Raw genomic sequence first — 144179 nt, 5'->3', positions numbered from 1 at the left:
GGAAAGGGTTAACTCGTGCCCTAGAATTCCTGAAAATTTTTAAAATTGAGTGGGTTAAAGTTATTTTGAGTAGAATTCATGACATGAAGTATTGGATTTGGAATGGACTAGTGGAGATCACAAGGAAAATGATTCATAGGGTTATGGACTATCCAACCCTATACAAGAAGAAAACAATGTGATGTTTGAGCCATGAAGAAATTGAGGCAAATATAGGAGCCAAGTGGAATGGGTGTGGTCTATCCATCTCAAACATTTCTAATTTAGTAATTGAATTTTCAATGAGAGTCATAACTCACAAATTCTACCAATTGAGCAAATTGAATAGTGTCACTTGTATGGTTGTGGATCAAGCATGGAAGATTGTGATGAAAGATCATGAGTATGATCTTGCCAAGCTACAAAGGTTACAAATTGTAGAAAATTTGTCATCAATAAGAAAAGTGAAGAATTCAATGTGTAATTTTGGATCTCTCATTGTTTGTATTTTCTTTTACATCTAGAAATATTTTCCTGGTATTGGTGATGTTGTATAGGATCAAGATCGACAAAACAGTGAAAAAACATATCAATGAGTATATTACTCAATTGGGAGACAATTTTGAGAGTGTAATGAATACTTTTTTTGATGAATTTCACCTAAGGATGAAAGGAAGAATGAGGATTCCTGAATAATTGGTCATAAAATATTATAGTGGCATATGTTTTCTTGTTGATATAGACAACACTTTGTATAGGATTGAAGTCGAGGAAGGCTTGGTTACAAAGTTTTGAATATGAGATAAATAGTGATGTTGTAAGTGAAAACATTGATGCACTACTAAAGGAAGAGGTGGATGTTGAGGCTGAACCTTTTGGTAGATATGAGGAATCCAAAGCAAGAATAACTATGGACATCAAGATAGCTTCCAAGGAGAAGAAAAGGAAGAAAATGATTGAAGTCCTAGAAGCTAAATTGGGCACCCTAGGAAAGGGTAAGGAACCATTGCAAATTACACAAGGTCTCAGTGAAGATGAAGAACAAGATAGTGGAGATCAGAAAGATGAAGAAGAAGAAGCCTTAGTTATTGTCATGTCACCAAGAAATAAGGCTCAAGAAACAAAGAAGAAGCTGACAGTGATGCCTCCATGACCAAACAAGCCAAGGACTAGGGTAGCTGCTAGTGCCAAGCAATCTGTAAAGCAAAAAATAGCAAAGGCTATTGAGGCCAGTGCCCCCAAAACTAGAAGAAGGAGATTGGTAATAGGACTACCTATTAGATAAATAATCACTATTGAAGAGGTATGAAAATGCTTGAGAAGATCTATAAGGTTATCTACTTTCAAATTTGTAAAGTATGATGCACTAGATAATGATGATAGAAATAAAGTTGAGTAGGCTATGGTTGAAATGATTGCAAATCAAAAACTAGCTCCTAGTGAAATAGAGAAGAAGGTACCCAAGGATCTATATGATAGAGTGGAGAGAATATGGCAGCACGTTGAAGATGTAGAGAAACAAATAAGAACTGACACATTAGTCAAAGTCGTGCTTGATCTATCTCAAGAATAACAGGACACATTTTTGGAGCAATATAGGAGCATATTTGTTCCTAAGTATAGAATTTTTTTATATTACAAAATAAAGAGGAATTTATGCAACAACAAAGTGACTTGTTGTAGAAAAGCATTTTTGGGTAATCTACAAAGAAAGCAGAGATAGACACTGTAAACATTGAAGATTATTGTAGTAGTGGAGAAAGATCAGGTGTGTCGAGTCTAAAGGAGGCATGTCCCCTATACATGTCAACACCCTTGACACTCTAGAGGTCAAGCAGTAAAGGCTCACAAATGCAAAGGCAGATGGTAAAGACAAAGAAACAAGTGTAAATAATAAGATTGTTTCAGCAGCTCCTATTGAGGAAAGCAAAGAATCGAACAAGTTGAATTGAGTGTGACTATTGTTGTCTCAAATACAAATGCACAAGCATGATCAAGTGGTGGAACCCCCTCACCAACTCCTAAGGTAGTGTTGAGCAGCAACACCACTTCACCAAGTAGGAAGAGAAGAGCAATAAAAGATGTTTCACTAGATATTGAGATTAGTCTGGATGAAATCATTGAGATACCACAATTGGATCTAGAAAATCTCACCTTGGAGAAAACTAATTTGCTACAAGAATTTTTGGTGAAGAAGAAGAGATAAGAAGAGCTCAAGAGAGAGCACAAGCATAAACGGGCATTATATGATGTAAAACATATTTTTGTTGATGCTTTTGACATTCAAATTTTTGAAGAAGATGCACCAATCATAAACTATCTTGTAAATATAGTTGATCAAGTGAATGTTGGAAGTATGGAATCAAATGACAAATTAATGGATTGGTCAACAAGAAGATTTGAAACTAAACTTGTGGATAAATTCTCCATAACCTTTGCTGAGCAAAAAGTGACTACAAGAGAGAGTATAAGTTATGATTGAGTTAATTCAAAAGGTGCAGCATTTGTACATAATTTTGTCAAATGTGTAGAGATTTACTAATAATATTCAGGCCCAAATAAATAAAATTCAGGCTAAGATGAAGAGATTTTGCAACATTATTTTAGAGTTAGCAGGATCAAGCATTGATCATTACAATAATCTATTGAATGCTCAAGGCACTTTGGTCGAGCATTAGGTAGCTGATAGCAATATGGGGTCCAAATTGATCTCTATTAAAGTAATGATGATACCTCCTTTGGAGTTCATGTAGAGAGAATTGAGAACAACCCAGTATCTTATCATAGAAGATCATAATTTATTAGTGGCTAAGAGTTTAATTGATTTGGCTGCAAGACTTTAGTTGCATAATAATGTTTTTGAAGTAGCAAGAACCACATGGGATCATGCATTGTCCATGATTACTAGAGTTTATAAGGAATTCTTAGAAAAATATGGATTACTTCCACCCATTCAACCCTAGCAACAGTGACATTTATTGTTCAAAAACAAGGGGGAAAAGAGTTTTGAAGGGAGAAAGAGTATTGAATTGGGAATACATATTTGAGTATATATTCATTTTTGTAGTGTTTATTCATTATTCATAAGTCATAAGACTTAGGAGGAGAGCTCATTTATCAGATTGTATTGTAACGATGTAAATATGACAAAGTATTTTTTCCACTAATGTCAAAGGTGGAGATTGTTGGTATCTCTAATCATTATTGTCTGTTAGTGTCAACCACTTAGTCATTTACAAGACAGAGTCAGATTGTCATCATTGCAACCAAGCTACTCTATATAGGTTGAGTCATCTACATAAGTGAGTATGTATCGAGATCTATAAGAGTCGATTCATGTACATAAGAAAGTATGTACTGAGCTCTATAGGAGCCGAGTAAGTCTATGGTCACTAAGTATTTTCTATATGAGTCAAGCTCATTAGTGACTGAGAAAATTCCAAGTATACAAATGTCAATTTATATAGTGTGTGTCAAGCACAATACATGTTGAACATCAAAAGGGTAATACAGGTTGAGCAATAGCAATGTCGAGCATTAGGAAATTGTAAAGACTGAGTAATGCAGAATTTACATAAAAGTTTGGAATGGAACAGAGTTTGAGGCAAAAAAAATATCAGGATGACTTGGAAGGTATATTTAAGTTTTGAAGAGGTTATTATAGAAAAATTTATGCTTGAAGAGGTTGTTACAGAACATTTACATGATGTGTATCATAGATCCCTATGTTGTGTGTTCAACAATCAAGATGAAGAGGCAAAACATGGAACCATCTAGAAAACTATTTACGAAATTCTTTAAATAGCATTGATCTTAACCTAGATCAAGAGAGAAAAAAATAAGTAAGAATGCATGCAGAGTAAGAGAAAAGGAAAGAGAGGTGTATGCATGCAAACAAGAAGTAAAGGATTGAGAACATATAAGAAGTTGGTGAAGGGTTTTGTTCATCTAATAGAGCAAGTGACCTAGTCATGGCAGTGAAGTGAAAGGGAAAGTCAAGTGATATCAAATTAGAGGAGAGGATTGGTTAGCAAGGAGAAGACTCAAAATGTAGAGAAAACTAAGATTCGGGTATTGAATCAATTTTAACTAACTTGAATCAGCATAAATCTCTTAACAAAGTGGTCTTAATAGATCTTTGTAAATCTCCTAACAGAGTCCTTACTTTTTGTAAGTGTTAAATCCTCTAACATAGGGCAAACTCCTCACAAGGTAGATCATATTTATGATCAAACATTGTAACCTTAACTGGTTAACTTTATTATTGTAGTAGTGAAGATTTGTGGGTATCATCCTCACCCCAATTTTACCTTCACCTTGGAGGGTTTCTGGGTACCAAATATTGTGTTATGTGTTTTCATTTTCATGCATGTGATTGATCATTTTTATATGTTATAGAAAGTTTTACATGCACAGGTTACTAATAGATGTGAATGAATTGGTAAAAATTTTAAAGTGTTAAAGATTCTAATCCCCCCCTTCTCAATATATTGTTTATCTTGGTTACACCTCCATAAATCAATAGATATTTGAGGTTGAGCCTCACTACTGGAAGCACCAACATGTCAAAAATTGTGAAAAGGTAAAGGTCTCAAAAATAAGCTATACAAAGGCCTAGATGGAATAGTACCATCCATCCCCTATTCATAAAACTAACATACATTATTACCCAAGAATCAAAGTTGAACATAAGTTAATAAAAATATGTACATAAAAATAGTAAAAACTACTGTTCTTTAAAAGTTAATACCATAAGTTCTTGTGCCTTACTAGTGGATGGATCGATACCTATAGAAGCACCTAATTGTGTAATAGATGGCAATCCCTACAAAATCAAACAAAAATAATGTATTAGCACATGTTATTAAATTCAAGCTCCAATGTACATTATTTTAAGTATAATTCAAAGTGCATATTGTATGAGGGATGTCAGCACTTGAAGGTCTCAAAAAAAGACCATACTATCTCCTAGGAGGAATAGTAGCATCCATCCTATGTTTATTCAAAATCAACATACATTATGGTTCATACAATTATGCATATGTAGAATGTAAATAATAATATACTTTATAAATAATTATTTAATATTTACCTACAGCTCTTGATTGTCTTCCTCTACACAAAGAAGGTCAACATATGATGACACATCAAAATTATAACCATCACCACCATGAGCAACATATACCTCATCATCACCACCACCATGAACATCATCTGCCTCATCATCAAATTCACCACCCTCGACGAGATGGGCATCTTGTGTTGTGTCTGGATCACTTTGGGGACCTCTACATATATACCCACAACTTGTACAAATGTGTCCAAGGTGGAAAATATCCCTCACATGTGTCCATTATTGTACTAAATTACCTAAAAGGGAAATCAATAAACTAAGAGCATGTGACATTGCTCAATGATAGATAAGCACTGGAACAACTAGTGCAGGAAGAGGAACAAGAGGTTGAGGGCATTGGCTATTCCTATTATTATCACTAAGCTTTTCCCCAAGCCTATCTTGAGGCATCCCTCTACCAACCCCCTAAAATGTTTTCATATCAAAATAATTGGATTTTAAACCCAATTCAAACTCTGGCCATCATTTCTTAAGAAATTACATGGGCACCTACTAATTAGTGTGTGGTGGATGGTCAACTACCATCCACCACCACTCCCAAAAATGTTCTAATATTCGAGGGTGTGTACACCATCTAATAGAGATACTGGGCTTCTTCTTACTTATCTCCTCACCCATCTTTTGGTTCTTAAAATGTCTTTTTAAAATACCTTTATTTATTTTCAAGTCATTGACCTATTTATAAGACAAGTCATAAGAAAATTCACACGTCTTCCCTCCATGCTCGAAAGCTATATATCTCATAGTCTAAGTTTTTTACAGAGTGTACAATACCTTGCATGTTATCTACAAGGTGAAGTAGCTAGGGTGGGGGGGGATGTATCTCACACCTAAAGGTCTAAATGTCTCACATGAGATCATGTATGTTGCGCCTCATGCTCTCTCGTAACTCCTCAAGGGTAGGTGGTGGAAAAGAACTATGTGGTCATTAAGGTGGGGGTCAAGGTGGAGGGGCGGGGGTGGGTCCTTTCCAAATATGTCATCCATGAAATATAATCTACATATATATATATATATATATATATATATATATATATATATATATATATATATATATATATATATATATATATACAACATAAAAATTCACAAAATTAGTATTGAATTAAGAAAATCTAATTACATGTCTTTAAAACTATTTAAACATATTAATAAATGTCTTTAACTATGAATACAACTTTAATGTTAAAACTATTTAAACATCTTAATACATATCTTAATAGAAGAGAGAGAAAGAGGAAGGGAGGAAAGAGAAATCTAGGTTGGCACTAATTTGAAAAATGGAAACTTATTTTGTCATCTAGGTTGGTACTAATTTAAGTTGTTATCTAGTTATGCCTTTGAGGTTTAGGATTAGTAGAAGAATGATAGTAGGAGAGAGAAATAGAAGAGAGAGAAAGAGGAAGGAAGGAGAGAGAAATCTAGGTTGGCACTAATTTGCAAAATAGAAACCTATTTTTTCATCTAGGTTGGTACTAATTTAAGTTATTATCTAGTTAGGACTTTGAGGTTTAGGGTTAGTAGAAGAATGATAGTAGGAGAGAGAAAGAGGAAGGTAGGAGAGACAGAGATGATAGTAGGAGAGTCAAAGAGGAAGGGAGGATAGACAAAGAGGGAGGGAGGATAGAGAAAGGGAGGAGAGAGAAAGATGATGGTAGGACAGAGAAAGAGGAAGGGACAAGAGAGAAAGAAGATGGAAGGAGAGAGAAAGAGGAAGGGAGGAGAGAGAAATATGATGGTAGGATTATTATCTAGTTCTATGCATTTTAATTTAGGGTTAGTTTTACAATCAGAATTATTATGTAGTTCTACGAATTTGAGGTTTAGGATTAGTTTTAGAATTAGGGTAAGGATTTGGGATTATGTATCAGTTAGGGTTCAAACTAGTAATGTGACTCTAGTTAGGATTAGATTATGGTAAGGGTTCAAACTAGGATAAAGTTATATCTAATTCATTTTTATATCTAAAACATAAATATAATCACATCTTTAAAACCATCTAATACATCTTTAACTACAAATATATCAAAATAGGGAGGTGAGAGATCAAACTATAATTAACTATATAATTAAATAAAAATATAAATGTTATAATTCTTTAGAATAACTGAGAGGGGGGGGTGAATCAGTTATCCAAGGTCCAGTGCCACTTTTTCTCCAAATCCTTAATGGCACATAACTAAAACTATCATGCATGCAATTTGAACATTTAAACAACTATGAAAAGTAAACATGCTTCACACCATAACACTGAGAATTTGATAACCCAGAAACCCTCCAGGAATAAGAAGGTAAAACTAGAGTGGGGATGATACCCACAAAATAACTGCACAATTAATTTCAACCACTTCTGATGGTCTGCCCTGTTAAAGGCTACAACACATTGTTAAATGTGACCTTTTTAGAGGATTTCACCATACTGTTAGGAATGGGCCTGGTTAAAGGAATTTGGAACATTCACTTGGAATGTCACCCTGTTAAAAGATTTACAACATGGCTATTAAATCAACCTAAGTCCATAGGATTTATCTTAACTGTTACAATTGCTAGAGAGTAACAATAATGACTTTTGATCTGATACAACTTATAACATGTCTTGTAGATTATAGATCACACTTTAGTTCAATCCTTTGCTTGGCTTTAATCACTACAGCTCTGTAAGCTTTTCATCTCAAGCTTCATCACCTTGAGTCTTCTTACTCATCATACCAATGTAATCATATCTATGGTCACCTATCAAAGCAGAGTATATGTTCTCTTGTCCACCTTAGCACCTTCTTCAACACTTCATGCTTTCATGCTCGACCGCCTCACACTTGCTTTGTGACCTTATGACTCCTTAAATAGAAATCTATAATACCTTTCCCACTCAATTCTTCCTCTCCAACTTTAGGGTTTCAATAGATTAGGTAAGATACAATGTATCTATCCCATATCTTGCTCTTATCTAGAAACTTCATCTAGAATCCAATTATATTTGTCAAAAATGTTTTACATAGTGTTCTGTGCCACCAGCTCATCATTCTTATCTTCTATCTGATTCAGAGAATTCTAGATAACAACCATGTCAGCTCAAATCTAGCAAATCTTTGATTTTCAAAATAATGCAGCAACTCAGCGTTATTGATTTACTAATGCTCAGCACCTAAAGAAATTCTGTGAAACTTGGCTCTTGAAATTCACTTGGCACTTCAATATCACTCGGCACTTATATCTTGCTCAATACTTGAAAACTTACTCGGCACCTATTTCTTTTCTGCTACTCGGCTCCTGATCTTCACTCAGCACCTGAAGACTACTCGGCACCTGAAGACCACTCGGCACACACTAAGTTGAAGTTTTCTTAGCTTCAATTGAGAATCTATTTGGTACTAACTAGCTTGCTCGGTTCTTGATCTTTGATATGTCTTGGTGTGTCCATCCTATGTGTCTTAGAGTATGTCATCAATACACTATTTCATCAATGGCTTAGCTATTCCTTATACTTCATTACAACATCATAACTTCAACCTTTCTCTAGGTACTCTAGTTACATCTTTTTGATTGCCACTTCCTTGTTAATCAACCAACTTATAGTATTTGGATCACTAAAGCAATTGTCATTCCTACAAGTAGCAAGTTTGACATCAATGACAAAACAATGATTGAAAACATTCTTTACAAGTTCCATTACTCTTCAATCATTTCCAACAATAAAATGTATATTTAAATGAATATTAATCTTATATGCTTATTGATATAGTATTTAAAGAAACATTAATATATTGTTTTATTTAAAAGCAAAGAGATTGTAAGATAAATTTATCTTAATGAATGGTTGTGACAAGTGAATTTATTCATTTCTATACATGGACTTATATGAGAAGTACATCGCTAATATAGGTCCTAGGGAGGAGAGAGAAAGAGAGAGTGACGAGAGAGATAGGGAGGAGAAAGGAAAAAGAGAGGGAGGAGAGAGAAAAAATATGGGGAGGCGAGAGAGCAAAGAGAGGGAGGAGAGAGGAAAAAGAGAGGGAGGAGAGAGAAAAAAGAGAGGGCATCCCTCTCTTTTTTCTCTCCTCCCTTTCTCTCTCCTCCCCATCTTTTTCTCTCATCCCTCTCTTTTTATCTCTCATCCCTCTCTTTTTCCTCTCTCCTCCCTCTCTTTTTTGAAAATCATGAATGGGGATGAAAAGAGAAAAAGGGAGGAGCTTGAGGACAACAGGATATGAACGCAATTTTTACACTTTTTCGTTTTCTAAGTTTACAATTTTCAAATTTAGATTTGTTTTGTGCAATGAATTTTTTTTAATTGTTTTACTTGATGTTGATGTATTTTATTTTTATTGTTTTACCTAGTGCTGATTTTTATGTTTTCTACTTAAATTTGATGTTTTGAATTGAAATTGAGCCTATGATTTATGTTTTCAGTATTAGTTGAACCTATGATTTATGTTTTTGTTTATAGTTTACCTATTCTATGTTTTATACACTAAAATTATTTAAAAATTCAAATTTTGAAGTAAATACAATTTAAAAAACTAATTACTAATATAAAACTAATTTTTGGAGTTGAGGAAAGCCAACTTCGAAGACGCCCAAGATCACCTGCATGCGAGAACCTGTCAAAGAGAAGCCAAGAAGGGGAAGAGCATGGAGCAAGGGAAAAACCCTAAACAGACATGAGAGACAATTATGCAAACACAATAAAAATGTATTTACAATATGCACAATGCCTTATGATAAGAAAATACAATGAGAGAGCCCAAATATAAAGAGCTCATGGAAGCTTGTAGAACAAGCTAGAAGGTGGTAGAAGATAAGATTGACAACAAGAAGGGAACAAACTCCCGTGTTGTCATCAACTAACCACTACATGCATTAAATATAAAATATTAAATAAATGCATGACCTAAGTAAGCTTAAGTAAATAGAATAAATAATTAATAATTAATTATTTACTCTAACACCCCCCCTTAAGTGCAACTTAGGGAAATGCCTTAAGCTCACAAAACTAAGATGAAATGCATAATGGGTCCTGGCAACGAGGCCATTTTAGGTACTCAAGTACAATGCAAGAAGATGCAACCTCTGTAAGCGAGGAAAGAGAGAAAACCACATGGGAAAAACCCTCCCCCAAAAAGAGGTAAGAACCTAGTGAAGAACTGAAGAAATCTCCAACTAGGGAAATTGTCCCCTAAAACAAGAAGAAAGAGTGATCATGAAGAAGCAGCATCACTGAAGCATGAAGAAGCCACAAATCTTCCAAACTGCTAATCAAAAGAACCTCCATGGAAGAAGAAGGCACGACCCGAGCATGTCTATATGGTAGATGATCCATCTCACCGAAATGCATAGGTAGCCAGCCACTGCAATCGCCTTGTATATAGGATCAACCACTAAATACATAGTTCACACTATCGAACCATCGAACCATGGATGCATTAGAACAACAGCATAACCCCCCCCTTAATGCAGACGAGGTGTGATGACAGGCAACTAAGAAGGTGGGCCGAAGTCTCCTGCAAACGAACCAAGAATGAGGAGAGAGGAAAAGAGGTACAGACACCTATAAAGACACGGTCAAATGGACTCTACATGGGGCTAATGTGGTGGAAGGGACACTCACTTGACAAAGGGAGAATGCCTAAAAGAGCAAACAAATAATCCCCCCCATGGTGCTTTATGAAAATAGTGCAAGTACAACTGACTCAAAACAACGCTCATGATTCTCGGAATGTAAAAGTGGCACTTTATCTCAGTGTGATACATAAAAGTGCTTCAAAATGATAGCTACAATGATCAAAACTAAAAATGAGCTAATACAAAAGAAAGTACAACCAAAAACAAAACAAACCATGCCAGGAAAACGATCCTTGGGCCTAAAACACTCAAAATATCCACCATAGAGAAAAAATGCCAAAACTATGATAGAAAGATCAAAGGCCAAAAATGAAGAAAAAGGACTACATTTCTGAAAAGTACACAGAACCAGATTTCCAGAAATATAAAGTTTTTAAAAAACTGACATGGGACGCAAAAGATATGCATGCCGGAGTCAAAAATAGGACTTCAAACTTCAACAAAAAAAAAGCAACAAAAAAGAATCAAAACCTAAAAATACCTACACCAATGTCTTTGTCTTGGAACCAGCTTTCCGGCACTTCTTTCGGATGGAAAAAATACCTCCATATGCAAAAGTTATGGCCAAAAAACCACAAATAGGTCCAAAACCAAATCAGGATAGGTGCATGCAAGGTCTGATGACACAGCGCTGACGTCAGCAAGTCAAGCGACTAAATTTGACGGCTAGACAGTCGTCATCACAAAAAAGAGTGCCACATGGCATCGCCATGTGGCAGTACGGATGACGACGTGGCAGGGCCACGTGGCAATGTGCCACGTGGCACCCGTGCCACGTGTCACGTGTGGAATGCAGGCTGACTCAGCAGAAAAGCTGACAAAGCAGCTGACTGTGCCGAAACATGTCCATGCGGGCTGATGTGGCATTGCTGACAAGACCAGGCAAAGTAGTGGGCGGCACTGAGCGGAGGACCGGGCGGAGGTGGCCGCAAGGGCGGCGAAACGAAGATGCGCCGCCGGAAGGGCAGAGCAGGGGTGGCCGGCCGGCGGCGGCCAGGCCGGGGCTGCCCAACGGTGGCCCAGCTAGCTGTGGTGGTCACCTGGCAGCACTCTGGCGGAGGCCGATTTTTATTTTTTATTTTTTATTTTTTCGACCCTGTGTCCGTACAGTCCGTACGGCAAACTCTGGAGGCTTCAAAAAATCTCCAAAAATGCCCTGTGTCCAAAATTGAAAAGCTTTATATGAATCCTAACTGCAAACGACCTTCCGGATCCAATGGTGATGTCCATTTGGGTCCAAAGTGCTCCAAAAAATGGCAATCCCTCAATTTGAAGAAAAATTGCACAAACAAACTAGGGTTTGTGACTCCAAATCACAGCTTCAAAATTTCTTCAACAAAGCAGCAGCAGGAAGGCTCTAATACCATGTTGGAGTTGAGGAAAGCCAACTCCGAAGATGCCCAAGATCACCTGCATGCAAGAACCTGTCAAAGAGAAGCCAAGAAGGGGAAGAGCATGGAGCAAGGGAAAAACCCTAAACGGACATGAGAGACAATTATGCAAACACAATAAAAATGTATTTACAATATGCACAATGCCTTATGATAAAAAAATACAATGAGAGAGAGCCCGAATATAAAGAGCTCATGGAAGCTTGTAGAACAAGCTAGAAGGTGGTAGAAGATAAGATTGACAACAAGAAGGGAACAAACTCCCGTGTTGTCATCAACTAACCACTACATGCATTAAATATAAAATATTAAATAAATGTATGACCTAAGTAAGCTTAAGTAAATAGAATAAATAATTAATAATTAATTATTTACTCTAACACTAATAATAATAAACAAAAAAGCAATAAAATTGCCTAAGTTTTAAGCAAAAAATAGAAAATAATGAAATAAAATAATAGAAAACAAATAGACATACCTAGAAGAGTGAAAAAATCAGCTAGGGTTGGGGGGGGCATTAGTAGGTTTCTCAAAACAGGGCTACCATATCGAAATTTGTTATCCCAAAATTGAAATAGTGAAAATGACAAAAAAAAAAAGCTCAAATATCAATTAATAAGATTTTATAAATTGGGCACCCTTTTTTTTTAAATTGAGCACTCAATTTGGTTTGGTAGTCCAATCTATACTCATAAATTGAGTGCTTAGTTTTTGAAAACAAATTGGACTATCGAATCTAATTGAGTGCCCAATTTTTAAAAAGTGGGCACTTGATTATGAAGAAGTCTCAATCTACAAAATGGACTTTCGTGGAATTAAGACTTATCTTCTTGCTCTTACTTGACTACTATTATCAAGAGATGGCATTCAAAGCATAGTACCTTCTATTTGCTCACATTAGATATTACAGTGACTCTTGAGGACATCTTAAGTATCCTACATGTGCCAGTGATGGGTCTATGTATATACTTTGAGTCTTGATCAAAAATGGCCATAACAGATGCACAAAGGGTGTTTGGCAATTAAATAATTACACGACACTACCTAATATAGGACTATATGTAGTCTCATTATGAGAAAATGTGTGTAATTGTTGCTAGATTGATTGATAGGATCCTAATGCCAAACTAGGTATAACATGGGTTTATGTGCAAATAAATCTAGTTATAAGGAGGCATGATGGATAATCCTCATTAATTTGCATTGGGGAGTGGTATCCTTGTCTATATGTATAGAGAGATTCATAAAATCATGTATTAACATTCTAGGAGTATGACTATGGGGATCTTGATATGATAGATCCAGGCCTGGGAACACATCCCAGTCATTCGACTAGTGATGGATAGACATCACAATCCATAGGATCCATATGTATATATATATATACTTAGGTCATGTCTACAATCTTCATCTAGGTAAGCTGGAGTATTAGAGAAAATTGCTTGATAATGTTACTGAGGTCGAATGGTGACCATGTTTTGATTGTGAGGAGTGGGGTTCTAACAAGAGGAGGATGTCTTACTTATTTTAGAGAAGATTTCTTTTTGGTAAGACCTGATATGAGGTGAAGTGATTCATTCTCGCTCATGTGTTCATTAAATTTCACAAGGTATAAGGTATCCCACAAGATCTAGTAGTATATGCATGCATTAGTGATGAGGAGCTAAGTGGGGTCCCACTTATTGTATGAGACTACTATTCATGAGATATCTCAGATGGTACTTATTAAAATGGATTTTCTACTAGAGATTGTTTATGATGGGGACACTAATGAGTACAGAGCATTTCTAGATCATCATCCACTTCCTAGATTCACTGCCCCAAATGAGAGTGTTCTTAAGATAGAGGGCCCACTTGACTATTATCTTGTAGATAATAAAATTATTAGGGGAAAGAAAAAGAAGATAGAGGTGGATGAGGGAGAGTTAGAGGAGGCCAAGGAGAAAGAGAAGGTAGGGTACATCTAGTTGGTAGGCATTGGGATAATGGTGGTCATTTGGGTGAAGTTGGTAGTGACAAAGGAAGAGATAAGGGTGATAATAGAGGTGATAAAAGAGATGGTGGAGGATTCAATGGAGGTGAGGGTAAATGTGCCTATCTTAGGGTAACTCCTTCACATAGAGATAGAGGTCATCTATTGCCTACTACACAAATATACAAGGAAAAACAACAACAGAGAATTGTTGGCCAGAGGAGGGATTGACATAATAAGAAACGATGGTGGGAGATTTCCACCATAGGATCCTCCTAAGATAGGGACAAAGGTATAGATATTTTATCAAAGTGTGAGTGTGAGATAATTAGAAGTTGAAACATCATGTGGAATAATTAGAGGCTCTAATTAGAGAAAAAGGTAAGTAGTTAGAGATCATGAGCACCAAGAGAGATCATCGGTCACACACTACTACATACTAGGTATAAAAGGAAACTTACTACTTTACTCTATATTGTGCAGTTATTTTTGCAAATCAAATAGATCTTATGTATTTAGTTATAGTATGAGGGAGAAATGCCACCAATAGTTCCTACCAATGAAGATGTTCCACCTCCACCTCCACCTCATGTTCATGATTGGGGGGGGGGGGGGATTAGACCTGATGTACCTTCTTTTTTTTCTCTTGTACTTTTGACATTTCATATATGTTGGAAACTACAATTGGAACAATTGTTATGTTGTCATTGATGTCAAACCTTAATGGTAAGACATTTGCTAACAGTGTAGAGTGCCATATTATTTGATTGATGAAGAGGATTTGAAAAGAGAAAGATTAACTAGTAAAGTGGTTAAGTAAAGAGGAGTAATTATGATGGAACTAAAAGGGACACTTGATTAGTTAGTATCTGACAAGATAATATGTTGTTCAATCATTGTATTAAGTTAAGAAGAAAGATCAGTTGAAGTGTAGAAGAGATGATTGATAGAAGTCAAGAAGTTGAGTAAAACATGGGTTTGACTGAGTGACATGTTACTAGGTCAATGAAGAAGTTAAGCATTACCAAGCAAATGATCAAAGATCTAAAGTATTAGTTGAACAAAACAATATTAGTCAAGTGATGGTAATGACCAAGCAAGATGAAAGTAAACTAAAGTAATGACCAAGGATAATATTAGTCGAGTAATCCAATGTAAGATGAGAGAGATAGATCAGTAGTGACCAAGCTACCCAGCAATGACCAAGATGAAGAACATAGTGATGACCGAGTGTTAGCATTTTAACAGTTTAAGAAAGAGTCAAGATTTGAGGCCAACATAGTTGAATTTATAGATTGGTCAAAACACATAAAATATTAGGATTAATGAGTTGGAATATTAAGTGCATGAATTGAGCTTGTTAAGTGATCTAAGGAGAGGATTCAATGAGAAGTTTCTAGAAGTTTCAAAGGAAGAAGAATAAGGACAAAACAATGGACAGATTCAATGAATTTGATCAAACCTTAAGATCTATAGTTATGTTTAAGTGGAAAATTATTAAATATATCTATTTAAGGAGACATAAGTGATGATTTAAAAATTTGTTGGCTGGATAATTTATGAAGAACATAATTGCAGAGGAAAAGTGAGAAGTTAGTGAAATAGGGATTGCTTGAAGAATTTCCAAGAAAATTAGAGATCAAAAATGGAGAATGTGATGAAGTCTAGTCAATAAACCAAGAATGGGCTAAATGGAGATTTGAACTTGCAAAGTGAGTTGTATTTTATCATATCAAAGTAGTTGTTACTTTCTAACCATTGTCTCAGTAAAATCCTTTATTCAAGGTGGACCTAACAGTCATATTGTAAATCCTTGAATCAAGGTGAGATTCTAATGGGATGTTTTAAAGATCTCTAACAAGGTCACTCCTAACAAGGTGATTAAAACCTTTAAGAGGGTCACACATAATACTGTGTTTTGTAACCTTTAAAAAGGTTTTCTTTTAACCGAGATTACTTCAAAGGAGTGAAAAGTGATAGCATGTTACTTGGTGGTTTTTTCCAGATTGGGTTTCCACATTAAATTCTGGTGCCATTCTTATGTGAATGTTGTTTTCATATTTTAGGCTATTTACTATTATATGTTTATTTTATTTGGTATATACCGAAATAGAGAGCTAAGTGTTGATAGAATAAGTTGGATTACTAATGAATTTCTATATTAGTCGAGTGGACTTATGAGTTTGATTAAGTTGTTAAAAGTTGTATTGGTACATCTAGACCTAAGGATAACTGATTCAACCTCCTACCCCCTCTTAGTTATTCTAATAATTATCATAGAAATGTTGATGTGTTTTCAATCTGATATGGATGTACCATTCTATTTTGATGTGGTCTTTCCCTATTCATTGATATAGTGATGCTATCATTTTTTGTCACATTGATATCTGATGAGATCCCATTAATTTTATGATATACTTGGTCATTTTTTGATATTGATATTGATGATATTTGTGTGATGAAATCATTATACTCTATTGTTCATTGATATATATGAGATATACAGATCCGATTTTAATTCTTGTACAGATATCCACATGATGAATATTTGGCATTTTGTGTGTGTGTGTGTGTGTGTGTGTGTGTGTGTGTGTGTGTGTGTGTGTGTGTGTGTGTGTGTGTGTGTGTGTGTGTGTGTGTGTGTGTGTGTGTGTGTGTGTGTGTGTGTGTGTGTGTGTGTGTGTGTGTGTGTGTGTGTGTGTGTGTGTATGTATGTATATGTATGTATATATATGTGTATATATATGTATGTATATATATATATGTATATATTTATGTATATATGTATATATATATGTATAAATGTGTGTGTGTGTGTGTGTGTGTGTGTGTGTGTGTGTGTGTGTGTGTGTGTGTGTGTGTGTGTGTGTGTGTGTGTGTGTGTGTGTGTGTGTGTGTGGATGTAGTTATGATTGAATTGATGAATAAATGAATTTATTTTTATGCTCTTTTCTGATATGTATGTATGATATGATTTTATTATATGCAATGTGATAAAATATATGGATTTTTGTCTTTATTATGATTATGGGTGTATTTATGCAAATGATGATTCAATGGTGATACTAACATTATTATACATGTATATATCAATGATTAGCTTATTTACAATTATTTTAGTATAGTTGATTATGATTAGATTAGATCAAGTAGTTTAAATTGGATTGATAATTCCATATCTTGTTTTGGGATTAATAACGACATGTGTGATTTCTTTCACTCAAAGCTTAAATATCTGTACAATCTTAATATGAATGCAGCTAGATTAACAATGAATGCAGTTGGATTAATACTTCTAGGGACTATATGGATTTGTCTTTATTATGGTTATGGATGTATTTATGCAAATGATGATGCAATGGTGATACTAACATTATTATACATGTATATATCAATGATTAGCTTATTTACAATGATTTTAGTATAGTTTATTATGATTAGATTAGATCAAGTAGTTTAAATTGGATTGATAATTCCATATCTTGTTCTTGTATTAATAACGACATGTGTGATTTCTTTCACTCAAAGCTTAAATATCCATGCAATCTTAATATGAATGTAGCTAGATTAATAATGACTGCATTTGGATTAATACTTCTAGGGACTTCTCATTGGTTATTCAAATAGATCTAATTTTCATCATAGAGCATTGTTAACGGACATCATATAGGTTAGTACAACCTTCAATGATGGATTTAGAAATCATGACAATATGAATAATACCTAGACTAGATGCAGTGTCAAAAGTGATCCTAAGCATTTAGGCATATAAGTTAGGGTCTCATATCAACTACTTCCTTTTCCTTTGATAATATTCTTTTGTTCATGTGCAATATAGCATATGTAACCTACAATGACCCATGTTTCAACCTTGTGAACATTATCTTGTGTACACATTTACTAGGAAGTTGATATAGGAAAACAAATAGAAATGAAGAATTTTCTAAACTCACCATCAGTTTCATATAAAGAAATTTGAGGTATATGGAACATTCCAATCATAATGGAGGTTCTTACCATAGGCACCTACTTCTGTGAAATCTCAAGATCATTGGTCAATCACCACAAGCAGAAAATAAAGAAAATGTCATCCTTTAGTCCTTGTTTCTCTTAGCCATTTAAACATCCTTGAGTCACTCAGGATGTATAACAAGCAAAAATCATCAATTGTAAATATATCATGCAAAGAAAATTCATATTTTGTAGTTGTGTATCTCCAGTTTGAGGATGTCATTAAGTCATCAAAAAGACATAGTCAGCATAGTGGAAGCATGTTCAAGTTCATGTGTTGTATTTTTTTGAATGTGTCTAGATGTTTGTTTAAAGGTGCCTGGTGTTTAGAAAATCCATTGAGTAGGTTCATTCCACATTGCAATCTAGTAAGTGATGAGAAATATTGCTAATGAAAGTGTTTAAAAACACTAGTTTGATGTCTACATTAAGTAGGTGATGTTACAAAACACCCTTGATTATGATAGTGATAGTGAAATTTTTTTGCATCAGCGTTAAGAAACATTATATTGATGTCAGTGATAAAATTCCCTAGACAATAATTGAGGTTAACTAATAAAGCTTGGTGGGCTAACCCACTACAAGTAGGATGTCATGACAGTTAGAATTGCTAGTAATGGTGCCCCAAGATAGCTATTATTATCCTAGGACTCGGGTATAGACAAATTCTAGATAAGGTAGATAGGATATTGAAAATCTTGTCCCAAGTTTTGCATTACGAAAATGGTTGAAGGATATGTACAAGCTACACCAAAAATTTGCCAAATAGTTAAGCATTGTATTGGTAGGTAGAGTGTTGATTACAAGTGATGTATGTTTACCATACTTTCACCACTTTGAAATTTTCTATTTTTGCAACCAAGCTTTCTATTTACCGATTTTTCATCAAGGCCCTTTTCTCTTTTTTTTTTTTTTTTTGTATTTTTCAAATTTTTCAACTATTATTTTTGGCCTTTTCACTCTTTTCCCACCTTTTTCAGTCATTTCCTCTCAATTTTTGTTCTTGAATGACTATAAATGAAGGCCTCCTCTCTTCATTTGGGCATCTATTCCATATCCACTTCATCCATTACATGTGTAAGCTATCCATTATCATCCTTGAGAAGTCATTTGACACCAAGAATCATTCAAGACATCATCCATCTAAGAAAACTTTGAAGGACTAGCATTCAAGAGTCCAATCCTTCAAGAATTCAATGTCATATCTACATTCATGGATATATAATTTGGTAATAGTGGATCTATTTACATTTTTTGAGATATCCTACATCTTCATCATCATACAAGTACTGAGACACCTTTTTGGATAGCTGAATTGAGTTCATCCATGGAGGTTTGACAATCGATGTGAATATTATATTTGTCTAATTTTTATGCTTTATCATTTTAAGGACAATTCCTCAATTGGGGCTTGACAAAGGAAAGTCCCTCCTCCCAAAAAAATACCCTTTTTTTCCCTTTTTTGTAGTTACAAATTTGTAAGTTTTACAATTGTAGGACTTGGATCTCAAAACTAGGGTTTTAGGTTACATGCTTGGCTCTAGATATCACAATTTTGTACATAGAAGGTAAGGGAAGACCTCATCCCTCACCTAGGTCATCTCTAACCTCTACATTTTCCCTAACCTCTAGGTCATCCCTAACCTTTAGGTCATCCTTGTTTATATACTCCTAGATTTGCAAAATCCAAAAATGTAAGTTTGCATGTCCCAAATCCAATACAATTTCAAATGTTGATAGTTTTTAACATTATTTTTTTAGATCTTAGTGGATCCTCTTCATTGATTTCCAAGGTGAGTTTTTTGCTTCATTTGTAATTTCATAACACGTATTGATGTACTTTAGATATCATACTTTCATGTATTTTCCTATCTATAGACACTTAAAATCCTCCCAAAACACTATATTAATTTACTGATATTTCCCTTGACATTATAATTGATTATTTATTAATTAATTAAATTTTCATATTCTTATACTTATATAATTAAATTTATTTAATTAAGTAGGTTCACTTCCTTAATGTATTTTAATTTAATCTAAATACTTCCCCCTAATGTGTTAAATTTATTTAATGCATAGTGCTCCATAAATCCCCTTTTAAATAAATTCCAATTTATTTAATTGCCCTCCACTTTATTAAATTATATAATCCTATGATTAAATTAAATCCTATTTGATTTAATACTAATCCCACCTAAAGCCTAGCCTACCACCCATCACTCTTATCCTTCTAAGCCTACCCACTAATTAATCCTACTTTATGATCCTAAATACCCTCTTAAACACCTTTTAGCGCCTAAGTGGTTTCTCACACGTGTGAACAACTCAAAGCCCAAGAAGCCTCCCTTTCATTAATTCCTCCAAAAAGTCTTTTACACCCTTGTCCACCCATTCTTTTCTCCAAGGTTGCTCACACATGTGTAAGCACACCTTCAGCCATCTTAATCATAAAAGACTAATGTTGACTTTTGCATGGCTTGTCCCTTGGCCCATGTGTCTCCCTTGTGGCACCTATTTGGATACCACATAGATGCCACCTCCTCAAGGCCTCCCTCAAACCTATAAATAAAGCCCTTGTCTCTAGCATTTTTCATCTCCTCCATTGCATTGTTATCGTGCTAGTTTAAGTTTAGAGCTTTTTAGAGATTATAGTTTTTGATAAGATAAACAGGCTTTTTGGAACCTTTTACAAATCAAGATTTTTCAATGAAGCCCAAACCAAATAAACTATAGTCCTAAGGAAGAACGGGTCACAAAACATAAGTGACCAGAGTGGCATCACAAATAAAATAGTACACATCAGCCACACAACCAGGTTTTGAAGGGTGTCTAAAACCCTATATGAGTCAACAAAGGAGAAACAAGTCACCAAACAAAAGGTGACCATTGTGGCAAAACAAAAAATAAGACAATAACAACCACAACAATAGGTTTTTATTGAGCTCTTAAAACCCCAAAATGAAACACACTGCCAAGAGAAAAAGGCCAAAAGAGCCAGGGAACAACTAGCCAAAAGCCAGGTAAGTCAGACTTTCCCTTTTGAGCCCTTCAAGTTAGACCTCAGTGCCATGTCAAAAGAGGGAATGGGTGGGTTTCCCTTTTTTCCTTTTACTATAGTTCATCCATCCTCCACCAAACCAGTAGCCTTCTGCCACCAAAAATCAGCACCATCATAGCCAGAACCTAAAACCCTAGAGGCCAAGGAAAAAGAGGAAGAAGTGGAAGTGACAGCAGAAACCTGAGATAGAACAGTGGCACCCAGCAAAGGTATCACAGGAGGAACTACCTTGGAAACACTAGAAGAAAGACCAGCAGCCACAACATAGGGAGCCAAAAGTGGATCTATCGACAAGAATTCATGAGAAGGCAGATCAACAGAGACAGGAGCAGAGTCCAATCTAGAAATTGGGTCTAGAGACGGACCTGTTGTCACCACTGAAGGAGCCAGAGGAGGGGACAAAAGTGAAACAGAAGTAGAATCCACATCGAAAGCAAGGATATTAGCAGGAAAACCAAGAGTAGGAACAGAAGCCAGAGACTGGCCAGCAGTCACCACGAAAGGGGAAGAAGGAGGAACCATCTTCAAGACACCAGGAGAAGAAGGAATCTGAGGAGATTTCACAGCAGCCTTCACATACGTGTAGTGGTCATCTGAGACCCCCTTCCACCAAGAAGGGGACAATTTCTGTCTAGATTTAGCTGAAGAGCACCTGGAAGCCAGGTGAACAGTCAAGTGGCAATTCTTGCAGCGAAAGGGGATACCCTCATAGTCTAGAAGAATATTCCAAGAACCAAGAGGAGATTCCACCGAAATCATATCCAGGAGACCCTTACAAATGTCGATCTCAACAAGAATGTGAGCAAATGTTGATTGATACAAGCCGTCAGTATCTGTATCAGATTTCACGAAGTCTCCAAGTACATTCCCCACCTCCACCCAGAAAGGTTCCAGCCAAAGAGGAAGGGGAAGGTTCAGTAGCCTTACCCAAAGAGGGGTCTTATTAAAAGTTTCAGTTGAAGGGTTGAAATCCTTGAGCCAAATTTTTTCCATCAAGGGAAACTTCCCATCCCAAGAGAAATTATTGCTAAGAATGGCATTTCTATCATCTACAGTATCAAATTTCACAACAAAAAAACCCCTTGCCACAGGGTAAATCTGGGCACTCTTCGAAATGAATGGTTCCCAAACACGAGATATCCATGCATGCAAATCTAAAAGAGAGGGCCAGAGACCCTTAAAGTGAAAGATAGCAGCAGCAGCCAAGAAACCATCCAAATTAATAGTAATCTTATCAACTAAAGAAGAAGTTACAAGAAGCCTTTTTGGGTTACATACCACAACCGGCATAGCAACACAGAACCCTAAATCACAAGACCCAGGCTGCACGGTCTGACCACCAATACCAGCCTCAAATGCAGCCACATCAGCATAGGAAATGGCTGAACCACCCACAACTCCAGGCACAACCCTTGCCCGGTCAATAGAAGTGACCGCCACAAAGCCAGACATAGGAGAAGAAGCCGAAGTAGCCATAAAAACCCAATGCAGGAGACAGAATAGGACGAGTTGGGCGAAAAAGTCGGATGGGAAGCCGAATCCAGACCTAGGAGAAGAACTCAAGCCCTACCCGAGCCCAAGTGCAGAGGCTAAGTCTGAAGCCGAATCCAGGTGAAAGAGCAAGGCACAAAAGACGAAATGAAGCTAGGGGCCAAAGCCGAAGCCGGAACCTATTACAGGGAGCCAAGCAGGAAGAAAAAAAAAATAGCTTAAAACAAGTGAAAAGCCAAGCACAGAAACCAGAATGAAGCTAGGGTAGAAGATAAAGTCGAAGCCAGGTGCAGGAGCTTGGTCGAAGCCAGGGGCCGAAGCTAGGCACAGGGAGCCAAGCGGGAAGAAAAATTCAAAAAATGTTCTCTAAAATTTATTAACGCTTGGTTGTGAGCACTATAGGCAAGAAGCCCCACTATTTCACCAAGGGTCAATGGAAAAACATTCTCAACTAAGATCCACAGTAGAGAATGGCCCTGTGGGGACTTGAACCTTGGTTGTAGGCCCTACAGGCAAGAAGCCCCACCATTTCATCAAAGGGACAAGCCCTTTGGTAGTTTTTTAATTTCTTGCATTTTCACTTAGTATTGCATCATTTGATTTACTTGTTGCATTCACCTTCACATCCTTGAATGCTTTCAAGCATGGTTAATTTCTTGGTTTTTAGAGATTATAGTTAACCCTTTGGTAGTTGTTTAATTTCTTGCATTTTTCTTGCATTTTCACTTAGTATTGCATTATTTTATTTACTTGTTGCATCCACCTTCACATCCTTGAATTCTTTCAAGCATGGTTGCTTCCATAGCCATTTCTTGAAGTGTTCTTCACACATGTTGGCATAGGTTCCTAATTTATTTTTTTCATACTTCCATGATCATGGGACTTAATCATAGTTTTGTTTGAGGAGAGCACATCCACATCCCTTGTTATTGAGCACACCAACAAGGCCTCTTATGGGTGTCTTTTTTGAGTTGCTCTGAGATTGCATGGGGACTCTTGTCTTTTGGTTGCATTAGTTTTAAATCTTAAGTAGAATTAGTTGCATTTCGAATTACTTCAATCTTTGATATACATGTAGAACTAACATTTTCTTGTCTACATGTGCTCCTGAAAGATTAGGTTTTCATGTATACATTTTGGCATGCCTAGTGGGACCCACATCCCTATTCCAAGAGAAATTTGGTCAAAAACTCATTTTTTTGGTAAAAATTGTGCATTTTCATCTCTATTGGGATGCAATGCCATCTATGTAGATGTTTCATCATCTATGCAAATCCTCATCTTCGTAGTTTGGCATCTCCACTAGAGATAGACTCAATAACCCACCTAAAAATTGAAAACAAATTTTTTTCTATCGTCTTCATAGTTTTTATGTCTCCACAAACTTAACTCTGTTGTCGACATCTCTGTGGCTCAAAGTTTTTTTGGCTATGTGGACTATTGTCTTTGTGGATTTTATGTTTGTCATCTGCATTATGGACTACTGTAGGTATGTAGTTTTCACTGATTGTTATCTCCACTTCTCCCAGCGTTTGCATTGTGGGTGGTCATAGTTTTATTTTTTAACAAACTATCATCTATGCTTCTTCTAGCATTTGTTTAGTTTTTGTCTATGAATCTCACTATGATCTACATGTTAGAAATTTGTTCGATGCTTCCCTTGGAATTTGTGACAAGGGCTTAACCACCTCCTGTGTACTATAAGTTGAGTGGTTGTATCAGGCATTGATAGATCGATCTTTTGGTGCAATGAAAACCCCACTCAAACAAGTGGTATCAAAACTTGGTCATAGGTTTGAATCCTTATACCCTTAGGTAATGCTAAGGGGGATATTGTTAGAAAAAAATTTAGAACTCCCCTCAAGATTTATGACAAGGGATTAACTACCTCCTGTTTACAATAAGTTGAGTGGTTTTATCGGGCATTAACAGATCAATCTTTTGGTGCAACGGAAACCCCACTCTAACACTGCAAGTAAAAGTATCAGGTATATCTTACTTGGTTCTTTTATGTCGTTTGCATGGTCTGGCATCTTCACTCTGCTACTATCATCTATGATGTTTTCTCTTCTATCATTTGTGTTTTACTATCATCTACATTTTTTTAATGGTTCCATAGGATATGAGCTATTCTAAGTTGATTTACGTATATAAAAAATAACAAAAAAAGTCGAAGAAATATTTTCCATAGTCAAGCATTCATTTTGGGGATTTTGGTGATGCTAATTAAGCTGATTGTTTGCAACATTATAGGTTAGAGCATCCTAGAAACAAATAATCATGTGTCTTGCAGGTTTTCCTTATAGTTTTGTTGCTCTTGGGAATTGAATTTGAATGCTTAAACACTTATCTTTGAGTGCATGTTGCACTTAATTAGATAAATTAAACATACTCTTCAATGGCTAAACTTAAAACAAGCAAATCCAAGAATACATAACCAATTGAACAAAACCTTTCATTTGGATGAATGTTGTTAAAATAAAATCTTAAATGCTAAAAGGTTCAAAGATCATTTCAATGAACATTTGAATTTGGTGCTTAAAATGAACACTCACTCAATCTTGAATGCAATAAAGGAATTTTCTCTATCCCTATCAAATTTTTTATGTTGACGTCAATCAATTTATTTTTGTTGACGAGCTGTCAATTTCTTATGTTGACAATGTTGTCAAATTGGAAAGAACATTGTATTCTATAAACATAAGTGTCTTCAAGAATATATTACAAAATCTAAAGCTCCATTGGAAAAGAACAAGTGTCTTTTAAACCCTGAGGCCACTTATGTATTCTCTCCTCTCTCGCCTTTGGGTGATCTTGAGTGCATAAGAAATAGGTGGACTTGTTTTACACTTTTTTAGGAGGCCTGCTTTGGGATTTCATCACCCCTTGCGATGACCTCAACTCTAGCATTCTGGTGGAGTATAAATATCGGGAGGTGAATCAAAAGACACCTTTCTTGGAAGTAAAATATTGTCACTCTTGGCTAAGCCCCAAAGAACTTTATCCCTTTGGGAAGTGAAGGTGGAGATTTGGATTACCATCTCCTCCTGATTGTGTGCCATTATTTTCTTTCATCTACAAATTTGGGCCTCGTGTACCTTGTGTATATCGAGGACACCCCTAGTTGAGCTTGTATATCCTAGTCAAAACTTTATAGGATTGTTGGTGTGTTTGGAATTCTTGAGTGTTCGAAGCCCTCCCCAGTTTAAGGGGACACACCATCTAAACTTTTCTTGTATATATTTCATTGTATGTTTTGCATGTTATGTTTCAAAAAAATTGAAAAAGTTCATAAAAGTTCAAAATCTAAAAATATTTCAAAAAAAAATTTTAAATAACAAAATCCACATCACTTCTTCTATTCATCCATTGCATCATCTTCAAATTCTCAAACATCCTAATCATTACTTCATCTTCTTAATCATTCAATCAAATCCCTAATCTTCATCCTAGTCATGATTCATAATCCATATCAAGATCCAATTCCCTCATTCAATGATTCATCCTCATGATTCTTAATCCAATCCCTTGTCAAATTCATTCCTTTCTAATCAATTCCCAATTCAATCCATTTACATGTTCATCCAAAATCAATCTTTCTAATTTCATCTGTTCAAATCTTCTTCTAATTCAATTTTTCATAAAATCTTCCACTTTGGACATAGGGGCACCATCATAAATCTTGGACTTTAATCCTAGATATCTTGATTGGCTCAAATCAATATCATCAATCATCTTTCTCCATAGTCAAGATTAAATCCAATCTTTAGATAGAAAGATCTTTCCAAAGTGTGATATTAGACCTTGATCTTTAAGAAAACTTCTCATAGTTGCACTCTCTCACTTGGGATCATTTGTCCATCACCAAGTATTGAGTCATCTATTTTTTATCTTATTCTAACTTGGGATCATTTATCCATCTCCAAGTGGAAGGAGATATCATCATCCAAATCCAATATCCAATTGTTTGCAATATCATAAGGTCTTTATCTACATCAAGGTTATCTCAAACCTTCATCCAATATCAAATCAAATCAAACCAAAGTCAAATTTATCCTAGTCCTAAGGTCATATTTCATCCATCATCAAATATTTCATTACTCCTCATCTAAGATCCATGGATAAGAATTGGCTTAACCAAATAATTGAAGATCTTCAAAGGCAATATGGAGTTATACCTCTCATTCAACCCACGTACCAAATCATTCCATAAAATTGCATGTCTAATCCTAATCCATCTTACATTTATTATTCTTCCTCCACATTTGACAAGGGAAATCCACTTCATTGTCATTAATCCACATATAATTCCAGTCATAGCCCACATAATTCCTCAAACATAAATGTCATTGTCAAAGAAATTGAAGAACTCAAGCATTATGTGCTTAACCTACAAAATGGGGATCAAACGCAAAAAATCTACCTCCCAAAACATATGTCCTCTTCCCCCATATTTCCAAGTCCATAATCCTCATGTCCCATCCAACCCAAATCCTCCATGTAATTCCCCATACTTTGAGCTTAGTTTCCAAAACCATCATCCCAATCCCCTACCTAGCTCCCAATCACCACACAATCCTAATCCTCTGAAATCAACATCATCACCACCTTGTAATAAGTATGTCTATGTCCCAAAATCATTAGTAGAAAGCTTGTATAAATACAAAACTAAATATAAAGTGATCCAATCACCTAAAGTCATACACCCAATGCCATGTCCAGTACTTGTTCCAAAGCATGCCATTATGGATTCCTCTTATCCTCTAGATCCAAACAATTCCCCATCCCATAATTCCCTTATCCCTCAAAATCCATTTATCCCTCTTGATCCATCTCATGATACCCTCCCTAATAAAGATCAAGACATTACATCCATTACTAATTCCCCTCCATCTCAAGAGTTAACATCCATTGATCCTCTACTTCATGAAGATGTCCCTTCCACTTCATCCACTAATACTCCTCCATGTCAAGATCAAATTACTCCATCTCATGATTCCATTCCCTCTACTCCATTATATGATTCTATTCCATCTCATGATACAATCATTCCACCACATAATCCTCTTATAAGTCAAGATCAAAGTACCCCTTCATTTATATTTCATGATCCCAATCTGTCTCAAGACCCTATTATCCCTCATAATCTCCCTTGTGATCATAATCCTCCACATAATCCTATCACACCTATCCAATCCACTCATGAACCCTCTATACATGGACTCACATCTTGTATTGAAAATAATAAGCATCCTATTGAAGAAATAATGTCTCAAAATGTTGGTACGCCTTCCACTCCTTCCAAATCCAAAATTCTTCCATCCAAACTTAAATGTTCCCATCATCCATATTCAAAGTCCATTTTGGGACCTTATATCCATAATCCCCTCCCTTCCCCATTTCCATCCATTTTGGGTCCTTACATACATCCATCATTCATATCCATGTTTTCCACTTCATCCCCATATATACTTATTAAAGATCAACAAAGGCACACATCCTTGAATTCCTTCCAATTTTCACCATCCATAATTTCATCCATAAACTCTCCATACCATTTATCCTCATGCACCCATACCATAGCCAATGGAAGAAAATTGGATGCCAAAAATAAAGTAAATGAAGTCAAAATTCCACAAAAATCCAAGGATCAACATGTTCCCCTTAAAAGACATGTTCAAGAAAAGAAAAATATGATCCAGAAGAAAGAAAAAATCAAAAGGACACAAAGGCTGAAAATAAAAAATTCAAAATTTATGTGGATTCTAAAGCTACTAAATGAAGCAATGAATTTGAAAGAAAAAATTTTAATGGCATCCAATTTTGCTAATCCAAAGACTTCCTTCATCTATAAATCCTCAAAACATCCATTTACCAACTTTATTTTGGGTCCTTATGTACCCAAATCCACCATCCTAAATCCATCATCTCCTTCATCCATTTTGGGTCCCTAGATTCTAAAATTCAAACTTTCTCCTACATATCTCTGAAATTTCCTCCTTTCCATCACCCTTCAAGGTGTGTGTCAATGACGATCTTTCCACCTCCTTCTTCCACTCATTCATAAGTCTTCCAACCTAGCATCCATCAACAATGTCTTCCTCCCAACCGTTCCACCCCCTTAATCCAAACTTTTCATAAGTCACTATCCTCCATTTTCCAACCCATTTCATCCTTTGTTTCCCTATCCTACCAACATCTATGAGAAAATAGTAAAAAATCCCTTGAAAATAACAAAGAAAGAGAAATAAATATCAAGGGATACCATCCAGATATCTATATGCTTGAGTCCTCCCTTTGTATCCAGTGTCTTCCAATTCCACTTATCCATCCATTTACTTGTCCTCTTCCACTTGCATTCTACACTAGGGGCAAGCCCCATCCATATTGCATCTCCTTACATATCTTCCATATTTCCATATACCATCAATCATCCTTTTACATCTTTGATCTTGACTATCTTATTCCTTGTATCCATTCATGCTCACTTTCCATATCCCTTTCTCATTATCCTACATACATCCACCCACTTTCACATCTTGATCTTGACATCTCATCCATATATTGCATCCCATAGTATTTTTCATGTTCATTTCCTCCATCCTCCATCCATAATCCTTCATAATTATGTCCTTTCATATGTCTTTGGTCTTGATTATCCCATACATTTCCTCCATTTGATGCACCGTATTTCATCCATATCCTTCATTTTATTATTCATATCATATTCACTTCCTCTGCATCATATCCTTTGCTCATCCATCTTCCATTTTCACACCTATGTTTGTGATCAAAACTAGAGGCATAAAAATAAAATAACAACAACAACAACAAAATTTAATAATATCCATGTATGTTTTAAAAACAATTCATGAACCTCCATTTCCTCCATGAGTATCATGTACACACCATTTGTCCATTTCCATCCATCCTTTCCCACCATATTTCCTTCCATTTTCTTATCCTTGGTATGGGGTATTTTAACTCCTTTGAAACATGGTCCTTGGCTCCCCATTTTCTAATACCATATCCTTTGGTCCCCCATATTCTTTCACCTTCATTTTATCCCTATATCATCCCATACATAAAGTTATCCCCACCCTTCCCATCCATTTAGCATTCCTCAATTCTCCCTTGTCATTAATTCTAATATATGCCACCTTCCATCAATTTTTACTTCTTCCAATTCATACAATCAATTCATTTATCCTCTAATCTAATCACATCCCCTTCTTCCAATTATTTCATACAAATCAATTTCCATCCCATATACCTATCTTTTTCTTCTAAGCCAAGATTATCACAATCATTCTACTAATTCAATCAAGTTCTTCCTTCATCCATCATCTTGTCCAAATACTTCTATTCATCATCTAATCTCATGACGCTGAGCTTCAAACCATCAAACTAAGCTTATCAAAATAGTGATTGCAACCAAAACTTATAAAAATTTACACTAAGATTACATGATTTAAGAACCTTATTCCTTCCACACAATTTCCAGTGAACAGTCACAAACATTTCAATATAATTCAATCAAACAATCAATTTTCACCTTATAGGATGCATCCTTCCTACACAAGCATAACAGATTCACCATTAGAATAAAGTTCATGGCAAGAACTGTGGATCGAATGACTACTTGGTCATAAGGTCTTCCAATGATTTTATCTTTGTGTGTCAGCGATAGCCTCCTGAAGTGTACCCCTATCTTCAATATCTTGGTATCAGTTGAATAGCCTAACCTAATTACATGGGTCATTTTGTGATATGATCTGTTTTCATGATTCTTTAGCACATCTATGTCAGTTTCGAGTTATGGTTATGCATTGCTCACTGGGGGCAATGGGTTAACACACTTTCCACCAAGATCCTTGAAAAGACTTTGTGTGTGCCCAGACCTCTCTATTGTGAATCTGTCATTTGCTCCATCCTAGCTACGAAATCTACATTGTATTTTAAGAGTCTAGTACATGCAAAGGAACCTTGCCATCTATGCTACTATAGTATTTGATGCATAACCCCTCTTGTAGTATCAAACTAGGGTGTGCTATCCCATATGAACACAAGTGAATCCAATGAATTCATGTAGTTAGGATGCATTTAGATTCATTATCTAGTTAAATCATTATACAATTCACCTTGCTTCATTTTGGTCTTACCGACAAGTCATGCAAGGTCATCTTTTAAGCCTTCTTATTTCCCTTTTCCTTCCCATATCTATTTTTGAGAAAATGCGATAAAATGTATTCCTTTTTCACCCCATTTCCTCGAGGGGGCACCCTCCTCCCTTGTTGTCACTACAGCACGATTCTTGGGACTTCTTTCTTCTCTAAGGAAACCTATATTTTATTTTCTTTGATATAATGCCATCTTGACATCACATCAAAGAGGGGCAAAATGTAGATGCTTAAAATCATCCCAAAACACTATATTAATTTATTAATATTTTCCTTGACATTATAATTGATTATTTATTTATTTATTATATTTGTCACATTCTTCTACTTATTTAATTGAATAGGTTCACTTCCCTAATGTATTTAAATTTAATTTGAATACTTCCCCCTAATGTGTTAAATTTATTTAATGCATAGTGCTCCATAAATCCCTTTTAAATAAATTCAAATTTATTTAATTGCCCTCCACTTTATTAAATTCTATAATCCTATGATTAAATTAAATCCTATTTGATTTAATACTAATCCCACCTAAAGCCTAGCCTACCACCCATCACTCTTATCCTTCTAAGCCTACCCACTAGTTAATCTCACTTTATGATCCTAAATATCCTCTTAAACACCTTTTAGCCCCTAAGTGGTTGCTCACACATGTGTGAGTAACTCAAAGCCCAATAAGCCACCCTTTAATTAATTCCTCTGAAAAGCCTCTTACACCCTTGTCCCCCCATTCCTTTCTCGAAGGTTGCTCACACATGTGTGAGCACACCTTAAGCCATCTTAATCATAAAAAATTGATGTTGACTTTTGCATGGCTTGTCCCTTAGCCCATGTGTCTCCCTTGTGGCACCTATGTGGATGCCACATAGATGCCACCTCCTCAAGGCCTCCCTCAAGCCTATAAATAGAGCCCTTGTCTCGAGCATTTTTCATCTCCTCCATTGCATTGTTATCATGCTAGTTTAAGTTTAGATTTTTTTAGAGATTTTTGTTAACCCTTTGGTAGTTGTTTAATTTCTTGCATTTTCATTTAGTATTGCATCATTAGATTTGCTTGTTGCATTTACCTTCACATCTTTGAATGCTTTCAAGCATGGTTGCTTTCATAGCCATTGCTTGAAGTGTTCTTCACACATGTTAGCATAGGTTCATAATTTCATTTTCATACTTCCATTATTGTGGAATTCAATCATAGATGTGTTTGAGGAGAGCACATCCACATCCCTCATTATTGAGCACACCAACAAGGCCTCTTGTGGGCGTCATTGTTGAGTTGCTCTGAGGTTGCATGGGGACTCGTCTTTCGGTTGCATTAGTTTTAAAACTCAAGTCAAATTAGTTGTATTTCAATTTAATTCAACCTTTGATATACATGTACAACTAACATTTTCTTGTTTACGTGTGCTCTCGACAGATTAGGTTTTCACGCATACACTATCAAACAAGTTCATCCATTATTTGCATCTCAATGGGTCATTATATACTTGCTCTTAATATTCACCTAAACAAGTCAATCTATAACATCACAATTAAGGGAAATTACATTGTTAGGAAGTTGTCCTTAGAGTATAGATTTTGATAAGGGACTTAAATTTGGCATTAACACCCTTTTTATCTTCCTATGATATTTTTATCTAGTTTGAGCACCTTTGAAGGGTTGTGCTTAAAGGTATTGTTGTGATGTAGAGCCTAACCAGACTTGGAGATTAATTTCTCCCCACTTTATTAGTGTGGTTTCCTCCTAAATTTTACTATGATGATTTGAGGGCAGAGCGTGAGGTACGCTCCTTGTCATAGTATAAGGTGGGGTTGAGGAACAATGCCCCTGTAGGGGTTTTCAAGGGCAGCACCCCCAAAAGCTCGACTGACTTTATTATTGTAAAAGAGGTCTATTGTTATTTTTCTATTGGACGAATTATTCTAGCCCTAATTTTGTAAGTGGCATAAATCTTGTATAAAATGGCTTAAGGTTAGGGATTTCATTATGTATGATGAGATTGTAGCTTCTTGCAGCAAAATTGAGTTGTAAGGGATTACAATTTGTAATCAAGTTGTAATCACTGGATAATAATAATATTGGACTCGATATTTGGTGGGCATAGCCTAGAAATTGGGTGAACCGCGTTAAATATTTGTGTCTTGTATTCTCTTGTGTGCAATTTATTATTTTCTAATATTGGTTATATTTGCATGTAATTTTTATTTATGCCTCATTAATCCTAACGGGTATTTCATTTTCTTTCTTTAATGTGGCATAAGAGTTTAAAAAGCAATTGACCAATGTACAAATAAATAACCCACAAAAACATATTCTTTTTATGTTACACTAGGTATACTTGTATAAAAATTGTAATCTCATTTGTGGCATACATGGGATGGAAATTCCATTGACAAGACACCACCCCTTAATAGAGGGGAGATATACATAAAACTAGAAGGTTTTGTAGCACATAGTGATAAGACTCGTGTGTGAAGATTGAAGATAGCATTATATGGACTCAAGAAAACTCTTAGAGTGTGATATGAGCACATCGATGCATACTTGCAAGGAATCAGCTTCATGAAGAGTGTCGCAGATGCTAACCTCTACTACTTGATGGTTCGGGTTGAGATTCTCATTCTCATTTTATATGTGGATAACTTATTTCTAACATGTTCACCGGGGCCCAAAGAGGAGTGCAAGGGGGACATTGCAATAGAGTTCAAGACAAAATATTTGGGACTTATGCACTAGTTTCTAAGCATGGAGGTGTGGCAGATATATTGAGATATTTTCCTTGGATAATGGAAATATTGCATTGAAATCTTGAAGAGGTTCAGGATGGAGGATTGCAAAGACATGTCAACTCCCATGATCACAAATTGGAAGAAGGTAGACATATCTAGGGATAAGGAAAGATGTAGATCCCACCTTATACATTCAGATGATTAGTTTTCTCATGTATTTGGTCAACATTGGGCTAGATATAGGTTTTGCAATAAACTATCTTAGTTAGTTCCTGGTTAAGCCAAAGATGGTGCACTGGACAATGACAAAGCATGTGTTGTATTATTTACATGGTGCAATTAACTATGGGATTAGAAATATTTGAGGTGCATGAATTACCTTGATAGGATATAGTGACGCAAAGTGGGCAAGTAGTCCAACGAACAAGAAAAACAATTCAAGATGTTGCTTCAATTTAGGGTTAGGAGTTGTCTCTTAAGCAAGAAGCAAAAATTTGTGGCTTTGAGTTCTACATAATTAGAATACATAGCAACTACTATAGCGGTGTGTCAAGCTATATGATTTCGGAAGTTGCTAGTAGTTTTGTTTGGTCAAAGAGTTGAGATTACTATGATACACTGTGACAATCAGAGTTGTCTTAAATTACCTAAGAATCGTGTGTTTTATGATATGTGTAAAGATATAGACATCAAGTATCACTTCGTTAGGGATTGTGCCTAGCTATAGTATATACTTACAGAATAAAAAGTTGCAAACATTCTAAGAAAGGCATTGGGGAAGGTAAAATTCATGTTCATAATAGATAAGTTGGGTGTCATGTAGAACAACTTCCTTGCTAAGAGGAAGTGTTAGTTGGGGTAGCTTGGACAATTGTTCATACATTTCCTAAAAGTCATGGTTAATTTTTTTTGTAGAAATTTAGTTAGAGTGAAGATAATTATTTATTAGTTAATCGATTCCTTTAGGGAGATGTAGCAACCAATTTGTTATGGGTTTTTTAATTCTAAGTTATCTTTGATTGAAATTAAATTTTAGTCATTGGTTTTCCAATGAGAGTACTATAAAAGGGGGTCATGAGGCATTTGGAGAACACACTTGAGAAGCATTTCTAGTGTTAGCAAATAAGTTTTGTAGTGATAGTCTTGGAGACGATAGCAATGAAATCTCTTCTTGGAGACAACAACAATGGAATCTCTTTTTGGAGACAATGGAAATGGAAAATATTTTTGGAAACAACTAGCTTTTCTATTGTCTGGGCACAAGATGTTAGATTCTCCCCCTTGTCAACTTGTAGTCATGTGTCTTAGAATCCTACTGGACCTACTCGTGTTTCTTCAACATCTCACTCCCTTTTTGTTGATTAACTACATGTTACCCCTACCTTGCATTCATCTATTGATCTTTCTTACCAAGGAGGGCTTCCTTCGGTCTTGGATTCCTTTCCTGGGCAAAATATTGTTGCTAAGGTGGAACAGGGGTGGATCATAGTTTAAGGTAAAAGAACTATGTATTATTATTTCTTTATTTTTATAAATATATTATTATATATGTAAAGAACTATGTATTATTTATTTATATAGTTACTATGTAAAGTTGATCTTATTTATATATTAAATTTAATATAGAAATAATAAATAATAATAATAAACTATATATTAAAGTATAAAAACAATAAATAAGTAAATAATTAATATAATATTAAATATTACAAATTAACTAAATATAATGAAAAGTCAATAGATATGTAGTAAAGAGATGTGACTCCTTCAAATTAAGATATAAAAGGGAGGAGAGTTTTTTTGGAGATGGAAGAATAGAGAAGATCGAAGTTAAAGAAGGATTAATGGAAAGGAAAAGAATGAGAAGAAAAGAAGGGGAAGTGACTTTTTGAATGGTTGCAATGATGAAAGGGTGTGTCTCTTCAAATGGATTGTAATTATGAATGGTTGTGACTCTTCAAAAATGTTGTAATTATGAAGGGTTGTGATTTTCAAAAAGGATTTCAATTATGAAGGGTTGTGACTTTTTGAATGGATTACGATAATGAAGGTTGTGACTTTTTCAAAAGGGTTATAATTATGAAGGGTTGTGACTTTTCAAAATGATTATGATTATGGCTTTTCAAAAGAATTTTAATTATGAAGTGTTGTGATTTTTTTTAAGAGGGTCATTTATATAAACATGTTAATATGATGAATATATAAGAGGTATTGATATATGTATAACCTATTCATTATTCTCTAGCTATAGTCTTGGGACTTAATAGTTGGTGTTGTGTAGGGAGAGGCGGAGTAAATCTAGAGAGTGTAATGGTGTTAAGCGCCCTATGATGAGTAAATCCACTCTCCCTAGGCTTATTTTTAGGAGAGAAGTAGGGAATTAAGATAAACATGTTAAATGTTAAATGTATGATGAACTTGGATGCTTATTTAGAAGTATTGCATCTAACATATTTTTATGATAACAAATACTAAGTTAATTCTTAAATTACTCATTAATACAACTAAGCTAATAGGGAGTTTACACATGGGAAGGAGTAATTCGCTCACTTTAAGTCAAAGATTCCCAAAAGGAGATTTGTTCATGAGGGATCCTCAAGTAGACTATTTTCATACTCGAGCAACAATAATTATACCATCTGACTTAGGGTTGGTGTTAGGAGAGGAATAAAGAATTAAGGCTTAAGTAAATGTTGTAAATCAATTGGTATTTTTAATTATAATAATGATAGAGATTTAGGATTCTCTTAGTATGAAATAAACATAATCTAAACCCTAAAGAATTTTAGAGAATAATCAAGTAAAACCCTATTAGGACTCATTAGAGTTCATCTCTAGATGACTACGTCTTTGGTTCCTATAGCTCTCTTTTTTTAACTTTCTATAATGATAAATAAAACAAAAGATTAAACTCTTCTAAACCTCTTTTCCCAAACTTCATTGTTTATTTCAATTAATTTTCATCATTTTCATTACCATTATTAAATTGATTATCTAAAATGAAATGTTTCTCTTTGCAATTTCATTCTCCTCTCTAGTTAAACAAGGTTTGATTTCAATATACCTTCGTGTCGTTATGTATTAGGGAAGGATAGCATTCTTCGTATATTTTCTATTGACAATAAACTCTTATTATTTATGTCAATGAAATTTTATGTTTCAATAATATGAGTTCACCTATTCCTAGTAGATATTGATGTAGAATAAATGATATAACTTTTACTTTAAAATTAGTAACTTAGAGTTTATTTATAAGTATGCATTACATGATTCCTTCTATATGAATGAATGCATGTATAGATAAATACGTATATATGTATGTGTATGTACATATATATAAAAAATTAATATTATATATAATATAACTTCAACCTATACGTAACAAATTTATCAAAATAACAAATTAATCTAAATAAAAGCTAAGCTTGATTTCAAATTATGTAACCTCAAATCATATACACAATTTCTTATTATAGCTTATTTAGCTATGTTGGTCTAAGTGATTTGTAGAAGGAAAGATCAAAACATATCGATCAAGGAGTAACACTCTAAGTTGACATAAAGAAAACCTAGTCCCTAGCTATGAAACTAGGTTTAAAATCTCTATGTGGCACTTCTCAAGGATTATATACGTAGCACATCACTATATGCAAGTTATACATTGTGCTCTACACATTAATAAATCCTCTAAATTTAGAGGAAAAAAATAGGTCTCAATTAACATTCAAAATAGTATACATGTGTGTGCATGTATACATACATGCAATCATTGATAGAGTAGTTAAAAGGAACCCATTATATGTGCTTAAAATGAGGACATTCTAAACAAGAGCTCTATTAGAGCTTAAGTCCCTGGCTCATGTGAAGAGTGAAAAGTAGATTTTGAAAGAATACAAGATTGTTAGATACAAAGATTGAAGATGGTAAAAATAGGAGTTTGCGAATCTAAATTTGAGTAGACAAGCAACGTTGAATGTAGACTTTATCTCCAAATGTTTATTTGCAAAATTTTAGTTGTAAAGAATCATAATTGATAACAAGGAATAGGTTATTTAGAATCATAACTGACACAAATTTGTCCATGCATTTTATTGTATAATATTTACTACAAGTCTCCTTTCCATTGGGTTAATTAGATTTGACTTTTTTTTAATTAATATTTTTTCAAACACTAAATAGCATATTGCAACAAGAGGAAAAATTAAGAACAATTTAAAAATTAAAATACCATAGCTTAATGAATTAATTTAATATTTTATGTGGCTTGATACATAATTGACCCTACAATATTAGATTTACTTTATATTTTTATTTTATTTAATAGATTATTTAATCCATTAAATATCAAAAGATAAAAAAATGTGAAATAGAATTTTCAAATAGTAATGAATTGATTTGATATTTTTGAAAAGAAATATCTTATGAAAAGTAAAATGAATTCTTTAAATTTTTATTTTTTTTAAATAAATATTTTTAATAATTTATTTTAAAATATTTTTCATTACAAACAATAGCTTCACTACATGCTTCGACATTGTTTCTGGTCGATTTCCCACCATTTTGAACATTACAAATTGTGTTCTTGAATACTTCGCAAACCTACTTCCATTCTGAAGAAGCCCTTTGGCCTACAAAATGCCCTTTATCTTCTGCATTCACAAACCTATTTCCATTCACAAGCATCACAAATGAAAAAATATGAGTTGGATGGATAGAAACATACAACTATTTGTTGAGAAAGCCAATCAGTCGCCAATCACAGATCCAATGGCAAAGCCCATTTTGTTTTTGCCTAAAACCAATTCTAAAGATCGGGTGCTACACAACAACTCGTTGCAGACATCTAGAAATTTCTCATGAATTTTTTTATTTTTTTCTGAATTCAAAAAATAATTAAACTCCTAGGAAAATTGGTACTAGCCAATAGAAAATTAGAAATAAATTTGATTAAAAAATATTTTTTAAATAATGATCATCAAACTTTTAAGTCCAGAATTGTTTTTATTGCAAAAGTTAATAGATGAGAACAAAGGAAAACATTAATTCCCTCCCTAGGCAAGGACTAAAGAGGAAAATAAATAAATAAATATTAATTTTCTTCCACCTACCATATTATTTAACAATCAATTAGCATTTTCAAAAATAACATGTATTTTCTAACTTTTCTAATATGATGTACTTGACTTCAGCTCGACTTCATCGCCATGTTTTTGGTATATCTTATCTTTCATTTTCCTTCTCTTCTTTTCTAACATACATTATACTATACCTAGCTTGAATTTAATACCCTATTGATAGATGAAGTAGGGAACATATAACTTATCATACGAAACGTAACAATAAAATATGGGCATTTTTCGTAGAAATTTAATACTCCCTTACAATTAGTGTCCCTTGTACCCTAGAAATAATCGAATTAGATTCATTATGTTTCTACAAAATAACCAAGAAAACGCGCCATGATTCTCTTTTTACAGTCAACTAAACAGAGAGAACATCTCCAGAAGCACAGTAACTAGTAAAGATTGGCTCTCCTCATCATCTTGAAGAACTCTTCGAGATCAACTTCACCATCGGCTGCAGAGAATTTGCATGTTCATTAAGACTCGGGAAATACAGACTCCCCAATGCACTGGGGAACATTTAGACATCGAATACTTGTAAATACTAAAACCTACGAAACAGTATAACTTTAAAAATATCTGGATATAAACAGATCCAACTATTAAATGAATGCAAACTCTCCAAATCAAAGACGATGAAGATTACAACTTTTAAGGACCTTCAGACAAATTGGCAAGGAACCTACTGTTTCACAGCAAATTGATCACTGACAAATAAAAAAGATCTTACCATTATGATCTGCCTCGTTAATCATTTCATATATCTCCTGTTCTGAGAAGTTCTCACCCAACTCCCTGCCCATTCGCTGAATGTCCGCAGGAGAGATTTTTCCCTAAGAAAAATTCACATAAAAGCTAGTCGTATCAACATGTGCAGATAAGAAGAAACGTATTGCTGACAAACTAAGCATTCACACTCCTACATTTTTGTCCTGATCTATTTCTCGGAATGCCCTTGTCAATTCTTCTCGGGTATCTCGTTCTCCCATTTTTGCTGTCATCATGTATACAAATTCATCGAAGTCGATTGCCCCACTTCCATCTTTATCAACATCAGCAATCATCTGCCTTATTTCCTGCACGAACCAAATCAAGAGAATATCAAAATAACAGGTGAAGGTTCTTTAAAAAAGAAACAAGGGAAGTGAAATGCACATTTTATCAGGACTAATAAAAATATGCATTTTTAAAGCTTTTAAACTAAATAATTCCGATTCGTAGATATAATGTTACTCTGGGGATTTCATCTTCGTCATTTCTCACACGATATTGTTATTGTTTCAATGATTAGCTTCTGCCATTTCATAAAGCATTCTTCCTAATTCTACCCAACAGCGTAAGAATCAATATTTTAGTTTTGAACCCCATCTTCTTTGCTATTTAAATTTTTTAATCGGTGCATGAAGACTCACGCTAAAGTAAATCAAACTCAATCATTTCCGTTTATATTTATATGCATTTTCGCTTGAAAGGGGTAGCCAAGCTATCAGAAAATAATTAGAAACTAATGAAATCCCCAAAACAAATCAAATTATGGCATATTTATAAAACCAATTGAAACAGTTCGTTCTCTTGAGGATGCCTGGGGAAGGAAAACAATATAATTTAATACAACTCCACAGTTGCCATACATTATGCAAGCAGTGCATAGCCTTGGATCTATGACTTACTAGAATTCAATCTCAATATCAATCTCAATGTGCGCATAAGTTCCAAACAAAATTTAAAATCCAAATCTCTCCATTTAAACGCTCAATGTGCAAATATCGCATATTATGCTAAGAGTCGAGATGAATCCAGGTTGACACATATTTAGAATATTATCTTCGCCTAAGAATTGTGATTTTCAAAAGAAAATGAAATAGTAAATTTAAATTATTATTTACAAGTAATAAACTAAAATTATTGGACTAATTATTTGTTTTCATATTTAGTTACAATTCATCGAGGAAATAAGTTCCTATTCATTGACGTCGTCACATAATGACCATAAGCTATATAGCTCAAAAGTCAAATCTGAAATACATAATTACTCATTTAGGTAATTAAAATATCACATGGGCCCAATCCAACAAAAATTAAAATTTGATTATTCATTGGAATATCGATATTATACATGTCAAATCCCAAAACAAAACAAAAAACTGGTCATGAAGACCTTTAACCACTTAACGTAATACATAATTCATTGTAAGAAATGGGAGCTAAGGGTGACACGTCAAGACCAAGATCTGTGTGAACTGTGTAACAAACCGGGGATACTTGTAAATAGGCTATAAAAGTTTTGGGATTTTTTTATAGGAACAACAAAGGAAATGATTACAATACAGTTGAAAAATATCACTAACACATGGTCATACATTACACTAATTTTTTAGTCACAGAAATATTAATGTATCTCGAGTTGTTACTTCTAATTCTGTTGTCCGTGTGGTAATCATCTACACTAGAATGAGTTTCTGGTTATCGTACCCCTTCTAAAAAATTGTTAGCATGAAGTTCTGAGCCTTGGCGATACTGAAATAGATCAAACACATATATGCGAAATTGCCGAGAATGTTGACGAGTTTCATTGAGGCTTCTAATAGAAAGTCGACTTATGAGATCGATACTCAGCTCACTTGGTTTTGTGTTCCCAACTCAGCTCACTTGCGTTGCCTTCCCAACTCGGCTCATTTGCAATGCTTTCCAGCATTGGACCTCGCCCAACAATTGAACATGTCCCCCCTGTACAAGTTATTTGCCTCGTTCTTACACTTTCATACAAATGAGCAACACATTGCGCACTGAACCTATTTTGAAATCTATACAGAGGTGTATGCTTTTTCAATGCATTTTTGTCTTTCAAGTTGCTTTTCCATTTTGATACTTTTTCAAATTGCTTTCTCCAGGGGTGCTTTTTTAACTACTTTTTACAAAGACGGTTTTGCAGAGTTGGCTTTTTCCGAAGGTTTCTTTTTCAAGAATGCATTCTGAATGACTTTTTTATGCCCACTTTCATCCTCTTCAATCAGTGTCTATCAATTGCCTAAAATGACCAGCTAAAAAATAGACTTACTATATATAGTAAGCTTGTTCAAGTGTGAAACAAGGACATCCCTAAAAATAGGAACTTCACCAAACACAAATGAAGCCAATTTGAGACTCACTTAAAAAATAGGAAGATCACCAAAAAATACGAGCTTCACCAAAATTTCACATGTTCATTTTTGGAAGGGCTTTCAACTCAATACTTCGTCCAAACTCCCAATTCTAAATCAGAACAACCTTCAAAACTGATACCCTAAAAGGCAACGAGCAACCCTCCACTCCAAACATAGCCAAATTCATCAATTCTCATTTGGAACATGAGGAACTTCAAGGGATCTATGCCAAAACTACCAAGAACCAAAACCAAAAAGGTCGAGTGGACCAAAAAGTAGGGGTCCCCATTTGTAATGGTATGAAATGTGAAGAGGTCACCACATGTCCGAAGGGATTTTTTGAGGAACCTAGAATAGTTGAACAGTTCACTAATGTGGGTCTTGCCAATTTTGCGGCATCCATGGTGTTGTGATATTTTTCACTCCCTGTGCCTTTCAGTGGTTGCAACATATTTTGATTGGTAACCTGTTTTAGATTAGGGAGTGTAGCTCTGTAGAACTTGTGTGTTTCTAGTTTGATTGGCCACCCCTATGTTTGGTCAAAATCAATGTAATTATCTTTTACAATTAATATATTTTATCATTGCAACCTAGCGTTACATTTTGCAAATCAAAAATAAACTTTCTAATATAATTTTATAAATCTCATAATTAAAAGCTCATGGACAACAAATTAAAAAATTAAATGAAAATGCTAAAGTAGAACATTAAAAAACCTAAAAAATATAGCATTTATTGACTATGCCTCTCTAGTGATGTTGTAAGTGCACAGATGGAACTCTTCTTCCCATAGTTTCACTTGCCTTCGTCAATTCAGCCTCACCAAATACAAAATACTAGTCAAATCATAAATTATGAACAGTTTATTTACTCCTTTGTTTGGGATGTTATTATTTTGTCAAGTTGATTTAGGTAGTTGTCTTCCTATAAGATTGCAAGCGCTTAACAATTCACAGCAAAATGTAGTTTCATTTTGGCAACAAAAGAAAATATCCTAAAAATTTGTTACCAATTCAGCAGCAATCATACGCAACGAACCCACGGTGATTTCGATGGGCCTTAGACGTACCCCGCATCTGGTCCAGATTGGAGTCAAAACTATAGGTTCAGAAGGCCAAACCAGTAACATAGCATTGGAACATAGATAAGAAATTGAAGTTCATAAAGAGATATTGCACCATGCCATTTTGAAATAATTATTATACCAATCATGTATCTCTTTTTAATTTATCTTTTGCTTGCTTCAAACATGCACCATTTAAGAGATGTGGGACAGATAAAAGTAATAAATTCCTTAAAGATTGGTCCAGGCATTGATTTCCCTCAATTAAGGCATCAGACAACTTGTTCTATATGGTATCTCAATTTGATGCGCTTCATGCTCGTATTATCTACTAGCCCCATAGATATTTTGTTCTAGTGCTTCTCATAAACCTCTTGAAGACGTATCATCTACAAAATACAACTCTTTTAAGTGTTCTCTGATAAATCTTCGAAATAATATGAATTCAATTCAATGTTTCCTAAGACTTCTGATTTTAATTCTTGTAATGCTTTTCTTAGATCACTTTGATACAGAAAGCTTCCCATAACCAATTAGAACTAATGGTGATTTCCATAATCTTCAAGATTTATTGACTAGCGCAGGGATAGAAAATCAAATTACCCTTTCTACTACAAAGCAAAACCAAATAGTTGATAATAACATTACTAATTAAATTACCTCATCTGTCATCTCAAATCCCAGAGCCCTGCAGCCAAGAATTAATGTTAACAAAATCAAACAGATTCCAATATTGAACTAAACTGACAAGCTATGTTTCTACTCAACATAGAGTGCAGAGGTTGTAGTCATACCTCATGGCTATTTTCAACTCCTTTGCATCTATTGTACCTGTATAAATGAAAGAGAACTGCAACAATTAAATATCAGATGCAAACATGAATTAATTGCTCAATTTAATTAAGATTTCCATGAGATCTGGAGACATACCTGACCCATCAGTGTCGAACAATTCAAATGCCTCCTTGATCTCTTGCCTTTTCTGCTCATTCAATCCATGCTTTCGACCTTTCCGCTTCTCACGTCCTGACACTCCTCCCGCAGATCGGAAACTTGACTGAGACACATATAAAGGAAACGTATTACTATTTCTAGTCTACTCCAACAAAGGTAGTTTCCAGAGAAATGGGTCATTTGTTGGAAATATTTTTAACCATGCATTAGAAATGTCACTCACTTTCATTTTTTGGCAGGAATTTAAAGTGTATTACTTCAAGTTAAATATATAAATTTCCTTCTTATTCATTAATCTTTAAGATCAAATGCACTAGTTGACAGAATTATACATTGTAGGAAAAAAGTCACATGCAATTATATACTTTACATGGACAAGCTTAAAAATTTGCAGCTAATACAGTTTTCATCCATTCCAGCTATAATAAGCAAACACAAACAATCAGAGCAAAAAACTGTAAAAAGCAGCCTACCTGCCTATTCAGCCCTAGCTTTGTCATATCCTGTTAGTGTATCATGGATAGTTTTGTATTCTTTTGGATTCAGATCTTTGAGTATATCTAGTTAATGTCTCAAGGTTCCATTGGGAACGCATTAGCATTGTATCACTGATCGGAAAAAATGTTATTGATGGAATGTGAATGTGCGACCATGAAAAGAAACATCAAACTTATTCAATAACAGCATATAATGTTTTTCCCTGAACATGCATAATTACGTTTGTATTCCACAGCACCAGTCAAATTTTATCCATACAATTTGTTGGTATATGCTGTATTCCATGAAGGATCCGCCATTTAACTACCTAAGCAGGTTCAAAAACATCACTGCCACACATGCATGGAAGTAGGCACAGATACGATAACCACATTAGATATATAAGAATTCTATGGAAATGGTGAAAAAATTACAATAATAGGAAACCATTATCATGCATGGAAAATCTAAAAAGGATTATAAAGCAAAGATATTTAAAAATTAAAACAATGATTAACAATAACATAATAAAAATATCAAAAACAAAACTCGAAATATAGGAAATACATATTAAAAGCAAAGATAATAACAAAATAATGTGAACAAACAAAACCAAAATAAAAATACTACAACTTATCTTACATATACACCTAATTAGTTGTTGAGAGAAAGAGAGATCCAAAAGATTTGAGTTGCCAATGCCTAAATTTTTACACTAATTTTGCCCCAAGGTGAGCAACCAGAGTCTTCTGGATAACTCTCAGCAAATATAAGATCTATTTATGAGATGGATCTGTGCTAGTCTATGTCCTTATCAAAAACAGATAGCTGACAATAATTAAATACAGTGCAGGAGAAAGACATTTACTAAAGGAATACTCCCTTCATATGCCTAGGATATCACCCTAGACAACTGTGATAACCACATAGAAGCCTTAGGATGCCACACATTACTAATATTAATATAATACTGATAATACAAAATTATTCAATATCAAAGTAGTCACATGACATCCACTCATAACCTTATATTCTTATATTAAAGGTATAGCATACACCCCTCTTAAGAAAAGTATTGTCCTCAATGTTAATTAAGTGTAGGCGCCTCTACATAAACACTTCTTCCTCCCATGTTGCATCTTCAACTGGTAAATTTTGTTTAGAAGAGATAGTCAATGGGTGTTTTAGTCCTCATCTTCTGTGTGTGACTAAGGAATGAACTCCTATATTCCACAATATTTCAGGGACAGGCACGGGGGACCGTTGGAAACACGTTTTCAGAGAGAGTGTACGTGTGCACGTGTATGTCTGCATGTGCATGTGTGGGTGTGTCTGTGTGTGTGGGTGTGGGCATCTGTGTGTCTGTCTGCACATGTACATGTGTGCGTGTGCACCTGTGTGTGCGTGCATGCGCACCTGCGTGTGTGCGTGTGCACCTGCGTGTGTGCGTGCATGCGCACCTGCATGTGTGCGAGTGTCTGAATTTTTTTAAATATATTAGATATTATAGAGAGAGAGAGAGAGAGAGAGATGTGTCAATAACTGATTACTAGCAAAACAATATGCAAATAAATCACAGTTTCATGAGTTACAACAGTAGTATAACAACATAAATGATAGTAACAGCAGTATAAATCAGTATAACAGCATTATAACAATAGTCTTTGTTAATGTTTTGTAGCTTCTCTCGGATAAACTGTAGCAAACATACATATATATAAACAAGAGCTTTTTGCGAGCTGGAGTCCCTGCCTTTTGGCATCATAGTGGGGGCTGTAGTTGTTTACTTTAACTATTTTTTATTACTAAATTGAATTAGATTTACTAATCTAATCATTTTTATTATTTATATCATTTTTATTACTTACATTATGTTTTGATTATTAAATTCGAATAGGATTATGCATGTAAAGTCACTTTGAACACTTGGTAAGTTTTTTCTATTTTATATTACATACAATTAATTGAAACTTTTTTTATTTGAAATATTTAATATCTTTATACAACACACTTTATTTAGCTTACAAAGACATTTATATTAAATAAAATTTACATCTCATTATTGATTTTTATTATTTTTTAAATAAATTCTATTTTTTCTTACTCTTTTTCTAACAAGAAAATATCAAAATTATTGATTAATTTTTTCAGATTTTAAATACACAATAGATTTTCATTAACATTTTCTAGAAACCTAGAAGCTCATAGTAGTACTAAAGTAAATAATTTAATAACATAGATGCCAAAAATAATAATTTTTAAAAAATTATACTCAGATTATCTAAATATCTTTAAGAGATACTTGAAAGTAAAAATAATAATATTTTATTTTACAAATATAAACCAGTCTGACAACGTAAGAGTACAATTGGATACCCTTAAATTGTAAATCATTTTCCAAAATCAATCTTCTATTAGAAACTTAGTTTTAAAAAAACAGGAATTGCTGGGCAATTTATTAGTCGCTGAACATTTGTATGCAAGCAAAAAAAAAACCTGCAGATGACCACCTCAATTCCGCTTATTCCCATTACCCTTTTTTCGATTTTTGGTCAACATGTGGAATGAAGTTCACATTGTTCACGTTGCTGGAAAATATAATGGAAAATATTAAATTAACTCTGACGAGCATTAATCACATTCTTATCCTTAGTATTTTCCCTACATTTTTCAATTCAAAAAAATAAGATTTATGCCCAGGGAAGTAGTCCTTCAAACAAAAACATTAGTTCCCTGCCTCATATAAGGCAGGAACCGATAACTATAAGATTGTGATTATGTTAATGAAACATGTTGCATTTGAAGAACACATACCAAGAAGGCAGTGTTACCACATCTGAAAGCGATTCTCTACAACATGGTATCAAAGCAGCTACGAACTCCTCAGATAAGAGATCTTAGGAGGGTCAGTGAGAAGACCATGTTGTGCTTGAATGTAGCCCTTGCAAAGTTGTGTAGGGCTGAGTTACTTGGGCTCATTTGGCCAGAATTGTGTCCTTCTGAAGCTGCTGAGAAAGACCAAGATCTGTGTGAACTGTGTAACAAACCGAAACTTGGCTATAAAAGTTTTAGGAAATTTTTTTAGGAACAACAAAGGAAATGATTACAATACAGTCGAAAAATATTGCTAACATATGGTCATACATTACACTAATTTTTTAGTCACAGAAATATCAATCATAACGGGTATCTCTTGAGTTGTTACTTCTAAGTCTGTTGTATTTATGTGGGAATCATCTACATTAAAATGAGTTTCTGGTTATCGTACCCCTTCTAAAAAATTGTTAGCATGAAGTTCTGAGCCTTGGCTATACTGAAATAGATCAAACACATATATGTGAAATTGTTGAAGAATGCTGATGAGTTTCATTGAGGCTTTTTATAGAAAGTCGACTTATGAGATCGACACGCATGGGCTTCATCATTTCCTTCAAACTATATCAAAGGGAATCATATTTTAGTTTAGTATCGGATCCTTTTAGAGTTTAATCAAAGATCATAAGATGATCTATGAAGTGCAAAGGTGGAGGGAAAAAAAACTATATTGCAGATATATAGAACTGAACATATCATATCTGCAAATGGACGACTCATAAAGGATGGATTTATTTGGATAAACAAGTCAGCAAATCTATGATAGGAAGAAAATTAATAAATGGCATGTCAGAAAAATTAAAAAGGAAAGATTAAACATAACCACCATAAATGCAGCTATGGCAAGGGATAAGGACCGCTAACCAACCAATAGGGAGGCACGCATGTTGAAGAGCAACCCAAGGATGGTTTCGGACTAATACCAAAAGGAAAACAAAGCAGACTCAAGGAATGAATGATTTAAAGCGCTTACATAAGAAGATAAGTCATGACCAATATAAGGAAGGTGGACACTCAATAATGTTAAAAGCACACGGCATATTAGAAGAGATTAGGAATTTCACTCAGGGCAGAAGAAGACAAAGTCAATTGCAAGTGGATCGAACCACAATGCAATAAGGAAGTGGTAGCGATTGGAAGACTTATGCGATAGGAGGACATGATAATACGATCTAACAGAAGGGAAGATGATTTGATCGAACACCGACCGTTGTGCGAAGGGAAGGAGTCTTCTTAGTTGAACAGGAAGATAGGAAGTACTCTCACGTGTACTAGATAAGACGAAGTTAATTATTCTCGATCATATCGAGAAAGACGGATAGCCTAATAATGTAATTTTAACGTTTAGAGGGATCTCCGGCATGTCGGAAATTCCAAATCATAGGGCATAATTAAATGTGATGTATCAATAGAAATCTATATTGAAGAATTAACAAATATGATGCAAGTGATTGAAATATCCTCCCCATGGTCTTATATTGAGGATATATATATGAAATCGATAAAGTGGAAGAGTCTTTCACTATAGATTGTATTTCATCAAAGTATGCGACTTTCAACCATTGATTAAATTTTTGGAGATTCAAGACCAAGAACTATATGGACCCTCATTGGAGCAATCTGCATCAATCCTCTGATTGTTATATCTTGAGAACCACCTTTATTTACTTTTGTACTTAATCTCTTATTTATTGTATTTCTATAGATACCATAAGAGCTACGTGCCTTGATCTTTTCTTCTTTGAGAATGTTATTGCGGGAAAAGGGAGATTGATCCAAAGGGAGTAAACCATGTTGAGAGGGATTCTCCAGTGATCAATAAATTGTAGCAATCAAGAGGACTATGATTCACGAATATACCTCTGTATTTGTAGAAGTTATTCAAAGGTGATGATCTTACAATAACTTAATTTTCTTTATTGATGGATATCTTACAATATCTATGCAGATCGTGATAGATTATACTTTGCATTGTGGATGTTTATATGGAGAGCATTATGAGAATGCATGTATGCATACCTTATAAACATTTTTTTGAGTACATGATGAATGTTATGCAAATTGATGTTCTGGAGGGCCATTGCACTGAGTACTTGGTGAATATCATGTGACTTGATGTTCAGGAGGCCATTACTCACACTACTTGGTGAATATCTTGCTTCTCAACATTCTGGAAGGCCATTACTCAAAACAGCATTTGGTGAATATGATGTGTAGGTATTCTGGAAGACCAATACTCATGATATCAGATGTGATATCAAACCTTATATGAATACTTGGTGAATATAATGAGTTGATATTCTGGAAGACCAATACTCATGATGTCAAATGTGATATCAAAATGTTACTTAGAAAATTTGGTGAATATCATGTGTTGATATTCTAGAATATCGTTTCTAATATTACCAATGGTGTAATATATGTCATGTGTTTATCCTCCCTAGCTAAGAGGGAGTGTTAATGTTTCGTAGCTTCTCTCAAAAAAACTGTAGCAAATATATATATATATATATATATATATATATATATATATAGAATAGATGTGATGTATATATACTTAATATATATATATATATGTATATATACTTAATATATATATATATATATAATACTTAGTTACCGGTTCGAGTTCGATTCGAAATATGGGTTCGAAAACCAGTTCGTCAATTGGGCAAAATTTTGGAAAGGGTTTTGGGATCGTTTGTACAAAAACATATAAAATTTTATTTTATTATTTTAATATATATATATATATATACATATTTATGAAGCCTAGAAGCATAGAGTAACATAAAATCACATGATTTAATCTTAGTTAATCATTTAAAGAACGAAAACACCATAAGCATTAACTTTAAACATGTAAGGTGTAATCATAGCATCATGAATCAAGATCATACCATCATATAATTCAATTTAAAATTTTCAAGTTCAACATCAAAGATTGAAAACATTAAAACTAAATCATGATCCATGAATCATAACAGCAAGTTAAAGTATAGCACGCAATCCAATCTTCCAACTCCTCCGTGCACAAACTTACTTTTGCTCAATCACCTATTTGCACTGTAAAAAGCCCAACCTAGCTCAATCTAATAACTAGCTGGGTGTAAAGAATTTCGTCTATGTTTTTTAAATTTTTTATAGTTTTGCTTCTTGGTTCCTTGAAACATACAAATTCCTTCGATTTCTTATAACAATTAAATGCACATAACCAACCAGAATTTGTCTAATCAATGTAAAAGAGCACTTCTCTTATTTCCTTGTATTCTACTAGCTATACAATTGTTGCCCAATTTATTTAATTATTAAAAAGTATGAAGCAATTTATTAATTGGCTCATACAACCAAAATAAATAACAATGAACCTAGCTTGAAAAATAGACTGCAATGTTTAATGGAGGAATCACGTCCAAGTTCAAATGCCCAATCGACTTGCTTCAGGTAAACCGCAAGCAGTTAGCAAACACCAATCCACGTGTCCAAGATTTTCCACTTGTAATTGCAAGCAATGGTTGTCTTTAGCCATCCACTGAAAATGTTGAATGCTAGAAGGACAATGTTGTGCGGGTTGGAGCTAGACATGCCTCCCAATTACCACCACTCAACTGTTATGTTAGAACGCAGACCCAACAATTGCTAATGCTGGCTTCACCACAACCATCTCACTCCTAAGCAGGTTATGGACTCAAGATACTGTCATCAACTATCATCATGTAATCTACTCACACTTCAATCACGACAACCAATGTCTGCAGACCTCCCAGTATAATTCGTCCACCAAAACTGATCTAAACTCCACAACAAAGAAAATCACAGATCACCACAATTCAGAGTATTAACACACAGAATCTCCAAGCCATAGTATTCACAATAGGAGACAATTGCAATTTGTTATAACTTAGCAACAAATTTCTTCCACCACCAGATTCGAACAGTCCTCAAGATAACTTCACAAAACCCTTAGCCAAATAATAAGTTGAGAAAATATAGTATTCAAGAGTGTTCATCTTAGCTACAGAAGATACAGTAGGAGAATGTTGGCCAATTATATACTTCAGCACAATTGCCAAGAACTTCTCAGACTCGACCCTTATACATCAGCAAGGGCATATAATTTAGAAATTAGGAAAAAGCCACAAAGGCAAAAAAAACAAATATATATTCAAGCATGCTTTTCCCAATGAAATGAACTCTCATTTATAATCTTTTGTTGGCCAAAGTTTCCTAAAAAACTCCACTTTAAAAATTGTGGAAGTTTCCCAAAAGAACTCAACACTTGAAACTTTCCAACATACTTTTAAAAACATCTCTTAATGTCATTATTATAATAATGCAACTTAATAATTATTGAATAAATAAAAGCTCATGCAATTATTAACCTGATTTACTATAGGTGACGACTCACTGCCAAGCCACCCACTGCACTGCCAAAAATAGCAACAGCCAATAATAGACTTACTAAAAATAGTAAGTCCACAACTGAGACCCCCCAAAACACCCTGTCAACTCATGATGGTCACTATGATGAGCTAACTCCATCAACTGCATGGACTTGCCAAAAACAGAGACATTATATGCACACCACAAATGACTTTAGAAGCCAAAATAACCTATTTACATTCACTTTTTAGGGCTGCAGAACTCAAAACATTATCAATTTTTTAATTAAAAAATGACATAAAGTTGTCCAATGCCACAAATTCACCTAGGGTTCGCTTGAAATTTGATCTAAGCATGAAATTCGCCCGAGTTCGATTTTCTAGAATCCGGGTTCAAACTACCCCCAAGGGATTGGAACCCTGGCCAAATTTTGCCTAAACCGAACTAACATTTCGAATTGGTTCAAACCCAGGTTGAGTTCCCTGGGCAAAAGAACGAACCCGAGGTAACTAAGAAATAATATATTAGATATATATATATAACTATAAGATTGTGATTATGTTAATGAATAGACATGTGCCATGAAGGGACATGTTTATTCTTTACTCACTTTCATATAAATATAAGAGGATGTTGCATTTGAAAAACACATACCAAGAAGGCAATGTTACTATATCTACAAGCGATCCTCCTAAAAACAATAGCCTCAAACATCAAAATTGGTGTCTATCAATATAAATGTCCAGATCAAAATGTCTCAAACATGGATGGAGAAGTCTCAAACATCAAAATATAATAGGCTACAAGTAAAGCCTATGAAACTAAGCCACATTCTAGCTATCAAATATTCAATTACTCTAAATCATCTGAGTCACTTGCGAAAACAAATCATCCAATAAATTTTTAAATTTTAAATTCAGTGGACTTAAAGTCTAAATAGATATATAAATAAATATATGTATATTTAAACAAATATTGATTGAATTTTTTAATTCTAATTATTAAATATTTAGAAGCTATCAAATTCAATTTATGATTATGATAGTTTTTTATTTCATATAAAACTTTTAACATATATTTATTATGATAAATATTAAAAACTCAAATTAAATAATAGATTTATACTTTCAATATATTTTAATATTTATGATTTAATATATAAAATATCAAACATATTTAATCACAAATTTCATTGTTGAATATTTAATTACGAATTTTACTATTTGCGGGCATGAATTCAAACCTGGACATATTTAATGACAAAATTCAATTCACTGTAATTTAGATAAAAAGCTTGGGTCTTTCCTTATATTAAGATTACTACGGTGATTCTTTGAGTTCTAAATTTATCGCATACTCTATTTGTGCGAAGTCGTGTATATGTGTAAAGCCATATTTATTTTGTATTATCTTATTGGTGATTGATCATTGAATTGATTTTGTGAATCACTGTATTGTGAATCTTGTGTATGTAATCAATTGTTTGGTTAGAGACTGGGAGATGTTTGATAATGAAATTGTTAAAGATAGCATAAACGGATAAAACGAAATCATTATTGCATTAAAGGAACTCTTAAATTGAATTACACGTGCTAATTATAGTGTGAACAAAATAAGCAAGGTGTTCTTAAATAAAGACGTCTATAAATGGAACTAAAAGGAAAGCCTAAATGACCATAAACTAGACCTATCTAAATATAGTGAGATACTTCAAAAAAATTAAATATTCTAATACCCTCCCTTAATGGTCATTCTATGAACTACACTACAAAAGGCAATACATGTCTTGTAGTCACAAATATGTACAAAAAAATTGTTGTTGCGAAGACCCTCCCTCAATCTATAGAATGTCAATGACCAAGCGTAGCCAAAAAAAAAAAGGTGGTCCTCTTCTTAAGTAGGATTTGCTAGTGTGACTAAAGTCTATTACTTAATCTTTCACTGGGCCTCCCAAAATCAGCAAAACTTGTGACCAAAAATCATAAGAAAAACACACAACTTGATGTTAGATAACTCGATTTTCCTCTGGAAATAGAAATACATACAGAGAGCAGTTGTCACGATTAAGGAAAAAATTGGCAAACCTTCCAACTTTGCAAATGAGCAAGATGTCCCCAAACAGACAGCAAAATACTACAGTTTGAAGCGTACAAAATATCTTTTTTTTGAAAAAAAATGATAAAAAAACTTTAAGTAACATTGACATGAACCTTGTGTATTACCGAAACCAAAAACGATTTTGAGGAGAAAATTTGACCAAAACTAAACATGAATTTTGAGGTGAAATATCAATCAAAACCCAAACAAAAGCATATACAGATCAATCAATATGGATCAAAGAATACAAAACTCTATTTGTGAGGAAAATTTGTAAAATGCAAATGAATTTTTTTTAAGGAAAAAATTATGAAAACCGACCTGAATTTTTAACAGAAAAAACTTAATAAACCCATCAAATAATCTTATCAAGAATTAAAAATTTATTAAAACCCAGAATAAGCCGAAAACCCAGAAGCAAAAATTTGCATTATGTGAATTAGGATTTCATAGCTAGAAAATTCCAAAAAGGAACACAAGAAAAAATTCCACCTCTGAACACCAAAAATTTGGTTGCTGAAAAACTCCAAGATTGCAGATGTTGGAGGAAAATTTGTGGGAGTCGTAGGAAATTGCTCTTTCGTCATATACAGAAATAAACACCAAATTTTGAGATGCTAGAAAGTGTCACTAACGTGCCTAGAAAAGGTCACAAGTGTTGGGTGCTGCCAAAAGTCAACTACTAGTGCAACAATGATGACCTACTATGTGACAAGGGGCACAAGCTTAATAGGGTCGAAAATCATGAGGCCTTAAAACAAAAATTATGTGGATACCAATATAGAAAAACGCAAAAACTCTTGCCAAGTAGTCACTGAAAAAAGTCAAGAGGATACCATGTTGGGTCAAAAGAAAAGATCCGCTCCTTTCTGGAAAAAAATGTCGGCCTTAGTTTTTATCTAATTTGACCTTCGAAATCGGCAAGGAAAATGACAATAGCTTGGGTTGAACAAAAATGTGGCATGGTTTAGCACAAACAAAAATCGTTCACTTTTATGATTTATATTTACTACCGAAAACATGTTCTTTGACACAATGAACAAACAAAAAAAATTGAAGCTTGTGACTTTGACCCGAATAAGACCTACAATGTTGCAATAAAACCCTAGTCAAGTTTTCAAACAAAATGCAAATATGCAAAATATAATTTCAATTTTTTAGAAACCCTAGCACCATGGCGTTACAATAAGCCACAGTCGAGTTTGGAACATATTGAGAAAGGTGAAAATAAATTTTGAAATTTTCACAAGCGTTCCTATGAAAATTTAATAATCTTGGGCCCTCCCATGAGGGAGTAATACTCGAACCTGCATCCATTATGATAACATGAAATTGTATAAGATTCAATAAACAGAAAAAATAGAATCGTAATTGCATTAAAAATGAACCCTTAATTAGAATTTACAGACGCTTTGAAAGGTTGTCTAAATAAAAACAATGCCTATAAATAGAATTGAATGATCAAACTAAAAAGAAAGCCTAAATAACCATTAACTAGAACAAACTAAATATAGCAAGATACAAAAAATATTAAACATATTCTAATAGATAAAAGGAAAAACAACCTTATTGATTAATTGTATTGAAGACTTAATCATAAGCACGAACTATTGTGGACATCATCATTTTTGTGGGCAAGGTTGTTTCCCTCAACAGTCGAGATAAGTCTTTAGTGTTATTTGTATCAAGGCGAGTCTTAGGAAATGATCCAGAACCAAAATCTTAAGTTTTACATTTCCCTTTGCTTTCCTTTCACAATGGTGAACGGACGAATCATCAAATTTCTATTTATGGAAATCTAGAATTCTAATTGCACTTGAAGTGAATGATCTTCTCAACTATGTGAACTTTGAATCAGCCTTCAGAAGAAATTGAGAAAGCTCAATAGAAAAGAACAAAATCATAGCAAGGAAGATTCTAATCGATTTTGTTAAGGATCAAAGTTGAATTCAACCAAAGATATGTTTCAAAATCTAAAGGACTTGTATGAATTCAACAACACTAATAGAGCTCTAGTCACGAGACATCAACTTTTGCATTATAAAATGGCTAGAGGGAAATCACGTGTTTCCTTCTTTATGAAGATTATAGAGTCAAAGGAACATCTCAATGCAATTGGAGAATCCTTTGTAGATAAAGATTTGGTTATGTTAGTCATCAATAGACTTCCCCACTCTTGGGAATCCTTCACTCAAGGAATCAGTGGAAAAGATGAACTTCCTAAGTTTGATCAAATCAAAGTTGAGTGCATTCAAGAAGAATGCAGATTAGAGGCTAGAGGCAATGGACGTAAACCAAATCATGGTCATGAACTTGCTGCCCATACTTCTAAAAGGAATGGAAAGAAAGGTATCTTCAATAAGTTTAGAGATGACAATTTTGATTCAGCCCCAGAATCAAAGAAAAATATCTTTCTAGGATTAAGTGTTTCAGATGTGACAAAAATGGCCATTTTGCTAAAGATTGTACTTCTAGACCCAAGCATTAAGTGGCTGCTACAAATGTTGAAAACTCTTCTCATCATAGAGAATCGAGAAAAAATTCTTAGGGTTTCTTATTTATTCTACTCTTTCTAGCAATGTTCCTACTAACAATGATACATAGCTTATTGATACTGGAGCCTCTTGTCACATTACAGGTTATCATGAGCACCCCTCTAAATTGAAAGAAAAAGATTCTCATGTTTAAATTATCATTAGTGATGATGCATGCTATTCTGTGAAGGGTGTTGGTTCTATATCTTTTCAGTTTGATTCTAAAATCCCTCATCTGAGTGATATTCTTTCTGTTCCTGGTATCAAGATGAATATGATTTCTATTTCAAAGACAAGGGTTATCATGATGCTTTTCCTATAGGCAAAGTTCTTGCATGGAAGAACACTAGCATTCAAACAGCTCATAAGAATGGTGTACATCAGGACACACTTTACAAACTTTCAGCAAATCCTACCCATGCATTAGCTCATGATTCTCTAAGTTCAAGTGAGTTATGGCATAAAAGATTTGGTCGCCTAAAGTTTGAAACCTTGTCATCAAAGGAGAAGGTGGTAGTTGGTCATCCAAAGCTGAAAAAAGATCATGAGAGAGTCTGCAAAGGGTGTGCTCTAGGTAATGAACATTAAAAGTAATTTTCATAGTAGTGAAAGTAGAACAAAGGATATCCTAGAGTTGATTCATTTTGATTTGTGTGGTCCTCGATATTTGTTGCTTCTCTTAGCAGTTTTTGGTATTATGTTACTTTCATTGATAACTTCTCTTGTAGGTAATAATTTATTTTTAAAATATATAGAATTGGACGAAATGTTGTCTAGATTTAAGGAATTTAAAACTCTTGTTGAAAACTTGTCTAACAAAAAGACAAAGGTTTTAAGGTCTGTGGGAATGAATATGTCTCTAGTATATTTCAAAAATTTGGTGTTGAAATTGGGATTAAGAGGGAGTTGTGTCCCTTTTAATCCTCAGCAAAACGATGTAGCTGAAAGAACGAACAAGTCTATTGTTGAGGCAGCGAAGGCTGTGATCCATGATCAAAGTCTTCAAACATTTTTATGGGCAGAAGCTTATAGGACAATAATATACATTCAGAATCGTAGTCCTCATCATATCCTAGACAATATGTTGCCAGATGAAGCATTCTTAGGTCCTAAACCAAATATCAGTCATCTCATAATTTCTGGATGTCCAATCAACATTCATGAACCAAGAGGAAAGGACTAAGTTAGAAAATTCAAGAAAGAAAGGCATTTTTGTTGGTTATAGTTAATAATCTAAAGCATACAGAATTTACATTCCATGTCAAAAGCATATTGAATCAGCAGAGATGTCTCTTTTGAAGAAGATTTTAGCTTGCAAGAGAACTAAAGAGTCTAATATGGAAATTGATAGAGAAGATTTTGAACCTTCTCAAGACATGGACATGGTTGTTCCAGATTCCCAATCAGAGATTCAGAGGGAGAATACAGAATTAGAAGACTTTGCTGATCCAATTGATCCTATAGATTCTTTTGCTGGTCCATGTAATACTTCAGCTTATTAGAAGAGACCATTATTGGTTAGGCATACTATGCAAGAGGTTGAAAAAATGCAACCCCACATGACACTTCTAGAGAAAGTAGAAGACCTCATAAGTTTGCAGGATGTGTACCCTTGATGAGTCATATTATAGCATCTGAGCCTTCAAGCTTTGAAAAGGCTTCAGATCAGCAACTATGAAAGGATGCCATGATAAAGGCATATCAATCCATCATCAAGAATAATGTGTGGTACATTGTTCTTCGGCCCAAAGGGGAATCTGTTGTTTCTTCTAAGTGGTTGCTCAAAATTTAGTGTAGAAAAATATATAACTAGATTTGAAGCTAGAGGGTTTTCTTAAAAAGAAGGCATAGACTATTAACAGACTTTTGGACCTATACCTCCTTACACTTCTATCAGAAGTATTATAGCGGTTGCAAACATTAAAGGATGGAAACTTCACCAAATGGATGTAAAGACAGCATTCTTGAATGGAAAAATTCAAGAGGAAGTATACATTGAATAACTAGAGGGTTTTGTGATTCATGATAAGTACTCACATGCGTGCAAGTTGGAAAAGGCCTTGTATGGCATCAAACAAGCTCCATGTGCTTGGTATGAGAGAATTTATCATTATTTATTCAGCTTGGGATTTCTAAAGAATGATAATGATCCTAATTTATATTTCAACGTAAGTGATGACAAAGTCTTAATCTGCATGAAGGCTACTCCGCTTAATAACACAAACACAGAACAGAAATAGAGAAATAACAAGTTGCAAGAATAGAAAGTTGGCTTCTTATTATCTCCAAAACTATGGAAGTTCAAACATAAAACATGCAAAGTGACATGAGCATTTTCCTTACAGAATTTTGTTGACCAAAGCCACCATCCATCTATAGAGAATTGTCCTTGACAACCATAACAGCCTTCTTTATATGGGCAACTTTTGAGTACTCAAGAGGGTTCTAGAAATTCAACCCTAGGCCTTGAGGCCAACCAACCCCAAATTATTATTATTTTTAATATTTTATTATGTTAGAGTAAGCCCCAAGAACTTTTAGATCTCAAAAGAAATTTTATTTTGCCCATTTCAAGTGGTGCGACTTCCGAAGACCATAACTCATCACCAATTGCCGCAAAGAATAGCAACTCTGAAGTCTGAACTAAGATAGCTCTTATTGAAAGCCAAATCAGAAATATTTTTGGATGATGCAAGATTGCCCTTACGCCTAGGATATTCCTATATCACACACCCAAGGTAATTTGAGAAGTGGCCTTGTCACATCTCAAGTGTTCAAACGAAAACCAAGGCATTTAACCTCCTCCCTTGATAGCTTCTTCAACAAGTTGTCCTTTCCATTTGACTAGATATTCGTCATGTGTTTTGTTTCTTGTGCTTCTACCAACATGACTCTCTAAGATCCTTTCAATCTCCTATGTAGCTCTAGTAATTGTTGGAATATTCTATTGTTCTCTTGCGACCTCATCTTCAACACCTCCTTCATGATACTCTATCATATATGAAATGTTAAAGTTTAAACACTATTAAATATTCAGTTAGGCATCTCAATTTTATAGGCATTTCTCGAATCGTGCTTCTTGAGTACCTTACATTGTTCAAACTTCATCTTAAATTTATTATATGTTCCCATTAAAAATCTTTTTTTTCCTCGAATCATGACTTCATCTCCAATATGAAATTCTTTATGTCGCATTTTCTCATATGCCTTAACCTTGTACTATGTATTCATTTTGACAATGTGCTTCCTCACCTCTTCATGAATGTTCTTCAAGTGCTCTGCAAAATCTTTGGCTTCAACACTAATTGTCTCCCCTTTGCCCAACCTCCTTAATTCGAGAGCATTTCTAGGACTACTTTCGTATACTATCTGGAAAGGTGATCTACTAATGCTCCTATTGATAGAATTATTGTATACAAATTTTGCTTGTGGTAAAATAAAATCTCATCCCTTCGGTTTATCTCCAACCAAGCATCACAACAAATTTCTCAAACTCCTATTCACTACTTTTGTTTATCCATCAATTTGTGGATGATGGGTTGAGCTAAATTTTAAATGCCTTTAACTTCTTCCATAATCTTCTCCAAAAGTACCCAACAAACTTCATGTTTCCATCTAAAACTATGCTCTTTGATAGTCCATGTAGTATCGCCACTTCTCTAAAAAACAAGTATGTCAATGAACAACATCGTTAGTCTTATTGCAAGGAATGAAGTGTGTCATCTTCGAAAACTTGTCAACCACCACAAAAATTTGAATCATGCCCTCTTTGGTTGGCAAACCAAGAACAAAGTCCATATTGATGTCCTCCCATGGCTTTGCTCGTACACGTAATGGCTGATATAACCCTGTATTCTACTTTGCTCCTTTCACCCTCTAACACACTCTACAACTCTATACAAACTTCTTGACATCTTGCAATGGTTTTATCCATGGTAACAAAAATCACTGGAATTGCTGGTTTGGCGATTCGGTTCATGCCGCCCGATTTTTTTGGAGCCAATGAATCAAATCACCGATTTTTTGTCATGAATCGTCGATTCATGCAAAAAATCACATGAATCAATACCATGAATCGATCATGCAGATAGCCAAAAAGTAAAGTCACTTTTTTATAAAAACACATGTTTTTTTAATAATTTTATTCGCCAAGTCCTCTTTGTTTTAACCCCAACGGGCCTTCTAATTGTTTAGCATGAGTAGAAGAGAGGAAAAGTGAGAGCGAAGAAGAGGCAAGAAAAACCACAGATTTGCAACCAACAAGAAGGAAGAGCACCAAAGAGATCCAAAGTCCATTTGGTGAGGTCATTAGATTGCATTGGGGCATTCAACTCCTTTGCAAGAGGTAAGTGTTGATTTTTTTTTTGCATGCTAGTGTATTATTCATTTTTTGTTAAATTTTTTTGTTTTCATTTGCAAATCTTGAATATTTGTTTTAGTTTAACTAAATTGCACAGTAGGCTTTGTTGTTTTGTCTATTAGTTTGAAACTTTAAGGTTTTACTTGAATTTTCATATTGCAACAACCTTCACTTTCATTTTCCACAATGGGTAAAAAAGATGAATGTTAGAAATATACCAAAGACTTTCTTGGAAGATCAAAATTTCAAACAAAATGTATGTTTTGTAAAGATATAAATTCTAGTGGTATTTATAGATTCAAATACCACATTGTTGTTGTACCTGGACATGGTATTACAATTTGCACTCAACAATCTGTTGAAGTAAAACGCACTTGTTTAGTGGCATTAGAAAAATATGAACAAGAGAAATTAAATAAGAAAAGGCAACTTGAAGGGTTAAGGGCTATTGGCTCCCATGCTCCCATAGCCGCATCTGCATCTGTATCCATAGGTTGTGTTGGAGAGGGTTCCAAGCCTCCTTTTTGTACTAATTCTAATGCTCGTGCTAGTGTTGATGCTAGTGCTAGTCGTTCTTATATTGAGATTGAGTCCAACCTATTGCAGCCTAGAGTACGGAAGAACAGATTGGATAGTTACTTTGTGCCCTACACTACTCCAAGCTCACAACCTGCACTTGAGGGCATGGGTTTGAACATGGAGATTCATGATGCTACCAAAAAAGAAATTTGCAAATTTTAGTACTTTTGCAACATTTCATTTATTGCAGCCAAGTAATTGATTTTGTTTTATTTGTCTTCTTTACGGTTAAAGTAAAATTTGAATTATATCTACTTGTTTTATATTTATATTCATTGATTAATCATAGATTCACTTCACAAGCTTACATAATGATTTGTCATCTAAATTTCTAATCATAATCTATTTGTAGCAGGGCTCCTTATTGGCAAAACAGAATAGATGTGGTTGCTATTTGTGGTCGAGGATTTAAAGCCCCAACTAAGGCTCAGTTGAGTGGATACCTCTTAGATGAAATGGTAGAGGATATGAAGGTTGAGCTTGACGACCACCGAAAGGAGTGGATCGAAAAGGGTTGCACCATCATGACTGATGGTTGGATGGATATGAGGAATAGAACACTCCTCAATTTTTCTTGTTTCCTGTGGAGGTGATTAATCATTCTACTTTCCTACATACATAGTGAATTGTGAATCATGATTGAATAATTCAAATTTTGATTTGTTGATAGCTAATTTGTTGATGATCCATGATAATCCGTTGTTTTGTAGGATATACCATGTTCCTCAAATCTATCAATGCTTTCGCTCATATCAAAAATGCCACACTTATGTGAGGTTATTGAGGAAGTCATGGCAGAGGTGGGGCAACAAAATGTGGTGCAGGTGGTGACGAATAATGCAGCAAGTTATGTTGTTGCAAGTAAACTTTTAACTTTTCAAGATTTGAAAATAAATTTATTTAAATTTTGATCTTTTTCTAATTCTACATTTTCTAACATGTTTGAATTTCTAATTAATTTAAAATTGTTGTAGGTAAACTTTTGATGGAGAGGCACCCCACCATATTTCGGTCTCCTTGTGTGGCACATTGCCTTGACCTCATTTTGGAGGAAATTGGCAAGCTTGAGTGGGTCAAATCATGTGTAGAAAGCGCAAAAAATATATGCAAGTTTATCTACAATCATTCATTTGTCCTTAGAATGAGGGACTACACAGCAAGCAAGAAAAAAGCTCATCCAGGCATCACAAAGTTTGCCTTGAATTTCATCACACTGCAATCCTCGTTGACATCAAAAACATAATTGAGGAGCATGTTTGTTGGGCGGGAGTGGATTACATCTTCCTATGCTACGACCACTGCAAGGGTAGATACAATGAATTACATCAAGAGTGAATTACCTTATTAAAATTTGAAAGAGCTAAAACAGGTTGTTCTTTAACGTTTTTTTCCAACAATTCAAAACTTTTGTCTTCTCCTGAAGTCCACTTAAACTCCTTACCCCCTCTCATTGATTCAGTCAAGGGTCCACAAACATTGCTAAAACTCTTTATAAAAGTTTCTAAAAGCTAGCCAAACCATGAAAAGATCTTACCTCATAGCACTCCTTAGAGTAGGTCAATCGAGGATAGCATTCACCTTCTTTGGGTCCATTTTTAAACCTTCTACTATGACAACAAATCCCAAATACACTAACTCTTTCTTCACAAAACTACACTTTTTTAGATAATCAACGATTTCTCTTCCCTTAGCCTCTCAAACACCATACAGATATGCATTATATGCTCCTCCAATGTGTTATTGAATATCCAAATATCATCCAAATAAACAATGACAAATTACCCAAAAATTCTTCCAGTACCTCATTCATGAGCCGCGTGTACATGTGATCAGTGCATTAGTTAGCCCAAAAGGCATGACTAACCACTCATACAAGTTGTCCTTTGTCTCAAAGGTTGTCTTCCATTCGTTTCCTTCTTTGATCCAAATCTGGTGATATCCAATTTTCAAATCTATCTTTGTGAAATACATTGATCCACTCAAACAATCCATAATATCATCCATCCTTGGCAAGGGAAATCTGTAGATGATAGTGATTTTGTTGATGACTCAAGAATCTTTACACATCCTCCATTCTCCATTTTTCTTTGGTGCTAATACTGCTAGTACATCACATGGACTCAAACTCTCTCGAATCAGCCTTTTCTATAACAACTCTTTCACTTACCTGTTCAACTCTTCACTTTCTGTTGGTATCATTCTATGTGTTGCCTGATTTGGCAAACTGGCTCCTAGAATCAAGTCCATCTGATCACTGATCTTTATCATAAGTGGCAACCCATCGAGCACATTATCAAATATAATATCTTTAAACTCATCCAACAAATCTGCAACTTCTATAGGCACATCTTCTACTTCCTCTTTACCATCTTTTGGAATTAAAGCAAAGCACAAATGCTCACGCCTCATGCCTTCTAGAAACTTTCTTCTATCAACTAAACATATTATGACCATCTCTTCATTTATTGGGGTCCTCCTAACAACAAGGGTCATGCCTTCTAGAAACTTTCTTCTATCAACTAAACATATTATGACCATCTCTTCATTTATTGGGGTCCTCCTGACAACAAGGGTTTCTCCCCTCTCACCATTATCTAAGTGCTCAGATCGGTCTTCTTCATCTACATGTGCAACTCTTGCTTGGCCTTCAGCTCTCCTATCTATCTTTCCTTGGCATTAGGGACAATTATAGGCTTGATGCCCTTCTTTACCACAACAGAAACAAGTTCCACGAAAACCTCCTCTTCCAGGTCCTTTCCCTCTTGCTCTTCCTCTTTGATCCCTATAATTGTAATCACTAAAACGATTGAAATTATCTCCACTTTGATACTAACTGTTGCTTGCCTCAACATTCTTTTTTTGATCTTCACTACGGCCTCCATAAGACCATCTGATGGATCTTCCACCTTGCTTGCTTTCAAACTTCTTGTTCAACTTTTCTTCCACTTTTAAGGAAAACTATTATGCCTCTTCAATACTAGTCATCCTAACTAGACTTAACTCCCCTTGAATACTTGACCTTGACCCATTAAGGTAATGAGCAATTTTCTTCTTATCAGCTTTCGCATGGCTTGTTCTAATTAGGACTAGATAGAACTATTCTATATAGTCCGGAACAAATCTTCTTGCTTGCTTCAACTCTTGCATTTTCTTCAGCAAATCGAGCTCATAATTAACAAGAATGAATTGTCGCTTCAATTTCTCCACCATCTAAGCCCATCTTGTGATTTTATCTTTCTCTCTTCTATTTCGCTCCAACTAAATCTCCTACCACCAAATTTCCACATGCCCTTTCAGTTTGGCCTTTGCAAACTTGACCTTCTTAGGATCTTCAAATTTTTCATACTCAAAAAATTCTTCCACGTCATTGATCTAATCGATCAGCTCCTTCAGGTTAAGATTTCCTAGAAATGTGGAGACTTCAATCTTGGGTCTTTTTTCAATCCTAGAAATGGCTCTAAAAAACCTATCCTCCTCAGGATCTCTAACTGCTTCTACTCCTTACTATTCAACATGCACTTCTTCAAATTCATTCTCACTTTCATCTCTTGCTGTAATATTCATTCCTCTACAAATCTTCTCTTGCAATATCTCCTCTTGCAATGCTTGCACTTGTCTCTAGAGGGCTCTAAAACCCCCTTCTATCACACCTCTAGAGGCATTTTTGCACTTACCACTCGAACCCACAAACATGGTCTTAGTGCAAATTGTCTCATAGTTGGCAATCTATCTACACACTCAAGAACTCTTGCTATAATACCACTTGATGAAGGCTACTCCCCTTAATAACACAAACACATAACACAAATAGAGAAATAACAGCAAGTTGCAAGAACAAAATGTTGGCTTCCTATTATCTCCAAAAGTGTGGAATTACAAAATTAAAAAATAAAACATGCAAAGCCACATTGCCATTTTCCTTACGATATTTTGTAGACCAAAGCCACCATCCATTCATCCAAAACTGTCCTAAACCACCCTACGGGCCTTCTTTATATAGCAAATTTTCCACCACTCAAGAAGGTCCTAGAAATTTAACCCTAGGCATTGTGGCCGACCAACCCCAAATTATTATTATTTTTTCATTTTTTTTTACATTAGAGTAGACCACAACAAATTTTGGAACTCCAAAGAAAATTTGAAGAAATTTCATTTTTGTCCATTTAAGGTGTCACAACTTCTGAAGACTATAACTCATCGCTAGTTGCCTTGATTGTCTATTATGACCCCGTTTCGGAAATGTCACAACCTAATCTACAATGACTAGCTTGTGCAAACACTAGTCAATTAAGACTTAACCACTTTTCCAAGCCTCTAAAGCCTTCAAAATTGAGTTCAAAGTTTTTATACCCTGTTGCCAATACCAAGAATTTTCAATAACTTCACAAATAGACTTGATATTGCAATTAAATGTTACTAGCATGCTGACATATTTAAAATAAACATTCAGGGGTGAAATCAAAACATTCTGAGCTCAAACAACAAACTTACTAAAACTAGTAAGCCTCCACGAATAGTAACTCTGCATTAAGATAGCCCTTATTGAAAGACAAATCAGAAATATTTTTGGTTGATGCAAGACTGCTCTTACACCTAGGATGCTCCTGCATCATATCTTAATACTTTATGTTGATTTGTTTCTCACCGGTGTTAATGATCTCATTATGAAATGTAAGGAGTTAGCTCCTGAATTTGAAATGAAAGATTTTGATCTCTTGCACTACTTCTTTGGGCTTGAAGTGTGGCAAAGACCAAATGAGATTATCTTGAGCAAAGGAAGTATGCGATTGATATTTTGAAGAGATGTAGTATGTTAAATTGTAAATCCATGATGACTCCTATGGAAGCAAATCTGAAAAAGTTACATGAGGTTGCAGCCACTTCAGATAGTTGATCCTACTATGTACACACAATTAATTTGTCCTTTAATGTATCTAGTTCCTACTAGGCCTGGTATATGTTATGTTATTACTAAACTCAATTCATGTGTGAACCAATACAAATTCATCTTGTTGCAGCCAAACACATATTGAGATATGGACGTGGTACAATGGGATATGGTCTAAAATATTCTTCTTCTAAACAGCTGAACTTGCAAGGTTTCTCTTATTTAGATTGGACAAGTTGTGTGCCCGACAAGAAGGGCACTTCAAGATCTTGTTTAACCTGGGTTCACCTATGATTTCCCAGTGCAATAGGAAACAATCATGTGTTGCTCAAAATACAACTGAAGCATAATATGTTGCAACTTGTGTGGCTGCAAGAGAAGTCGTATGGCTTCACAAACTACTTGTGGGATTGCTTGGGCAGCCTTTGGAACCTACATTTATATTTTATGGTAACCAAAGTTGTGTGAAGCTTTCACTTTATCCTATTTTCCATGATATAACAAAACATGTAGAAATAAAATACCATTACTCCAGAGATTATTAGAATATTATAATGTTTCTTTAATGTTCATCTTAGTTAGTCTTTAGTTTATTAAGTAGTTTTTATTTTTGTCTACAATTCATGATTGTTTCCTTTCGAAACATCGTCTTTCATCTCCTTTGTGTAATACAACTACAACAACATCAATTTACCATAACATGGTATCAAAGCAATCAATGGGATTCCCTAAATTTGGTGGATTTTTTAAGACAAATCGAGTCTCTTTTGGTATGAAATTTTTTCCAAAAAAATTGCTTTTCAATTTTTAGAAATAAAAATCATTATAGGTATTTTATGACACTTTTGTGGTTTGTCTTTGAGGAGTTTTGCTAGAAATCGCAAGCCTGCTTAAGGGTTTTGATCCCGCGATTTCTCGATTTCAAAAAAAGTCTCTATTTTTTAGGGTTGCATGTACTTGCATGTACTTGTATGTGATTGCATGTTGCTTGCATGCACAAGTTTAACATGCAATGTCTTATGATTTTCCACCCTTATAATTTCTGATGGGTTTTCATAAATTTTCCCATTAAAAAATTATGATGGGTTTTCACAATTTGTTCCCTTTAGAAAATTCTGATGGGTTTTCATTATTGTTTCCTTAAAAAAATTATCTATTAGGTTTCTTACTTTTTTATCTTTAAAAAAATTTGATTTGTAATTCGCAAAGTTGTGTGGGATTCCTTTGTGGGTTTATAATTTTTCCTCAAAATTTGTCTAATGGTTTATAATTTTCTCCTTAAAAAAGTATTTGGTGGGTATATAATTTTTTCCTCAAAAATTATCTATTGGGTTTTACCGTTTTTCCTCAAAAACAAAGATTTGTATTCTATTATCCATGTCACAGATTTTGTTTGGTTTGGATTGATTTTTCATCTCAAAAATCATGTTGGGTTTTGACCAATTTTTCACCTCAAAAAATGTGTTCAGGTTTTGTTGATTTTTCTCCTCAAAAATCGTGGCTTTTTGCAGTCTATTATGGGTCATTGTGCTCATTTGCAAATTTTGGAGGGTTTGTCAATTTTTCCTCGAAATCGTGCTAGCTGTTCCTAGTGTTTATATTTGTCTCCAAGGAAGAGCAACTTCGTTATCCAACATTGGGTTGGATATTTTGTGATAATTTCTAGTTATATGTTTTGTTGATTCTAGGATGGGTTAGTGGCAAACTTATGTCAATGGCAGAGTTAGTGGAAGAATCTTGTCTCTTATTGTAAAGTATTCTAAAGAAGGGGACACCCTTCTTTCTTTGGTTATGGACGAATTTTGGCTTCTTGGTCATTAACATTTTGCAGATCCAAGGAGGGTCTTAGCAACAACAAAATGTTTTGAGGAATTTGTGACCAAAAGACATAAGTTAAACAATGACCATTAAGGGAGGGTATTAGAATATTATAATGTTTTTTTAATGTTCATCTTAGTTAATCTTTAGTTTATTAAGTAGTTTCTATTTTTGTCTTTACTTCACGATTGTTTCTTTTAGAAACATCATCTTTGTAAATTTATGTAGAGAGCTTTCATCTCATTTGTTTAATACAACTACAGCAACACCGATTTGCCATAACATAAATATGGTTCGAAGGAAGTAGTTAAGCTCAAGTAAATTTGCATAGAAGAGCAGATTGTTGATATTCTCACCAAATCATTCCTAGAGTGAAGTTTATTATTTTCGAGATAAGCTTGATATTGTGGAGAATGATGCTCTTGCGAAGAGAGATAGTTAGCTCCAATAATTCTTATACATGTTGTTAATGAGTTCCATGTAAGAGAAGTTTAAGGTGCAGTTCCTTGTTAATGAGATCTTCTCTATGAGAAATGTTGAAGGTGTAATCCCTTGTTAATGAGTTCTCTATTAGAGATGTTCAAGGTGTAATCCCTGTTAATGAGTTCTTATATGTGTGAGGGAAGTTCAAGATGCAATCCCTTGTTAATGAGTTCTTCTCTGTGAGGGAGAAGCTCGAAGTGAAATCCCTTGTTAATGCATTCTTCTCTGTGAGAGAAATTTGGGGTGAACGCCCTTGTTTCACTATTTGGGAGTAGCTATGGTGATCCACCCTCTAGGAGTAGCCATGGCGGAAGTCATGTGTGAGACTCCATGACTTAGTTTTCTCTTTTCTCTTTTCATCCTCTAGGAGTAGCCATGATGAATGTTATCTTGAGAATAATTTTTATTTTGAAAAAAATCTAAGATGATATTTTTATTGACATTTGTGTGTTGCAGCCTCTTATTTTGATCAGGTTGTGACTTATAAATAATATCTCTCTTGTTAAGGAGGAGTTTGAGGTTCATGTAGCTACGAGAGAGTTATTTACCTTTGATGATCTAACATAAGCTTCTCTGGAAGATATCTGTCGTGATGAACTAAGTCTTTTCTCCTTGTTCATTTTTGTACCTAGTTCAATAGCTTCCAATTCAGTAATGATTATTATATTCCTAGAGATGGTTTTGTCTATGTCTTAGTTGGGGTCAAATTGTGGAGATTTTTTAGTCCAATTCAGTAATGATTATTATATTCCTAGTGATGGTTTTCTCTGTCTTAGTTGGGGTCAAATTGTGGAGATTTTTTAGTTATTGTTCTTACTATGCGATATTCAATAATTTGTATATCATCTCTTCGTATCTAGGCTTTCTCACCCTTTCATAGGTCTTCAAACACATTTGACCTTATTGACCAAAAAAGGACCTCATTCAACAACTCTGACAACTTGTTACAATTAAATTACACAGCTTTACATAATGACTAAATATGACTCAAAATACATTGAGATAGCCTTATAGACTTAAACATTCATGAAATCTCTCATGACACAACCCTTGAGCTCCTAGAACGTATTAGAACTAGGTACTCCTACGCCATACCGCCGACCTTGAAAATTTTCCAAGTCTCCTAGAAATGTAAAATAGAAACATATCTCTTCATTGATGTCTTTGTCTTTGCCTATTCCCCTCTTCATCGGCTTGCCTCTCTTATCTTCATCTTTATCTTCAAAACGATACAGCACTGTCTTTGTATCTACCCTCTCCTTTACTCCCATCGATGGAGTATTGATCAACTCCTCATGGCTGCAACCTCAAGTGTCTTACACTTAGAAGTCCACCTCTCTTTGTTGCATCACCGCATCAACAACAAACCATCCATCTCACCCAACAGAAAACTTGGAAGATACCTCTCTCTTTTCACCTTGCACCTTCTATCCAGCTTCATCCCCATAGGAGAATGGTCATGACAGACCTCTTGTCTGAACACACACACACAATCTCAGACCTTCTTTTTGCAGCTAAATGAACAAGCACTTGCAACCAAAACTCATTAGCAAAACAAAACATCAAATCTCCTAGACTACGTCCTAGTGTGCTCCTTCGGCACTCTACCCACACACTCAAGGTCTTCTAGCTTTAATGCCAATTTGATGCAAAGCATCATGGAAAACCAACCAACTATCAAGGATCTATCTGATCCAAAATTAATTTCTTCATCAAAACTGTACACAATTCCAAACTTCATTATAGAATCATCACCATATTAACTATTAGAGGCATATTCACACAATAAATCTCCTTTCACATAACTATCACCAAGTCTTCATTAGGACTCTTTACCAGTCTAGGACCCACAACAAACACTTGAAATCAATCAACATAATAGAAATGAACCATCAATTGAATACAATCATTGTCTTCACATTGCTTCCATACTCCATTTGGAAAATCACCAAGTAGCCTTACCTCACATTACCCCAAGGTCCTTGTACACTGATCACACCATTGGTGAGCCTTACTCCTCACACTAGCACCTTCTATCTGTCACACACAGCTCATTTGTCATGTCACCTTCATTTAACAAAACAAAATCCATTAAACATGATCATCTAATATTGATCTATGTCCTTTGAGGGTCCTTGCTGACATTATTGTTACTGTCCACATGTAAAGTCACAGTTTCGAAGTCTGATCACAGACATAGTCAGATCCCAAACCAACACGCTTGCCTTCCATTTACAAGATGAATAGAGTAACAACAGAACACCACAATTCCCTTGTACATCACTTGATTTGATTGATCAGACAACAAAAATATTCATGACTGCAACAGTTTTACACATGCAATCTTGTCTGTAACAACTAAAAACTGTCCATTCCCACAGTAGATCTACTTCCAATGCATATAAGAGGGACCATTGGTCCCTTCCAAACTTGTTTCAATTAATTTTCATACTTAACAATCATTATCCATCAATTATTTGTAAGGACAAGTCAGAGAACTGTTCAAAGTGTCTCAACCCATGAAAATTTACTAGTTTTGCCCGCTAGGGCATTGTTTTTCTCATGAAATACAAACCCTCTCAATACCAAACCAACTGCATCTTATTGTCCTCTGGATCTACTTTCAGAAAATCCAAAAACTAAATTTTTTCATCGGTTGGAATTTGAGTTATTACTGAACCCTTGTAACTATCTCTGTATCTGAGGGTCTGGAAGCAGTTTATGAAAAAACAATATCTCTCAGTATATCCCATGGCTACTTCTCAAAATTGATTCAAAACAAAGTCATTTTCACTTTTAAATAGGTTGCAGGGCTATTCCAATCCATTCATATGTGGAAGCATGTTCAATAACAGCATATGTACGTGACTGGAAAGGAAAAGGATAAAAAACTTGAACAAAACAGCATATCTATCCAATTAGTCTTTCAAATCATATACATACATCTACTGCTTATTGTGTATACTCCTTCCATTGTTCATCCTCTGACCATTCATGAGGAATTACTTGCAAATTTGGTGTCAAACACCATCAGCCCCAAATCTGTAGTTTGGGTGACAATCAGAGATAAATAGTTGCTCTCCTTACAAAGCCTTCCTCAAATCTATCACCTTGCCCAAGATTTGACCAATACATGGCTTATGAACACTTTTTTCCATCCTTCTTGACAGTTGCAAGTTACAACTGTCTAATGACCAACTACCTTCCCCTTACATTGTTTTTGCAACTTTCGTAAAATGTTGCAATTGCAACCTTTTGCCAATGTTTACATTTTTGACATGACTGACTCCCAACCTTGTGTGGACATATTCAACATATATTGAAGTGGACTAAAACAAGCATTTTACAGCCTTCTTACCCTTCCATGGGTCTTCAAACACATTTTGACCTTATTGACCAAAATAGGACCTCCTTTCACAACTCTGACAACCTGTTACAATTGAATCGCATGCCTTTACATAATGACTAAATATGACTCAAAATACATTGAGACGACCATATAGACTTGAGCATTCATGAAATTGCTCACGACACAACTCTTGACCTCCTGAAACCTCTTGGAACTAGGTGGAGCCCTTGCACAATGAAAAATAGAGAAGGAAGCCCACTATCTAGTGTACTATGAAGAGGGGGTGGCTTGACACGTACTTTTACAAGCTATATGGATGGAATAAGAAAGTTATGGAGTATTTTGCCGAGCGTTGGAAGGATGGTTGCATCCCTTTCATGGGAGGAAGGTTATTGTTGACAAGAAACTGATTGCGGAGGTGGCAAGGTTATCTTTGGAGGGCGTGAAGTTTTACAATGACCAGAAGTACTTTGAGTTCATAGTGTAGAAACTTCCCAACTCAGAGGAAGAATGCGAAAAATTTGAGCAAAAATCAAAAAGTTGCTATGAAAGAAAGAACATCAAGCCCATTTGGAGACAGGGGCTAAAGGTAATTATGGAATATGTCAACCTCAATGGTCACTTTCCTAGGGCCTTTGGCCACCATTTTGTTTTGATGAATCATTTTAGGCATCATTCTAGGATTCTTTTCCACCATATTTGTTGCCTTCCCTTGCTACAAGTCAATGACCATAGAGAGAATGTGGAAAGTACCTTGCATTACATTAGGGTTTGCTTATTTTAATTGATGATCATTTTAGAGCTCCCCTTACCCTTTCTAATTTCATTCTTGTCTTGGAGGAGGACAATACTAGTGTGAGCAAATCAAGTGATGAATTGAAGGGGGAAGAGTACATAGATATTGAGGAGGAAGAGTCTTCCCCCTCAAAAAAACCCCTAAGAGGGAGGTCAAACCTAAGCACATTGTCAAACCACCCATTACTAAAGGGAAGGATATAAGGAAAATGTTGTTTCCTCCAGTTCTACTTCTGCTGCTGATACTAATAATACGGGTAAGTATAAACACCCCCACCCCCCCCGGTCCCCCGAAGTCTCAGAAAAAAGGGAAGAACAAAGGCAAAGGTGTGGTAAAGAATCTTGAAATTGCTGTGCATCCCCCTCTTAGCCCTAGCCATCATACTCCCAGCCCTTCCCCTGCTTCTACCAAGCATCTCTCTGGCGATGCGTGTACAAATGATGCTAAGTCCCCGGGCAAACTTAATACTTAACTCCTTGGTGCAGAGTGTGAGCAGTTGTCTGATGTCCTTGGAATGGCCAAAGAAAATGCTTTACACTCCTTTAGTAAGTGGATTTTTCATGAGCTTTAGGAAGGGCAAGTGAAACAGAGAGCTGCAAGTAGTAAGATGGAGGTGATGAAGTCCTTTGTGTCGTGTAAGAGCAGTAGGGATGATCCTACAGCTGCTGGCCACCTAGTTGGCTTTGTTCAGTGCACAGAGGTTGAAAAGAACTCGGTTTTTTACTCTCTCTCCAAATTCTTAGAGGCTATTGAGAAGCTCAAGGAAACTTATGAGGTCAGGATTGCTAAGATTGAAGAGGACACCAGGAACATTTAGGTTTCCCTCTAGACAAGTATATCTCACACTCACAAGTGTAAAATTTTAACCAAAATGTTATATTTCAACATACAGAAAAACACAATAACAAAGGACATAAAACTTATCCTGGGAAAACCCTCTACTTGAGAGTGAAAACCCCAGCCCACAAAATATAGATCCTTTATTGTATGCTGAAAAACCAATACAGAGATCTCAAGCTTCTGACTGTTAACACTTAACAATCAATCCATCAGCCTTCTATAGAGTTTTATCACTTGGCTATGCAAATACATAATATAAAATTCTCCAAGTATCTCACAGATACTATCTTCTATGAGAATGACTTATTCACATAAGTCTACCATTCACTGATCATATACAGAAAGCTACTAAAGCATGCAATACACTTGTTACAAAGGATAATGTATTCTCCAAATACGAATAATCCACCAACTGCACACCCAGATATTACATAAATTCTGAAAATAATACATTCACAATAATCTTTGCCATAGAAGTCCACCCGAAAACATTCAGAAGCGAATAGACTCTTTTCTGTAGAATGCCAAAACATAAGATTGATCCATTACAATGAACTGTCATTCATCAAGACGTCTGGCAGGTCCACATCAGTCATAACTCAAGCCACCACAAACATAAAGGAATCTCAATGCCATGTTATCTCATACACGATATGAAGAGGGGATACAAAACAACACTTGTAACCTCTGGAAGAACAGTAACCGAAGACACAGAGACAGAAACATATGAACGACAAATACAGCTCGAAGTTAGTCACCTTAACATCATAATGGTATGTGGTGACGGTTACAGAAGGTAGATGGTCCATCTTGGGGAAAAGTACAACACCTCAAAGAACGAAAAAAGAACAACATAGATAGTCTCAAAAGTGTCTCGACGGAAGACAAGAACCAGATCACAATGAAATGAAAACTAGGAACAAGAAGTGAGATAAACATCATCTCAAGTGCTTGAACCAAAAGAAGATAGTCACGGTCCAGCATAGCAAGTATACTCAGATAAAAGTGAAAAGATCAACACAGGTATGAAGGTTTTCTCATGCAGCTACCAAAACTTTAACAACAAGATCATTAAGAACACAGCTGAAACTATACAGTTGATGGTGGATAAAGTGCAACAGGACAGGGCGGTTGTGGACCTGGAAGCTAACAATGGCAAAGACCAGGGGAGTCTGGGCTAGCAGGAGAACTAGGGGAAGCCTTAAGAAGAAAGCGCAGTACCCCTCTCTTGATCAGCAGGATCTAAAGAAAGCTGCATTGGACATAAGCCAACTAGAAGCTGAGGTCATTGAAACTCTCAAGAACCTGATTTACTTGGCGCTCCTCCTCTCTGGTTTCAGGTTTTTTTCTGCTGGTCTATTGTGTTTTTTGTGGGTCTTTGGCTGTCACTTTTTCTTTGTTATCAGTTGCAGCCTTTTTTTAGTCTTAGTTACGTTTGGTGCTTATAATGTCTTATCTGATTATATGTAAGAATCTTTTATAATAAAGATTTCAGGTCCCTTCAAAACCTAATTTTCTTGTAATCAAAAACATAGACAGAAATACTTATAGCAAATAATATGTTACCAAAGAATTTAAACAAAACCTGGTAATTAATACTTAAGTAAACAGGATGTGATAGAGTAACCAGAATTTCGTCGTAAATAATTGGGAGTTTTAGAGTTCAAATCTTCAGGAGACCTGTTACATGATTAAAAATATAAAACGTTGAATGTTGGATCTGGTAAACTGCCGCATTCAATTCCGGGTCTGGTGTACATAGGTAAACTACAACATCCAGGTTTAGAAAGGGACGGTTCAATTTCAGCTGTGGCTTACCCACACACACACTACTCATCCTATTTTAAGTGCGGCATATCCAATTCTGAATGTGGCACATACCGAGTAAACTTCCACATCTAATTTTGGATGTAGTACCAAAACTAATGTATAGGATAGTGGATGTGACATACACGACAGAGATGCTAGACCTAGGTAAGTTTTTCAAAAACAGAAAACACCTTGGTCGTGGCATCTAAATGGAAGGCTTGCCCACGAACGAAATTTACCAATAAAAATAACAATTTTCCCAAAATTGCCTGTAAAAATTATCCATATTAACAACCTACATAATAACAACATTAAATTGAATTTTGCAGTTCTATTACCATATCTGCGGGCACCGGCCCTAATAACCCTAAAGTTCCAGTGAGTTGAGAAAATATGAAAAATCAATCTGCAAATACTTGAATCCGAAAAGAGAAAAACCTACCATGTTGTTGCAGTCTGCTTTAAGAATAAACAAATGCTGATCACGATGTGCACCCAAATTACTATCACGGGCCAAAATCAGAGATCAAAACATCCTACGATTGAGTATTTTGAATGTCTAACGGGAAAAAAATAATTCAAGTGCCGCGTAATTGACTTCGGGCACTTCGTTGTGAGATAGGGGAGAGTTGGGAGCATTAAAGAACACATCTAATAGTTGGTTTGATATTTACATTTATTGATTTAATATTTATATTTATCTATTTAATTTCTACAAAAAATTATAACATTGCATCAATATTATTTATTCTAAAGTAGTTATTATTATTATTATTATTATTATTATGACTTTCATAACGACATGTACTTTTAGTTGTAAAAAGTAACTAATGACATGATGTCATATTAGTTGGTAAGTATGGGTATTCTTTCTCAACAATCTTTGGTCTTACTTTTTTTTTTTTGGATCTTACTTTTGATTTGGGTTGTTTTGTACATTTTGACAAAAAGCATATTGATGTGGCATTATAATTGATAATTGATAATGTGGACTTGAAATCTTACCTATAAGCAGACAACTTGTCAAGTAAGTTGTTATAAAAAAATTAGAGTGATTTGAATTTTTCACGTAAGATTTTGATGAGTGCAAAGTTAGAGTGCTCAAGTATTGAGTCCTCTCTCCTAGATGTGGTGTGAATGTGTAAAAGGTCAACAAAGGGGGAAAAAAATGTATAAAGTAAAGGAAAGGTCTTCTTATAATCCACAACACCAATCCTGTACTTTGGGGTTTATATGTGGTGAGGCACCTAATTGCACTACAAATGAGGCATACATACGCTACTCCCTTATGGGATTTGAACTTGTGACCTCTCTTTCAAGAGCACAAGTTCTCCACCACTAGGCCTTATAGGAAGAGTATAACAATTGTTTAAATGAAGAAGTGATAACTTTATTTTGATTATGCATTTAATATTGAAATAAAAATTCATCTTGAAGATAGTAAGGTTTCATTACCAACAAGACTATATTATGTTTATGATAGGTAGAAAGGGAGATATAGAAATAGAAAGAGGGGAAAGTAGGAGGTGGAAAAGAGATAGGTAAAGAGATAGAACCAAAGAGGAAGATGGAGATAATGAGATAAGGAGGAAGACGTGAAGAAGTTTTGGGAAGGAGACAGAGATATAGCGAATGAAATATAGATGGTGAGATAGAGTGATGTAAGAGATGGAGATCTAAGGCCATATAGAGGGGGAAGAGATAAAAATGACCAATAAACAGAGAGAGAGAGAGAGAGAGAGAGAGAGAGAGAGAGAGAGAGAGAGAGAGAGAGAGAGAGATCTTTATCTTTATATTCCTCCTTATTTTGTACACCAGTGAAACCTAAGATGCCAAGTGATAGAAGAGAAGCATTTTTGGTATGTAGTACTCTCCACCATCTTGGGTTGCATAAACAAGGATGACAAAAAAAGAATAAATTAATACTTGAGTTGGTAAGATATCCACTTATGCATAGTACCTTGTAGGCATTGTGTACTTGAATGTGTTTATTCATATGTTGTTGGTAGCATTAGACAAAGGTTTTTAGATGGAAGGATTGATGGGAGGAGTGGTTCATGCCACTAGTGCTTCAAAATATATGTTGTTATCACAAGGGGAAAAGGTTGATTAAAGAGCCATAAGATGCATTCTTAAGGATAATTATCATTAAATGTTTTATAATTAATAGATATAACTAAGAGAAACATTGATTTGCACATCTCACTTTAGCCAAAAAGGAAGACATGCATTTACACTACTAGAGAATAAGATATGATACAATTGTAATACACATTTTCATTGCTTATAATTTGCATAGATAAATTCCGCATCTCATGATTTCCTCACGTTAATGATGTGAATGATGTGAGTGTGACTATATACAGATTAAACATTAAGAAATGGTCATGTCATTATCATATGCATGTGTGTGTGTGCGCGCGCACCATATAAAGATTAGATACATAACTTACATGTAAAAGATTTATAGTTTTTATTTCATTTATCTTATCTAAGAATAAAGCCCCCCAAAATCATGTTTCATTAAAACAAAGGAAGTCAAGAATGATATATTAAATGTGATAGTTTTCAAAAGCTCCACTTAGTGACAAAACATATATGGCTACTATTCATTTCCTTAGGAATCTTTTAAGCTTTAAACACTTTATTCCTATGTTATTTGGTAATAGCACAAAGGTCAAAAAGAGGAAAAATAAAAAGAATAAATTAATACCTAATTGTTAGAATATTTAGAATAACTAAGAGGGAGGTGAATCAGTTATCCAAGGTCCAGATTTACCAATCAAACAAACACTTAAACAACTTCAAATTTCAACATCCATTAGCTCAATCTCCATAGTAATCTATCAGTAACCACTAGTACATTTGAGGTCATTTTTCAACCATTAATGGTCAAAATTTTGACCCAATTTTTGACCAAATCTTGACCAAATTCGACCAACCCATTGGTCAATAATTTTCTGGTTGAAACCTTTGAAACATGTTGGCACAAGTTCTGCCAATCATTGGTCAAAATTTTGACCAATGTTTGGTTAAAAACTGCCAAGTATTGGTCAAAATTTTGACAAATGATTGGTCAAAAACATCCAAGCATTCGTCAAAATATCGACCAATGCTTGGTAGAAAATTACTAATCGTTGGTCAAAATTTTGACCAATGATTGGTCAAAAATAGCCAAGCATTGGTTGAAATTTTGACCACAAAAAAAAATTTAGGCCTACACTTGTTGAGGTCCACTTCAACAATGGCCCTTCTTGTTAAATTTTTGTCTAAAACCTTTCTAATGATATGATGTGTTATGAGCTCTTCATCAATGGGATGGAACATGAATCCAGGAGGTAGTTGTGCATCACCCATATCATGACTGTAACTAAAGTTAAGAGCCTCTATTATTGAATTCTCTTCCCTATTACCCAAATTCATTTGAGTAAAGTTAAGAGCCTCTATTATTTGGGTAATAGGGAAGATAATTCAATAATAGAGGCTCTTAACTTTAGTTACAGTCATAATATGGGTGATGCACAATTGCCTCCTGGATTCACGTTCCATCTCACTGATGAAGAGCTCATAACACATCATCTCATTAGAAAGGTTTTAGACAACAATTTCACAAGAAGGGCCATTGTTGAAGTGGACCTCAACAAGTGTGAGCCTCAGGGAGGGTTCAATTCCCTCCTTTATTATTCACTATGTGTATAATCCCACACACCCATTTGATCTTGAATGATGATATGTACTGAATGTTGAGTGTCGGTGTTGAATGCTCCAAAACCATCCATTTCATGCCTTCAACTGTACACAGTATCTTTCTAGTTTCTTTCTACTCGCACGCCCATTTCATTTCATACGATCATCTAAAAAGTGTGTCACTCTAAGCTCTCAATTGTTTCCTCTTGATTGATCATCTCATAATTGTTGAATGAGAGCTTTGGGATAAGCTATAGGCATCCATCAAAGCATAAAGGATCTTGTTAGATGGTGTAGATGAAGTAGTAGCATTTGCCTTGGGAGACATGCTTGCAAAATGGAAGCATAGATAAGTCATGTGAATTGTTTGACAGGATGCTTGAACATAATGTGGTCGTCAAAAGCCATGGTTGTTGGATATGCACAAAATAGATATATTGAGAGAATATATTTGTTTAAGTTGCAACTGCCCTGGTAGACATGCATGCAAAATGTGGAATCATAGGTAAGGCGTTTGAACTATTTTATTGATTGCCTCCATGAAATGTCATCTAATGGCAAGCCAATATTGCAGGATATGCATATTGATTTGTTGAATATATCCAGATGATGTAGTGACATTCTTGTTACTGCAACCAATGCTACATATGTATAAAATTGGGATTCCAACTCTTGTTGAGGTTGTAAATTATGTTGAACATAGTCTCAAGCCATAATAGTTTTCTATCTGCCAAAATTAAAAAGAGAATCATACAAACTTGTGCGAGCTCTTTGTATTTTCTTTGATATGATATTCAGGAAAAGGATGAGAAACATAACTCTAAATAAGCAGGCAAGCTCTCCATGTGCTCTACACCCCACAGGTAAATCTACTCTAATAAAAGAGGCAATCAAAAACCAGTTCACTTTGCATTTGTAACCTTGGGTAGGCTCTTAGAAACATGCTCACATTGAACCTTTAACGTAAAGGAGAAATAGACAAGCTCATAACCCTCAGGAAGGCTTTCTTAGATAAGAAGTTTCCGAGCAGACACAAATCCTTAATAATAATGCTGTTACGATTTTCTTGTTTAAATCCAAACAAAGTTGTATTATCTTGGGCAGAGGAGACTATTGTTTTTTGTCAGTAGAATCACATGCAAACTAGATGTGACATTGCAGTAAGCAAATTGTAATAAGAGCTAGGAGCTTTCCTAGTGATTAGGGCTCGACCATATAAATTCTTCTACAATTCATGTTTTGAATGCCATAAAAACCTAGAATTAACATTAGAATCCATGGTTTGAATAATATAAAGTCTTAGAATCAATACAAAATCCATGGTTTGATTGCTATGAAAACTTAGGACCAATACTAAATTTCATGCTTTGAATGCAATAAAGACTCAAAGTAGTCATATAATGTTTTGTAACTCAAATAATTAAATGCATTGCAGTAATTACCAGTTGTGATGTAGCAAGATGTGCATGAACCTACAATGTTCATCATACCAATGGCAATCATCTCTTTTTTTCCATCAATATTGCAGTTCTTGAACAGTGCAAAAGTTCTGCCAACTGCTATTCCTTCCTGCACGGGACTCATTTAAATCAGCCAGAGGTAATAAATTACCAGCCAATGAACATAATTCAAGGGATTAGCTCTTACAGTGAGTGTGATGATGCCAATTATCAGTCCTACCTTCACAAGGGTCTTTAAATATTTGGCCTCGAAAACAAAGAATTCAGTGGTCAATGGGTTCAAACCACTTTTTAAGTGACCAACCTGTTTCAAGCCACCCACAAAAACATTAGCAAAAGAAACATGCATTTTAGGACCAGAAAATCATGTTTAGAATAGTAATTAGACATAATATCAAACAAATTGTTCCATACCCATCGTGTTTCAAACTTGCTAAATAACTAGTATCTCTTAGGTAGTAATACTGAACATGTACAGATCATACTAATAAGTGATTTGATAAGTGATTCATTCTACCATATTTAGACGTGAGTGAATTGAACACATTGTGCAGAAACAAATACAAGATAGTATAGAATAGTTGGTGATAGAAACTCATACAATCTCAACCCCGTGTTTATTAGCATGTCTAGCGAACACCGGCACGCTGCTAAGAATTATAGATGTCAGAGGAGCAGCTGCTGATATCCATAAGAGCTTAGGATTTTTCTTACTTTGTCAGATCAACCCACAAGAATGAAAAAATAGATCAACACCATATCAGACATCAGTCATTCCATGTTGTTTCTTCTTGTCGTTATGAAGGCTAGGTATTATATGGATAGAAAAATGAAAGAGAATCACGAAGTTATGTTATAATACTGAAAATTTGATGAGTGATGAGTAGAAAAGAGAGAAAGCATATTCCAAGCACTATGGTCTCCCACCTCCACTGCACATCGATACAATTGCAAGAAGACAATAACAATAAGTTGGCAATATACTTTATTCAAGAATGAATTCTTTACTCCAAATGTATTCAAATCATGAGGTTGTTGATTCATTGCATATAAACATACCTTGTGAGTTTGTCCCCATATTGATCTCATGGCAGACGTTATGTCTGTCTCTGTAGTAAAATGTTGAAGACCAAGAATGCCTTTTAGCTGTTGGAGAGAAACAACAGTGGCTGCTCCAGCCATGAAACCCATGATAGTTACATGTGATAGAAAGTCTATAATGAATCCCAACCTATAGTAGAATCATAAATAATGTGACACATACTATTAGTGACCAAAATCCAGCTGTTTGGCTCCACTGAAAAAGATTCTAGTGTTGTCCATGAACTTTAAATAGTTATATAAATCAGTATGACTTTCTCATGCCATCCCAAATTATAAGCAGAATTACATAACTAAAAATAGAAATATGGGACTTGTTAAAATTATTGAATTACACGAGTTTTTAGTGCAAGCCTCCCACTCAATTATGTACAGTCTTTAGTAAACCCAAGCTTGACTTTAGTCTTCCTTTGGAGCAATACCCTCTTAATGGCCAGTAGCTGATTTCTTTTTAAATCCCCAATTACTAGCCACCATACTTCTTCATTTGCTTTGGGATACCTTGGTGCATCAATTGGACCCAACTCATGTCTACCTTCAAGATCTCTTTCTAGAGTGATTTGCACTATTACATTCTCTCCAGCCCTCACATCATCACTGTCAACTATGTCATATGCCAAATCAATGTTTGGGAAGTGATTACAAAAATGAGCAATGTCTAACAGCTGTGAATCTGTCATTTGTAACAATTGATGCCTTTCATCATCCTCCATCTCAACTAAATCAAAAATAATTTCAATGTTTTTCCGTAGATTTTCATGGCACTTCTTAGCAAGTTCCTTGGTGAAAGGTGGAAGCTGTAACAAGACAAAATCATGGTCCCAAAGACCTTGTGTAACCATTTGGATCAATTCCATTGCTACAAGAGCTGGATTGAACCAACCATTACCAGAAATAACATCCACCATAGCTTGAAGAAGCTGGTTAGCAGAAAGAAGCTCATTGATCTAGTTTTAGGTTGCCAGCTATGACATGCCTTGAAAAGTGAGCTTACAACAATGCATTTGCCTTTACATGTGGATCGGTATATTTTGGTTTGTCAATAGCAAACTTTTGATGATTTATCAATTTTCTTATTACTTCTTCTTCACCTAGCCATATGGGAATTTGTGAATACTCTGACCAATACCCTACGACCAAAATAAAATCTACAATTAACCATTAACCCAACAAACTTATGCACCTTGGAACAACAAAGCAACTAAAATCACGGCCCAATCTTCTACAACCTCCACAAGGTTATACAAGGCTTGACTCACCTTACAAGAAGGACCTTATTGAGGTTTGTTGCTGTTGCTTTAAGTCACAAACCCAATTAATAGAATCCTATGGTCCCTCATGCATAATGATGAGTTCACTGTCGATTTGACTTACAATTCTTTTCTTAAGGTTGCTACAGGCACTACCTATTGGAAAAAAGTGTGGGAAATCTAACCCATCCACAAAGCAAATTTATTCTAGTGGATTGTGTTGCATGGTAAATATCTTACACTAGACAACCTTGCCAAATGTTTGTTTAGTCTAGCCAATAGATGCAACCTTTGTTTGAAGGAAGAGAAAAGGATCAACCACCTCTTTTTGCACTGTGAATGCTCCATTTTTATTTAATAACTCATCCTCAACAATCTCAACCTCCCTAGGTTGTTCAATGAGAAAATACAACAATTTACTAATGGCTAATATTTCCCCTCCTAGCACCCTTTTCTCCAACTTCTTTGACAACAACGCCCCCCTACCCCCAATTTCTGTTGGAGCATCTAGAAGGAGCATAATAACAGGATATTTAGGTATACTAAACTATCTCCTCTTATTTTATTTCTCCTTGGAACCATGTTCCTAATCGAGAACCCTTTAGTTTCCCATTGGAAGAGCCCCAGCCCCCAAGTACCCCCTTGAGGTTGCTAACCTTCACATTACTAAGAATTGGAAAATTGATAAAGGGTTTAGAAGACATGATAATTCTAAAATCCTCACTAGAAAGGCAACTAAATGGATCCCATGAACATCTTGTGGGACAAACTTAACTTTGAAGGTGAGGTGAGTAGTGGTAAAGAGGTTGTGGGAGGATTAATCTACAATGGCAGGAGTTGCCTTATAGATGTTTATGTCGGTCCTTTTAGGGACCATACTATCAACAACGTGGAGGGTATGGCCCTCTTGTGGGGGTTGAAATTTTCCCTTGAGTTGGGATGCACAAAATTGGAAATTGAGGAGGACTCTAAAATTATTATTGATGTGGTTAAAGGTTGTTCTAGGGTAGGGTGAAATGTGAATACTATTCTCAATGACATCCTTAACCTTCTTTATAATTTTGATACGGAGAAAGTAAAACATGCCTATAAGAAGGGGAATTCACTGGTAGATTCTATGGTTGTTGTTGGTCTATTGTCTATCAGCTTGAATTGTTGGAGGGCAATCAATCTTGTTCCCAAGACTACCCAAAACCTCATAAGGTAGGAGCAGGGTGTTGCCAATATTGGTGATTATGATATTTAAACTTTATAGATAAGGATATCTTAAACCTGACATGATGGGGCCTTGCCTCCTTGGAGTCATATTTTTTAATATAAATGTTATCATGGATTACTCGTTCAAGATGGATGTTGATTAGAATTTGTTTCCATGGGTTGGTAGAGTTGGACTTACACTCATAACCTTGTTCTATGTACTACTCATGATGGTTTCACCATATGCATGTGACCTCACCTTTTTTTATTGGTGTTCTACAATAGATTTGGGTGGGACTAATATATAGCTTTGTATTGTGAGTAATCTTTCACCTTTGAATTTTAATCTTTATACTATGCGGATGAGGTGGAATTGCAATAAAATACTCCTTCAGATTCATTATAAAATACTCCTTTCTAGTCAATGACTTCACTTACAAAATAATATCTTTTAATTATTTGTATAGCTCAACCTTTTACCTTAATTATTAACCAACAATGTTATTGTTCAAAGACTTCACTGTTCTTGCTATGAAATTTGATTCTTGATATTGAGTATACAAGATGACATTGACAGATTTCTCAATTGTAAGATACAATATGGTCTTAAACTCCTTACGTTCACTTCCTTGACTTGACATTATAATTCTATATTCAACATATGGTTTGCAGGTGTATATGGTAGATATAATCCTGTAATGTTCCCTATCCCAGTTATATGCTATTTGGGATTCAATTCTCTATATGCTTCTCTCGATATAATTAATATCCTTATATTTATCCTCTTTAAATCACCTTGTTTGATTAAATCACTTTTTCTAAAATATAGGTAATCCACAATTGGTGTTTTGACTATGAGTAGATATTATTACCTCTTTTTTTCAAGTATAGGTTTTCTTTGTTAAAGAATGATATAATGACACTTCTTCTAACTGTTTGTTATCTATAAATAATGCTCTGAGTTCATAATACTCAACTCTCTATTCTAATATTAATATCTGATGTAAATAAATGCCCCGTGACTATCATTCTGTATTCTTTGGCCCCTATAGAATGTATGGTATTGATATCTTTGTAGTATTTTGCCTTAAATTCCTACTGAATGGACAATGTTTTACTATGTTGTAGCTGATGATAATGTCAACACTGATTTGGAAGATTAATTGATGACTGTATTAGATTGTTAAATCGATCTTCAACGATGATTTCCATGTTCGTCTCCTTACCATCTGTGCTAGATACTCTGTACCAATGGTTTGATGAGCCTGCTCCATTATTTGTAGACTCAACAAACCCATAATTCTGGAAGAAGGCATTTATAGTAACATAATGAGTTAACTAAGAAATTACTGAGCTCATATTATATTAACATTGGCTATTTGGCTCTTTTGCTGGCGTGGCCCACTAAAAATCTGAACGAGTCCTTCCTGACCAGTTCCTTATTCTCTATTCTTTGAGAGCATTGTGTCTGATGTTGTCGAAGCCAAGGTCCAAGGAAAAATTGGTTATCCTCCATCAAGATCCTATGTTCAAACTTTATGAGCTTCATTGTACCCTATTGCCCCCTCTAACCACCAATGTTCTCTCCATCACCGATCAAAAACCTAAACTTTCTCCCTCAATGTGTTGCCCTTTAGAGTCTAAAATTTAAAACTCTATAGCTACTCCCAATGTGAGTTGTATTTCTTCTAGTGACTCCTATATCCTGGATACCTCAAGTGCTAAAAATTGAAGAGAGGCCTTGTAAGCCCAAGAAACATGCCTGGACAAAAAAGCCAAGAAAATGGTCCTTGACCTTGACTATGATAGTGATGAGGACACTCAACAAAAACAAACATGTTGCTTGAGTAGGTTGGCTAAGGAAAGGGGTAAAAAAGATATCGAAGACTTGGCTAAAAAAGAGGAGACATTGTGGAAAGTGAAAGCAAAAATTTTGTTAAGAGTGAATCAGATGACTCTTCCTATAAGGAAAACCAAAGCCCCATGAGGGACCCTTCCCTAAACCTTTCTATTAATCCCCCTCCCCTCACCAGCCCATGTAGAATACCTTCTACTCCAAACCCCCTACAACCCCCCACAATGTCTCCCCTATTGAACCTAAGCAATGTTGCAGTTGATAGTTTTAGCAAAGGAAAGACTAGTGGTCACTTCATGAAATGTTGCAACTCTTCTTCTTCTCACTTATACAACCCAAGCATCATGCACCAACCTTGGCACAAGGTGATCAAGCAACCCCAACCTTCCTAACATCAAAGGGAACCCAAAAAAACATCAACACACCCAAAACAAATTAGGTATATGGCAGACCTGTTGTTAGCAGTCATAAGGTAAATTGCAGCACTTGACTCTTATACCATACACACAACCAAGAATGCAATTGGATCCTCCAGGACTCCCAAGCACCAAGGATAGTTTGGAACAACTCCTATATGACCAAAACAAGGTGTAACAAAGGTTGGAAACCCTGCCAACCACTTACCAAGCAAACTGTTGCAACCAACCAAACAAGCACTTAGGTTTCTTAGCACTGTTTTCCACCAATAACTCAAAATGTTTACAAAGGACTAGGCAAAAAAAAGACAAATTCAAACACCCTTTTCAAAGTGCCAAAAGACTCCAAAGTTTCAAAACCTAACTCCACTCCAGGATACCCTAACCTTAATCTTGCACACAGGCCCAATTAGCAACTTTAGGCTTGGTCTACAATGAAAAGGTTAAAAATATGGGTGCATGGATCAATTCTTCAACTTCAGCTTATCCTCCTGGTCAAATTTAAGATGCCTTGCCTCCACACCAAGTCCCAAGTTCCTTTTATCACTCTAACTCATCAAATTGCAAAAACAAGGTCTAATACATGGGTCTTATTAGACCTAGGGCTTGCTCTTAAAAATGCTTGTTGCAATCTCTTGCCTCTACACTTTTGACAATTGATAATACAATGCCCTAGTTTTCTCCATACCAAATTGGAGAAAATTCCAACAGTGGGAATTCAAACTAGGGCCATTCCTTTGGCCAAAACCCTTGTTTTGAGGGTTTCATAGGCAGCAAGGAAGAAAAATATATAACTTGCAAATGAAATCAGATCTCTCCTTGAAACCAATGCCAAAACTTCATAAAATTCAACCTCCAACTTTTCAATGCAAAACAACCACCGTACAACCTTCAAGAGTCTGTACTGTACAAGAAAATAGTCAAAAAGGCCCAAAAATAGCAGATTTTATTAGTTTAAAAGTAAGTACAATGGTTAATAAACCAATACCCTACGACCAAAATTTTGAAGGAACAATAACATGCAATTAGACTTCTTGATGTATAAATTGGGTCTTAAAAAAATCAATTTCCTTTGGGGAAAGTACTTATTTGGTTTTGAATACTAATGTCGTGGAGTTTGTTTCAAATCATATAGTGTCTTTTCAAGTGACATACCATGTGTTCCTTTTCTTTTCTAACAAAATTGGGTTTTCAGATCTTCATTTAGGAATGTACTTCATATATATTTGGTGGATATTCCAACTATGATTGGAAACAAGCGCTGTCAACATTCTAATCATAATTATCTTTGCAACTAGAGCAAAGATTCCTCAATCTTCAATTTGTTGCTCTTTAGCTACTAATCTTGCTTTGTGCTTGTCAATTAAAACATTATTTTAAAACTTGATCTTAATACTTTTTATAATCAATGGCTTTCTTTCCCATGTCTATCTCTCGACTCAACACATTTTTTCATTTTTCTTTCCTTCTTGCTTCATCATAAATACTTGGTTCACAAGCGCTTATGATGTTTTTCTTGCTAAGATTATGAAGTGGACAATGACTTTCAATCTAGATAATCAATTTATTCTCTTCCTTCTATAGATTCAATGGGACTTTCAAAGTTTGGCTCAACTTTTTTGGGTAAGTGTGATGATATGTAGTGCACTATAAATTTTCTCTTCAATGAAAGGATTAGCACCTCTAATTTTCAAATGGTGATCAACTAGAACTAGCTGACAATCTAACCTTAAAAATACATTTTATGCCAAATTCCAATCACAGTTAAAGACATTTAGCTATTGGAAAATGGCAAGATTGTCTTATTTCAGATATGCAATAAAATGGGCAAGAAATGTGGAAGAACGTTAAGTTTTTATCCACCAAAACATGAGTAAAATTGTATAAACTGAATGTATTTTTAAAAATAATGTCAATTCCCTTCAAAATAAATATTTTGCATGCAACTTACTTGCTGAAGATGTTTCAAGTTCAACAACTCTTTAATCACAGGATCCACAATAGTTGGAAGCTTTGACCTATCTGTCAGCTGTGGCTTGGCCTGTAGCAACAACAAATTCATTAGTATATGCATCTCAACATTTAAAAAATACATCAAGCAATTCAGGTCAGTTCTAGTCTATAAATTAACTGGCATTTGTTTCTTCTTTAACATATTCAATAATCAAGTACAAGGTTTTTTAGTTTGGACTCTGCCATGATGAGCATTCCCTTACAATCAAATTTACTTACTTTGGCATTGTAGTTTGCATCAAGGAGAACATTTGATGATTTCAAATCACAGCGAATGTTAGATGGATTGCAGTGCTCGTGCAAATGCTTCAGCGCTCTGTAATATTTAGGGCATAATGACTTTAGATTATATTGCACTGTATTTATTTTTACAAAAGAAAAACACGGAGAATCTGCTCTTGGATCAAATCATTATCACTATTGGCTCAAACCATTTTCACTAAAACTAAATGAATCGACACCAGAAAAGAGATAAAATAATGCCAAAACAAAGGATGGTCTATTTAGAAGTTTTAACAGCCCATAACCACTTTAGGAGGCTTATTGAACCTATTTAGAATTGAAAGTGACTAAAAATGGGATAAGGTTAGGAATTGAAAGAGAATAATAAATGAGTATAGAATCTCACTTGAAAACAAATATAACTAAAGATTTAATGTGATGAAGAAGACTGGAAAAGAAAATGCCAATGAATAGAGTAGATCAGGATGTAATGATCATGTGGACAAAAATACAATCAACCCATTACACTTCCCATCAGAATAAATTCTGAACAAACCCTTGTAACTGCTTCTCGCTATTTTTGTTAACACCACAATGAACAAGAAAATTGAGTGTGTGGAAAACAAGAAAACTCTTTGACAGGAATCTATCTCGAGACAAAAAAAACCAAAGCTGTTATGTGTAGACTAATGTAGAAAATATATGAAAAAATGAACAATGTTTGATGTGTGCATAGTATGTTAGAAGAAAATCAGAACAAGATGGGCAGTAGAGGTGGACAATTACCAGGCCCAAATAAGTGATCACTTTGTTCACCTTATTCAATTCATCCCCTACAATCAATAATGGATTTAAATATTCTTTTGACTAATTAAAAAAAAAATGTGAAGAGATAACCCATAAATACAAAAAACTCAAAATTGACAACCACAGAAATTATGAAAAATCCTATGCATGAAAGACGGTTTTTTTCTGCTCCTCTCATGGCATTTACACAATGCAAATATTTATTATCCTTTTTTGATGGAGCCATGAGAACACAGGATATGAAAACAACTGCAAGAGACGTGAAGAGATCACTAAACTCCCTGTTTTCTAAGCATTGGCCACATCTTCAAGGCATGTAAATTTTGAAAACATAGCAAGGCATGTGGACTATTAAAATATATCATTTGGTGCTCAAAAGTCTATTATTTAATTGATGCACAATTTACTAACATAAACTAAGTTTTTATGTACATTCTTGCATCGGTATCTGTGATAGCTTTGTCTGCCATCTACAGTGCCAATTGTAACATATTATGGCCTCTGCAAAATGTAATATGCTTATAGACATATGGACAAACCTTAGAATGGGGTCATTTACTGGACTAAAAAGATAAAGCCTAAAGAGAAAATGGAAATTTGGAAGAAGAAAGAAGACTTACCTGAATAGGTCTTGAGACCATTGGTAGTATAAGACTGGCTATGTACTATGAAACAATGAAATTCTTGAGGAGAAAAGAACTAATGTAATAGTTTTTTTCGAAATCAATGGCACTAGAATTGAGGATTTGCAAAGCCTAGGACACAGTAGATGAAGCATTTTTCTATCCCACTATGCTTGCTAGTTTGGATTGTTATTGATGGAAAAACTACTATGCATGTTAGTTTGGATTGAGATTGATTGAAAAACTACAACTATTGTGTTAAGGATATAGAATTCTGCAAAACAACAAATAGAATTACCAAAAAGGCATTAAAATTGTTCTGCCTATAAACAGTATGAGCCACATTAAAGTACACGATTGCAATAGTAATCATATATGCCAGAATCTCCTAAAGAAAAGTTCATGCCATTGATTATTTTTTAACAGAGGCTCGAGGAATGAGATAGGCAAGTGGGAAAAATGTAAATCCCAATGTTTCAACTGCAAATTAAAAATAACACAATTTTTTTAATTTAAAAAACTAAAAATCTTAAATTTAATTCAATAAACTAATTTCTTTTGCATAAACTATCAAAATTACAGAATCATAACAGCCAATATGAATCTACTCAAAATGATTTTCATCAATGCAATCATTCCATTATATATTTAGTAGAAGCAAATGAAATCCCTCCAAGACCAATAAATTATAATCTACTATATTATCTATAGTGTTAATTCTAAGCATTGTCATTACTGTAATTTTGTTTAACTGAAGAGTTACCCTAAAGAAATCTAGTTCAAGAATAAAGATCTATTAGTAATTAATATTATTTATATAGTATAATTTCATCTATAAAAGAAAACACTAATGAAAGGAAAGAGAAAACACCAATTTTGCATTGACATGGATACAGTCCTACGGGTACAATGTTAGATACTGACACAACCAATCTAAAGACCTCTAATATGGATATAGAGGTGTGTAGATAGAAGGTATGGACATAGACCAAAGTAACTAATAGAATTTCTTTTTTCCAATAACTGTGGTTGTGCTTGCCCTCATAGATTTTCATCCAAATGTGGATGTATCGACAATGAATTTTAACAGTCTCTCAGAAAGCATCAAAATTTTTTGGTCTCTTAGAATAAGGTTGTGCTAAATATGAGTTTCTTGCAAAATTTTAGAGACTTGCAATTCACAATCCCCCTTCCAAGCCAAACTTTTTGAAAGCTAAGCCACTATTTACTGCTACGAGGTAGACTTGAAAATGAAGAATAATATGAAGACATTCAGGAAAATCCTTGCACAAAATTCGTATAGTTTTATCTAGTTCCTTGTCTCACAATAGTCAAAAAATCTCAGCTCCAAATGCTCAATCTACAACAGTTGAGACCTAAATTTCTTAAATTTCTTATACACCTCATACTACTATGGACAATTGTTTCTGTTATACACTCCCACATGCTCTTCACCAGAAAAACACCTATCTTTAAATATTCTAAATCAGAGAATGTAGAGATCAGCTCAATATAGCCTTGTCCAGCTTGTAGACTACCATCTACTTTACTTTTTAAAAAAATTCCCATTTTGCACCACAACTCCTGCTAAATACTGACAATTATTTTAAGAAGGAATAACTTAAACATCACATACTCAGCTTAATTCGTAGACCAAAAGTGTTAAATAGTCAAAGTTACTTTTTTTTGACAAACTTAATTCTTCCCTTAGTGTGTGATGTTTAAGGGTAGCCCCTCGAGAAACATACCTTCTCTTGCATTGGTATTTTGAAAACACATCTGCCAACCCTCTGCAACACTAATCAAAGAGGGAAAAAATAAATTTGTCCATGGTTGAGGTAAGAAATATGCAAGTTTTCCATAATGAACACAACAAACAAAATTTATCCATGAAAAAAGAATAATTCTATTGGCTAAAAGGAAAAAGATTAATAAATGCTTAACCATATAGCCTTGGCAATAGCTCTCAGGAACTAATAAACAATAATTACCTAAATTTCTTAACTCTTTGACCGGTGTCTCTTCTGGCAATGTCGTGACTCCTCTACCTCTATATAAACTTTACGCTTTGACCTTTGATGATTTGGTAAGAAATTAAATCATATCCACCATTCAAACAATATAGAACTTTCCTGCAATACTGAACCATGTATCTTCCACACTATTGAAAATGTTGTCAACACGGTAAAACTAGCCACCTTGCAACTCCTAGTTTTCAATAGTAGAAGTTGACATGCAAACAAGGTAAAACAAAACAATACTAGTGCTTGAATACTATGAAGCACAATAAGACTTTTGAGTATTTGGGTCATCCCAACTATCATATCCTCCATGTTAGACAGTGTAAATTAATCATCTGATACTGACAAAATGGTCGATAAATAGTCGCTCAACACCCAATTTAGTCAACTACACAGCCATTCACTTTACCATCCACCATGAATGTTGCATCAAACTTTGACCAACAGTACACTTCACATTTATTATGTATTTCTATATATTGGATGAATTAGTAATGCAATCTCAGGGCTCTTTTATAGAGTTTCTCCTTTGTGCCTTGTTTTCCAGCATGGTATCAGAGCCGATGGTTTTGGTGATATTGGTGGATGTCACTTTGTCTAAAATTGCTTACAGTTGTGGATACTTTGTTAAGGATGGTGCTGAAAGGAGGCAACCATTGAGCAATCTAAAAGTTTCTTAGTCAAAGGACACCATTGTTTCAAGTCAGTGCTAAAGCTGTTGATTATATATCTTGCTGTATGTGCAGATCACTGCTTTCTAAAATAAGGAGAAATAAGAAGTTAGAAATAGTTGCCAAAGTTTAAATCTGTTGACGTGCTGAATGGTGCTGCCACTAGTTGAGCATTATAAGATATTATCAATCATTGGCTTGTTGATCACTTTAATGTCATAAACATTTGGGGTGTTCCAATCAAAAGGCTCTAGAAGAATACTTCCCATTTTCTTTTTATTGAAGTGTGAATCCAATATCAGTGTGTCGTCGATGTATTTCTTTGAGAAAGTCCTCAACCTAAACAAATTCATGTTTTCTATTCTAATTTGGCAATGCCCTCCTTTATTATTCACTATGTGTATAATCCCACACACCCATTTGATCTTGAATGATGATATGTACTGAATGTTGAGTGTCTGTGCTGAATGCTCCAAAACCATCCATTTCATGCCTTCAACTGTACACAGTATCTTTCTGGTTTCTTTCTACTCGCACGCCCATTTCATTTCATATGATCATCTAAAAATTGTGTCACTCTAAGCTCTCAATTGTTTCCTCTTGATTGATCATCTCATAATTGTTGAATGAGAGCTTTGGGATAAGCTATAGGCATCCATCAAATCATAAAGGATCTTGTCAGATGGTGTAGATGAAGTAGTAGCATTTGCCTTGGGAGACATGCTTGCAAAATGGAAGCATAGATAATTCATGTGAATTGTTTGACAGGATGCTTGAACATAATGTGGTCGTCAAAAGCCATGGTTGTTGGATATGCACAAAATAGATATATTGAGAGAATATATTTGTTTAACTTGCAACTGCCCTGGTAGACATGCATGCAAAATGTGGAATCATAGGTAAGACGTTTGAACTATTTTATTGATTGCCTCCATGAAATGTCATCTAATGGCAAGCCAATATTGCAGGATATGCATATTGATTTGTTGAATATATCCAGATGATGTAGTGACATTCTTGTTACTGCAACCAATGCTACATATGTATAAAATTGGGATTCCAACTCTTGTTGAGGTTGTAAATTATGTTGAACATAGTCTCAAGCCATAATAGTTTTCTATCTGCCAAAATTAAAAAGAGAATCATACAAACTTGTGCAAGCTCTTTGTATTTTCTTTGATATGATATTCAGGAAAAGGATGAGAAACATAACTCTAAATAAGCAGGCAAGCTCTCCATGTGCTCTACACCCCACAGGTAAATCTACTCTAATAAAAGAGGCAATCAAAAACGAGTTCACTTTGCATTTGTAACCTTGGGTAGGCTCTTAGAAACATGCTCACATTGAACCTTTGACATAAAGGAGAAATAGACAAGCTCATAACCCTCAAGAAGGCTTTCTTAGATAAGAAGTTTTCAAGCAGACACAAATCCTTAATAATAATGCTGCTACAATTTTCTTGTTTAAATCCAAACAAAGTTGTATTTCAAAATGGAGCCCCCATGTGGTCTTTAGTCTCCAACGCTTCATATTGTCAACACAAATCTATCATCCGAACTACTTAAGATGTCATATAAAAATTGTGAGTCGGCTACAACTCTTTTAGTTGTCAACCAATATTTTCAAAGATCATTTGTGCCTAGTCAAAAAAGGTAGTAGATTCAATAATGTTGAGATTAGATAATACATCCTTGGGGAATATTCTTTCACATTTAATTCCATAAATATGCGACATAAAATAATGATGATCCCTTGGATGGGTAATATGACTTTTTTCCTAGAGATAGTGGGTGAGGAGAATTATCCACTATGTGTTCACTTATTGCTTGCATTCATGCTCCATGGATTGATACTCCCTAAGGGTAAAGACCTTATTGTTCAAATTCATGTACTTTCTTCTAGGAGTTCGAAAGACTATGGTTGTGTTGATAGAATCAAAGGCAACAATGATAGTATTGTCTGGTAGGGAACAAAATCATGTAGCTGGTGAGTAATTACTGTCCAAGGTGTTGTTGATTTTTGGACAGTGAATGGATGTAGGAAAGAAGCATTTCTAAACTATCCTAGACTAAGAAGGTTAGTATAGTATTCCTATTGAGAAACATTTCCTTTGTGTACATCTTCCTTGATTTCCTCTTAAGTTGTATTCTTTGATATCTATGTCCATTAGAAACCAAACCAAGTTCTCTATCTTCAACACTTAGAGCACATTATCCTTCATATATTTCATTTTTAGCACTACCTTTTCAAACTCTTTGATCAACTTTTCTCTTCTTTCCCATGGGTTTGATGATACTTGTGTCGGGTTTTTGCTGGTGTGGATGATGAGGAAGCTATGCTCTCGACTCTATCTTTTCCTACAAGATAATATTTTATTAGTATACAAAGCCAACACAATCTCAGTAAAGCCCAAATTGAATTATTACTTGTGTCCAACCCTCGAGGTTTCTAATCACTCATTCACAAGTTACTTAACGAGGATTAAGGAAACTTGAAGCTTTGATATTGAAATCCATAATATGTTCTGAGGTAATTGATGTTGGAGTAGGATTAAAGAGGAAAATATTCCCCCAAAAGATAATCACTTGGACATTATAACAAGGGCTTGGGTATTCAAAAATCATTTCTTTAATATCAACTATGAGAAAAAGAGTAAGTGGTAGAATAAGATCCTAGAACCTAATGATCTAATGTCTAGTTTTGAATAAAGGGTGTCAAACCAAAACTAACAAGGGTACTTCTGATGTGTGACCTGTTATTGGGCCAATGTTAAAGAGGGTTTCAAGGGAAACCCTCTTTTCAACTACAATTTTGGACAATGCACTTAGGGGGGGGAGTACTTCAAACACCAAGGCAAGGATCATGAAAGGCCAAATTAGGGCATCAAAAGATAAGCTCCAAGGGAACTTCCTTCTACACATTTCTGACACAAAAATCGCTAACCTTTCAAAAACCCTTTCAAAGATATGCCCCAAAGGTGTCTTAGATCCAAGAGGAAGAAGCCCAAAAACAAGACCAAATTTTGGCAAGGTATAACACTCAACAACCTATGACTAGGATACACACCAAAGTCAAATTGCTTGTGAGTGAGGAAATGGGAGGACATTTTCGCCTTGTAAAAAAGGTGTTCTGTTCAATGCAGTTCTGGAAGCATTGGACATCTGCGAAGCAATCTTCAGGGGGTTCGTGTGTTGAAAGAAAAATGTGAAGCATCTCCTTCAACTGGCCCTCTATAAATGGGCAGTATGGTGCGAGATTGACAAGAGTAGGGAACACAAATGGCATTTTGTGACAGTAAAATGTGCAACATAATTCAATCTAATGACATTACACCAATGGCATTACCAGTGGAAGGCTTTAGGCTTTCAATAAACCTCATCAAAGAAGAGCATTCCATATTTAGTGTAAGTGCCTAAGCGTGAGACAACTCAAACCACTGGAAGAAACTAAATAATCAACCAAACGTATGAAAACATAAAAAATGTATGAGGTAAATACCAGTTTAAGTGCAGAAAGTGCTAGATTCAGAGCCGAATACGAGAGATGGAGTCTAGTGTTCCAGATGAGGAACCAGCGGCGAGAAAGCAAGCAGCACTGGCATGGGTCAACCCAAGGTTTTGTAGCTCTAACTACTTCGCGCGCTCAATGCCAATGAAATTGAAAACAATTTTGCATGTTAAAGTTAAGCCCGTGTTGGTCAACATTTCAACCAACACAGGCTTAGATTTTTCAAAATTGAAATTTTTCCTTCTACAATCCAACCAATCAAAACCTTATTAAATGATGGTCGAAATTTTTGGTCGAAAAATGACCTCAAATGTACTAGTGTTCACTATAACAAAAGAGAAGCTTGATCACACCCAACATCAAGTTATAGAGTTGGAGGAACAACTTACGCATTTGAAGAGTGACAATGCTAATCTAAAAGGTAGGCCTAGCTGCAACTAAAGAGAAACTTGAACACACAGAAAGTCAACTTACTAAATCGAAACAAATGCTGGCAAACTTACAAATGCAGCTTGAATTTGCTAAGGAATCAAAGCAGTTATTAGAGAATGAACTAGCAGCCATGATTTCACATAAATCAGATATTAAATCTCAATTCAAGGCAATAGAAATTGAGATGAAAGGGTTTTCTGAAAAAGTGGATGCTTTGGAGCTAGAGCTTCAGGAGGAGCGCATGCAATGCAAAGATGCCATTAATAAGTGCGAGGTTTTAGAGGAGCAGTTACAAAGGTTTGTGAAATGCTTCAATCCTATTTCAAATATACCAGATTGATGTATATTTTAATTTCCTAAGATATGTTGAGTTCTATCTGATTTTTTTTATAACTTCTTCAGCATGCATGTATTCAGTTTCAGATCTAGGTTTTTTGAACTAATGTGAAGATGTTTAATTGGATACTAGGAAGGAACAATTTTTTGAGTATTCCTAAAGTTTTGTATCAGAGGAATAAATTAGAAAGAGACTGGTATTAACCAACCTGCTTGGAACCCTCATATTTAATCTATGTTCTTTTCTTATTTGCTAAATATACAAATCAAAAGTATGCATATATTACTAATTTGTTCTTGCTTTCTATTTATTCTCCATGCTAACCAATGTAAAGTTCATGATTGAAGTACACTAACATTTTCTATTTTATCATCACAATGAGATTTAAACTATAAGATTTAGCATGAAGATCTACTTAGCATGAAGCCATGTTTTCCTATCTTATTTATGTAGAAGTAGATTCCATGATAATAAATGTCCAAGAATGTGTCATGAATAATTGACATGACTTAAATACAGGTAAGTCTACTAGATCTTCACAATCCATGTTAAATGTTGATTTGTTTCTAGGATAAATTGTGTGACAGTTTTTAGCATCAACGTTTTGGATCATACTACATGGTCCATCATCAGGATATGGGAGAGTAATGTTGATAGATCACGTAGGATGATCCAAAACATTGATGCTAAAATTTGTCACAAAATTGATCCAAGAAACAAATCAACATTTGAGTATAGTTGCCTCAAAATGAGGCAGAACTATCCAAAAGGGACTATATACACTGAGAAAAATATGGTAGTTTTGTGATATGGATATCTAATACAAATAGCTTTCTCTCCTTTTAATATCAACTAGATAAAATGGTCTGAAAGGTTTTATCAATGCTTTCATGAATGATTTTCAATATGAATTTGTAGAAAGCAAGTAAGAATATCATCTTTGTCAAATATGGCATATGTTTAATTCTTATGTTTGTCTTTATTTGGATAATATTCCTACTTCTATGTTTTATGCCCATTGATATACTTATGAACATTGCCAAAATTATTATTTTCCATGACATACAAGGGTCTAAAACAATCAGAATTGGACAAAATAGACCAAAAATGTTAAAATGAGCAAATACTCAAAATTATAGTACTACATCATTACAAATAAGTGATTTTCAAAAACATTGTAAGCATTTACAATGGACTTAAAAATACTACACATTTAAAATTATGGACAATTGTTATGTAAATTGGATACTTGCCTAAACCATCAGCTTTCTTGCAGAAATGAAACTTTGCTCGATATGTTTATGAAATTGATAAAAAGAGGGTCTTCTTCTGAGGTGGCTCTTGTTGCACACATTGCAGGTAAATAATAGTTAGAAATTTTTTACATAGTAGCTCTATTGCTATTCCACAAGATTTTCTAATTTGGGAGATGAAAGAATTTAATAAATTCTTTCAGGTCTGCTAGCAATAACAATTGGTGTTGGTGAAGTAGCCCATAAAGTGATGGAAGACTCTATTCCAATTTTTTCTTGTGCATGTAAAATTGCATCAGCTGCAAAAAATTACTCAATGGTATGAAATTCTAGTTTGTGGCCACAAGTTAGATATTTGATTTTTGTTTGGAAATATTTTGAAAGTTTGGAACTCTAATGCGGAGAGCACTTTTGACATGCACAACTAACCTACAATATTGCCTAGCTACTCATTGTATTTCCCTTAGTCTACATCACAAAATATTTACATTTTGATTGTTGTTTGTGTATAAAAGAGTGCACAAATGTGGAAAATAATGCAAACCTTGAATGTGAATGTTAAGATTCTCTATCTTTTCCTTGGCATTGGAGTATAGAAGTGTGAATGGCAATATTCCCATAGTCCAGAATCATAAGGTTACACAAAAATCAAGATTTATTATTGGAATTTCACTCGAGGGTGAACAAATTATAGATTAGATGATGAAAGACTATGTCAATTAGTGCAAAATTATGGCTAATTTTTTTATGTTATCCCTAATAGAGCCCAACAAAAAGAGAAGGCACATGAAAGGCCTCTAAGAATTCCAAACGAATTTGAGTTTTAGTAGCATATAATATTTGTCAATTGATGCACCATATAAAGTTATAGTCAGTTTTCTTTATAACATATGGCTTAAGATAATAATGGAGGCCTGAACTCCCAAATAGTTAAGCCTTTTTTGGTACATCTAGAGTGGCCAAACACTTGGCAAGTCGAGGTAAGGCATTGTTATGGAAATGATTAAGGATGGGTTGAATTTGTGTAATCACTTAGTGCATCATTTAACTTTCCAAATGAATTGGGTATAAAATGCCCCACTTTTGTCTCTGAAATCTAAGAAAAAAATCCAAGCTATATATAATCTTGGTATTGTTGTGGCACATCCCCATTTTTCATTCCCATTCTAAGATTCTTAGGCACCTGAGTTGACCCTAGTTTATTAAATATTTCTTTAGATATCTCATGGTATAGCATTCGTCATTATATTTTAGGAACTTCTATTTATCCCCAAATAGTGATGGTGAATTTATTATGGCATCTAATCATTCTTAAAGAGGGCTTGGTTTTTGTTAGGGTGATTCAAGCCATATGTAAACAGAGCTAGGAATGTGCAACCATCCCCAAAATAGAAGGATTCTTGACATCTCTTAGAATTCTCTAGAGTTCCTAAAGTATCTTGGAAGTGTCTAGGAATTCTCTAATTTAAACACCTAGGAACAACAAAAGAAATAAGGAAGGAGTTGGGCCCAAAGGCTCCTCTACTTTACTACAAATGCTTCTATCTACAAGTGATAATGCAACCAGTTCTTGGACAAGGTGTGAGGGGTTGTAAAAATTTAACCTTGAAAAAAGGATTAAAGGTGGGCCTGATATGAATCCCTATAAAGCTAGTTTTGTTGTAGGTAGAGATAGGTTATTGCCAAAAGATGATACTCAGCCTCAAATAGTAAAGTAGATTTGGTATAGTCAAATGCTTACACATATGGGCTATTTATGAATCCTAAGACCTCATAGATAGTTTAGAGGTGTGAAAATTCCTCACTTACCAAAACTTGTGAGCAATGGTGTAGATAAGAACTACTTACAATACTAGAAGATGATTTTAGTTAATGAATCTAGAATTCCCAATCCTAAAATTAAGGTAGAAAAATGTATTATAATGGCTCATAAAGAACTTACACAAAAAATGAATACACAATAGAAGATGAAAACCCTCAAGTATTGTATGAGACATCCAAAACTTCATTATAGAAATTAGCTTTTCCCCACTCCTTTAACTTGTCACTATCAAACACCACCCATGCAATCCAAGTAAAGGAACCTCCCAAAATTAGTGTGAGGAGAGAGGGAAAGAAAATTTCAATCAGCTTCAGTGTCAAGCCAGGGACAAGAAATCTTGTTACCTGCCAATCATATCATTGTCTCCCTCCTTCCCTGATCGATCTTCTCATCGACAGCGAGCACCAGCTGGGGATTGAAACAGTTTGTTGAGTAGGAAAGGAGGAATGAGAGCCAGGGGAAACTCTTTCTTAAACTGTTGGATGGGATTTAGGATATGAAAAGATGGACTGCCACTTCATATCTTTTCTTGCCACAATGCAGAAGAAAACCCTTGCACAGCTCTAGCTCCTTAGCGCGCTCTCAGACATCAATGAAATGCTCCTTCGCATGCTCTCAAACATCAATGAAATGAAAAATGTTTTTTCATGTTGAAGTTAAGCCCGTGTTGGTCAAAATTTTGACCAACATGGGCTTAGATTTTTAAAGAGGATTTTTCCCTTCTCCAGTCCGACCAACGGAAACCTTTTTAATTGATGGTCAAAATTTTTGGTCAAAAAATAAGATCAAATGTAGTAGTGAACATCAACTAGCAGTCCATTGTCCTAAATATAATAGGCTTGCATAATGTAAACATTAATAGTAAATCATCACAAATAACATCCACACAAGTTTGATGCTAGGATTTAACGCTGAAACCCAATTTGAGAAAAAAACACCAATAACATGTCACCATTCTTTTCACTCTTTTGGAGTGAGCTCTATTAGGAGCCAACCTTATTAAAGGTTACAAAACACATTGTTAAATGTGACCTTGTTAGAGGATTTAATCATCATGTTAGGAGTGGCCTTATTAGAGGACTTAAGAGCATTCCATTAGAATGTCACCTTGATTAAAGGATTTGCATATGACTATTAGGTCAACCTTGATTAAAGGATTTCAAACTAATATAATGGTTAGAAAGTAACAATAGGTTTTGATCTATTAAGTACAACTCACTTTTGCAAATATAGATCTTAGTTTAGCTCAAATGTTGATTCTCTAAGTGACCTTCATTGTCATCTTAGTCTCTAATTCACTTGGCAATCCTTCAAGCAATCACTCTTCACCTCCTCTCAACTCTTCTCAACCTTTTGTTTAAGTTCATCAATAAAAAACATCAACAAAATGTTCTAACCTAGTTAGGTTAGACCTTATACCTTCTTAAATAGGTAATTTCAATCTTTTGTCACTTAAATGCCACCATAGATCTTAGGGTTTATGATCAAATTCAACACATGCAATGAATCCATCCACCACCTTGTTCATCTTCTTCTTTTCTAGAAACTTCTCCAAACTTTTTCTTGAATCCTTGCATAGAAACACACAAACATAGTTTCCCTTTTAAATGTTAAAAGTCATCCATTCTTAACTTCAACATGCTTTACATATCCCAAGAAATAAACTCTATCGGTTGGAAATTATGATTTCTCATAAACTATTAAAATGTTCTTCCTTGACCAACACTATGTTATGACACTCAGTCATCACTAAGTTACTCGATTACTACCAACTTTCTTATTTGTTACATATATTGTCACTCGGTTAGTACTAATGCTCGATTAACACTATTTCTACTTGGCACGTACTAGCACTCAGCTGACACTAGCATCACTCGACATGTATTTCAAGTTCCTTAATCTTTTGCTATGTTACTCGATCAAGCTTGTGCATTTAGTCTATCTTTGATCACTTCTTCAAATCTTCAGTACAACTATCTTCCTCCCTATTAATATGATTAAAAAATCACTTTATATTGTCATAGTCTAACTAATCAAGTGTCCATTTTAGTTTTCTTCTCATAACTCAACCTTTCCTCTATGTGCTTTTGTTATGACCAACTTCTCAAATCCTCTTCATCAATCATCTAGAAATGACACTCAAATTAGATAGCAAATTGTCTCACCAATAAGGTTTGACATCAATGACAACATAATAATTGCTTCAATTTGTAGTTTCCAACAATCTCCCTCTTTGGCATTGATGACAACACCTCTAGTTACCATACAATCCAAAATATGTATTGAATTGACCAAACTTCCTCTATGTACACTATCAAATCTTCATTAGTATCCTTAGTTTCATTTTTATTCTCATTCATGAAACTCTAATTTGCAACACATCGTCTCCCTCTATCATATCATATCATGAAATTAATCAGATTGCTTTGTATTGCTGGCAATACCTCTATTCTATGAACTCCTTTCTCTTTCTCTTTTTGATTACATTTTCTCCTTCTTTCTCATGGTAACCTCTCCCTCTTTTTGCATAGGTAACTACCTTTCATCTTCTTATCTCCCTCTTTGACAACAATACCAAAGACAATTTGTTTTACTTATGCTTCTTATGCATGTAGATATCTTCATGTTAGTTTTGAATCTTACTTTATCGTCTATATATGACTGATACAACATTACGTTCTTCTTCCTTCATTACTACCTTAGGTAACTCCCAAAGTAGAACTATTTGCATCAATTTGTAAGATATTTCGATCAACATATTTGATGCAAAGCACCATTTCAACTTAAGTAGCCTTGTCTAGAGGAATCACCCCTAATTTACCTCTTAGATATTTAAGAGCATCCTTAGGTAAAGCTTTAGTAAAAATATCAACTATTTTCTCTTTAGTATTCACATACTCCAATCTCACTTCTTTTTCTTGAACTAGCTCTCTTAAGTAATGATACTTGATAGCAATATGCTTAGTCTTTGTGTGCATTACAAGATTCTTTGGTATGTTAATAGCACTAGTGTTATCACAATAGATAACAACTAGATCAGTAATATCTTGCTTCATACCTTTCAACAATTGCTTGATTCATATTATTTTTGAACACTTCACTATTGTTGGGCCACATACTCAACTTCAACTATTGATTGAGAAATGCAGTTCTACTTCTTGCTTGTCCATGAAACTACTTATTTTTCTAGAAAAAATGCTCCTCCACTTGTACTTTTTATGTCATCAATATTTCTTGTCCAATCTTAATCAGTGAACACCTTCAATTCAAATGTATCATTCTTCTTGTAATACAATCCATAGTGTTATGTTCCTTTCATATATCTCAGTATCCCTTTCATTGTCATCATGTGATTCTCTTTAAGACTTGCAAAAAATCTTGCAACTATCCCAACTGGTAATGCAATATCAGGTTTAATGTGAAAAACATCTTGTAGTTTTCCAATCATTGATCTATACAATGTCTAGTTCACATCAGTAGAATCATCATTCTTAGATAACATATGTCCTATGACCATAGGTGTACTAACTAGTCTTGAATCTTCCATTCCAAATGTTTTCCGTATCTCCTTAATATATTTGGATTGAGTAATCAAGATTCCTTGCTTCATTTGATATACGTGTAAACCAATAAAGAATTTGATCTCACCAACATAGACATTTCAAATTGCTTCTTCATTTCTCCAGCAAATGATTTGCATAATGTTTCCTTTCCTTCAAATATGATATCATCAACAAAGATTTCATATAGTAATACCTCATTGTTCTTATCAATCTTCACATGTAGATTGTTGTTGTCATTTGTTTTTGCAAATATAATCTTCACCAAATAATTATGCAGTCTTTCATACCATTCTCTAGGGTTTTTTTCAAACCATATAGTGCCTTGTGTAGCTTGCATATCATATTCTTCTTGTTGGGGTCAACAAAACCTTCTAATTGTTCTATGTACACTTCTTCTTCAAGTATTCCATTAAAAAATGTGAATTGGACATCCATCTGATATACCTTAAATCCTTTATAAGCAGAATATGAAAGTAGTGTTCTAACTCCTTCTAATCTTCCAACAGGGGAAAATGTCTCCCCATAGTCAACTCCTTCTTCTTATGCATATCCTTTGTATACCAGTCTAGCCTTGTTCCTTGTGACTTCACATTTTTTCTTTAGTTTGTTCCTAAATACCCACTTTGTTCCAATAATATTTTTGTCTTTAGGTCTAGGTACCAGTGTCCATATTTTGTTCTTTCCAATTTTCTCAATTTCTTCATTCATTTCTTGTATACAATCCTCATTCTCCAAAGTATCTTGTACTGATTTGAGCTCAAACTTACAAAGTAAACATGTGTCACTTCTAAGTTGTTTCCTTGTCATAACACCATATTCTTTATCTCCAATTATTTTCTTAGGTACATGATGTCTCCTCATATATTTTTCTAGTACAGGTTCTTTCCTTCTCTCTTCTTCTATAGGTTCATCTTGAAAAATTATTTCAAGCTCATTTTCTCTCTCTAGTTCATGTTCTCAATGCTTGGCATTGTCTTCCTGATGTTTGGCTCCTTCTACATGTACCTCAACATGTTGTTTTTCAACACCCATAATCTGTTGCTTGGTAGCTTGCTATTTCAATTCGACATTCTCATTTTGTTGTGAATTTGCAGCTTTGATCTCTTGTTGAGGTGGGGTGCAAGAAGTTTCTTCATTCACATATATGAATGTATTGTAGTCTTTAGGTTTTGTCTTATTCCACTTCATTATTTTATGCATATTCATCAACTTTCACATTTGCACTCTCCACAACTTTTGTTAGTGATAGAGTTCAAACACTTATAAGCTTTACTTTTAGTGGAATAACCTAGAAATATGTCTTCATCACTTGCAACATCAAGTTTTCCATTTCTGTTATCCTTAAGTATATAGAATTTGATTCCAAAATAATTAAAATACTTCACATTAGGTGCATATCCATACCATAATTCAAAAGGTGTAACATTTGTACCTTTTTTGACTTGCACTATGTTCAAAGTATAGGCAGTTGTACTTACAACTTCTCTCCAATATTTTTGTGGTACATTTTTCTCCATCATCAGTGTTCTAGCACAATCCATGATTGATCTATTTCTCCTTTTAGTTATTCCATTTCGAGGAGGGGTCCCAGGTGCTAACATATGTCATTTAATTAATTTGTCATTGCAAAATATATTGATTCATTAGAAATGAATTCTCCACCTTTATCAAATCTGAAGCCACTAGTACAAAAACAACAATATATGACGAAATAAACTATTAAAAATTGTAGATATATGACCAATTTTGATCACATGACCATTGGTAGTTTATTGCTGGTCATTAATATGGAAACTAAATTTATGACTAAACTATTTTAATCATTGATTTGATCATTTATTTGGTAGTTTATTTGGTAATTTTGGTTGTATATTTAGTGGTATATTTGGTAGTTGATTTGATAGTTGATTTGATAGTTGATTTAGTAGTTGATTCGGTAGCTTATTTGGTAGTATATTTGGTAGTTTATTTAATCACTAATTTAATCATATTAGAGAATGATGGAATCGAACCACCATCCTCCTACTTGCAAAGTCGGTGCTCTTCCATTGAGCTAGTACCCTTTAAAGAAAGTGATGTTATTAAATATATAATATAAAGATCAAGAGAATGTTTTTAGTGTCAAATTCATTGCATGTGGTTTGTTCCCTGTATTATAATAAAGTTGTGGAACACAAAAAGAGATACCTTTATTTGTGTAAAAAAGGCAAAAATTAAGTCTAGAATTTCTCAACTCGCTAATATTTTTCAATTAATAAGCTACTCAACTTCAGTGGCCAAAGTCAAAATCAATATATTGGTCATAGTCCACATATGAAAACTTGCAAAAATGGAGTGAACACTTATAACTTATTTCAATAGTTAAAGGCATCAATTTTGGAGACAAAGAGGCTACAAAAGTGATTACAATGGAATACACTAGGTATCTTTTTTATGATAAAGATCTTATGTTAATTATTTACAAGGAGTCGAGGATATAAAGCATATTGGCGATAGCATGTGTTAACCTCAAAGTGAGTAGACAAATTTCCACTTAGAACACTACAAAAAAAAAGCACCAAACCAAATTATAAAGAACATAAAATGTGCATAAGAAATTTGCAAAATACCTCATGCTTCATTAAATATTCTCATCTATTTTTCCTAGTTCTAATAAAATAAATATTTATTTAACATTATCTAAGAAACTACCTAAACTAAACTATATAAATAAAATACATCTAAAGTATGAAAGACTTTATAGTAAGGTCTCAAATTAATCATATACAATTGCCAAATAAACAAAACAAAGTTTAATAAGGACACACAACCTCTAATTGCTAAGGATATATAGAATATATAATTGCATCGCAAGTAGCTAAAAAATAAAATTTGAAGTTAAAATTTAGCACCATAATATTTGGCTTGATGATGGAAGATCTCCATATTTGGTTTCTTGTTCATGCAAATCTTGTATTAAAATAGGTGTTAGTGATTTTGTAGTATAATACATAATATTTGAGAATGACTCTATAGATTGTTATAAGTATTTTTTTTTTTTTTTAATCTTATTTTGTCATCAACTCAATATCTTTTTGTTACATCTCAAAAAAATCACTAGTTTTACAAAAACAAAAAAATAATATTTAAATATGACATATTTCTATCTACTAAATATATTTAGTTTTATATATATCTTTATATAGGAAAGTATTAAATTTTTAAAAAAATTTATTGCATAGACAATATTTAAACCAATGTAGATATCTAATTTTTAATTAAAAAATATCCTTAATATTTTTAGACTTCAAATTCAAACATATTTAAATAAGACAACATTAGAAACATTTCAAAATTTTCTCCCTAAGATATCTAATTTTTAAATCTTAAATTTTTAATTTAGAAACATCATTAATATTCTTAGACTTCAAATTTAAACACATTTGAGTAAGAGAAAATTAAAAATGTTTCTAATTTATCTTCATAAGATATCTAACTTTTAGCTCTTAAATTTTTAATTTAGAAACATCATAATATTCTTAGACTTCAAATTTAAGCACACTTAAGTAAGAAAAAAATCAAAAGCATTTCTAATTTTTGTACATAAGATATCTAATTTTTAATTTGGAAACATCATTAATAACATTTCTAGTTTTTTACATAAAATATTTAATTATTAAAACATTAAAAAAAAAAATTTAGAAACATCATTAATATTCTTAGATTTCAAATTTAAATACATTTATGTCAGAGAAAATTAGAAACATTTCTTTAACATATTTTTCTTTTCCAAATTTTTAATATTAGTTATAAATATTTTTGCTTAAATCTTTATTTTTTATTTTTACGCCTCTTAAATCTTAAACATTTATTTTTAACTAAAGGTCTCATCCTAAAACCTACCCAAATCTTTTGGAAATTTATCTTAGATGACTAATTTTGCAATTAGTAATTCTCCAAATTTAAAACTTTTACCAACATATTCTGGAAACTTTTCCTCAATTGATCTTTTAATTAAAAATTGTCTTAACTTGGACGCTTTACCAACTTCCCTTGATTAATCTTGCAGTTAATGATTCTCCAAAGATTGAATGTTCACCTCCCTCTTTCAGTTGTCTTACTTTGTTAGAGAGTTTAGAGTTATCTTGGTGCCCAATCAACCAAGTAAATTTTTTTGCAACATCTTTTGAATTTAGAAACCTAAAGTGAATGGAATTAAGGGATTGAAAGTGTGCAAGATTTTTATTTTTGGAGATAGTTATGAATGCCAAGATTTTCACAACTTCAATGTGCACAACAATCTATGTCATTTAGTAGACACAAATCTAACTCTAATTCTAAGAAACCCTCTTGTAGAGGAGTTCCATCAGTAGTGAGTATTACAGATTTAGTGACACCATCTTATGTTAATAGTCCATCAACTGGCATAACACCTTTGCCCAATTTCATATGTATAATGTTTCATTAAATCCATTTTTTGAGGAAATATAAGAAACAATTTTTTGTTTTTTCTATAGAATCACCATAGTTTAGTCTTTATGTTCCTAATTGTTCTTTTTTCTTTTCTTTCTTTAGAGAAAGCTCCATTTAAAAAAACAATCTTATAGCATGTTTGTAGTAGTGAAGTGTGGAAAACAATATGTGGCTAATGGTACAAAATTCACACTACAACATAGATCTTGTGAAGTAATGTAAATGACCTTTTATTTATGGGTTCCATTCATTTCTTCTTTATGGAGTGACATGCTATTAGAAATTGGGTTCTTCATCCTTATGGCTCTTCATGCTTGGATTTTTAGACTTGTACTCCTTCCCCATTTCAACATCTAGAAAGTTCTGAGAAAATATAACCATGTGTTTTCTCATTGAATGAGAAGGATCTCCTAAATCAAGATGTCCTCCCCATGATACAATTGATTCAACCTCCCTACAATACTTTCTTAATCAAATTTTTAAAAATTGCAAAAAAATCTTTAACATAGTTTTTCATTTAATCAATAGCCATTTCTCAAAGTTGTTGATATGAATAATGACACTGAAATGGATAAACTGATAACTGATTCTCTACAGCCCTATAGAGGTAGTGACCATCAGGCTTGATTTCATATAATGACAACCCAAGTGGATGAAGTTTCTACTACAACCATTCAGTTTCCATCACATGGTCATTGATTGTGTTGCCCTATTCCTCTTGATTTCTTTGTTCAGATTATGCCTCCTGTTGTGCTATCTTTTCATGCCTCTTTACACTCTTATTTGCCTTCTATGAATGTCCCATTCTTGTCATTTTACACCTGCCACAATCTTTACAAAGTTATCAAGATCATTAGAGTCCTTTCTTGTGTAGCCTAAAAATGAAATCTCTTTTGCATGTTGAGATTTCATCATAGCATCTAATTCATATTCCACTTGTTTTATCTTTGTTTTTTGTTCTACCTTGCTATCCTTAGCTACTTCTTTCTTTAGAGCTACTTCCTTATTTTAAAGCTCTTTGCTTTCATACTTGTAGTCAAACCATTAACATCTAATGCCAATCCATAACACTAAGATGTTGGTTCTTAATCAACATATAGGACATAGAAGGATGCAAAACAACCGTATTTATGGTTCTGTTGTATAAAGTAATGGAGTGTGTGTTCATACACACACACATGGGTATAACACAAATGTCTCAAGGAAGGGAAGTCCTGCTCCATCTAGAGGAAAGGACTGATAGAATTTAAATATCATATTGTGCAATAACAAGCTTAATAATAGTCAATAACTACATAACTAATATTACTATTAACTACAGTGGTCAAGTATTGGTGATTGAATGGTTAATAATCAACATGTCTATGTATTTAATTTGTTTTTCTTTATTAATGTTACTATTAACTATAGTAGCCAGCTACTGGTGATTGAATGGTCACTTAATAAACAATTGGCATATCTATGTATTTAAAAAAACAAATCTTCATCACAATTGAACTTCAAGTTCCAATATGGTATCTAAGCACCCAATTCTCCTACACTCTTTCGAGGAAATAGACTGTTGTGGAAAATTTGCAATATCAAGAAGCCATGGTTGTGTGGAGGAGTGTGTGAGTATCTTTGAAGAATCTCAAATTCTTCTATAGTTATCTGCAACATGTTATTTAGAAACTGAAATAAAGAAAGAAATTTTGAGTTCATGCTATAAAAATATACCATAGATGTTATGTACCCTCGGTCATCAGTGAAGAATAACACATGGAAATTTCTTATCTTTCAATTCCACTATTGTAAAGGCAATTAAGAAAATAAATGTTCAACATAAAATTCAAAGAAAATGAAAGCACTAAAAAATATAAAAGTTGACTTGTGGAAAAGGAATATGCTCACAAGGAAAGCATTGATTATGTAGAGACATTTGACAACACTTCAAGACTAAGACTATCGACATGGTTCAAGCATAGGCAACTCATTTTTTCTAGAAAGTACATCAAATAAATGTGAACAACACTTTCCAAATGGGGATCTCAAAGAGGAAATGTACATGACTTAACAAGAAGAGTTGATTAAAATAGGAGAAAAGAGTGTGCAAGATTTTAAAATCTCTTACAATTTGAAAAATGCTCATGATCTTGGCACATCAATATCATCAAGAATCTCCTAAAAAATGGATTAACTAGGAATCTATATGATCCTAAACTCAATCTCGAAATGGAAGTACAAACATAAAGAAGGCAACACTATTGGATTAACTAAGAATCTTTATTAAAGGGAGAATTATTATTGAAAGATGAATAAAGGTTCAAAAGAATTAATTGAAGGAATAAAGATTGCACAATGTTCACACTATAACAAGAAAGGGAATACAAAGGATAGATGTTGGGATTTAAATCCATGTAGTATTTGTGGTCTGAAGAGTCACTATGCAAAAAATTGTTGGAATAGAGAATCAAAGAGGGAATTAATGGCAGGTTGTATAAAAATGGATTGTGGATAGAGCTATGGATCAAATTGGCAGAAAATTGCAAGAATGATCAAATGTTTATTTAGGTACAAATGTTCAAGTGTAAGAAGGCAACAACATTGGGAAACAAATTAGAGAAAGGCATCAAAGAGGCAAAAGGATTCAATGTATGCAAGCTTGGATGTGGACATGAGAAATGGGCAAAGAAAAATAGATAATCATGGCACATTGAAATTCGTATGCGAAAACATTTGAGGTTGAAATTAGGGGGGAGTGTTGGATGTGTAATTTCCTCCTCAAATGAAATGTAAAAGCATAATAGAGGATTCTAGATATTCCGGTTAGATTACTGAATAGGGTTAGGTCAAATTAATATTTAGGTTTGTAAAGTTTTAGAAGTCATTTATGTTTAGATGGTTCTAGAAAAGTCTATTTGTCCTATGTTAGTTAATTTAGACATTTCTAGAAATAATCAAAGGCCTCTATAAAAGAGGTACAATGTAATATTTTTATCATTAGGAAATGAAATGATTTTATAATTTCTATTAGTGTGTGTATCATGTATTTTGTGATTAATTATCATTGTGGATCCAATCCATCCACCTCCATCAAGAAAGGGTTACTTTTCAAAACTTGACTTTTTTTTTATAAATATAGTGTCTGAAACACTCAAAAATCTCATACAATTATAATGACTATTATAATAATAATTTGTTGGAATGGACATAAGCTCATTTTAGGACACCAAATAGAAAATAGAAAACATATCCTAACTTCCTATTGCTATTCGAATAACCAAATGAACCCAAACTATTTTCTAAACATATAGATATTATTTTTATTTTTTCAAAAAATAAACAAAAATATTCTTCACAAAATTTAGTAGTACATACCCTCTTGGATCATAACTAAAGTCTGTTCTTGTTCCGTTGATTTAGTTGCAAGTGTCAGTTCAGCTAGCATAACAACTCAGTTTAGCTAGCATAACAAAAAACTTTACAAATTGATTGAAATAACAACTTTAACCTTTAATACCTATTCATCAACTTACATTCATATTAGTTGAATAGCCGATCAATTCATTTAAACTAACCTATAAGCCAAAATAGTGGCCGTATAGATTATCAAACAAAATAAAGGTGTAGTGCAGGTTCCAAATTTGGTGAGAAAGAAGACAGATTAACAAAAAAATATAAGGCAATGTATTTGGAAAGTAATTGCATGAATAATCTTTGTTCAAAAATATCTCAATTTAGGTTTGAACAAGTTGTTTGCAGCCCAAACATTTAGCCAGTTGTTGATTAAAACAAGAGGCAAGAGATCTATGAACAAATATAAATATCACAAGCACTTTTAAAAAGAGAAAGGAAAATGTAGACCTTAATTCTAAGGAGACGTTGGCATGTTTGTTGATGATTTTGAAATGTTATAAGAGTTACAAAAAGTATAAGTACCAAAAACCCACACATGAAGTAGGTTCATTGACATACAACAAAAATCATACTTGAAAACAAAACATACATTTATTTGACATCATTCATGAGGCATGGCAATTGAGTGAAGAAACAAATATTGAATGGCTTTTATCTTATTGAAGAGTTTTAGGGATTAAAAAATAACATCTTCAAATGATCTTTACACTCTTTTAGATGAGGATATTTTGTTAGGAAACTTGGATAAAACACTAGCAGTTATGTTGGTAATTTTTGTCAAATAAATTTAGACATATTATTAATTTTAAAGTTATCTTTGTAATAAATAGAACTATCTTTTTCATTATTATGCGTGTAGAGTTTGATAGATGCAATTCAAGACTTTTTTAAGATGAGAGGCTCACAATTTATCATTGTGTTCTAAACTTTTGCCTATAAATAAAATTATAGTAACTCAAAGTTGAGTAAATAAATATCAAGAACTAATGTCATTTAGAAGATGCAAAAAAAATATTATTGATTTAGGTTTGTAACACTAAGGAGTCTAGTTGTTTTTTCAAAGGTACAATTTCTTTGCCAAAGTGAAAATATGAAATGTATGGGCTGAAAAATTGAATCCAACTAAATAATTTTTTTAAAGCATACCTCAATTCAAAATCCACAAAATTATATATATATATAGACACACACACACAAATTCTCATGTGGGTGACCTAGAACACCAAAAAAGATGAGTGTTAAGGTTTTAGATTGTTCAAAGCTCCAACTTGTAATCTACAATTGGTTTAAATCAACAAATTGTAGAGTCAAACTTGCATCTTGTAGAGATCATAAGTCTATCATTATAGTTCATGGTGCCATTGTCGTTCACTACAAGGCATTAGTGTGGGCATGTTGTGGTGGATTTCTTGTTGTCTACCATCATCAGATTCATCATTGCAAGAGCCACTCTGGATTTCAAATCCACCATTAGAGTTGGGCCCATTTGGTCAGAGATCAAGGCCAAGGAAAGGAAATTTGGTAAGGGGAATCTATGATTGAGTTGAACTCCACTATTTGTAGAGGACCATAGAGATCTATAGATTCTAAGATTGCAATCCCTTCATTGTTGTGTCTTGAATTGTGATAGAGAAATATGGGGTGAACAAAGTGAGTTCAAAATTTGCCATTTGGAATCCCTCCATTTCTCCAGCTCAAATCTTCTGATGAAATTCCACAGTGCTAATATTGTTCTCTCATTGCTTTCACTAAAATTTTATGGTCATAGATTAGGGTTGGGAGCATTTGGGCAAAAATTTGGAGACAAGGAAAGAGAGGAGAGGTGAATTAGCAATGGACTATAGTATTTATCGACCACTAATTCATTTTCTCAAAAATCCAAATCATCTCATTCAAAGGAAGGAAATTGAAAAAGTCACACAAGAATGAATTCTGATAAAACCAAGCAATTGACTAAAAAAGTTTCCAACTAGGAAATAAATTGAATCTGTTAGGATGAATTTAAAAAATGTAACATTGATATCCTACAACTAGAAGACTAAGAGGAAACCCCAAACCGGTTTAACACTTCATAAAATGCATATGATCCCCTAATAAACTTGTGCTACCAGTGTTTTAAAAATACTATGACTTAACCTTATTGATAAATGACATTTATCTTCACCAAACCCAATTCAAATTAAAAGAGCATTGAAACAAGATTACTGTGAGCCCTAACATAACAACTCAATCAAAGATGACCATAATTGGCAATAACAAAAGACTTAGAGATGTGTCTATTGGTAGAGTCAATGCACTCTATAGTGTCATTCATTTGGTGGAAAGAGAATACCTTGAAATGGGCTCCTACTCATCCCCATCATGCTAGTGCAGAGCATGAGAAGTTCTTCATCATCTTTGGTGTTAAGATCAATTAGGATTAATGTCAATATTTTTTGAGTGCTCTAACAAAATGTAGGAAAATTATATTTTAAATTTTAAAAAATAATAATCAACTATAATGTTTTTATTCATAAACTTTTAGTTCTTTGCCTAATTGGCTACTTGATTGGTCAAATAGAAAAATATGCACCTAAGTATCCTACAGTTCCTAATATGTATGTCAAAATTTGTCTATTTTTTGAGTGAACCTCCATAGGTGAGTGAAGAGATTAAAGACAATCTTTCAAATTTTCCAAATTTACGGATCTCTCTATAGAACTTATAGAATGTGAGGTGATCGAAAGTGCCATTTATAAATGTTTGTTGAGATCCACCACTAAGGTCCCCCAATAGCCACTCAGCCAAAAAAAAGTACCTTTTGCACAAATTGACCAATTAGCAATCAAGAAAAACTAAAAAATGTACATCTATTATCTACTAATAGTATATGTGCAATCATTTTTTGGGGCTTTTTAAATTTTATTTTGAAGGATCAATATGATTTTCAAACATTGATTTGCCTCAACTTTGAGGAGTTCAAGTTTGAAATTATGAAGGTATTAGATATCCTTATATATTTATGTTAAGTAGGGTTTGAAATTGTTGAAGGTACAATAAATCATCTTATATTTAAAAAAGAGGAAATTAAAAAGAAATCAAAATGCTTTGGGTTGATGCAAGTAATAAAAGATTTGATCTAGGTAGATCTAGAAGGCCTAAAATTTTCACAGTCTTAGAATCTCACAGAATCAACATCAATGACTAGAGCTTGTTGATACGGTCTTGATGCATTTTGAATCGCGTCAAAAGGAAGTCATGGTGAAAAGTTATGCTTGGTCAATGTTCGGGGGCAAATTGGTGAATGATAGGTTGACTTATAAAAAAGAGGTGAAATTTGATCGTCTCAAAAGTGATCAACAATGGGTTTCAAATTAAAGAGTCCGTCAAGAGCTTTCCAACAACGTTTGTTTCATTGAAAATAGAGGTCGTATGAGAAAGTTATGACAACTTGAAGTTTGCAAGACAGAAGGCAATTTTGATGACATCATAAATCTAGTCACCATGCACGCACACGTGCGCGCACACACACACACACACACACACACACACTTACTACTACACCATTTTTTATTAGAAATAAAATGGTGAACATTTATTTTATTTCACAAAATCCATTTTTGTGGGATCCCAAAAAATTATGGGATTTGAAAGAAAATCTCCTCAAAATTAGAAAACAAACAAAATTTAAACAAATAATTAAAACAATATCATAAACTTATCCATCCAAAAGGGATTTGTTTATTAGTACTTGCCTGTAGGCTAAATACTATTGTGATACTTTTTGAATTTTATACTCTAATGAGTGATTTTTTTTTTTTTTGTTTCTACGTGTTCGAATTAATCATTCTTTAAATTTCTTCATCAAACTATTACATTGCATATTATAGATGCAAGATTTTTAACTTTGCAATTTTTAGAAAATATTTTTCTACAATTTGATTGGGTGAACTCATTACCTCTTATATCGGCCCAAATTTTAAAACTAAAACTTTTTAAGACTAATTTTTAATTAAGCTAATGTGATTAATATTTGTTTAATAATTTTTTGAGTGTAAGTAAGTTGATTTATATTTTTTTATAATATATTTTTGTCATTCAAAAATACTAGAAACAAAATTTATTTATATTATATAATTATTTAAGAAATATTATTTTATATTATTATTATGAAAATATTACTATTTATATATTATAATTAATTTATAATATATCAATAATTATATTAATTAATAATTTTTTAAAACATATTATTGGAGAGTTTCTAGAGAGAAATTTTGTAAAGGGAGGGATAATTTTTACTTGTGAGAGAATTTGTAAGCATGAAGGCATTGTGTATTGTCTTCAAGTGCATAGGAGAGATTGTGAATGTTCAAAGCTTGGAATTTGTAACAAAGCAAATTTTGCTTAGCAAATTTAATAAAGCGGTTGCCAAATTGAGAAGCAGACTCGGAGACGTAGTGTTGCTAGGGCGAACTCTGTTATCAAAGTATTTGCATTTTTCTCTCTCTTGTCTCTCAACTCTTTCATTTTAATATTCTCCCTCGTTGATGTTATTAAACACAATTATTTTAAGTGTTTAAGCTTTAGTCTTCTTGTAATTTCAATGGTTTAAAGTACATACCACACAATTATTTCCTGGATTAGGGACTAAATTTGTACTTTGGATTAAGTTAATAAAAAATGTAAATCCTAGTTTACAGATCAAATTGGTATCAGAGCCTATTTTGCAAAGAAAATTACAGGTGGTGAATGTTGACTAGGTTGAAGTTAAAACAAGAAGAAGGCGAACTTGTAGAGTTCAATCCAGAGATTGGGAAAAGAAGAATTTTTACATGAGTCATGGCATCTGGACAAAATCATCCTAAGTTCAATGTAGAAGCCTTTGAGTGAGTTTTTTTGGAATTGAAGGCTTTGGTGGACATTCTTCTTCAAGAAAGGAAAAAGGGACAGTTGAGAAAGGCAGACAAGATGAGGAAGAAGGAAGACGCTAAATCTTCATCAAAAGATGACAAAGGCAAAGGAGTCAAAGGTTGTAGCAAACCTCCTGAACCTTCATCCCCATCTTCTTCATCTTCTTCCTCCTCCTCTTCTTCTTCTACGTTGTTTACTTCTTCTAAAAAGAACCAACATGTGAAGACACCTTTCCTAAAACTTGATGTGAAGTTTGATTTGCTTGTATATAGTGGCGAATTAGATGTAGAGAAACTAGATAACTAACTTATGCAGATTGAAGTGTACTATAGGGTTCAAAATATTTTGTATGATTCTTCTAGAATCCAGCTAGCTACTCTCATAATGGGAGGTACTGCATTAGTTTGGTGGGAGAGTAAGATCCAAGATGATCTTGCTACACACGGTAAAATCATTCATCTTGGTATGAATTTACTTCTACTTTGAAGAAATAGTTTTATCCTTTGGGTCATATGCAACAAGCCATTATGGATTGGCAAAATCTTAGGCAAGGTAAAGGGTAATATGTGCAAGAGTAAGGTGTTTAGAAAGAAGGTTTTAACTGTTGGAATTCCTCTTTATACACAAGATACTTTGTTAAATTAAATAGGTGGAATGCATTCATATTTAAAACATACAATATTGATGTTTAGTCCTTCTAACTTTGATGAAGTGTGTGTTCAAGCAACCCATATTAATGTAGGTGGAGGAAACACAAGTTTCAGTTCAAAGAAGAAATGTTTTCCTCCTAAAGGACATGAGAAGGGAAAGAAAACAACCATAGTGAAGAAAGAGGAAGGTGAAAAGCCTACTTGTTCACATTGTTAGAAGAAAGGGCATACAGATGCAAAGTGTTGGAAACTGCATCCTGAATTGAAACCAAAGTGGTCTAAGAAGGATCACAAAGGAAAGAAAAAGACTACAATTGTTGTTTAGGATCTTGGATCCTTTTTTGATGATGAAACAAAAATATCAATTGTGGGTTTGAAAGCTTTTGTTGATTCTACCACTAATGTTTCATATTCTACTTCCAAAATTCATCATGTTTTTGAAGATAGTAAAAGGTGTGAACTTTTTCACATAAGAGTGATTTCTAAGAACACTAAAATCAACACATTGATAGATAGTGGGTCCCAAGTTAATTTGATTTTAGAAGAAGTTATTAAATAGTTGGGATTAGAGACTAAGCCATACAAGAGGCCTTATCCTTTAGGTTGGGTGTGCAATGATAACAGATCGTGAATAACTAAGCAATGTAGGTTAAGATTTGCAATTACATCCAAGTACATAGATGAGGTTGATTTTGATGTGGTTCCACTTGACAAATGTGGGATTGTGTTGGGTAGCCCATACTTATATGATAGAAAAGCTATCTTCTACATGGAGCATAACAAGTGCCATTTATTTAAGGATGGAATTGAATACATTATAAGAGCTCATCGCATGAAGAATGAAGGATCAATCATAAATACAGGGCAAATGATTGTAAATGCAAGCAGTAGATTGACTCTCATGACTTCCACAATAAGTGAGGATCAGGTGCAAGCATAATCAAATCTTCAACCAATGATGGTAAAATAGGGCTTGGATGATTCATTTTCTAATGGTGTTCTTGTGTAGGGGATATAGAGAGTTGGTACTTTTCCTTTTTCATCAGTTTATTCAGCGTTGTTGCTTCTTTTTTCCTACTAGTTGGTACTATGTGGGTGATGGATGCAACAATGAATCTTGGTGGATGTATGGTTAACTATGTCAATAATACTATCTCATTTTTAATTATGTTTGTGATGATTCAAATATTCAGATTCTGGCATGTTGTACAAGTGATACTAGACAAGTGAGGCGAACATGCCCTCACTTCCAATCTATGTAAAAATAGACTTTTGGAGGTCCAAATATTCTTAGTGGGGTGGAATGGTCCAGGTGGATCTAGAAGGCCTAAAATTTTCAGTCTTAGAATCTCACAGAATCAACATCAGTGACTAGAGCTTTTTGATACGGTCTTGATGCATTTTGAATCGCATTGAAAGGAGGTCATAGTGAAAAGTTATGCTTGGTCAAAATTTGAGGCAAATTGGTGAATGAGAGGTTGACTTATAAAAAAGATGTAAATTTTGATCATCTCAAAAGTGGTCAACAATGAGTTTCAAATTAAAGAGCTCATCAAGAGCTTTCCAATGACATTCATTTCATTGAAAATAGAGGTCGTATGAGAAAGTTATAACAACTTGAAGCTTGTAAGGGAAAAGGTAATTTTGATGACATCATAAATCTAGTCACCATGCTGATGTGGAAATACACACACACACACACACACACACACACACACACACACACACACACACACACACACACACACACACACACACACACACACACACACACACACACACACACACACACACACACTTCACACTACACCATTTTTTATTAGAAATAAAATAGTGGAAATTTACTTTATTTTAGAAAAATCCATTTCTATGGGATCCCAAAAAATTATGGGATTTGAAAGAAAATCTCCTCAAAATTAGAAAACAAACAAAATTTAAACAAATAATTAAAACAATATCCTAAACTTATCCGTCCAAAAAGGATTTGTTTATTTTATATGACTTATAATTTATAAGAGCCAAAAGGAGGTTCTCATATGGTTATATATTTGTTAATTTGTTATGGTAAAATGGGGAAATGGTTATTTGGTTTTAGACCAAATATGACTAATTTTTATGTATAAAAGGGGAGTTACTCTACTTTAGAAGACAATCAGAGTTTGGGAATGAATTAGTCCTTGGGAAAAAAATAGTATTGGAGAGTTTCTAGAGAGAAATTTTGTAAAGGGAGGAATAATTATTCCTTGTGAGAGAATTTGTAAGCATAAAGGCATTGTGTATTGTCTTCGAGTGCATAGGAGAGATTGTGAATGTTTGAAGCTTGGAATTTGTAACAAAGATAATTTTACTTGGCAAATTTAATAAAGCACTCCCCAAATTGAGAAACGGACCCAGAGATGTAGTCTTGCCAGGGCAAACTTTGTTATCAAAGTGTTTGCATTTTTCTCTCTCTTATTCTCTCAATTCTTTCATTTTAATATTCTCCCTCATTGATGTTATTAAACACATAAATGTTTTAAGTGTTTAAGCTTTGATCTTCTTGTAATTTCAATGGTTTAAAGTACATACTATGCAATTACTACCTGGATAAGGGACTAAATCTGTATTTTGGATTAAGTTATAAAAACTTGTAAATTCTAGTTTACATATCAAGATTGGACACGAAAATGTTGCTAAATACATGCTCATATCTCAAAACAACAATTGTCATTATCTTTGGATACTTCTACCTCCTCTAGAATACGACATAAGATAAGGAACTATGGTCCAAAAGGGGCAGAGCCTCTTAAATAATAAATACTCCTTAATAATATTATATAATATAGTAAAAAAATTATGAACTTTTTATATTATATAATTAAAATTATTAAAAAAATATTTAATATATGTTTGAGCTAATATGGTGATCAAAATTTCAATCACTAGTAATAACTTGTTCCAGCAAAGAAAAGAAGTCAAATTGGGCCAAAAGAAAGGGAGAAAAATGTTAATGTAACTCAAAACATTTACAAATTTGGGGGTACAACTTTTAATTTTCGCAATCTAAACCAAATATTTAGCCTGCTGGTAAACTATAACTTTGAAAAAATGCTTGAATTAAGTTTATTACAAAAGCTCTACTTTGACAGCGAGATTCGCAAGGCATATGAACAATTTCAAGAAGACAGAACACAAAGAAACAAACCCAAAAAATGTTAAACAATCCCAAATAGCAAAAATTTGCCCAAGGAAAATTGGTGATGGCTTGTTGCAAACAAAGATCACCTTCACAGGAGGGAAAGAAAGGACCTACAGTCTCCAACCATTAAAATAAGCAAAAAATTCAACCAAGTCTCTGCGGGAAGTCCAATATTTGTAGAAGGCTTTGAGAATTCTAACGAATAGTTAGTGTGGAAGGAGTATTTGAGTGTGTTTGTTAAAGATTTTGGAGGGGATTTTCAAAGTAGAGGATCACATGTCATTCTAGCAATGTGGTAGAGAATTTCGCTTCTATTTTTGTTGTGATCTTAGAATTTTTATGTTGAAATATTTTGGAAACAAACATGTAGCTCATTAAAGGATAGGCATGCTTCAAATATTTGATCAATTGCATATTATACCTTATATTTGCATAGCGTATAAGATAAAACTGTCTAATGGACATGTTATATTGAAAGAAAAGAGGAATGAGATAAACATATCCTATTTGACATATATTAACCAAAGTTGATCAGCGTACACCTCTGCGATTACCAGTGCAATTTCTGTCATTGCAATGTTCTTCTCCATAAGCAAGATCATATTTTTTGTAATTTGCAAAATTAATGAATAATAACAAATAGCAAACTAGACATGGATGGCCTATGAAGAAATTGACAAGTGTGGTAAATAGTCCAAAACATAGCTCACAAGCACTTTGTAATCATCCAGGGCATAAGTCACGTAATCCATCACAAGGACCTTGTAGAGAAAAAAGAGAAGTTTTGGAATTATTGCATCGATCCTCCTCCACATTCTATAGATTTAAGGTTTGCAGTAAAAAACATCAAATTCATTTGAGGCCCTAACTAGGCATGGTGATTTTGAACACAATATTACACAACAAGCGAATCACAATTAGTATATTAGTAATAAAAAGTTAGGGGCTCCCATTCAAGAGATATTAAAAAAATTGACAGAAAGGTTAGGGTTTCAACCAATGGAAATTTTTAATAAGAATAATAGAGAGAGATCTAAATTGGAAAAAACTAGGGCAACACACTCCAGTTCTCAATGACACATATTAAGGCAAGTAAACCTCAATTTTTTTTCTCAAAAAAGAGAGACAATTTTCCCAAATTAGGTAACACCTCTATTGGAAAAGGCTTTTTCCCTAATATCATTTTCTCCACTGAAAGATTAGACAAACAAATCTTTTTCTTTAACCAAAATTAATATGCAAGCCAAAATAGATTACCTCTATATTCCGAGCAGATAGGATTTCTATTTGAACCCATTGTGAGATCCCTCAATTTGTGTCAAGCAAATCTTCAAAAGAGTGAAAATTATAATCCCAAAACTCCCCATAAACCTTCTAGTTCATATATTCCCCCCATTGTAGGATTGGTAGCACCATGTCTCCTACTCATCCCCCTAATCAACCCGCGGCTCTCCAACCCTTGAATAATAAACTTGAAGAACAAATCTTGATTATTAACAATCAGTATAGCAAAGATCGCTAGCAGGAATGTAAGAATGTTGGTATTTTCACATTTTGGAATGGGCCAAGACAAGAGATCATCAATCTCATTAACTGGTTAAATGATTTCTGTAAAAATTAGATAAGTATATCTCACCATTCAAATAGATTGTTATATATACATTGCAGTGATGAATGTGCTAAAAAAGATTTCCTTTTTGTCTCTGATTGCTATTTTAAAGGATATATTGTTAAATTCTTTGAATGGATTCCAAGTTGTAAGAAAGAATAGTTAAACTTCCTTATACCAATCTGGATCTCCATTCAATCACTCCCTCCTGAACTTATCCATGTAGAGATTCTTAGGAAAATTGGATTTTCAATTGGGAATTTGATAGGAATAGATGCATCTTATAAATATTACAATAATGTCAAACTTTTTATCAACATTAAAAATAAAAATTAGGATTTGAATTCTATTAAGTTAATTTCAAATAACTCCATCTATAAATTGAAACATTATAGATTTGAAGGCAAAATCTTGAAAATAGTCTGATTAAATAACGAGAGAAAGATTGTATTTAAAAAATTTCAATCTACATCTAATCTTAAAGATACCTTCCCTACAATTTACATTAGAAATAAAAAAGAAAGCCAAGGGAAGAGAATAACTGTGATAGATCCTATAGTGTTGAGTAAGGTTACAATGGGAAAAGTAGTTACAGAAATGGAGGATGGAGAAATCAGATCAGAAAAAACTAAATCCACAACTGTAACTACAGGGATTAGTAAAATTCTCATACATATCTCCAAGGAAGATTAGAAGAGAGAAATAGAAACATTTCAAGATTCAAAAGAAAAAGAGTCTTAAAGAAAAGAAAAGAAAAAGGTTTTAAATCAAAATAACAATAAAGAAATCACTCAATTGTTAGATTTGGGAAAGTGTAAAGGCACTCATCTACAGATGGATCTATATCTTATCTGTGAAGATCAAAACTCCAATGAAATCAATAGTAGGATAGAAGGAATTACATAATATAATATGGCAAGGACAGTTAATAGCAGTAGGAGACTAAACAAAAAACAAAAGAAAATGCAGAAAGCTAAGAACATAAGAGCAATAAGATAGAAAGAAAAATTGTCAGTAAAGGACTCAAGATCTCAAGACAAAAAGCTCCCGATGGATAGCAATAAGAATCTTGAAGAAATAGAAAACAAAAGTCTTTTCTCTGATGATTCTCCAAAGTGAAGAAATGTTGAATGCATAAAAGAAATAATGGAAACTCCACTGCAAAAGATGGAAGAGCCAGTGAAGGAGAGCATAGACTCCAAAAAGGAGGAATTAAACAACATACCAAATTTTGGTAAACACCAATCGCAATACAAGAATCTCCTTTTTATAAGATGATTGAGGACAATGCAAGGGAGAAGGACCAAAGTAAGATAAAAGGAATTATTAGACAAGATTTTTAGGTCTTCCTGAATAAGGACTTATCAAAGAATGATGATATGGAAATGGTAATTTTAGATAAGGCAAAGAAAGAGAATTTGGAAATATAAACTAAGGAATTGATTCAAGTTTTTAACTTCAACAATATTGATAAAAGCAACGAATCACAAAAAGATGATTTAATGCAATGAGTTCTAAAAATAGGCAGAGACAACTACACCTTTGAAGATTTGAGAAGAGATATGTTAAGCATTGAGGAGGAAGATAAAATAAATAAAGGTCTATAGACAATCAAATCTATAAGAATAACAATACAAGGAGATGGTATTTATTTGAGTAGTACATGGAAGTCACCAGATTTAGCACATAATATATATACTGATAATCAGATAAGTCTTGCAGAATAGATAATGAAAGAATTAGTGAATGAAGAAAAAATTGAGAATGAAGAAATACAATCTGAAAGTGCTTTAAATGCTCAAGAGAACATAGAACATCTGGGTATTTTGATGAATCAAGAAGGGATAAATACCCCTAAATATGGCAGATTGAAAGTTAAAAGAGGAAGGAATTCTCTTAAATAATTTAGAGAAGTAGATGGGCAAGCAAAAGAATAGAAAAAGATCAATCAATTACTTAATATAGGGAAGGGGAAGAACCTTCCCAAGGCAGCATGAAGATCACTACCTGGAATGCTAGGGGCTTGAATGCACCTAGCAAGAAACAATTACTAAAACATAATGTAAAGCAATTTGATTATGAAATTATTATGTTACAAGAAAAAAAACTAAATATGGAAGAAGGATTTAAGCTAGAAAATAAATTATGTAGTTGGAACATCAAATTACATGAACCTAGAGGAGCCTCTAGGGGATTAAGAATGATTTGGAATCCTAGGAAAGTAACTCTAAATATACTAAAATCAAACTATTCATGGATGAGTAACATAATTAAAAGCATAAAGACTAACCTACAGCTAATTCTAATAAACATATATGGCCCGATACATAACATAGATCAAAAAATGCAATCGAAAGAAATAAGTCTATTTATTAATAATCACAACAATGAACTCATTCTTATAGGTGGAGATTTTAATACTATCATGAATATAGATGAAAAATTTGGAGGCATCTAGCAAATTTCCCAAGCATCTTTCGAATTTAAAAAATGGATAGACCTTAACAACCCTTTTGATATTCCTAATAATAATGGTAAGTTCACATGGAATAATAGAAGGAAAGACTTCTCCTTTACAGTTGAGAAACTAGATAGGTTCTTTCTCAAAGGAGAACTAAGTGGACTAGACTTAGATATTCAAGCCTCAATCTTATCTATATTAGGATCGGACCACTTTTTTGTTAGGATTGAATTTCTGGAACCTTCTAAACTTATAAGAAACCCCTTTAAATGTGAAAACATGTGGTTTTTAGACAAAATATTATTGAACTCATTAGAGAATGGTGGAATCAAGGAAAATTTAAAGGTTCCAAAATGTATATATTTGTCTTTAAGATGAAAAAGATTAAAGAAAATACACTTGAGTGGAATAAAAAACATTTCAACAATATATTTAAAGAAAAAATAGAGATCGAAGAAAGCTTAAAAAAATTAAACACAGAAGTAATTAAAGAAGGTTTGAATAATGAAAACTTCCTACTAGAAAAAGAACTTCTCGCTAGACAAGGAAATATCCTAGCAAAGGAAGAAGTCTTTTGGAGACAAAAGTCAAGAGAAAAATGGCTAGAAGAGGGAGGTTGTAATACAAAAAAATTTCATAATAGAAATTTATATAATAGAGCCAAAAGAAAAATTATTAAAATTAAAGACTCCTTTGGATCTATCACTGAAAACCCTAACAACATATCAAAGATTTTTGTAGATCATTTCAATAATTTACTAAAAAAAATTGAGAGTTCGAATATGATAGCTTAAGAAAAATGCTTGAAGTTATTCCAAAAGTAATTTCTATAAAAGATAATAAAGCATTAAACTCTCCTATATCTTTGGAAGAATTCATATTTGTGTTATTCAACATGAACCCTGATAGTTCTCCAGGTCTAGACAGATTCTAGGCTTTCTTCTTCCAAAAATGTTGGGATTTTATCATAATTAATCTTTGGAAAGCCATTGAAGCATCAAGAAATGGTTGGTCACTACTATCAAAAATTAATACTGCCTTTCTTACTTTAATACCCAAAAAAGATGATCCTAAAAACCTAGGAGATTTTAGACCCATAGCTCTTTGCAGCACCATTTATAAAATCATATCTGAAATTCTAGTTGATTGAATGAAAGTGTTTCTCCCTAAGCTTATTTCAGAAGAACAAATGGGTTTTGTACTAGGAAGATCAATTCTAGATGGGATACTCATTATATAAGAAACATTACACTTTGCAAATAAAAATAAAATGGCAAGCATGTTCATGAAACTAGATATTCATAAAGCATATGATATGGTTGACTGGAGGTTTTTATGCAAAACCTTAGAAGCATTTGGATTTTCTCACCAATGGATTAAGCTTATTTATCAATGCATTTCAACAACTAAAATCTCCATTCTTATTAATGGGAACCCTGAAGGCTTCTTTGATACATCAATGTAGGAGTTGATAAAATCCAACTCCACAACTTGCCAAAATCACCTACATGCAAATAGCTTGCTGAAGAAAAACCAAAGGAGCAAGAGCTTGAAGCAAACGATGCAAGAGAAAATATTTCACAATAGAAAAATGAAATTGCTATGTGAATGGATGAATTTACAATGAGAGAGAGACTGAATATAAAGGCCTCAAGGAGGCTTGTAGAACAAGCTAGAAAGTGGTAGAAGATAAGGTTGACAACTAAGCACACTTCCACAAAAAGTTGGAACATGCTAGAAGGGAACAAACTCCTGTGTTGTCAACAACTCATCACTACAACTACTAAATACTAAATATTAAATAAATGCATTAAACTAAGTAAGCTTAAGTAATAGAATAAATTATTATTAATTAATTAATTATTTACTCTAACACCCCCCCTTAAGTGCAACTTAGGAGAATGTCTTAAGCTCACAAAATTAAGAGAAAATGTAGAATGGGTCCCGACAACAAGGCCATATTAGGTACCCATGTACAATGCAAAGAAATGCAACGTCTAATAATGGGGAAAGAGGGAAAACCTCATGGGAAAAACCCTCCCCCCAAAAGAGGTAAGTACAAACATGCTAAAAAAATGAAGGAAGGAAGGCCTCAACAAGGCCCCCCAAGGACAACTTCTACTGAAAATGTTTCAAGAGACTCTCTCAAAACCATAAGTACAACCAGCACCCCCCCCCCCCATGAGAATAGACACCAAAGCCCCCCAAAATGATGGAGCTCCTATAGAAATGATTGAACCAATGAAACTCCAATGTGGAAGGAACAAGGGCACATAACGAACCCCTAAATGAGAGGGAAAACTAGAAGGCCTAGCTGATGCCCAAAGGAAAAAGCACAAGGATCCAGAAATGGAATCCCCAAGGCAGGTGTGATGACACTGTCATGAATGTCTGTTGTAGTATCTGCAACAAGTGCACTTGGAGTCTCAATGAATGAAGCTAGAGGATCAGGCAGAGTAGAAGAAGAATCTGGCAGAAGAGAAAAGCCCTCAACTAGATGTTGTGTGGAAGTCAAAATAGGGATCTTAGGAACAATACAAAGCTTCAAGTATCCTGACTGCACCACATGATGCTCCTGCAAAAGAGAAAAAGTGTGCTCTGAAAATGGAGATGGTGAAACAAAGTGCAAAAGGTGTAGAGACAAGTGGAAGGATCAATGGCCCCTGTAGCAATAAGACCTCCTGTTGCACGATCTCAAATGAAAATTGAATCGGCAGTGAACTCAACTGTCTTCCCTGATCCACTACATGTAATCTGAGAAATTGAGAGAAGGTTGGTAGACAAAGATGGAACATACAATACATCATTGAATATACCATCCTGGATGCTAACTGAACCTTTCTTGTAGACTAGTAGAGTAGTGTTATTCCCCATGTGAATATGAGGAATGGGAGAAGCCTCAAGAGTAGAGAAGACACTGTGAGAAGATGTCATATGGTGAGAAGCACTGAGTCCAATATCCAAGGAACCTATGAAGGAGATGCAATGGAGGATTGTAATGCATGACCCTTTCCAAGATTTGATGTAGATGGTGAAGATGTGAAAGAAGACTGAAAGGTAGACCCCTGTGAGGTAGAAGAGGATGGAGAAGAAACAATGTTCTTCTGAAGAAGAGCTTGCAAATCTGCAATTTTTTTCTCATAGCCATCAAATCTCTTCTAAAAATAATGTGCCTCACTCTTGAGAGTCTTTCTAACAATAGGAATAGGTAGGAGTCTCAGTCTTCTTTTTCTCCTTCTTCTTAGAAGATGATGAACCAGTAGAAGAGGGATCTGATATCTACTTCAACTTTTGCTCCTGTGTATCCTTGACAAGCAATGCCTGTGATTGTGAACCTAAAAGTGAATCCATCTAATTGATCTTGGACTGTTCACAAGTTAATTGATCATAAAGTATCTCAAATGAAGACATCCTATGTCTATCACCCAAGGCATCCATAGTGGAGTAGAAAGTAGAAGAGAAGATCTAATACTATCCCCTCAACTTTGAGAGTATCAAAAAGATACACTCATCATTTGTCTTGGTTTTCCCACATCCATGCAAAAGTGTATACAAAGATTTGAATTTCATCAAGAAGTCCTCAATGGTAGGAAAGTTGTTAGGTGTCAAAGAAGTCAACTCTGCATCAAGCTGAAGTGCCCGGAACTCATTCACTGTGCCAAACAAAGTCTAGAATTTGAGCTAATAAGCCTGTGGAGTGGTCAAACCATCCAAGTGAAATAGTAGACTATCTAAAATATTTAGTGCAATTAATCCCATGGCCTCATCCATTTTATTCTTGTGTTGAAGAACCTCAAAAGGGTGTGTAAGAATAGGTTGATTCTCATCTAGACATGACCATAAGCCCCTTGACATGAGAAACCTAGTCATTTGTGCCTTCCAAGTGTGATAGTTGTGTGGTATGAGACGGGTTACAGATGGATCTGCCATTGAGAGAGAAGAAGACAAAAGTAGAAGGGTCTATTTTGAAGTAAATTACAGAAAAGAAAATGCCCCCCCCCCCACAATGTATAAATTGGGCATTCTTTACTTAGTGCAATTACAATAGCTAATTTAGGGCCTATTTTGGAAAGTATTATTTTTGTCTATAGAACTTATAATCTAATTGCAAATCTAGAAAGTAGACAAAAAAATATACACTTAAAAAAAAAAAGAACCTGATTATGTGTCTAGATGAGCCCGTACTAAGCATTTGAACTGGCAAAAATTGAGAATTACGAGTTGCAGAAAAATTCAAGAATAAAGATCTCAAACCACCTGCACCAATGTGTAGATCACGAAATCCTACACCAAAACAAAAAAATTGCTCGAAAAAATGAGTTCGTATGAGGAAGATATTACTATTTGAAAATCGCCTCTATAGTTATTTTTTCTAAATCATCATCGTGACACCTCTAAAAAATAAAGAAAAAAGCCCAAAAAATGTCAAATCTGTTATGTCAAACCCTCTTTCTCTTTTTTTTCCAAATACTGAAAAATGCTCTTCCTCTTGATTGAAGAAAATATCACAAACAAACAAGGGTTTGTGTCTTTGAATTGCGGCTTTAAACAATCCTTCAAACAAGAAGCATCAGGGAGGCTTTGATACCATGTAGGAGTTGATAAAATCCAACTCCATAGCTTGCCAAGATCACCTACATGCAAATAGCTTGCTGAAGAGAAATCGAAGGAGCAAGAGCTTGAAGCAAACAATGCAAGAGAAAACAGGAAAATAAAATTGCTATGTGAATGGATGAATTTACAACGAGAGAGAGACTGAATATAAAAGCCTCAAGGAAGCTTGTAGAACAAGATGGAAAGTGGTAGAAGATAAGGTTGACAACTAAGCACACTTCCACAAAAAGTTGGAACATGTTAGAAGGGAACAAACTCCCATGTTGTAAACAACTCATCACTACAACTACTAAATACTAAATATTAAATAAATGCATTAACCTAAGTAAGATTAAGTAATAGAATAAATAATTAATTATTTACTCTAAAAATCAAGAGGTATAAGACAAGGAGATCCCTTATCTCCTTTCCTATACATTATCATGGTAGAAGTGTTCAATAGGACAATTTACCAAAGCACACTTTGAAGGCAAAATTAGGGGTATTACTATAACTAAAAATGTCTCTAATATAACCTGCGAACACTATACAAATGATACCATTTTACTAGGAGAAAGTACAATAAAAGAGACTCTAAACATCAAGATAATTATTCAACAATATATGGAAGCTTTAGGTCAAAGAGTGAATGCTGTAAAATCAGAAATATTCTTCATTAACACCAAATCTGAAATAGAAAGATAGATCTATAATATTATGAGATATAAAAGGGACGATTCCCCTATAAATACTTAGGAATAGAGTTAGAAAAAGGCAGTAAAACTAACAAAGGATGGCACAATATCCTTGATAGGAGGGATAAAAGGATAGGAGGCTAAAAAGATAAATGACTTACAAAAAAGGGTAAAGTTACTAAGATCAAAGTAGTTTTATCTACCCTCCCAACATACCCCCATTCCTGCTTACCTCTATCTAAAAGTATCAATAAGAAGCTTGAAGCAAAACTCAAAAGTTTTCTTTGGAATGACACTGACGAGCATAAAAAACTGGCTCTTATAAAATGGGAAAAATTATGTAAACCAAAGGAAGTAGGAGGCCTAGGTATCAAAAACTTAAGTTGGCAAAATGAAGCCTTAGGGGCTAAACTGGCATGGTGACTTTTTCTTGAAAGAGATAAAAATGGGCTAAAATTATGTATAACAAATACCTTAATGTAGTTGATTCCTACTCCTTGTTTAGAATGAGGATTCTTCCTAAAGGATCTGAAAGCTAGAATTTTATAGTTAAAAGTAGAGCCCTTATTAGTAAATATCTCATGTGGAATGTTGGTAATGGTGATGAAGTTCTCTTTTGGGAGGATTCATGGGATGATCGCTCCCCAGTTGATAGCATGGGGGTTCCATCCATCCTTAAAGAGCAATTAGTCAAACTCTAGGGGTGTAAGTGTTACATCCCAAATTTTGACCTAATTTAAAATATAGCTATTGAGGTTCACATGAAGTCAGTTGATAGTTAAATTGGTTATAATCCTATGAAATGATAAGATGATTAGTCGTTATAATTATTTATCACAAATTCATAAAATTGAAAGGGTGGTTAGCCGTTAAATGATTATTTATAACTTGTTATCATAATATGATTTAACTATGGAGAAATTCCTTGCAAGAAACACATCAAAGGGGTGGAAGCATTGTTAGAAAAGAATTAAGCATAGGAGCATCACCATTACTGGGTAGATGGGTTCAGGACCTAGTGACTTGAAACAAGATACATCTGTTAGATCCACATGAGTTATTTAAATAAATAATTTGAGAAACATAAAATGATTGAGTTAAGACATAAAACGTGCCTCAAAGGATTTTAAATGATCTTTGACTCTATTATTATAAAATATATGTATATACGTACATATAGATATAAAAATAAAATGACGCCATTATATTATAATAATTTAATAAAGTGATGTCACCCCATTATTATATTTACATGTACATATATAAATATAAGATATTAATAATATTCAAATTTTAATCTTCTAACTCTTTTTCCATCTTTTATTCTTATTTATAATTGATTAAACACATCATATTAAATGGACAAATAATCATTTAAGTTCAAAAACCAATAAGTCACATCTTTTCATATTTTATTTGAAGTGGTGAGTGAGAGGGGATATCTTTTTTTTTTAAACATCTGACTACCTTATTCAAGACCTGACTCCTTTTGAGCAACACAACAATAATCTTTTTTTCTTCTATTTATCATCATTGATTCTCTCCAGCGGTCTTCACCATTATGCATTTGGTATATGCTGTTGTCATGTATGATTAACATTTGGCATCAATAAAATATTAGGCTTGGAAAAAAATCAATATGCTTTGAGTTTGATTTTGGTTTCATGAGTCTCTTTAGTGGGTCTCACTATTATGATTGTCCACTGATGACCTCAACCATCTGGTTTGGCAGGCTCTATCACATCTCATTGACTCTGCAAAATCATTTATTTATTTGTGGATTGTCTATTGGGATATATGATTGTTATTATTATTTTTTAAACTTCATTTGGTATTTGATATCCCCACTTGATAGTGATTGCTACTTATATAATTGCTTTTATGTAATTCTTGTTTGACGATATTGACCAGTACTCATATGTTGAGCCATTGTACAAGGCACTAACCACATTGGTTTTGAATGATCTCTTATTCAAATCTGTCACATAACAGCCTCTAGTTGTCATCTTTGTTACCATTCATATCCATTGTTGTGGCTGGAGACTCCAAACTTTCATAAGTCAATCAATATTATGTGCTATTGTATTCTAATTGTATTATTCCTTTGACAGGCCTAAGATGCATTTTTTTGCAAATAATTCCTTATCACTGATTAACCTATGACATTTGATTCATGTCTCTGTATATTAAAGTTTTTCATCAGCATATGAAGGAAGATGTAAGTGTCACGTTGGTTCCTATTTACTAGGTCTTTGTCAAGTATATATTAATTATTTTCCAAATTAACATAGGTGTAGATTCTTCCTTATTTACTTCATGCAATACACTGATTATTGTATTGTTGTTGCGGAAGTTGTTGCTATAAATCAAAGAAAGTGTCCAAGATATGAAAACATGAATTATTTTGCCAATGAAAAGCAGAATTCAAATGACTTTTATTTCTACAAGCCCTAAAGTATAAATTTTCTCAATCACAAATTATGAAATTCTAGAAGTATATAATCTATCATGATCTAGGAATTATTGTATATTTCTTATCAATTGCTACTGGGTTCTATTTTCTATAACAACTAAACTATAGATGTAATCATCGAATAAAACCTCTTGAGAAATAGTTATTTAAGATGTAATAGAAACATGATTTAAATATACAAAACAGAAATTGGAATTAATGATATTTTCGCTAGTTTTAAAGAGCATATCCTTCTCAAATCACAAATTGCGATAAGCTAGAATATATGTATATAACAATCATGAATCAGTTCAGAATCATCAGACAGAGCTGATTGCTCTAAGTTCCAAGCACCTAGGATTCACTAGCTATATAGCCATGGATAAGGTGAAGAGGTGAGATGGAGTCTCTAAAGACATAGAAATAAAAGTCAGATATGATATGTTAAATCTAGAATAATATCATTTAATAGCTCATGCATGATCTTGTTATTGTAACTCCTATTGTCAAGTCTATTGGTGTGGTTAGATACCAGGATGCTCAGTAGATGACAGATGTTCCAAGTGCAATTTTGGGTAGGGAGGGCCTTTTGTGAGGAATAGGTTAAGGTTTGAGGTTGGGTGGTTAAGCCCCTAACAATGTTTCACCTCTTCTAAAGTTGTCAAACGTACCACTAACAAAGATGAGTTATATAATCAAATGTTTGTCAAAAATAGGCATGTTTACTTTCATGAGACAAAGGTAAGATTAATTGAGTTATACTATTGTTACAGTTATTTTACTTTTAGTTGCAAAAGACAAATTTTATCTAATGGATTGCTATATCAATCTTTCATTTATATGAATAATAAATATAATCATATCTTCTAATCTTGAGTTATTGCCACAATTAAGAAATTAGAAGGAAAGGAATGATACTGTGGTATCTGGAGCCCTAAATGATATAGTGGTATTTGAAGCCCTAATTGAATTTTGTGGTATCTAAAGCCCTAATTGATATAGTGGTATTTGATGCCCTAAATGATCCAATGGTAACTGAAGCCCTAAGTGATATAGTGGTATCTAAAGCCCTAAATTATCCAATGGTAATTGATGCCCTAACTGATATAATGGTTTGTGATGCCCTAATTTTATATAGTGGTAATTAATAGTAATCATCATTTTATTTTGATATAGCGGTATTGAATGATAGTCATTAAATGATTTGGTTATAGTGGTATTTATGGACTAATCTGTGTGATTGCAGAAGCATCCCTATAATGATTTCTGATTTTGAATTCCTTGGTATGTGGATTTTAATTTCTACAGTAATTCATTGATGGTGTTTTAAGTTCTTAATTAAAAAAATTTGTTTAATTGATTTTTAACTGTCAATCTCTTTCATATGAACGAAACTAATTTAACTGTCTTTCTATGACATTAAAGTATAACTCTATTCCTTTAAGTATGTTAATTGTTAATTAAGGCCAGGGAAAATGGTTTGTTATGTAGTGCATGCCGCTAGTTTGTATTTTATTATTATGGCCAAACCCTTTTAGGCTAGCTTATGCTTGTTGATTAGTAGCACTATCTTTCAAATTATTAGATATTGTTTCATATTCAATTGATTTTATGATGATTATTATAGTGATTTCAGTTATTGATGATGATTATTTAGATGGATTATCATATGTGTTTTCTTATGGATACTTACCCCATACTGCATGTGTATGGTGTGCGTGTATATTTTCTTTATGTATGATGTTTCTAATGTGGTTAAGGAAGGGAGTCGTAGTCACCTGCTAGTCGGGATCTACATGATGCACCACTTCCTGCTATTGCCTATTTAGTTTAGCATATATGTGTTTGTACATGTATGGATTTTATGCAGATTGCAGGTACCAGGTATCGACTTCCCTAAATTGCCAGGATGAGTGTACCCTATCACATTATCTCAATGGTAAGAGAGGGGAGATAAATTTTTTAAGTCCAAATCCTAACCTTTAAACCCATTTGTCCTAGAAAAATAGGACAAGTATCTAAGTTAGTTTACCCATCCAAATTCGTCAAGTGATGTGAATTCATAATTTTGACCCTAGAGTTTGATCATATTCTTTGCCTTCAGTTGAGTTGTCATATTTGTTTTTGTGGGTATGTGGTGATTTTCTATTATAATTAAATAAAATTAAAAGATAATTTAATGATTTAATTTAATGGAAATTTTATTAAAAAATTTGATATATAATTATATTTAATTAATTAAGAAATTAATTTTTATTTTTTTAAATCAGTAAACGGCCAAGGCCTTGATAAATTTTATTAAATTAAAATAAAATTACAATAGCTCTCCTCCATTCAAATGGGCACTAGTAGGAAGGAACAGAGAAGAAAACCTTCAGTCTAGCCTGAGACAATTGTCCTATATTATTACATTTTAAAAGGGGCATACCCCAGTGGAATATTTACAAGTTTAAATTACAAAGATTATAGGGGCATGCCCCACTATATTACAACTATATTGAATACAAGATCTTTTTTATGCCTGCTCAAGTCCACCTTTGAGCTGTCCAAGCCTTTCCTGCTAAACTCATACTTCGTCTACTATTCTTATCAATCAACAACGTTAGTGATCATAAAGTTATAAGTAGGTAAAAAATCATCAGCATAGGGTTCAACACCCCAAAAAGTCGTAAGTGAATAATTTATGCATAAAAGATGATACATCTAATATTACAGAGATAATAATCCCAAATTAGCACCAATAATAAAACTACCAAAAAATGAATTCTTTGAAAAATACCCTATGATATCCTTTGTGCAATTAAAACAAAACTATTGCTCCATGGTAATGAGGACACTTGCCACCTTGAAACCAAAGGGATGAAAATAATTAATAATAAAATCCATAGTAGAAAATAGATATAGGCCAAAGCTATAAACAATGAAACACGTTCTATCCATCGCATTGAAACCACCCTTTAAGATATCAATCTTGAAACACCATATTAATAGAGAAGCCAAATTAATCTCCATTACCATAATAAATAGAGATTTTAACTATGAACGTAGGGCTAATCTACTGATAAACGTACTTAAAAGTCTTAAATCTCCATGATATATTAGGGTCCAAGATCACTTGAAAGGGATAAGATCATAAGATTGTTCTGGAGCCCCAAGCTGACCCATTACCAAATCTTAGGTTAAACCTCATCTGAGGATTTGAAATAAAATTGTCTAATTTGTCTATGATCAAATGATATACATCTAAAACCCTACTTTTAATCGGCTTGAAGTCACCAACTCTTATCTTAAATGATTACATGCTCATCAAGCTTACATAACATAGCACTTGCTCTGCCTATTGAGAATTACCATAATGAGACAAGGGCCTGAAGTGTTTGAACTCTAATTCCATAACAAGGAGCTAATCAGAGTAAAGGACATCCACATGTAATGCTAGAAAATGATATGAAGATTAACTTGAATTTAAAAGACCGTACAAATGTAAAGAATGTACTGCTACAAGAAATAGAGGATCAAAACACCATACATTCCAAACATTTAGGTGAAGATGAACATACAAACCCATTAATATAAACTTACTTCATATATTTAGCAAGGTTTTAAGTACAACTTAGAAGAAAGTATATCTATTGTAATTACAAACCAAGTCTATATACATAAATTGTGCCTATATAGTAGAAGGTATATATAATCCTTTGTCGAACATCTTAATAGATTTGAAACAAACAATAGCCATCCAACCTACACATCTTTCCTAATATATTTGCTAATTGTCAAACCCTAACTATGCTTAAACAAAACCTACAAAAACCAGTGACCACACCTTATTTCCAAACCACCATGATGACTTCAGTAATGTCATTTGGGTTCTCAACCTGGCATTCGAGAGGAAATTCGAAACCAATCTTAGCCCTGCTGGATTTTTTGGAGTTCAGAATGTAGAATTCAAAAGCCTCCAAGTTGTCAAAGTTTACTCCTAGTTGTATATATGCCTTGGATAGGGTGAGATAATTCATTAACCATTCCCTATTTTCTTTAGCTATAATTCCTCGCCAACAGAGTAGAAACTGAATACTGGCCTCCATTTTCAGCCATTCATGATAAAAGGCCACACTCTCCTGAATAATTAGAGATGGATGCCGAAATGCAGTTGCCAATTCAGGGTCACCCAACAGCAATCTCATATGCTTCTCCAAAAATGGGATACAAAGTTTTTCATCAATACTTTTGATAGCTTTCTCCAAGCCCTTCCTCCAAGTTGGGACGAAAATGTCAGAGCATAGCCTTATAATGGCCTCAGTTTCCACCTTTACCCTTATCATGCAACCAATGAAGGAACCTATGATATCACTATTGGTCCTCCAGGTGAATTCATAATTAAAGACCCCTTCTCTGATGGCTCTACTAATGGCCAGTCAAGACATGTCATCAACCAGGTAGAGTATCTTGTTCCAGTGTTTTGATTTTACATTTCCACGAAAGGCCACAGTTCAATTTTTCGCTGCATGAAAGAGATAGATATTTGTTTCCATCTTTAAATGAAAAGGTGGTAATCGATAAAGAGATCCAAAGAACCCATATAAAAACAAAAGAAGCCTCTAGAGGGTGAATTTGATGATGTCATCTAGTGATGCAGCCTACTTTAGCTCAGCATTATCTTGCCTTGGTTCCATTATGATGAGAACATCATTAAATAAACCGAAGCCAACAACACATATAAAAGGCAAGTTGAGGACCACCCCAATTCATGACGAGGAAAGAATCTGCAAGAGGACCCTTATATGACATGAGTTACTATAAACATAATTAGCTATTCAAGACTTGCTCCGTGATCATTGTGACTATAAACATATAAATAGAAGAGAATTGTGACTATCTATACTTACAAATATTTATGTATATTGGTAGAAATATATGAGATAGGAGCCTAAATTGATTTGCATGCTACAAACTTATACCTATAAGTGGTAACAGAAGAAAATAATATCAAAGAGCTTATGAGAATTATATATATAAGTATGACAGTTTATATAAGACGATATATATGGATATGAGCAAAAAACATTAGATATTTATATAAGAAAGAATATAAATATAAATATATATATATATATATATATATATATATATATATATATATATATATATATATATGTATATATGTGTGTGTGTATATATATATATGTATATATGTGTGTGTATATATATATGTATGTATATATGTGTATATATATATATACATATATACACATATATACATACACACACATATATATACACATATATAGATACATATATATGTGTATGTGTGTGTGTGTGTGTGTGTGTGTGTTTGTGTGTGTGTGTGTGTGTGTGTGTCTACACACACGTGCGTGCGCACACACACACACACACATATGAGGGGTATCCCAAAGGGGGGGAAAAGCGCATTGAGGCAAAAAACAACACTAGGAAAAAACTTGAAGAAGAGGGGAGACAGATACATGGTCATAACTGAAGTAAGTCATCCATCATTCTTCTGGAAAAGGTGAATGATCCTTAATAGTAATTGAATTGAACCCATCTGCCCCCAAGTTTGCTAAACTATCTGCTTTTTGATTGCCTTCCCTATAAATGTGACAGATCCTATAATATACCAACTTGTCAAGGAGAGCAAGGACCTCTTCAAGATTGGTGTTAAGAACCCAATTGGGGGTTGATCATTTTCTAATAGCATTTAAAATGATTTGAGAATCTCCCTCTATAATGACTTTGGACAATTCCAATTTGTGACATAATTGAAGACCTTGCTTCAAAGCTTCTAATTCCGCAAGATTATTTGAGGTAGGTTGAATGGACATCACTTTTTTGGCTATCCAATGACCATCCTTGTTATTGATGATGCATCCAATACTAGTCTTACCCGGATTAGCTTAGGCAGCACCATCAAAATTCAATTTAAACCACCCATTCGAGGGAGGGGCCCATCTATAGTTTTCTCTAGTGTCCTTACTATTCTTCAAATAAACAAGTGGGGGGTTAATCAGTTTGACCTAGTTTCTCTTCATTTTATCATCCCATATGGAAAAGGAACCTTCTTCTTTCTAGGAATTTCTGAGATGTGAGTTAGTAGTTTCCACAATACTAGCTTCAATTTTTGTAATTAATTCTTCAAGCTCCAATTCTAGATTTTGAAAGATATGCCGATTGCTTTCCTTCCAGATTTCCCATATCAAGATGGATGGACATATGTTCCATAGTTTATTGTATACACCCTTGACCTGGCAAGTGGGCCATCCCTTAAGCATGTTAGACAAAGAATTCAGAAATGGAGTTGACTATCCTAGCATTTTTCAAAGCCATTCCCAACACTTTTGGGAGAAGAGATAGCTAAAAAGAATGTGATTAGAGTCTTCACTATTGTGCTTACATAAAACACATCTAGAGGGACCTTGCAGACCAAACTTCTTCATCTTATCCATGGTTAGAATTGTGTTTTGGAATGCTAACCATAAGAAAAAATGTACTTTAGGAAGAAATGTAGAATCCCAACATAGCTTGAGCAAAATATCCACATCGTCCCATCTTTGGGAGTCTAAAATAGCCCTATATTCGCTAATCACACTGTAATTACCATTATTAGAGGTTGCCCATATAAGTTCATCTTCCTTCTTCGATTACCTAATCATTCTATCTTCTAATAGCTTTTGGTAGATATTAATTGATTCAACATCCACATCCAGGCCTTCCAAAGATTTCCACACCCATTTTGGATTACCATCCTCATAAACTAATGTCCTATAGTCATAGACTCTGGTTCTCCACAGAGAGCTTAGTTTGTCTTTGATTTCCTTAATTGAGTAGTATCTATGCAAAGGAGGGTGACCATCCCACGAATCTTCCCAAAACAATGCCTCACCACCCTTACCTACAACCCAAGTCAAGTATTTTGAAATCTAGTGCCTATAATTAAGCATAAAGTTCCAACATTTTGACCCTTTCGGGGGGTGTTTGGTCCTAAAAATTGATAGAGGATCCTCATTATTTAAATATTTATTGTATAATATCTTGGCCCATTTGTGCTCTCTATCCTTATAGAGGTGTCAAATAAGTTTTGCCCCTAGAGCTTCATTTTGCCATTGAAGATTCTTGATCCCTAACCCACCCAAATTCTTGGGTTTGCAAATTTTTTCCCATTTAATGAGCACTAATTTTTTATCCTCTTCACAATCCTTCCAAAGAAAATTCTGCATTTTGGTTTCAAATTTATGAAGGTTCCCCTTGGACTAAGGCAAGCAAGATAATGGGAAGATCGGGATGGCTAATAATATTGATATGATCTTCGTACATTTTCCAGCCTTTGTTAGCCATCTATCCTTCCAACATCTGAGTTTGGCGTCCATTTTTTCAAGGGTGTTACAACACACTTTACTAGATTTTATTCCTTTTTCTAAGGAAATTCCTAGATATTTGCAGGGGAATCGACCTTGTTTGTATCCCATGATTTTGCAGATCTGTTGTTCCAATGTTGGTATCGTATTCATGAAGTAAATCTTAGATTTGAGCTCATTGAATTTTTGACTTGAAGCTTCCATATATGCTTTAATGATGGATTTAAGACCCAAGGCCTCATCTATCCTACTTCTACTTGGCAATATAGTAGTGTCAGCGTATTGTTGGTGGGTGATATTGGGCATATTCTGAGTAACCGAAATACCTGATATTTTTCCTTTATTGTATGCATTGGTCACTGCTCTTCCAATTGCTTCAGCCATGATGATATAAAGGGAGGGGGATAAAGGGTCTCCCTATCTAATGCCTCTAGATATATCAAAATAGCCTTTCAGTGTTATGTTAATGAGAATTGAGATTTTAGCAGTAGATATGAATTTGTAGATAAGGTTGATCCATTGATGGGAGAAGCCAAAAGCTTCCATAACCTTATAGAGGAATCTCCAATCAACCATATCATATGTTTTTTGAATATCCAATTTCAAGAACATACATGGCTCCTTGTTCACATGAGCTAAATGGATTGTCTCTTGGATGGTTATAATACCATCAAGGATTGATTTGCTCGGCACAAAGCCCATTTGTTCTTCTGATATAATTTTAGGGAGTATCTTCTTTAATATGTTAGCTAAAATTTTGGAGAAAATTTTGTACACAGTGTTGCATAATGCAATGGGTCTGAAGTCTCTTAGCGTTTCCAGTTATGACTTTTTGGGAATCAAGGTGAGGAATGAGTGATTGATCTCTGATAAACGAGCACCCACATTTCTAGATGCTTCAATTTCTTTCCAAAGATCTATGCCTATGATATCCCAACAATTTTGGTAGAAGAAGGCTTGGAAGCCATCTAGACCTGGGGATTTGTCTAGATTCATTTCAAAAACCACCTGTTTGACTTCTTCCAAAGAGATGGGTTTGTTTAACGCCTTATTATCTTCCATAGTGACAATTTTAGGTATTACTTTGAGTAACTTAGCTTGTGTTGATCTATTGGACCCTTCATAGTTGTTTAAAGTATTATGAAAATGTTTAACGAAGGTATCTGCAATTTCACTAGGTTTATTTGATACAATGCCCAAATGATTTTTAATAACCGATATTTTGCTCTTAGATCTATTGTATAAAGTGGAATTATGAAAGTATTTCGTGTTCCGATCTCCTTTGTCTAACCATTTCTCTTTGGATTTTTGTCTCCAAAAGATTTCCTCTTTGGTTCGAATATCCTCTTGCCTTGCCAATAATTCTTTTTCTCGCAAATAACTGGCATTATCCATCCCTTTTTTAATCACTTCTAAATTTAGGTCTTTTAATTGGTTTTCTGTATCTAATTTTCCTTTGAAGATATCATTGAAGTGCTCCTTGTTCCATCTGAGTATTCGTTCCTTAAGAATCCTCATTTTGGCAACAAATACATACATCTTAGATCCTTCAAATTTGTCTTGTGCTCACCATTCTTTGATGTTAATGAAATTAGCATCCAAGAATCACATTTTCTCACATTTAAATGGGTTCCTGGTAGGTTTGTGAGGTTCTGAAAATTTGAATCTGACTGGAAAGTGATCAAACCCAGCAACAGGAAGCATGGAAGAGTGAAAGTTCAAGTTCTTAGCATCAATGTCCCCCTTAATCATGAACCTATCTAATTTCTCTGCTATGTATGCAAAATTTTGTCTCCTATTGTTCCATTTATAAACTCCATTGCTAATCAGTATATCTGTCAAGCTATGGGTATTGCACCATGCCTTGAAATCCTTAGAAGCATGTGATAGTTGCTGATTACCACCTATTTTTTCATTAATATCTAAAATTCTATTGAAGTCTCCTCCTAATAAGAACAAATTATCTTTAAAGTTATTTATAAAAGAGCCAATTTCTTTCCAAACTAATCTTCTACCAAGGTTGGTAATAGGCCCATAAATATTAATGAGGACGAATTTGAGGTCAAATTTGAGGCTTTGGACCCATCCGCTCATCCAACTGTTATTTAAATTAATGATATTTATGTCTACCTTTCTGGGATTCTAGAGGATCCCTAAACCCCTTGAAGCCCCTATTGATTCTTGAAATACTGAGTTCCATAGTCCTGACCTTTTATCTAATTTAGGAATTTCTAACTCATTTAGTTTGGTTTCTTGGATGAGAATAATTTCAGAATCAAAGGATTTGAGGTTATGTTTTAGTAACCTCTTTCTACTAGGGGCATTAAGTCCCCTAGCATTCCATGTTGTGATCCTCATGTCTCCTCGGAAGGCACTTCCCCTTCCCAACATTGAAAATCTGATCAATCTTTTGTTGCTCTCTGTTGTGCCCGTCTACTTCTCTAAGTTCTTTTAATGATCTTCTGCCTCTTTCGCCTTTCAATTTGCCACAAATAGGAGATTTAAGCCCTTCTTGATTCATCTGAATTCCTAGCTGATCTAGGTTTGCTTCTACTGCCTTGGCTGCACCAAATTTCCCTTTGTTGTTCCTATCCTTTTCTTCCTATACCAGCTCTTTAAGAAGTTGATATACCATGCCAGAGTGGTTTTCTAAGTCTGCATCTATTCCCACTATGCTGTTATTATTGCCATCTTTGCCCTTTTGCTCCTGCTCCTCATCTTGCTCTTTTATTTAAGATTGCCTTAGATTATTATCCTCCTTTTCATTTTTTAACAAATCTTTCCTTAAGTCTTTACATGTGTAGTTATTCCCTCCTAGTTTGAGGATTTATTTAATTAATTTATCTTTTTGAGCCTTTGTAATTTCGTCAATGTTTTCATCACAAAAGACCTGAACCAGCTGATTAGTAAGGAGGTTCAACCTATCTTCTTTAGATTTAGATATGCTCAATTCCACCATTGTCGAATCCAAGGTATTGTCATTATTCAAAAATTCCTAAAGTTCTTTTATTGGTACCATATATGTTGTTTTTAAATTCATTTCTCTACTCTGATGGCTACTACTAGAAGTGAATGGAGAACTCTTTGAAGTTGTTAGTGTTTGCCAAAATTTGCATAGCTTTTTGGAAGCCAGAGAAGGATTTTTGTCTGTCATGTCTTGAGCCAGAATATTCTCTAGTTTGTTTGTTACCTTCTGTGTTATATAATTCTCTGTGATATCTACTTCACCATTAAATAGTAAATGATTCTCCATCTCCTCTATAATACTTCCTTTGTTATCCTTTTCAGCTTCTGCTTGATTGTTGCTTGGGATATTCTCCTGCTCTACACCTTTATTTGCAAGATTTGAGATAGGTGTAGAAAGCTTTCCCAAGGCTCCATTTTCTCTTTCTATATTTATTTATTGCTGCTGAGGAGATGGAAACACTCTCTTTCCGTTCCTGCTTGAATCCTTATTGTTTTTAGTTTCTTTCCTTTCCTTTTTTTCTTTTTGTTTTTTTTGAATCAAGCCATCTAAATCCATCTTTTTTTTTTCTTCGTACTCAGTCACTTTAATTGATTTAAGCCTTCCTTTATCTGCTAGCTGATCTTCTAACCTTCTGGTGCTTGACTCTTTAGTATGAAGCAACTCTGTTTGAAATACATATTCCTCCTGATAATTTGCTAGAATATTCTGCTCTTTGTAATTCTAGTTCCTTTTGTTCTTCATTATTCTCATCCAAGGAAACTTACTTCTGAAATCAGAAGTGAGGGGAAGGATTTTGGGTCTAATTTTGTGGATTTCATCAAATTTTAAAATATTAGCTATTTCTCCTTCATAGATGTGAAAGTTAAGATCATATGAGGCTTTATTAGTAATTACTCTCTTTTGAAACTTTGATGGATGATTGAATTTGGTGTTGATAAGAAATTTAACATTATTACAGCAATAAAAAGAGGAATCAATACCTAAGACTTCTCCCATAGCAGATCCTATAGATTTAATAATATCTACTTGGAGCAACTCCGGAGGGAGAGAAGGCATATTAAACCATGTAGGAATCATACATTCTAACTTTTCTATACAAAAATCATGAGACCAATCTATGAATTTAATGCTATGACCATTGAAAAAATATTTAGAGACAAAAATGAATTCTTTTTTAACAGATTCTTCTTCGCATTGTAGATAAATAATTCTATTAGAATAATGAAAAATACTTACCTGGTCCTCGCAGTTTTCCTCTAGCCAGTCAGATAAAAGAGGGAAATCTCTCAAAGGGCCATTCCAAATTGCAAAAATTTCTCCCTTAAGACACTCACTCCAGGTGTCTTCAACTTCTTTAATGGAAATCTTGATGGGCTTGTCTGCAGGTTTGACCGGGGAAATCAAACCAGAAGATAGTTTAGGGTTTGATGGGGGAGAGATGTTTGAGGATGCTTTTCGATGATGTGGAGGGATGTAAGAAGTCAGGGGTTTCGAATTAGATGGAGACTGATTCTTTGAGCTTCCTAGTTGGGGCATTGCAGGAGGAGAATGGCCAATTGATATGGAAGAAGGCTTATGTAGCTCAGGATGCACGTATTTTGTTAAGTTGAAGACTCTAAACTGGTTGTCTAAATGCTCAATTATGAAGAAAGGAATACCTGGCGGGTCTATGCGTCCAGGGGGGATTTTTGGGAATGGCTTCCAAGCGATTGATTTCTTTTTGGTGGGTTTGAAGCCCTCCATTCCGATGCTGACTGAGGATCTCGCCTACGGGTTTTTCAAAGACCGCGAATCTGTTTGCAGTTTCTACTGCAAATCTAGCATCACGTGAATCTTGGACATCCTTATGAAACCATCTTTAGTCTATGTCAATGGATGTGTTTTGCCATCAATTGCCATTAGGGAATGAACTCTGAGGGTTTCTCTTCTTCTTTCTTTGATGAAAGGTTTGCCCTAAGTTTTTTCACGGGTCTGTAGAGGTTCGACATTTTTGTTTCATAAGCAGAGTAGAAATTATTTTAAATTAGTTAGTCTTTTAATTAAGAAATTAATTAAATAAAAGAATTAGATTTAAAAGATTATA

The 144179-nt window shown here is 34.0% G+C and overlaps 1 protein-coding gene and 1 pseudogene across 2 annotated transcripts; both read right to left on the bottom strand.

The window, feature by feature from the left end:
* Window positions 1–38902: 38902 nt before the first annotated feature.
* On the bottom strand, window positions 38903–75798 carry LOC149565455 (putative calcium-binding protein CML13). Of its 2 annotated transcripts, none has more exons than XM_089818981.1 (7): window positions 75581–75798; window positions 43828–43954; window positions 43692–43728; window positions 43558–43585; window positions 39615–39767; window positions 39422–39524; window positions 38903–39145 (listed from the first exon to the last, which is right to left on the bottom strand). In XM_089818981.1, the coding sequence occupies exons 1-7, from the start codon at window positions 75581–75583 to the stop codon at window positions 39084–39086; spliced, it is 513 nt and encodes a 170-aa protein (XP_089675107.1). In that variant the 5' UTR covers window positions 75584–75798; the 3' UTR covers window positions 38903–39083. The 2 variants fall into 2 exon arrangements, with proteins under 2 accessions (XP_089675107.1, XP_089675108.1); XM_089818982.1 differs by lacking the exon at window positions 75581–75798 and adding an exon at window positions 75477–75578.
* A 32306-nt stretch (window positions 75799–108104) lies between these two features.
* Window positions 108105–143839, bottom strand: LOC149565454 (OVARIAN TUMOR DOMAIN-containing deubiquitinating enzyme 5-like; annotated as a pseudogene).
* Between the last annotated feature and the right edge of the window lie 340 nt (window positions 143840–144179).

This window comes from Cupressus sempervirens, chromosome 3 (genome assembly GCF_028749045.1).
Source record: "Cupressus sempervirens isolate cs-2001-9-10 chromosome 3, ASM2874904v1, whole genome shotgun sequence".
Taxonomy (NCBI): Eukaryota; Viridiplantae; Streptophyta; class Pinopsida; order Cupressales; family Cupressaceae; genus Cupressus; species Cupressus sempervirens.
This window is presented reverse-complemented; position numbering and strand designations above follow the sequence as displayed.

Bases quoted from the DNA above. Each gene is read 5' to 3' on its own strand.
- LOC149565455 (XM_089818981.1), bottom strand. The intron at 43,729-43,827 runs GTATGTCTCCAG...TCATTTATACAG, and splicing joins GTTCGACACTGATGGGTCAG to GTACAATAGATGCAAAGGAG. The intron at 39,146-39,421 runs GTAAGATCTTTT...AATTCTCTGCAG, and splicing joins TAACGAGGCAGATCATAATG to CCGATGGTGAAGTTGATCTC.